Source organism: Sebastes fasciatus, chromosome 2 (genome assembly GCF_043250625.1).
Source record: "Sebastes fasciatus isolate fSebFas1 chromosome 2, fSebFas1.pri, whole genome shotgun sequence".
Classification (NCBI taxonomy): Eukaryota; Metazoa; Chordata; class Actinopteri; order Perciformes; family Sebastidae; genus Sebastes; species Sebastes fasciatus.
In genome coordinates, this window is record NC_133796.1 from 15,517,503 (window position 1) to 15,636,009 (window position 118,507).

At 40.4% G+C, this 118,507-nt stretch overlaps 4 protein-coding genes and 1 long non-coding RNA gene across 8 annotated transcripts; 4 read left to right on the plus strand and 1 right to left on the minus strand.

Moving 5' to 3' along the window:
- The first annotated feature begins 1,504 nt into the window (after positions 1–1,504).
- arpp19a (cAMP-regulated phosphoprotein 19a) lies at positions 1,505–6,989 on the plus strand. Its single transcript, XM_074610880.1, has 3 exons — positions 1,505–1,687; positions 3,868–3,990; positions 5,413–6,989. The coding sequence occupies exons 1-3, from the start codon at positions 1,628–1,630 to the stop codon at positions 5,581–5,583; spliced, it is 354 nt and encodes a 117-aa protein (XP_074466981.1). The 5' UTR covers positions 1,505–1,627; the 3' UTR covers positions 5,584–6,989.
- A 2,400-nt stretch (positions 6,990–9,389) lies between these two features.
- On the plus strand, positions 9,390–79,966 carry myo5aa (myosin VAa). Of its 3 annotated transcripts, XM_074610910.1 has the most exons (42): positions 9,390–9,641; positions 30,393–30,503; positions 33,710–33,881; positions 35,878–36,022; positions 37,586–37,742; positions 40,661–40,804; positions 44,525–44,606; positions 46,375–46,482; positions 46,739–46,845; positions 48,223–48,488; positions 48,665–48,746; positions 48,878–49,018; positions 50,926–51,051; positions 52,400–52,483; positions 56,973–57,131; positions 57,989–58,086; positions 58,278–58,364; positions 59,042–59,150; positions 59,331–59,542; positions 59,755–59,911; positions 60,239–60,478; positions 60,569–60,817; positions 62,728–62,821; positions 62,946–63,091; positions 63,356–63,469; positions 63,619–63,753; positions 64,200–64,256; positions 64,443–64,670; positions 68,332–68,432; positions 68,604–68,660; positions 70,555–70,635; positions 72,952–73,150; positions 74,797–74,862; positions 75,298–75,391; positions 75,502–75,651; positions 76,911–77,065; positions 77,374–77,463; positions 78,378–78,528; positions 78,650–78,932; positions 79,054–79,228; positions 79,378–79,458; positions 79,670–79,966. In XM_074610910.1, exons 1-42 carry the CDS (start codon positions 9,537–9,539, stop codon positions 79,820–79,822), a joined length of 5,751 nt encoding a protein of 1,916 aa, XP_074467011.1. In that variant the 5' UTR covers positions 9,390–9,536; the 3' UTR covers positions 79,823–79,966. The 3 variants fall into 3 exon arrangements, with proteins under 3 accessions (XP_074467011.1, XP_074466992.1, XP_074467003.1); XM_074610891.1 differs by lacking the exons at positions 68,604–68,660; positions 70,555–70,635; XM_074610902.1 differs by lacking the exons at positions 68,604–68,660; positions 70,555–70,635; positions 74,797–74,862.
- A 4,536-nt stretch (positions 79,967–84,502) lies between these two features.
- gnb5b (guanine nucleotide binding protein (G protein), beta 5b) lies at positions 84,503–101,263 on the plus strand. The gene is made up of 13 exons (XM_074611221.1): positions 84,503–84,766; positions 85,403–85,553; positions 87,959–88,070; positions 89,813–89,949; positions 90,120–90,161; positions 91,840–91,916; positions 92,497–92,629; positions 97,715–97,858; positions 98,016–98,107; positions 98,763–98,811; positions 99,623–99,719; positions 100,000–100,166; positions 100,671–101,263. The coding sequence occupies exons 2-13, from the start codon at positions 85,428–85,430 to the stop codon at positions 100,680–100,682; spliced, it is 1,188 nt and encodes a 395-aa protein (XP_074467322.1). The 5' UTR covers positions 84,503–84,766; positions 85,403–85,427; the 3' UTR covers positions 100,683–101,263.
- On the minus strand, positions 87,018–105,313 carry LOC141753025 (uncharacterized). The gene is made up of 5 exons (XR_012590375.1): positions 104,746–105,313; positions 103,132–103,192; positions 97,723–97,835; positions 89,808–89,968; positions 87,018–88,000 (listed from the first exon to the last, which is right to left on the minus strand). It is a non-coding gene; the product is annotated as an uncharacterized LOC141753025 (long non-coding RNA).
- bcl2l10 (BCL2 like 10) lies at positions 104,532–109,702 on the plus strand. 2 transcript variants are annotated; one of them, XM_074611303.1, is made up of 3 exons: positions 104,532–104,641; positions 106,798–107,256; positions 108,761–109,702. In XM_074611303.1, exons 2-3 carry the CDS (start codon positions 106,801–106,803, stop codon positions 108,881–108,883), a joined length of 579 nt encoding a protein of 192 aa, XP_074467404.1. In that variant the 5' UTR covers positions 104,532–104,641; positions 106,798–106,800; the 3' UTR covers positions 108,884–109,702. The 2 variants fall into 2 exon arrangements, with proteins under 2 accessions (XP_074467404.1, XP_074467411.1); XM_074611310.1 differs by lacking the exon at positions 104,532–104,641 and adding an exon at positions 105,779–105,904.
- Positions 109,703–118,507: the final 8,805 nt, after the last annotated feature.

Sequence of the window (118,507 nt, forward strand, 5' to 3'; positions counted from 1 at the left end):
GTCTCTTTTTAGTGAGCCAGATCATTTGACTCAGCTCATCAAGAAGAGCCGGCTCTCTCGGCCCCGAAACGGCTCTTCGTTTTACCACTTCTGCCTTTTATAATTCAGCAAAAATTTAGCGCTGTTTTGACCTATGATTGTGCATATATATCACTTAAACTATTAAATTTAATTATACGAAACCTTATAATTTCCAGAATACTGCTTCGTTTCCAACTGTCAGTCATCTTGTCTGCTATTCGCGCACCGCACTCCTGGTGGGCATGTCACTAGACACAAGGCTGTCCCCACCTGATTGGACGAACGCTTTCCATCCGTGGGCTACTGCTCCCAGCTTTCAAACTGGAACCAGTATGGAGGCTCGTTTGGAAACTTTCTTCTCTTATTTCACGAAAATAGTTCACCAAAATGTGTTTCTGAAAACATTTAAGGCGAGAAATAAGCCACGCAGTTTGCTAAATCTGTCTTTATTTTGGATCGATAACGTTTATTTTAAAAGATTTCTCAGGAGTTTCGAGAGGCGGCGAGTCGCGTCGGACGCCCCGTAATTTGCATAAAGTAGACTAGCCCTCAACTTTACGCAAATGAGGAGCGGGCGTCGTGACGGTCCGTTTCTCGAATCGCGACGCCACGCTACCAGAATGCATTGCGCGGCTGCTTACATAGACAATGAATGGGGAGCGTGGAAAGCACGGAGCCTGTGGACGCGTACCATTAAAGGGACTGTTTGTAACTTTTTAAGCGTATAAATGCACCGGGACGGGACACATGCGCGCTCGCATATGTGAGAGCCTCTCCTCCACTGCCTGCCTGCCTGCCTTCACTCAGACAGCGCGCGTTCTCGCTGTCTCGCTCCACCTCTAGACGTGAACACGCGCTCACTACACACTGCAGAAGAGTTAGTTTAGCTCTGAGAATATCTACTGAATGGACGTTTGTGCAGAAATAAATGCAGCTCCTCCAGACTAACAGAGGTTTTCCGTGTCTTATGAAGTGACGGGGCTCCGCAGCGAGAAACGTTATCAGTGGCAACCGGTCGGAGACGGTAACGTTTCTCTTCCTGCTCAGGCCCGGCACCGACCCGCTTCTCCTGCTCAGCCTCCGGTGTCTCCCTCTTCGGAGGGAGACACCGGAGGCTGAGCAGGAAAAGCCAGCATTGATTCATGGAGAGACCTTTGTCTGGTCAGCTAACATTACTGCCAAACAGGTGAAATATAGAAGGATATTGTGGTTTTAGCTGACGTGTGTCGCCTCACTGTTTTGAGCGATGCTCGTTCATTAGAGCGAGCACAAGCGCGAGCCTGACGCTGACTTTCGTTGACTTAACGGCCACAGGTGTCGCTGTTAACATGCATTTCTGAATCTTACAAACAGTCCCTTTAAAGGAAGAAAGAAAAAAAAAGAAGAAAAACACGGCTCTCGGACGGGAGCCGGCTCTTATCGTTCACTTAAAAGAGCCGGCTCTTTGAACCGGGTCGTTCGCGACCAACACATCAGTAACTCGTATGGGTCCGTAGAGTCAGAGCAGAGAGAGCAGAGAGAGCAGGGTTATAGAGCAGGTTAGAGGGGATCTGTGGGTTCAACTAGTGAGCAATCTCTCAATCTCTGAGATCACCACAACACAGACATGTCGGGGGATAACGAGGAAACACAGACTGCGGAGGAGACACCAGTAGACGACAACAAGGTAACTATGGTGACTGTGTTAGCAGCTTTAGCAGTAGCTGTTAGCTTTGTTAGCTGTAGCTAACGGTTTATAGCTTACCGTTAACTTCTATTCGTCTTATTGTTGACATATTAAGCTGCTAAGCCCTTATGTCATGTGTCAAACTATCATAACGACATCACGTTACCGTTTCTGTCGCTAACAGCGGATGAATGTTTCGGATGGTTGGATGTCAGAGCTAGCTTAATGCTAACTCGCCAAGCTAACTGTCATGACATTCACACACACTGTAAGACAGTTATCTCTCCGCTGCTAATGTGAGTTAGCTCTCTGGCTCCAAGCCTAGTTACAGTCACGTTACAGTCACGTTATATCTTCTATAACACTTTAGAAAGTGGATCACCTCTCTAGGGAGGACGGTCTGCAGGACAGATAATAATGCACACAGTGCACTTCAGACTAAGCTACTGGAGTTACCCTGCACTATACTCATTATTAACAGTCTCTTCTGCACTATACTCATTATTAACAGTCTCTTCTGCACTATACTCATTATTAACAGTCTCTTCTGCACTATATTCACTTTTTAATAGTCCTGTATCACAGCTGTTATTCTGCACTATATTCAGTTTTAACAGTTTTCTTCATCTCCTTGTATTTTTATATCTGGTATATTGTTTTGTACATTGCACTACTAACTTTTTTACTGCCTTTATACTAACATGTTTTGCACTATGGAACTGTGATGCTGGAAACTTGAATTTCCCTCGGGATCAATAAAGTTACTATCTATCTATCTATCTATCTATCTATCTATCTATCTATAACATTCAACACCAACACATCTGGAGATACCTGGTTTTCACTGGATAGGAAGTAACTAGTAACTAAAGCTGTCAGATAAATGTAGTGGAGTAAAAAGTACTTTAATTACCTCTGAGATGCAGTGGAGTAGAAGTATAAAGTAGATTAAAATGGAAATACTCAAGTAAAGTACCTGGAATTTGTAGCTAGATTCAAACACAGACTATAGATTACATTAAGATCTGTGTCGAAAAACCCACAAAAACAATTACAAAGACAGCCTTCTATCACCTGAAGAATATAGCAAGAATTAGAGGACTGATGTCTCAGCAGGATTTTGAAAAACTAGTCCATGCATTTATCTTCAGCCGACTTGACCACTGTAACAGCGTCTTTACTGGTCTTACTAAAAATTGGATCAGACAGCTGCAGCTGATTCAGAACGTTGCAGCTAGAGTCCTCGCTAAGACCAAGAAAGTGGATCATATCAGTCCAGTTCTGAGGTCTCTACACTGGCTCCCTGTCTCTCTCAGAGAATTGATTTCAAAATACTCCTGCTGGTTTAAAATACTGCTGCTGGTTCACAAAGCACTAAATGGTTTAGGGCCAAAATAAATTTCTGATCTTCTGCTATGTTATGAACCATCCAGACCTCTCAGGTCATCTGGATCAGGTCTGCTTAGTGTCCCAAGAGACAGAACTAAACATGCAGAAGCAGCATTCAGTTTTTATGCACCAAATATTTGGAACATTGGAATATTTGGGTAATTTGGCAGTAATTCCAAAGAAATGTCAAATGGGTAACTTGCTAATTATCACCTAATTACCATGAAACTTGCGGACCTGTAAAATGAAGTGTTACCAAATATAGTCATGCATTAAGGTTACATGATATATTCCATAATTCTACCGTCTGGTACCACTGACTCAGTGTTTACAATTTTAAAGCTTTCTACTTATATTTCAGAAGTGGCAGACAAAAAAAACAAGTGGCTGGTAGAAATGTTTAGTGACCTGCCACAGTGGCAGGTGAGGAAAAAGGTTAATTTCTGACCCTACTTGCCAGTATTTCCTTTTATCTTGTTTATTTGGTAGGCTAACATTAGGTGAATATTTAACTGCTTCTGTGCTTCTCGTAACCGGCTTTGTTAGAAATAGGCAGTTAACCATAGGTCTTATCCAGAAATGTTTTAGTAAACGTTTGTATACGTTAGTAGTCAAAAGGTCTAACATGGAGCCAGATTATCTCTATATCGCAATGCCATCAGCTGACAAATATTTCAGTTGGAGCCTGGAGGCACCTGCTGATTGTATAATCTCTTGTTGTGCTTGCTGTGGGTTTTTTAGCAACACGTTCCCCCATTATTTCGATGCCTAATGCTTCTGCTTGTTTTCAGGATGTTCAGGACAAGGTGATCAGTCCTGAGAAGTCAGAGGAGGCTAAACTGAAGTCCAGATACCCAAATCTAGCAAATAAACCCGGGGGCTCTGACCTGCTTCGCAAACGCCTCCAGAAGGGGGTGAGTTATCTCTTTGTGTTTGTCTGCTAAACATTCAGAGTTCCCTCAGGTACAGTCTCTAAAACCCACTGCTATTTTTTGTTAGTAATGTTGCACTTACACTCAGTCAGTTGCCAGTTTAAATGGTACCTAAACTAATGCTGTTCGACAAATTAATATTAACTCAAGGTTCACTTGCTGGAGTTTTCCACAGTATATTAATTACATCAATGAGAACAATCACAATTTTGAAAATACCCTTCAGTGTAACACAATACAAAATAAAAAACACCACAAACTGCAGTCTCCACAATGACTATAAAGTTGAATCAACACCTCTTAACAGCTTCAACAAAGCCTGAACATTATAACTTTCATGAAGGTAGGATTTATTGCAGGGATGTTTACCTAGACTGTGTTAGTTTCTGCTAGCTATGCGACTCATATAGATTGGTGTATAATAACACTGTCTCCATATATTTTACCATGAGTTATTACACAGCTTTGTTGAATACTTGATTCTGATTGGTCAATCACTGCGTTCTACGGTCTGTTATTTCTTTATAGCAGACCGTTGCTATGTATAACAGACCGTTGCTATTGACGCAGTTCTGATGTCGGACTCTGGCGGACCATTTTTGTATCAAATTATTGATTTCTTAAATAAGTAGCCGTGTAATAAGCGGGATAATGTACAGCTAGCGGGTCATTTTTGTGAAATAAATCCCGTCGCAACGCCCTGTCAGGGTTTCTTTCAAAACAATGACCGGCTTGCTGTACATTATCCCTTACATATAATATTGTGATTCTGGTTGATGATGGTTGGTAATACATGGACATTAGTGCACCATCGTGACAAACGACAATTCATTTTTCTCAAGTAATAATACCAGCAAACATACTGGGAGAATTGTCGATACTGCTTTTGATTTCGATGGTCAAAATCGTGACACCCCTATTTCCTTCCTTGTAAAACATTTGCAAAGTGTTCTTATCCATGTTTACTGACTAGCAGTCTTCTTCTTCACTATCTTTGTTGGCGCATTTCTACATTTGTTGGTGAGTTACCTCCACCAACCGTTAATCAGCAGAATAAGAACAAATGAGAAAATGATGCATCCCGTCTCCAACATGCTTATGCGTGTGCGTGTACGATACAGACAAAACGAGGACCCACTCATAATAACGCTGTTCCATAGCGCTACTAGTGGTCAAAAACTCCACAGGGTACCCTTAAAAAAGATCACAATTCGTGGCATTTGCTCTCTTTACCATCTACTTAAAATAAGCGAGTAAGTCTTTAAACACGGAGTTAAGATAAGTACTTTTATTATTCTATCAAAATCAGCAAACCTGTATATGTTGCATACTGATACAATGCAATGTAACAGTTCATTCTTCATAGATCACACTTTAAAATTTGAATCTTATGTCTCTCCACAGCAAAAGTACTTTGACTCTGGCGACTACAACATGGCTAAAGCCAAGATAAAGAACAAGCAGTTGCCGACAGCTGCGCCAGAGAAGACCGAGATCACAGGGGACCACATCCCCACCCCCCAGGACCTGCCCCAGAGGAAACCTTCCCTGGTGGCCAGTAAACTGGCAGGCTGATGCACACACAGCCTCGACAGCCCCTGCAGTAACCTCCCAGCCCTAACCTTCTCCGCTCAAGTCTCAGAGCTGTAACATTACCTCCCCCACCCCTCACAGTATCTCTCCCCTTCCTCTGCCTTCTCCCCACCCAACAGGAACCCACACCTAGCACCCGGAGAACTGGCTAGTCGATACCTTCAAATCCTGTTTATTTCTGTTTCCACCCCATCTGGCCCTGCCTCTACTGCCTCCTATCCTTGTTGTTTTTCCCTCGGTACTTTTTATTTTCTCTTTACATTAATGTAAGATACACTGAATGACGGGAAGTCCAAGTGTGAGTGTGATGAGCGGGTTATAACGCCTCAGAATGACTGATACCACGGTGTTTACTGACTGAATCTGAGTCTTGTATGGTTAGAGGGCTTTAGTGTGAATATCAGGATCACTTAGCTTGGAAGTGTGTGTGTGTATATACATATAAATATATTTCCTTTTGTGTGGCACAGGGGCAGATGTCAGCCTTTTAGAAACATTTTACATCAGATTTGTATCATTCACTGTATGTCCTTATTCTAAATCATGCTGTCAATATGCTTTCGATTTACTGAATATAGTAATCCAGAGCAGAGGCCAAGCTCAGTTTTGTTAACACTTTTGATTGTGAATCATGGGAGGAAGCTGTACTAAACAGTGAAGGCCAGAGTGTGGTATGGAACTGCATGTGTGACGCAGGGCTCCCAAAGGCAAACCTCACTGAGCTTTATTTTAATTCATCAAGGTGCGCTGAACACAGACATTTACACAGGAAGCTCAGGTGCGGCGTATCAGCACTGGGTGGCATGTAGATAATGCATTCAAGACAACTTTGAGGAGTGAAAGAGGAGGAGATGTTGCTTCAGTTTGAACTGCTATGTTATTGAAAGTTTGCACTGTATTAGTGGTGTGCCATCCATCTCAGTCAGATGATGACAGTCTTCTCCTTAGGTCAATATTCCTGGCTACAAGTTGTCATGAATGGAACATCACCATGCTAGAAGACGAGGTACAGGAGTACATGGGACCTAAAAGCTAAATTTCTGTCAGTAGGGATCAGTCTTTGTGTCCTGTATGCTGTGTGAGTAGACTCAATTTCAAATCAAACATGTACTGGGAGCAGCTCTTGGCAATGGGAACAAATGATGTCATGAATTGTGTTCAGACTTGAGAAAAACCCTTCTATACTCATAAGTTGAAGTAGTTTTTATCTTAAAAATGTCCCTGGCCCTGTACAGTGCTTTTCCAGGGTCTTTATTGACTGGATGAAGTTTACCTGTGACGCAGTAAATCGAAGCTAGCACAACATCCGTCTGAGCTGTGCATGTATATCGCTGCCCTGCTGTCACTTTGTGCCATTTTGTTTTGTAAATAAAATAGTTTTGCACAAATGTTTAATTGCCGTGTGTGTTATGTGGACTTTTTGATGTTTGGGACGTATTTTATGTTTAAGGTGTAGCGCTGCAATGATTAATTGATTATTTATCAACTATTAGATTAATTGCAATTATTTTGATAATTGATTAATCGGTTTGAGTCATTTTTTATGAAAATAAAAAGTAAAAATTCTGATTCCAACTTCTTAAATGTGATTATCAACACTGATCAACATATTTCACCATTTTCTGACATTTTATAGACCAAACAACTAATCGATTAATCAAGCAAATAATCAACAGATTAATCGACAATGAAAATAATTGTAATTGTTGTAGCCCTATTAAGGTGCTCTCAATTATTTAATCAATGCACACATTTGGCCACAAAACAGTTTTATCATATTAATGTCCAAAATTTACTTTGATGAAGAAAACTGTGCCTGTTTGTCTTCATCTTTGTCTTTTTTTCTCATGTTTTGAAAACTGGCTTTAGGACAAACTTTCCCTTACAGTTTGTCAGACTTTCATTTTTTGTTTCATTATGTGGTAAATTAGGCAGTTTTGTGGCCATCAGTAATATAGATGTCAACAAAAGGGGGCACAAAAATCATCTGAACTCCAGTCAGAGGCAATCCAGCACCACAGTCAATGACACAAGACTAAAGGAGTTTAAACTTTAGGTTTTATATTTTCCCTTTATAACTAAACCCCAATAGTTGCACCAACAAAATAAAATGTCGGAAATTACTGTTGAATCTCTTTTGATAATAATTGATTATAATTTGATCATAAGCATCCTTTTACAAGCACATTGTTGTTGCATTATACTGCAAGGTGTTCCTGCATTTTACCCATTCAGTTGTTACCTTGCCACAAGAAATAACATTTTGGTGATTCATGGACTGATTATTGCTTCTTTTTTAGTTATTTATTTATTATTGCAAAAACTTTGCTGAATTAAAGGGAATGCTTTTTTCTATATTCTTATTTTTTGGTTTAATGTTTCTTTCTCTTCTAACAGAATGTATCAGTGACACATCATACATATATAATACATTAAGTACATCAATTCCTTATATACTGATATCCCAGCATGTACATATATTAATGAATGAATGATTTATTATTATTATTATTATTATTATTATGTCCCTAGAATAAATAGAAATTGATTGATAAAGATGATTCTGGGGGTCCACAGCTGAGGGCCCTCACAAATTACAGTTCGATCATTTTATTTATTTACGAGAGGGTGGAGTTTGTAGTCATGAAAGACAGCCAGATAAAACACAGTATATTTACAATTAAATAATTCGATTCATATTGAAGCCATGTTGCTAAAGTAAAATGAAATGTATTTATTTTTTTGTTTTTTTAGGAACTACGCTGTTTGGCGTAAGAATAAAAGAACTCGTGTTTTTTGTTGGTGTATTTTCAACTCGTGACCATCGGAGGGAGCAGTATGTTCCTGAATTTTACCCATTCAGTTGTTACATGCCACAAGAAATAACACTTTTTTTGTGAGTCATGCATTGATTATTGCTTTCCTTTTTTTGCTTAAAGTTTTTCAAATTACAAATATAATAAATTAAGTACACTTAATTTAAGTAAATTCCTTATATACTGATATCCCAGCATGTGCAAATATTGTACATACATGTAAAATAAAATGGAAAAAACATAAAAATAGGGATAGTTTATATATTATATTATATTATCATTCTATGATATGTTTATTGTCAATACTGTATATACTGCTCCTATTTTTATACTTCCTTCTATTTAAATGGTTCATATTTTGTTTCACTTTGTTTAGCTCTTTTTTTACTGTGTTAGCTGATGCATCTTGTATTTTGCACTATCCCCTTTGCTGCTGTACACTGCAAATTCCCCCACTGTGGGACTAATAAAGGAATATCTTATCTTATTTTACCTTATCTTATCTTATATGAGTTATTAGAGGAGAAGTGAGAAAGGGGTAGGGAAATATAAGGTTTACTTCTACCTACTCCTTTTCGGACACTATTACTCTTGTTTTGTTTGTTATTATTTTGTATTTGTTTTTATTTATTTTTATGTTCGAAATAAAGTCATTCATTCATTATTATTATTATTATTATTATTATTATTATTATTATTATTATTAAAACTGAAATATTGCCCCTAGAATAAATATAAATTGATTAGTAAAGATGATTCTGGGAGCCCTTAAAAAAAATAAAAAATGAATATTTTTTTTTCAGGAACTACATTGTTTGGCGTAAGAACAAAAATAAACCATTAATGTTTTTTGTTGGTGTATTTTCACCTGTTGACCACCTGGAGGCGCAGTGCTCCACGCGGCAGCAGCAGCAGCAGCACTACTGTTTGGCTGAATCATTTCATCCATTGTACCCAGAATGCAAAGTGAGCTACAGAAACCTCAGCAGCCTCAATGCTCCTCCAGGTTATCATGGCGATAAGAGACACATCTTACCCTTGAGTTGAGCTCCTCTCTGCAGCAACAACAAAAGGATTTCCTCCTCCTCCTCCTCCGCTACTTGAGACACAAACACAACGATGAGTCTTCATGCTGCCGGAGGTTTAGCCCAGACTGGAGAGAAAGGGCATAGCGTGAGAGAGGACAGAGACACCGCCATGGCAGCGTCGGAGCTGTATACAAAGGTAAAAACAAGTGCATTTATATATGTATATATAGTTGCATGAGAGCATGTCTGCTGAACAGGATGTTTTAAACCACAGAGAGAACATGCTGCTCTGACAGCACCTTTTAAATATAACATTAGCTAGATATTAGTCAGTGAAATGGGTGCAGCTGACAAAAAAAGACAGATGCAGTCGTCCTTTTTCATGCATCCTGCAAAATCAGCTTTATTAATGTATGTTTTAGTGTCATTTATCACCTAAACTATATATTTACCCTCCTCCTCCTGGGGCCTTTATATATATTGTACATCATCCCCCCACTGGAGGCTATATGGGATGATGCAAAGGCGGTGCCAGCCATGATGGAGGCAGATCTGGTGTTTTTTTTATTGTTTTTCAACCATAATATTTACTAGTTCAACCCTGTGCATTCACATTTGTGTTAGCTGTTTTATTATTATTATGTCTCAGGTTTATTATGACCCAGTTCTCATGATGGTGTGAGCTGAGTCCTTGCAGGTTTGGGTACCACTAAAGATGCTGCGATGACCGCCGCATCCGGACAGTGTAGCATCCTTTAGCATCCCCGGATGTTGAGACTAGTAGAGGCCCTGAAAGCCTCACTATATACAGCCCCAGGATGCTCACTGGAGAGAATATGACACTACTGCTGCTGCTGGAGGAGGACTCACAAGGTCATAAGTGCTGCTGCTGTATTTTCTGTGATTGGAAAACCAGCACAATAAAGTGTGTGTGTGTGTGTGTGTGTGTGTGTGTGTGTGTGTGTGTGTGTGTGTGTGTGTGTGTGTGTGTGTATGTGAGGGAGAAGGAGATGAGTCACCCATCCCCCCCCCCACTATAACAGCTGGTGTGTTCAGCTTGAATAATAAGAATAAGAAGATGAAGGTGGTGGTGAGGAGGAAACGTGACAGTGTTTTGTGATGACGATTGTTGTTGAAATTCTTTTTTACATCTGTACTAAACAGCAGCACTGCAGTGTATTTGTAATTTGCACCGCTCTACTTTCATGCTGATGGAAGTGTTTTCCCGCCTCTGTTGTCTTAAGTGCATATTAGAGGAGCTTATAGACAAAGTGGACGGAGTCTTTGGACCAGATGACAGCGATTTGAACTCTTGTGTCAGCAAATGATCTCCCTGCTGTTGGCTCCTTGGGGTGCTGTTCTGTGGCTGATACTGACCTCTGATCATTAAGGAGAGATGCAAACAAAAAGGCATCTTGTTTCATTTAGTGCTGAAACTGTTCGATTAATCTATTAATTGATTGACATAAAATTGACCGTCATTTTTCAAAGCAAAGCAATACTTCACTGGTTCCAGTCGGCTCCAGCTTCTTAAATGTGAATATTTGCTGATTTTCTTAATCATCTTAATTAGTAAATTCAGTATTTTTCAGTTTTGGACTGTTGGCTTTTTTTTTTTTTAAAACAATATTTTCTGACATGTTATAGACCGAACTATTAAAGCAGCGGTAGGCCAGATTGGAGCAAATATGATTTAAAAAAAAGTTATTTTTATAAAACGGTCACTATATCCTGACAGTAGTGCATGAGACAAAATGATGTGTCTCTGTGTCCTCCAGTGTCCTCCGGTGCTCCTGATGAAATCTGTAAGATTTCACAGACCAGAGGAAAACAACCATCAGAGCCGAGCTGGAACCTTGTAGTGTACTGTTTAGCTGTAAAATGAGAAAGTTTGTGACCCGGCAGCCACGTTGAGATCAGTTGAAGAAATACCAAGCATCGCCCACCAGCCAGAGCACAGCCAATAGGAACGCTCTCTCTCTCTGAAATGACCTGTGATTGGCCAAAGTCTCCCGTCAGGGGCTAGATTGTTTAAAGCCTAAAATCAGAGCCCATAAGGAGGTGCAGAAGTCTCTCTGAACACGTGAATTACAATATGCTGAAAGGTTATTATGGAATTTTTTGCCCAATGATGCCAAAAACGTTGCCTACTGCAGGTTTAAGTCAACGACAGTCAGCGTCCTGTTGCTCGTGCTATGTAGATGAGCATCGGTCAAAAACAGTGAGGCGACACACACGAGACTGAACGTGACTGACAGCTAAAACCACAATATCACTATATATTTCACATGCTTGGCAGTATTGTTAGCTTACCTGTCCAATAGGAATTTTGCCAGCTCGGGGTCCGCTTTTGCTTCTGTGGAGTTTGTGTTGGAGTCTGAGTTGTGGTGAGGGCTGGTTGTTTGTTGCCGCAGGGGACTCCATTTCTAACCAAACGTTAGCTATGGTTGCATACTGTTAGCCCTGTGGCAGAGCTGAAGAGAGGAAAGGCACTCGTGAGCGTAAATGACGTCATATCCGTTGGATTTTCATGGAAAAAACGGCCCGCAACCTTCACATTAAAAGCAGACCTCAGGCTGACAGAGGAAACCCAGAAAGTTGCGGAAGGTCTAATTTTTTAGGTTAGGGTACAACCTGTTCACGCATAGGTCAAATAAGTTTGTTTATATGTTTGTAGCTGGGTGCTAGCAGGTTGGTTGTGCTTTTTGTCTATATTAAATGTCCTAGTCACACGTCATTCAGTGTCCTTCAAAATGCCTTTCAATTTTCAGGATATCCTCCCAGCAAACAAGTTAGATTTTTGCTACAGAAAATGTGTCTTTCTAATGGTCATGGTGGCTTTAAATGAATGAAAACCACATAAAACATGCTGGTCTTACATGCAGTATGATGTCTGCATTATAAATTCAAAACATTTAAGGGTTGCTGCCTACTTTGTGCTTTCACTCTCATGTGTTGGGTTTGGCCAAATAGCACCTAGGTGAGAAATTACAACCAGTCATCAATGAAATGCAAGTAGATTTTGGCAATTAGTTTCCTCTGCCAGCAGGATTTGCCGTTATTCCATAATAATCTGGTTGGGTGTTAAATGGTTTTAATTGTAAAGGAATAGGGTCAAATTTGGATGTACGTGTCCGTGTGGCTGAGAAACACAAAGTTAGTTTCTGCCTTGAATGGTCCCGTGTGTTTCAGAAGTCAGAACCCTCTCTGTGATTTACTTTTCCAACACATGGGTGGGAAACACTCTGCCCTTTGTGCGTATGAGTCAGCCTTATAGAAGCTTATTGAGCGGGTCTGAGCTGCTTGGTTAACATACACAAACACACACACACACACACACACACACACACACACACAAATACACAAATACACAGATAGCATCAGATTCTGCTCCAATCTATGTTTGGCTCCCATCTGACCTGACCGCCAGTATAAACAGAGGTGAGTCAGAGGTGAGGGCAGATTTTGTAGGTTGGAGGAGAAGGACGAAGCTACAGTTGTAATCATCAATCGCCAATAAAAAAAATCTGCATTTTTTTAATTAGATTTATTCAGTCTGTTCCATCAGCAACAAATCAGGATCAAATAATGAATGTGAATGAAACAGTGCTGTGTAAAAAGCAGAGATGGAAGAGAAGGAGGATATTGTCATGGAAATGAAAGTGAGGCAGTGCTCCATTAGATGACTCACAGATGGAAAGGCTATTCAATGCACAGCCCATGGTTTCAAAAATACATACTGCATTAGAAGGAGTGTTTGCTGTACCCCGACAAATGCGTATACTTTATTTTTAGAATTACTAGACTCAGCTTGACTCTAAATTGCCCGTAGGTGTGAACGTGAGCCTGAATGGTTGTCTGTCTCTATGTGTCAGCCCTGTGATAGTCTGGCGACCTGTCCAATGTTAGCTGGGATTGGCTCCCACAAGAGCTGCAGTTTTGGAGATGCTCTGACCCAGTCGTCTAGCCATCACAATTTGTCCCTTGTCAAAGTCGCTCACATCCTCACGCTTGCCCATTTTTTCTGCTTCCAACACAAAGTTCAAAATGTTCACTTGCTGCCTAATATATCCCATCCACTGCCAGGTGCGATTGTAACAAGATAATCAATGTTATTCACTTCACCTCAGGGGTCTTAATGTTATGGCTGATCGGTACGTATATTTATATGAGTCTCATAGTGTGCTTCAGGGATGACGTATTTTTGTAGGCCAACCAGGAAGTTAGCATCGCCTTGGTTCCCTCGACAAAAAGCCAATGGGATTGTTCCATTGGGTTTTAGATTATTGCAGAAAATAAACTCTGTGGCAAACACACGTTTATGATACTTGCATGTTTTGTTCAGCAAGATAATCTTCATAATTGAATACCACTTTTATGATTTTTCAAGTGTAAATGCAATCACCAGAAGTAAAAAGCTAAACATTGGTCTATAAATGAACTAAACAACGGTCGCATAAACACGAGTATACACTACGAGGCTGTAAAGCCGGACGCCTTTTTTAAGATACGTAAGGGCTTCAAAATTCATGAGTGGGACATTTACTAACATATTTTATATCGGAGAACAAAATTTTAAAATCTCTTAAGCTTGTGTTAACCACAGACCTTGTTTCAAGCATCTAACCAAAAACTCATTCAAAAAACCCTTGACTTCCAGAAGAGGGAACCGGAAGTGCTAAAATGCTAACTCAGGACAAGAAGAGGTAGTCTACTTACTGTATTGAGCACTGAGGCATTTGGATCTGCCAGAAAAATCAGTTTTATTACTCTACTGCTACTTGAGGAGACAATGGAGAGAGGAGGGGTGGGAATTATAGGTTAAGTACATTACTATAATCATTCTGTATTACAATACAGACACTTTTAAATGATGTGATTATATTGCAAAAGACTTACCTTCATTACATTAAGATCGTTGGGTTAACAGATCAGGAAAACAATACAATATACAGTTTTTCATAAAGCAGGAATCATTCATACACTGTATGTACTGTATAGTCATTGCACTGTGTGGTGCTTTCAGGTTCACATCACTCTACAGACCTCTGTGATGAAACAGTATGTGACAAACTGCATAGTTAATCTTTGCCTCTTCAATTCACGTACACACACACATGCTACTGGTACACATGTGCCATTATTCATTTGTCAAACTGGCAAAAGGCTAAACTGCCAGTAAGCTGTTCCACACTTGAAATGCTGGCAGCAAAGGAAAGATAGACCTCTGCTGCCTCCGAATCACAAGAAAGTGCATCACATTGTTGGTCCTCTAGTCACACTGCCTGGATCCTAACCTAAAAGAGCTGCATGTGGTACAGTGATGGGAGACTTCAGGATAAATCCATAGACTGTATAAAATATGGACGTAGTCTCCGTGACGTCACCCATAGGTTTCTGAAGAGCCATTGTGAAGCTCAAAGCCGTCGCCATCTTGGCAGTGACGACACAGCCTACCTCAGGCTAATCCAAACATGGTCAAAGAGGTGGCTCAATGGTGGAGCTGAGGTGGTCCGGGTGACGCAGCAGAGCAGACAGCTAGCAGCTAGCTGTGGTTTCTGTGGTTGAAACTTTGCATCATGTTGCACATATGGGCCACACCGTACTCAATGATTTGAGGGAGTGAGTGTTGTCATGAGCAGCTGATGGAGAGGAAAGCACCTGCTGTTACATCACTTATTAGGGTGTTTCTAAAAGCACAGCATGCTTGATTGTTTGAGCCCATAGAGAGCAGGGCAACAGTGGTTTTCTGTGCTTTAGTGTAAATTTATATCCCTATCCCTAATGTTTGATTGCAGCATGGCTCCATGTCATGTCAGTTGATTGGTCGGTCTTTCCACCACTTTAGTCCAGACCAGACCTGGGCATTAAATGGCCCGCGGGCCGGAACCGGCCCTCGTGATGATTCTGCGTGGCCCGGGATAGTCTCGGACAAACCACACAATTTTACTTCCGAAGCTAAAAAAAAACAGTAAAGAAAATAGCTTTTATTTTGAAATGCTCTTGTATCGTGAGTGTGCTTCTTCCTGTCACACTTGACATTGATGTAAATTGACGTGAGTGATGTTTGAAGTAGCGTCACCTGCTGAGGCGGCACGTCTATAATAAGTCATGGACTGCTAAGTATTTCTTTCACGGAGGTTGGCGGTAAAGCTGTGTGCGTAGTTTGCAACAAACATGTTGCTGTATTCAAAGACTAGGATTTGTTTGGCCCCCGGCAACAATCAGGGTTTCTCATGTGGCCCCCCCAAGAAATAGAATTGCCCAGCCCTGGTCCAGACTGAAATATCTCAACAACTATTGGATGGTTTGCCATGAAACTGGGTACAGATATCCATGATGACCAGAGGATGAATCCTACTTTTGTGTTTTATTAACCTTTCTTCTAGCGCCACCATGCAGTTCACATTTGTGGTTTTCAACCTTTGGATGGAGTGCCATGAAATGTGGTACAGCCATTCATATTTCTCTCACGATGACAAATGCCTTACATTTGTTTGATATCTGTATACATTTCATATTATAGCATAGTAGTTATAAATATGTCATGGAAGAGGTCAGTTACACTTTTATGTGCCATATCTTGCCTGAACTGCATCAGGTGGCGAAATTTTACATGATCTAATGTGGTTTATTTTTCTCTCCCCGGCTCTATTTGAGAGCATGTGCATTAGATTACTGAGATAACCTGGTTAAAGTAATTGCGCTAGTCATGTTGTATATGCTCTGGCATGTAGTCGGCGCGGTGCTGTCCAACACAGACAAACACACCAAGGGCAGATTCACAGAGGAGAGCTGCATGTTTATCACTAAAATAGTGATTCTGACTGTTCAGTGTGACGGTGCGGCAATTAGTTCTTTTAATGATTTGGGGAACAAACCTTTAGCAGCTTATTTCAACATCAATTTCAGACTGGTATCGTAAAATAAATTAAATGCGTTATTGTTAGACAACACATATAGGTTTAGTAACTACAATTTGGATTAATGTTGTTTAATTGAATTAATTGTGCTTCACCTCCTATAAACTAAGAGGATATTTTCAATCCAGCGTATAGGAACAAGACTCAGACAGTTGTTGTTTGGAGCCATGTTTGTGGTAAAGTCCTGTTTACTCACTGAGAGTTTTGTCTGCCTCCCAACTCGTGATCGAGAAAGGAAACCAGGATGTTCGACAGACATCAGGGATAACCAATCATTTGTCACAATTGCAAGGGACTACGGTGAACGTTGCTTGTGTCTGCAGACACACTGGGAAGGTTTCATCCACCAGTGAGCTCTGGAGCTCAGTGCTCGATCAGCTAGCGTCTGGTCTTGTGGTATGAACGGCTGGAGGCATCCAGAAAACCAGCAGACTCGCAGCATGAGCTAGAGACTTGATAAATAGACAAGATGAACCGGGAGTTGGAGTATATGTTTGTAGAAGTAAGTTCATGCTTCTTTTTAAGCTTTCAATTTTCATCCCATCTCTCCATTCATTGAGTAAGTAGATGTATCTTGTGAAATTGTTTAAGAAGATTGACTTGGAATCGAATGAAACTATGGGATCTGTTGAAGGAGAACCTACTTTGTCTTTTTGGCTTTTAGGTCCTTTGATAAGTGATATCTGATATCTGTAAGTTCTGGTCTTGAATTTGGTATATTTGGCCTCTTTAATGTGCAACATGGAGCCCCGGTCCTGACACACCCTTCTTCTGTAGAAAAAAAGTTACCAGCAGGGCGGTAATAAGTCATAATAGAGAAGCAACAAATCTGATTTTAGCCTGAGCTGTGTTTTGGTATCTGAATAGCAGTAAAATCTTTGTTTCCTATCAAAAACACTGGATGTAGTTTGTCCCAGATTTTGTAAATTCATGGCTGCATATCTTGGTTTACAGCGCAGGACACAACTCAGTTGACTAGATGGGGAAGCAATATGTTCTCCTATTGTATGATAATTGAGCAGCATGTTAGTGTCCTATTATAGCCTTATAAATCATTTTCCCACAGGTTACCTGTTTGCTCTAGCATGTTGTAGTATGTTGTACGTAGCAGCAAGGGGAGGGCATTTGTAGAGAACCGAGAAAAACGTCTCTCTGAAGAGCTGGTTACCTTAGCATGGCTTATTCTTCATTTTAATGTTTGCATATCTTTTCCGAATTCCCTTCGCAAAGTCCCGCCCCTCGAACGCAGACTGGCCAATCATAGCGTAGCATCGGCCAGCCTCGACCAAGGTACGACAACTATCATCTCTGCTCCATGGTTAAACGTTGTGTAATAGCGATACTCTTTAACCGGAGAGGTTAGAAGGAGATATCCGTTTCTGAAACGTTACGTTTCTTACGTAAAAACCTGTGAAGCTGACATAAGCAGAGTGCGTTAGCACATCATTAACTAGCGTTAGCACCAAGCTACTGAAGGTCTACTGAATGTACACATGCTGCTTTTACTTTTTAATTTCTGTAACGATGAATAAAGACCTACCCGGCTTTACTGGAACAGTGTTGTTCCTAATTTTCATTGTCTTCTGTCTTTTACACCGTGATCTGTAGGCTTTAGCTTCTATCTTTATCTTTGTAATCTGTTTTTGCTGTATGACATCCTGGATATATCCTCAAACTCAAATTGTAGACTCTTCTGCCTGCTTCACTCTGAAATCGTTTTTTCTTTTTTTCCAAAAAATAGATAAGATTTATGCAGGGAGTGTATTTAATGACAGTGTGGGCACTCTGGTAACTCTGACGGCTTGATGGAGTAGCAGCGGGGGGCGGGGCTTAGTGAACGGCCAATCGATTGACTATTCAGGCCCGTTATCTGGTATAAACATAAGACAAAAGTGCAGCTGTGTGCTGATTCTCCTACCCTGACATAACGTAGAGAAGTGAACTACTCTACTCCAGGAGACAGCTCTGACTAAACTAATGAGATTAGAGGCTGAGCATCGTCACAGCTTCTTAGTAAGCGACCCTGATCTTTGGCAATCTCTGGACATTGGCACGCTAGTTGATCCTAGAAAGGGAAAGCCATCGGGTGTAGAGAAACTAGCATAGTTTGTTTCCAACCAAACTCTCCAGCAGCACTGAGGTCTCTGTATCTTTACTTCATGCTGCGTCTGCCCAGCTGAGCAGCAAAACAGCAGATCCTCACATGAGTGGCATCATGTGACGAGGCCTCTGCAGCAGTCTGGGATTCCATTGACGGCTTTACTGAGAATATGTGAGCAAAACACCCCTTTCACATACCACTGCAGCTGTCTAGGAAACAGTCTCTGCCAGACCGTGTTGTAAAAGGTTTTCAGGTTTATTAATTTATTTCCACTTGATTCACTCTTATGATTATGTGTCCTTCACTTAATTCCTCTCAGTCTTCTATAAAGTTAAAAGAGTTATTTCACTAAGACCAGTTCACAACAGAGCAGAGGAGTGTCATTTTATTTGAGGAAAAGCTATGTGGATGATAGGGCTGGGACGATACGCCTATCTCCCGATTTGATACTGACACGATACTTGGGTTCCGATTCGATATGTATTGCGATTCTACAAGTATTGTGATTCGATATTACGATTTATTGCAATTTTTGCTAACTTTTTTAACACTAGACCATGGGAAAAAGTTGAATCATACACTTCTAGGGACTTTTACTTTGGAAAATATCTAAATTGACAGTAAGAATGTTTGATATTCAGCATGTATGTAGTCAGAGATGTCCTGAAGTCAAATATATCAGTCATTGTCAGGCATTATTTATTAAAAAACATTCCAGCATCCCAACAAATTAAAGAATAAAGACATTTCCCTCACAAATTAGTGGTATTTTCTTTTTAATTTATAAGGGACATGTAATGCTTTATACTTCTGGTGAATATAATCCAATCAATTTTATTTGCATATATGTATTTAGTATATACAGTTCCCTTTGTTAACACCTTATTTTGAAAACCGAACGTAGTCACGTGTGTATACTTCCGCCAACTTCGCCAAGTCCGTCGCTGGCTCTCCCATCAGCTCCGTTCTCTTTATAGCCGGCTCTAACGGGGCCGTTTGAATGCATTTAACATAAATGTCAGTATATGGGTGCTCTACAGTTGTAGCATCGACTGATTTGACCACGGAGATGCGAGTGGCGGCTGGCTAGACCGCACGGTACCACAATACAATAACATTTCCTGTCCATGACAGAGTTAGCATGCAGCTTTAGCCGTGATGTCTAGATCTGCTTTTCCTGGCAATGTGTGAAAAGTGTTTTCATACTCTACTGTATCTGTAGTGTTTACCACTTTGGATTTAAAATGTGATGGTGTTCAGGTCGTATCCACGTGGACCCCTCCACCGTTTTCTGCTCTGTCGTATCTGCTGGTTTCTGCTCGCTACGGCCGGCCATCACGTTACTCAGACAACAACAATAAAAGCGGTAACTTCCTTCTACCTCCGCATAGACTCAAAGGAAGCAAATATATCGTCTGATAGGTGTTCATTTATGGGGCTGGCAGTGTGAGTGTGAGCAGGAGAAAGCCGTCGGAGGGTTCAGAGGAGTCAACGCAGGCCAGGGTGACTCCAATCCCAGAGTGAGAGCTCAGAGCTCAGTATTAGCAAGGTGAAGTTCCTCTAATCTGCTGTTGACTTTGTGCAGATTTGTGAACACTTGTCATGGATGCCCCGCCCGCCCGCCCCTTGGTTACAGCCCTACACCACCAACACACACACTTGCACATATACTGTATACACACACTCTCCCAATGCCCCGATCTCTGCGACCTCCAGACCTCAGTCTTCCTCTGGCAGTGGTGTTGCAGCAGAATCAAGAGTAAAGGGGGGTGAAATGAATAAGACTTTCACAGCATCTGCAGAAATTTGCTATTTTAAACATTGAAAACAGCCTTTCTGGTCACCTTTCTTCATAATAAGAGATTACAATGTTGTGGCACACAGTTTTGGATGGAATGGGTTTAATCTCGTGTCTTTATTAATGTGAACACATCCCATAATTATGTTTCTATCGGTGGCTCAGGACAAGAATTAAGACAAGTAGAAGCTTTTGTCATCGTGTTAGCGGTACAGTGGCAACCTGTAGCCATATGTGAATGTAATGAAATCTCGGTGTAGTTGACTGAAATAAGATTAGCGTTGTTAATGTTGAATTAGCCTAATCAGGTCCTGATCCTTTGTCTCAGTTAAACCAGGATTAGCATCAGCCCAGCTTTGTACCTTAAAGAGCAGCCTTTTCCCTGCTGTGAACTGACCTTCTGGCAGCCACAGCGAGGGAAAGTGTAGAAGTTAATCATTTGAAATAAAAGAAATTGTTTCATTGAATACTTGATGTGTCAGAAAACACAGTACGTAGAACACTGGTGTTGCTAGATCAGTAGATCAGCACCAGTGTGATCCATCGGATGCATGTGTTTCTCATTTTTTTTTTACACTTAGATTTTTTTAGATCTTTTTTTAATGTCAAAACATAAGTACAGAACAGCAACAACGGGGGGTCTTTACTGCACTTTGCATATGATTTCCCATGATTGTCAAAGCAGACAGTAAAAGGAAGGTATATTACATTTATAGCAGCGAGTATGAGCGGGGCAAAAACGCAATTCCAACAAATATATTATCCATTTTGTCCATCTTGCAATGCATAAATCATCTCTTAATCTTAGGAATGTATTTCCGTCTCATGAATCTCTTTAATGATTTCAAGCCATGTAATCTACTGTAGGTGGATCGGCCCGGGTTATCTGCCATTTCCTGTTATTCCTTCTGGCATATGATGCATGTTTATTGTATTGAATTAGTGAATAGTACACCAGCTGTCTGTGGGAATCCCCTATGTCTTGAATACTACACTGATATCTGATAGCATTGTTGTAATTTGAGTGGTATCAAGTATTTGTTCTATTACTCTGCTTTTTGACAGAGAATATTATACCATCGTATCACTGTTTCACACTAAATTTGAGCTCTTACAAAAGACTTATCAAGTTGCATCATGGGAAATGTCGGATCCAGTGTTTTTGGAGCTTGACCCATATTAAGGTTTATCGATTTATCGCACGATATATGGAGATGACCTCGATCATTTCCGCTGACCTCGATATTGCCTATTATGTTTACATGCATGTTTGTTTACATGTTGTTTACATTAAAACAATGTCACCAACATTTTAGTCAACATGATGCCAGAATAAACAGCAGGGTTACCATTATAAGACTTGGGCATTGTGCAGACATTGCTCATTTTTGTTAATAGAGCCCGAGAGTCCATTTTATTTATTGTTTTGGATATGTGGTTTTATTTTATTAGTTTTATTTATTTTGAATATGTTTTTTGATTCCAATTCCACTGTCTGAATCTTGTATAAATAAGCTCTACAAAATGGCAACGAGGTGCAGCGTTTTGTTTTTTTTCGTTGCGTCTGGCTGCTATGATACTGAATATCTGCAGAATGTAAAAATGTGTATTCTTTTAACCTCCACTGTTGCTGTTCAGCACTTGTAGCCTACATGTAGGATGTGTCTTTATCTTATTTGACCCCGGCTGGGTAAAGAGTGACAGTGATGAGCACAGCGTTTTATCCACTCTCTGCAACCAGAAAACAACACCAAGCACAGCGCAGAATAGACGCTGAGCGCCTCGCCACGCTGCTGCCGTTTGTAGCATAGTGTAAATACGAGGTGCTCCTACTGCAAAGAATTAAAAAAAAAAAAAAAAAACGGGAACATAGCGGTTGTGGCAGTTAGTTGCCATCCCCTGCGGTTGGCTTATCAATAGCATTGTATTGCGGTTATTGGAACAGCCCTAATTATATTATTATATAAGTGGCATAAAAAGTGGTTTTTAAAATGACAATAATGTTGTTTATCCCAATTATTTCTGAGACGATATATCGTCCAACAAATTTATTTATCATGACATGCCTAGTCAGGATATCTCTGCCACTGATGCTTACATTTTGACAATTTATTTTTTCTTTAATCTGTCTCTTGTGAATCCCTCAACCATAGAAGTCTTTCATTCAGCGTAACAACCAAATCAGACGTCACTTGTCTGGATCTTCACTGCCTTTTCCTGGAGTTAAAAAAAAAGCAATTAAACGTATGCTCGGGGCGGGATCACACTGAATACATTGAATTATCACCATTCATTTCAAATGAGAGCATCTGCTACTGATTGGATGCAGATGGCAGAACAAGGTGCTGCATTGTTTGTATGCATCTTCTCCATATTGTAATTCTGATCTGTTGAACATAGCACAACTGTTTTTCTACTTTTTTTCAGTTTTATCATTATCTTTCTCCATCTCTGAACCCTTCTAGTGCAACACAAGTTCATCACATATAGAGAGCATGTGACCCTCACACCCGTTGCCCTGAGCTAAAGGAAACAGGAAATTACAGATTTACAAAAAGCAATTTAGCAGCTCGAGTTCATAGACAGTGTGTGTACACTGTACACTCATGCATGCGGCATATGTTGGGCGAGCTCAATGCAGAGGCACTTTAGTCATGTGATTTCTGACATCACAGATGCTCTGACGTCTTTGATCCTTTTTCGTCACCCTCTCTCCTCTCCGCCTGCCGCCCATAACTCACCAGCCCGACCATCATCCATCCCTCTGCGAGGCAGACGGAGATGCTGCTCTCTGACTCATCACATTTTTCTCTCCAGCTTTCAGACGCTCCTCTCTTCCAGCTTGTGTTTCATTGTGTTGCATTATGTCCTTGAAACAAATATCTGTCTGTGTGTGTGTGTGTGGTTGAGTGGTTGAGTCTCATCCTTCATCTCTCCTCTGTTTTCTAAACCCAGGAGACATTGTTGGTCTATAAATATGATTCATAGCCTCTGCAGCTGTATTATATTGCCTGTCTGTCTGTCTTTTTGTCCCATCCACAAGATTGTGTCTGTGTTTTGGTCCAAGAGGAAGAGAAAGAAAATAAATGTGCAGACTGGCAACGTTAACTAATTCAGGATAATCGTGTTTGACACCTACTGACGTGTGAAACAGGCGTGTGCGGTTGATTATGAGGATCAGGAAGTGTGCTCAGCAGCGCAGTGATGTCTCTGTGAGGTGTGATGCTGCTCAAAACTCGCTGTTGCTATTTTTAGCCTCTGTCCCCCTCCTCCTCTCCTCCCTCTCTCTCTCTCTATATCTCTCTATGTCTGTCTTCCTCTCTCTTGCCGTTGCTAGGAGGCTGGCAGCTGGGACGGTCTCCTGTGGGGACCAAAAAGGTGAAACCACTAACGAAATGGTGGAATGGGAGGAGTGATAGAGAGAGGCAGGCATAGAGGTTATGTCTGTATGTCCTATAATTGTAAATTTAAGACAGTTTTATCCACTTTGTTTCCACTTTAACCCTCTGAGACCCACATTTTTTGTCTTTTTTAGGGGGGAACAGGGAGTCTTTAGGGGAGATAGCAGGTCAGCAGTAGGGTTAGGGTTAGGATTGATATCATTTGTTACACAGATTTGGTGCTAAATTTAACAATTTTTTACCACTCTTAAATTGATAAAAAATCCCTCCAAAATACCACATTAAAACACCAAGACCTTGAGGAACACCATAGAAAAAGCCATGCTGTGATTTAGTATCAAAAACCTTTGACATTTGGAGATTTCTGCAAGAATTGCATTTTTTGACGATTGAATGGTGAGCACTTCTGTGCTGGAAACTGCTCAGAAACCCCCTTATTGTCAGTCTACCTAGGAAAAGCCATCCATCCTCTGAATGCTCTAGGTCTCTAGTTTGTGGCTGTAAAGTTTCATGAGGCTGTGATTATCCTAGAGGTCACCAAAGGTCATTTTCTCGCTATATGAAATGGCTACTATGAGGACTAACTCATTGGATCCAGTCTCAGCTTTGCAGTGAAACCCAATTTATGTAATTCCAAGACTGTTTAGGGACCCCAGTATGCAGAAATATTCATCACACATCACATCATTTTAGTGTCGGCGAAAATAACACATTTATACTGCATGCAAGCAACTGCATGGTTTTTGCCCAAAACTGCATGTGATTATCATTATCATATTAAGTGGGCATGTCTGTAAAGGGGAGACTCGTGGTACATATAGAACCCATCATTCACATATCTTGAGGTCAGAGGTCAAGGGACCCTTTTGAAAATGGCCATGCCAGTTTTTCCTTGCCAAAATGACGCCCTACTCTGGAGCGTTATTTGGCCTCCTTCCCGACAAGCTATATTATATTATCAAGCTGACATGACTGGTACCAATGGATTCCTTAGGTATTGTAGTTTCATATGCTATCTGGATCTTCACTCTAGCTCTAAAACTGAACTTCCCACAGCCTCCGAAAGACAGTGACGTCGGTCGGGAACGCGGGTCTCAGAGGGTTAAGTAGCTTTAAGGTGCATTTTCCTAAAGTTTAGTTTCATATCTTTAGAAACTTTGGGAACCCCACTACCATTTGAAATAACAATCTGCTGGTCTGAACAATGTTTGGCTGCACAGCAGAGTTGTTTGTAGTGACTAAACAATCTGTAGCCTGGAGGTGGTTTGAACAGCCACAAAAAAATAAAATGAAAACCAAGAGCAACAAAATGTCTTTCCTGAACAGTATCAAAATGTGCAATTTGTTAATTTTCTTTCATTCTTTGTTTCAAGAAAACAAAGACGTGCATTGGGAAATATTTTGTTGAACACGTGACCATAATTGTCTCCTTTTTATAGATGTATATGACAGCAGCTGTCAGTTTCGGCAGGCAGATGTAGACCTAGAAGGTATATAAATAAACTATTCAGTGTTTATGAGACAGTCGGCATTACTGCACAGGTTGTTTATTGGCAAATGAAACTGCTTATTACAGAAATTGTCTTGAATTTAAATGTTGATTGATTCAGTCGTTGTCATTTAATCCATCGTAAGTGTGAAAAGAAGACGTCTCTAACTAGGAGGGATATTTCACCTCATGGGTATGTTAGTTGTGAGTGTTTGTGTCAAACAGAGGTGAGGTTGTGACGCGTGGTTTGGTCTTGCTGGTTGTTAGTCTTCCCTTTTTAGCTGCTGTTTGATTCAGCAGACACACACATATAGACATACTCTGTATCTCTGTCTGTCTCACTTTATATTTTTCTTTTCTTTCTTTGGCTGTGCACATACAGCTCACAAGCAACACAGTTCTCTCTTATCTCTCTGAAAACTGATAGATAAATAAGCCGGTACCGTCCGATTTATCAGCTGGTATTAGTTTATCGTAGATATATTCATATCACTAATGTGCCAGCTGATAATTAACAAGAAATTGGAGTACAGAAAGGCCAAAGGAATGTTAAAAGGTGATTTAGAAACAGTGTCACCATTAGTGTGTCACTCCGCGCCGGCCGTCCATCTCATTCTTGTGAAGGTGATATCTCTTTAAATTTGGCACAAACGTCCACCTGGACTCACGGATAAACTGATTAAAAAGGTCAGTGTGACCTCACAAAACGTGTTTTTGGCCATAACTCAAGAATTCATATGCTAATTATGACAATTCCACAGAAATGTCTAATAGGATAAAATGATGTAGAGATGACATTTTGGGCAGACATGGATGTAAACTGCAACTTGATGGGTTGACGGAGGCATGCAACCGTGAGGCGGTAGTTTAAATGTAGAATGTCTGATTTATCCACACACCATCAGCATTACAACACACACACACACACACACACACACCTCTTGCAGCCATATTGCCACTTCCCCACTTTAAATGGTCGCATGTTGTTTATCATTCACTTATTCCCCGTGAAGTTCCCTATAACTTCATTTATTTTTCAGTTTTCAGATTTTGGTTGGGTTGTTTTTTAGTAACTTTGACCTCCGGCTTGCATTGATTCTTTTGTAACTGTCATTCAAAGGCAAACCTAAACCACACGGCACCCTATCTGCTGTAACCACACTGATCTGTAATCCACAGTCTGATCTTCCTGCAGCGGTGGAGAGGGAAAAGGATTAGAGAAAGGGGGAAAACAAATTGTGACAACCTTGTGAGCTTGGTGGTAGTGGTGGAAAAACACGACTCAGGGCACTTTCACAAGTCATAGTCCCTTTGGGTAGTCCGTTTTCTATTTAGTCTGGTTCGGTTTCACATTGCACAAATTAAAGCGGACCAAAGGAAGGGCGTGTACGAAGGAGCAAATTTATCTTTTTCGTCTCGAGAGCTGCCACCTCCATGCAGGGAATCACAGAGTTTGATATATTGCTGTCTAAGTGTTTTCGCTTTGACTCGGCACTGATCTACTGTGCGCACAAATCCCTTCTCCTCCAGTTTATCTCAAACTACTTTATAAACGTCACTATCATTGTGGACTTCATTTAACATATTCTGTATGTTCTCGAGAAGATACCCTGGGTATGTTGAACTCAGTGGGTCAGTCCTCTCCCACTCATGTTTACCTGTCGTTTACCTGTGTCCATCTCAACAAGCGCCGGCACAGCCTGCTTTTTTGTTCATTTGGTTGTTTTGGTCCGCACCAGAGTACGATTACTGTGTTCACAACCGCCCAAACAAACCACACCAGAGGTTGGGCCGCACCAGAGTTTGATTAAAAGGGACTAAATGTTGCCTTGTGAAAGCGCCCTAAATACTTATTTTCATTAAACTCCTTCGTTCTTGGAGAGGCTGTAGCTGCCATCTCACCACACCACTCTTCTTAATATGAAGAGACAGACGGAGGGAGAGAGGAAGGGCGAGGGTTTGTGTGACCATGATGTCATGATTCAGATGATCGGTAGTGAAACAGCAGTCTGAATAACCACGTTCTCTCCGTCATGCTTTCTACAATAAGGTCTTTCTCTTTGAAACTGCCGTCAGCAGTTCATGCAACGAAGCCTAAAGAAGGCCATGAAATCGATGTTGGACTTCCAGTAAGAGTCACCCAAAATCAAAAGTGTTATTCAGATACTCCTGTATTAATAGTTCACTGTGTGTGTGTGTGTTCATAATTCACTAGTATTTGAAATAAATGAGTCTCAGCAAAGTGAAAATCCTCCTTCATGTTGAGATTATAACACTTAAAGGTTTTAAAGGTGTCTAAATCCCGCAGTGATAAGTGGATAGTCTTTCTACTCCGTCCTGACTAATGCTTTAACTAAGACAAAACCATTAGGAGTATATTTAATCTTCTCTCATTTTGTTTTTCATTTATTTATTTACATTTTCACTCTTAAATCATGGATTCATTTACATGTGGTGACGGATCGTGCACAAAACTAACCTCATAAATGTCAGGTTAAGTGTATAAAGCGTTCGCTACTGGAATACAAACCCCACCAGAATCTGTTATGTTGAACCTCTTAACTTAATTTCCTATCATCTTTCTCCCTTATGTAATATCAGATTTACTGTAAGAATAACAACCTCTGTGCTGTTTGACCACTGACGTATGACTTCACTCCAGCAGCCTGCACACACACACACACATTCATGCACATGCAGGCCTCATCTGTCTGGGATTTTAAGGTCACAGTGTGGTTCTCTTAATTCTCCAATCAATGCACAGTCATCCAGCAAACTCCTACACCATTAAGTAAGGGTTGTGCGCGTGCATGTGTGTGTGTATGCGTGAACTTTTGTGAACTGGATTCCTCAGCCATGTGACTGCCAGTGTTCATCACTGTTTTTCCACATGTCTGTGATCAGCTGATTGCCCCCAGTGACAAGTCTGTAAGTCTGAAATGGTTTTATAGTGAACTGTGCTCTGTGTGTGTGTGTGTGAATTTTTAATTACAGTATGACCACACAATAGTCCACAACTGCATTCCTCAGTGGTTATCCACCTCCATTTGTTCAACAGTCTGTTCCCACAACTTTACTGACCATTACGACCTATGAGCTCATGACTGTGAAAACATAGAGATCTGTGTTTTCTCTGAGGTCACACTGTTTTACGATTAGTAGAAAGGAAGTAGAAGTAAACTCTCCTGTCAGCCCTCTTTTAAAAAGGGTTTTAGTTGAACTAACTGAGGTGGTCCTAACTTGTCAGTATCAATAGTATCTCCAAATAATAATAATAGTATTCTTGGCTGTAGTCAAGACCAACTTAATCGATTAAAGCTGAACTAGGCGAGATTGGAGCAAATATGATTAAAAAAAGTTATTTTTATAAAACGGTCGCTATATCATGACAGTAGCACATGCCTCTGTGTCCTTTGGTGTCCTCCGGTGTCCTCCAGTGCTCCCAACGGCATCTGCAAGATTTCACATACTGGAGTAAAACAAGCAGTAAGAGCTGATCTGAGGTCCGCTGTTGAATCAATATTCTGTTACTGTAATGCCTATTTCTCGCCTCAAATGTTTTCAGAATCATCTTGTAGAGCACGGTTTAGCTGTAAAATTAGAAAGTTTGTGACGCCGCAGCCATTGTGAAATCTGATGAAGGAACGCCAAGTTCCGATCACATGACCGGAGCACAGCCAATAGGAACGCTCTCTCAATGAAATGAGCTGTGATTGGTCAAAGTCTCCCGTCACGTGCTAGATTTTTTAAAGCCTGAAAACAGAGCCATGAGGAGGTGCAGAAGTCTAGTTATCTCTCAGAGCACTTGAATTACAATATGCTTAAAGGTTATTATGGGATTTTTGCTTAATGATGCCAAAAAATATACTGCCTACTGCCACTTTAAGTCAAATCCAAGACCAGGTCCAGTCGAGCCAGAGTCAAGACCAAGTCCCGAGCAAATTGTGCCCTGTTCAAGACCATAATAGCCAATAGTGTCTTTCCAATGCTAATATAGTGATTAAGGAGTTAGGATGGGCAGAAATAATTTATATAAACAATATTGATCTATTTTCTAACATCAAACTAATCAATGCATAGAGTTCAGGTTTGAGGACCATTACAGTCTAATATAAGATTCATTAATAAACCTTGAATATGATCCGATATTTGCTACTGATGTTTCCACCACGGGACCACCCCCAACATGTCCACAAGCAGGGACATTTTCATTTTCATTAAATAGTCATTTTCTATTTAATTATTGAGATTATTCTTTATGTAAATAGCATGGAGGTTGGTGTGCACCAGCACCTCCTACAACAAGCCAACAACCATCAATTGATAAAGTTTGAACTCTTAAAACTACAGTGTTTTCCCATTTCTTCCTGGGATAAAGGCTATATGTGTAGTACACAAGTAGGATATTTGTGGTGGGAAAGACGATTGTTTTTTTATCTATTTATTATCATATGCATTAGTCTATTATTCCTTGTGATGCAGACTATATTACGTACAACAACAGTGAGGAGAGAGAGAGAGTGGATAAATGTGTAGACAAAAGCTTTCTTTGATCATGAATGTTAGTGTTCAATTCTCAGGTTTTTCAGTGAAGTAACTCCACTGCAGACTGAAGTCTCTACTAACAGTGACAAACAGAGGCTGACTCATACATCAACGGGTCCAGTGTGGGTTGAATGAGCATCAGCAGGTCCGTGTTATATACAGTACGTCTGGTGTATGAAACGTCTGTATCGTCACTGCGCTGCATTTTTATAATATATGATAATCTGGTCACATCTCTCATCTAGGCTCCGTCTCACTCCCTCTTCCTCTCCTTGCACACGTCACACTCATTGAACTACTACTTTTTCTTTTTTGCCGGGGGCGGCCCAAATTGCGTTTGGGGATATTTTTAGCAGCGGCACTAATCATTTAGCAGCGGCGCTGCGCTGCTGTTGAATGCATACAGGGGAAACACTTTGTCGGTAGAGTCAGGCAACTTTCTGTACAACTGATCCCAAATCAGCAGCCGGGAGCAACTTGACCAGTTCTCAATAGCCGAAAAAATGTCAAATAAGTTAAAAAATGTGTTGGTTTCGAAAGATATGATAACGCTTTCATATCATACTGCACCAAAACTTAAAGAAGACATCAAAGTCTTCAGTCTGCAACCCTGGCTCTTGGCCTAATTTGTATTCGTCAAATGCTATGACACGTCTTTATCTAACTTTTCTTTCTTCCCCTGTCTCCCAGTGTGCCCGGGTGTGGATCCCCGATGCAGAGGAGGTGTGGAAGTCTGCTGAGCTGACCAAGGACTACAAAAATGGCGACGTCTCCCTGCAGCTCACGTTGGAGGATGGAGCGGTGAGGATGAATGGAGGGGTAGCGTGGGGAGGAATCAGTCTCTCCCTCTTCACGTTTTTTCTCCTCTCAGCTCTTTTTGTTGCATCCTCTCTGTCTCTCTCTCTCTGTCTCTCTCTCTTCCTCACAGACACTTCAAAGTGCTCGGTCTCATTAGTGGTTATTGGTTTTAGCATTAGCAATTTCCACAAATGAGACCTGCTTGCAAATGATGCTCCAAGGAGCATTTTAAATGTATAGCAGTACATTTAATAATACAAACAGCTTCCAGCACACTCCTGTTAATGAAAGCCCGTTACTGGCAAGACCATTTGCCATATTGCTCTTTATGATTTAATCATATAATCATATATATATATATATATATATATAGATGATAGCACCATCAACTTGGTTACTGTATGTTTCTGGTGCAGACTGTTTAATGTCTCCACAGCTTGTCAAACATTTTTCAGTGACACTGGGTGGAACGTTAGGACATGAGCCAAAGAAAAAGTGACAGATTTCTGGTGCCAATCCAGGCCAAATGGAGATCAGGGAATTTAAAGTAGTCAAGGATATTTGTGTAGCTTAATATCACATAACATTTCTCAGTAGGCCCACAGCAGCAACAGTTTAAAAACATAGCTGAAGCTAAGTGCAAAAAATAATGTCTTTGAAGGCATTCACGTTTTACTGCCACCATTTGCTGCTGATCCATGTGCAGATTAAACTTCTAAATAATTTAAATTAATAAAATAACAGCGTCTAAAAAACGCATGGAAAACGCCAGACATGCCGCTTACATCCTTTTATCCAAGGTGCTTCGGAGGTTGTGCTACTGTCGCGTTACGATGAAGTTGCGGTAATTTAGCGGTAAAAGCCTCACTGACTAAACTAAACAAAGTCAAAACAAAGATAAATTCATTTCAAGCACCGTAAAATCCCTCACAGTAGCTTTACTGCTCATTTTCTCTGTGTCAATTTGGCTGACCTTTCAACTGGATGTTGTGACGTCCTCAGATGGAAAGGGTAAAAAGCTAGTAAAATAGTCTGTGGTACAGAAAGCTCTGTAGCTCTGCACTAAAATGATTAACTTCTCCTCCATATATTTACCGTAGACTGATATTTGCGGAAGAAAGAAGAGATATCTGCCAGCAGTGATTGATTGTTCCTCGTTACATGACATGCGATGCGTTTTGCTGCGTTCCAAACTGTTTTTATCTTGGTGTGCAGCCATTGCGCCCTGAAAAAATAGGCGCTCGAGAACGCTTGCGCGCCGTAGCAGCTTACCTCTCACGTTCGAGCGTGCCTTCTGCACTTCTACATTGACAACAATGGATTTGAGGGTGCAATAAACGCTCTCTCTGAGTGCTCTCTGTGTTTAGGTAGATAGCTGCTGTTGAAGATGATGAAAATAACACTCTCAACGAGTCAAGCAATCTGATTATCTAATTCATTCCTGATGTTGTTGGCTAAAAGACTTCCTGTTACAGAATCAACCATACTTATAAAACAAGAATCGGAAAAGAAAGAGATCCATTTAATATGGATATATAAAGATGTAAAATGGTTCCACGCAGAAAGAGGGGGAACCAAACTGAAAACAAGATTAATACAATACAGCTTTGGACGACCGGCGGTTTTGCTCCAGAGCTGTGCCAAATCAGTAGACGGTCTCATGACATTTTTGAGAACATGTGCATGAAATACTGTATGAATACTGTTAGTGGGAGTGGACATAGACCTGTGTTTGTCTTTTTTAGGGGGGTACAGGGGGTCTTTAGGGAGAGATAGCAGGTCAACAGTCACATAGAAGTGGTGTACATCATCTGAAAGTTGGGAACCTGAAGATTAATTTGAGATGCAGCTCAGCACCGTGTGTCAAGTTGTTCTAGTCATAAATCAGAAATAAAAAATAACTAATTAAAATAAATGTTGAAAGTGTATAAGGGGTATCATAAGGAACATTATGATCAAAGTATATGATGACCTTTCCCATGCTCAATTATGTCTCAATGTTTGGGTTGATATCATTAGTTACACAGATTTGGTGCTAAATTTAACAATTTTTTACCATTCGAGAATGAATAAAAATGATCAATAATCCCTCCAAAATACCACATTAAGACACCAAAACCTTGAGGAACACCATAGCAAAAGCCATGCTGTGATTTAGTATCAAAAACTGTTGACATTTGGAGATTTCTGCAAGAATTGCATTTTTTGGTGATTGGATGGCGAGCGCTTCTGTTCTGGAAACTGCTCAGAAACCCCCTTATTGTTAATCTAGCAAAGAAAGCCATCCATCCTCTGGATGCTCTAGGTCTTTAGTTTGTGGTTGTAAAAGTTCATGAGGCTGTGATTATCCTAGAGGTCACCACAGGTCATTTTATACAGTGAGGTTAAATTTAAAAAAATGGTCTCACTACAATGAAATGGCTACTACGGGGACTAACATCATCACACATGAATACAGTTGGGCTCGTTGGATCCACAAGAGTCTCAGCTTTAAAGTGATACCCAATTTATGCAATTCAAGACTGTTTATGGACCCCAGTATGCAGAGATATTCAAATACATTATTTTAGAATAGAACAATTTATAGTGCATGTAAAAATGTAATTAATTGCTTACATTTATTCACCATGCTGGTAATTTTAGTATTTAATCTTTTCATTAACTGTCATTCAGCGTTTGGATAATATCTCTCTACCCTTTTGTCTTTCTGCCACTTTCCCATCTTCTTAAGAAACTCTTAAGCATTTTAAAACTCCAAACAGTTTTTCACCTTAGGGGCTCTCTTAAGGGCTGAGATTTTCTGTGAATAACTTTTATCTTTACCAGGATCTAGTCTTAACTGTAAGGGGATAATTCGTAGAAAACGTCATAATTCTTTTCTTAGAATTTGGTCACAAAGATCAACTCTTTGTACTAGGAAGCTTTATGAATACGGCCCCTGGACACCTCAAACACGTTTTAATCTCAGCCCTTGGACTGAAGTTTTTACATTTTGAAATATGATCTGTGGAAAACGCGAGTAGGATGAGGATGGATAAGGGTATTTTCTTAATATATACAATGAATAATAGCATCTTAACATAGGTCACAGTCAGATTTGCACTGATCCACCATCTTTTGTTTTAAATGTATGAATTCCCAGTGTTGTACTGGGCTTTGTTCGACACGGCACTCTGTTATAACTGTCCTGTTTTGCTGGTCGTCTTCAGAACATTGAGCATAAACTGGACCCCAAGACAAAGAACCTGCCTTACCTGCGAAACCCCGACATCCTGGTGGGCGAGAATGACCTCACAGCACTCAGCTACCTCCACGAGCCGGCCGTGCTGCACAACCTTAAGGTCCGCTTCATCGACTCAAAGCTCATCTACACTTACTGCGGTAGGTGAATCAATTCATGCTTTCAAACATTGAAGGAATGGTAATGTAAAGAAAAACAAATAGTGATGTAGCACTGAGTCAAGAGCTGACCATGTGGTGTACATGTCTGCTACAACTGTGTGATCAAACAACATGAAAACATTTTACAATCAATCTGTAGAATTAAAATGTTCCACTACAGTAAACAGATGAGATTGTCATTGATTTCCATTGTGTTTATAGCTCAGTCACTGAAAACAATAGAAACCCCATTCATCTTTTTGCACTTATTATGGCATGCTAATCAACTGAATCATGTTTCTAAGAAGACGCTTTTACAGTTTATAGGTTTAGCACTGCCTTGATGTCTGTGACCTTCAAATAACCTCTATTGTATTGATATATAAATATATTTATTACACAGCGTTGTTAAATACTCAATTCTGATTGGTCAATCACGGCGTTCTACGGTCTGTCCTCTGGAGGACCGTTTTTGTGTCAAATTATTGATTTCTTAAGTAAGTAGCCATGTAATAAGCGGGATAATGTACAGCTAGGGGGTCATTGTTGTGAAAGAAACCCCTTCAGGGCTATGTGTCAGGGGGCAACATCACCCTGTCGGGTTTCTTTCACAACAATGATCGACTCGCTGTACATTATCCCTTACACATTCTTGAAACACTCAAATCACCACTTGCGCTATATTTACCGCCGCAAAGGCCGAAGGCCTCGGGAGGAGGTTATGTTTTCATCGGCGTTGGTTTGTTTGTTGGTCTGTGAACAGGATTACTCCAAAAGTTCGCGATGGATTTGAATGAAATTTTTTGGAGGGGTTGAGTGCAGCACAATGAACAATCCATTTGATTTTGATGGCGAACCAGATCATGATCCGGATTCATCCGCCGATACGTTACACGGAAACACACCGTGTAAATAATAAGCCGACCACCTTACGGTACCGCCAGCTGTGAGCTGTGATCTGTTTTTAAAGTCACGCACCTTTGCGGAGGTTTGCGCTCTCCTAGTGCCATTGTAGTTTAAAGATTTGTTTTTGCTACTAATATATAATTAGGAAAATGTAACACATTGGGCTTCATGCAGCAACATCCTCTTAAATGTCTCTTATATTTTCTCTTAATTTTCTGTTAAGAGAAAAAAAATAAGAGAAGTCCAGATGCACCGAACAGTCTTAACCACCCAAATCTGCTCTTACCCAGATGTGCTGAATCACGAATCTCATTTGATCATAAGTTAAAGACTTGTGGCCGATTGTTTATTATTATCAATGGTAACACATAACAGATAACACTATATAAGGGCATGTGTTGTGCTGTGTGCAAATAACCAGGCACGTGCCCAAGAAATAGAAAGATAGATTGATTGATTTTATTGATCCCAAATTGGTAAATTCAAGGACCGTAGTAGTGAAATTGAGGTACTGTTAAATAAACTTAAACCAATCAAACATACGATTTTCCAGAGCGTGAGTACTGGTGTTACTAGTTTTTATAGTCAATAGACCACGAGTATTTCTTTATCCCACAAATTTGATAATCCAATCATTATAATTACTCTAAAACATATAATAATCTAAATTAGATTTAATGATATTCATGCCTTATTTTAGCTTCTCTAAATTTAAAACTTATGTTTCCTTGCGTTGGACAAACACTCTGTGGACTGTGAAAACAAGATGTTTTTTTCTTATCTTAAGAGTGCTCTCGACCAGCTGTAAAAGTTCTCTTACCTAAGAGAAGAGCAAAAATCAAAAACAAACATTAGTGAATACCAGAGATCAATGGGTACTAACAAAATAAGAACAAATCCTGGATTTGAACAAAAATAAGAGAAAATATCGCTTCCAGAACGGTGTGGGCTTCAACACCTTCAATTTGAATCATAAACAATATACAGTATGTACTGTTTGGAAAGACGCCTCTCAATGTGTCACCTGTTTACTGCGGTCCAGTTCAGCTGCAGGTGAGCTCACACTTCTCCTCTGTGTTCTGTGTCGTAGGAATCGTTCTGGTGGCCATCAACCCGTATGAGTCGCTGCCAATCTACGGGTCAGACATCATCAATGCCTACAGCGGTCAGAACATGGGAGACATGGACCCGCATATCTTCGCTGTGGCAGAGGAGGCTTACAAACAGATGGCCAGGTTTGTGTGTGTGTTACCTGAGTAGTCTCCGTGTTGCTCGGCCCTCCCTCTCTCTTCTGGGTTTGTAGGTCAAAGCTGAGCCTGAAATAGGCTCATGGTGGTCTCACAGTCTCTCTCTCGCTCTCTCTCTCTCTTCCTTGCCCTTTTAATATTGCTTTTCTCTGCAGGAGCCAACCTGGAGACCTCCCTCTGGGAGTTTATGTCATCAACACACTAACATTCACATGTATACTAACAGCACCAAGTTTAATCAGTACTCAGAGCTCCCTCCCTCCTTCCTTCACTAATGCAGGGCAGTTTTAGATGAGGATGACAGTAGTCAGCACTAGCCCTCTCAGTGTGTCCAGCATTACGTAGCACAGTTGGCATACAGTTGTGCTACTCCACGTGTGAGGACCTTACATGCAGTGTAGGGCTGCACAATTAATTATAATCCTAGTCTTAAGTGTTAGTGACCTGTCGAATCTCAGTGGGCAGATTGTTCCAAATCTGGGGTCTTTAACTGCAAAGGTGCCGTCACCTTTTGTTACCAGCTGAAACCTGGGAACACCCAGCAGAGCCCCATCCACCGATCTAAGGAGACGCACAGGCACATAACGAGTCAGTAAATCAATGATATGTTTTAGACCGAGGACGTTCAGTGCTTTTAAAGTTATCCGTAACATTTTACAATCTGTATGAAATCCACCAGTGTGAATGGCCTAGCACAGGGGGTAATAATGAAGCTCATATTTTTTACATTATAAAACTAAATATTTGAAAATAAGACACAAAGTATGCAATTAAAAGACTCCCACTGGCTGCAACTGGTTCCAACCAGTGGGAGTCAGGGCATGGCATTCGGTCTGGTAAACACTTGGCTCAAGTGAAACACTAGTTAAGTTTATTTGTATAGCCCAGTTTGACATACAGTGTCTCAATAGGCTTCACATGCTCACAACAGTATGCCAAGGTCTCTAGAAAGACGAGGAAACCTTCCCAAAAACTGTAAGATATAACACCAAAAAAATGAAAGAAGGCCCGAGAGAGGCAATTCAAGCAAAAATCGTAGCCAGAGGTGGAAAAATGCCAAATGCAAAAGAGAAAAGGATCAGAACAGACCAGCCTACCTACCTGCAGCTGGGAGTTTATTTCAAAGAAAGGCGGCTCAGTAGGATGAGGCAGGGCCTCAGGATTTTAGCTCCATTCTTTCTAGAATGAGAAGGTCAGCCTGCTGAGATATTAAAGCATGAACAGGAAAACAGGGGATTAATAATAAGGTGTGTTAACACCTGCTCCGGCTGCAGGCACTGAACATGTTTGTTGTTGATAGAATCTGACACTTTCTATCTGCCAGAGTCCTAACTCTGGCACACTCTAATTATTAAACTTCCAAGCATCAGTTCACATCACAGTTATCATCACACTTAACCTTTAGCTCTGTTTTCAACACCCTGATGCCAGTCGGAGCCAATACTTCGCTTCTCCTGACTGGCGCCTATTTTCCACTGGGCCTCAAGACTAACACGTGATATATACAGTTACAGTTTTTCCTTATATTTATGTTTTTGTTCAATCCGTCAGGGACGAGAGGAACCAGTCGATCATTGTGAGCGGGGAGTCCGGGGCAGGAAAGACAGTATCAGCCAAATACGCCATGAGATACTTCGCCACGGTCAGCGGCACCACCAGCGAGGCCAACGTGGAGCAGAAAGTCTTGGCTTCCAACCCCATCATGGAGGTGAGGACGGGAGGCTGTCTGTTGACAAACACCTTAAAGTTGTATCTTAAAAGAGAAGCTATTTCCTCCTGACACTCAAAGAAACTCAGAACGTTTATTAAAATAGAAAATAATGAACATATTTTAAACCTTTTGTGAGCTAAAATAACTCAGAATCACCATCTAGATTTATTCATAGGTTTTTCTACTCATTGAAATCACTTGATGCAACCTGTGTACTTTAAATTACAGGTCAAAACACTTGAAATGAAATGTGTTGTGGGTGTGGAGGACTGGTAAAAGCTCCTTTCTGTAGCTGTGAATTTGTCTTCAAAGTGAAAGTCTTGCGTCATTTTTCCTGGCAGTTTGCGTGTTTATAGACGCTCGTTTCCTCGGCCCAATTACTCAACAGTTCATCACAAGCTCAGTTCATTAATGGATGATAAGGGCTGAATGTCCTTCTCCTCTCATCTTATCTCCACTGGCATTTACTTACTCCCTTCCCTTCAGTTTCTCCACTAAACTCTGTGTCTCTCTCTGGCCTCGAGCTGCTCTCCGCTGCGATACAGCAGGTCTTATTCTTAACTGTGTGTGTGTTTTGTAATTCTTCCTGTAGAGTCATGAGGACAGGAGGGGTCGGAGAGCTCCCCTGTGCCCATATGCCACCCTCCCCCCTCCTCCCCTCCTCACCTTCTCCCCTCCTCTCCTCCTCCCCTCCTCCCGTCCTCTACCTCCTGACATCCCCCACCCTCTCCGTCCTTTCCAACCGCTCCGCTAACATCACTCTCTCGTCCTCCCAACCTCCACTTTCACCTCCAGCCAATCAGAGACAAGCTGACAGAATGAATAGAAAGCTTTCTCTCGTCGCAGTGATGTCACTTTAGCCTCTGAGCCTGGATGCAGACTAGATGGTTGCATCAGCCTTTTCGATATTACAAAACCTGTGTGTGTGTGCGTGAGAGAGGGAGAGTGTTTGTGTGTGGTGTTTATGTGTGTTTGGCTGATGCAGGCAGAGACTGAAATACCTGCTGAAAGACTCCTTGTCTGCAGTGAAAGACTGTGTGTTCGGCCTTAACTCAGCAAGAACCCTCTGCTCACACACACGACTTAACTCGGCTCAAGCCGGCCGGTTGTATAGCTGGGATGTGTGTGTTTGTATGTAGCCCCACCCGTCTACCCACAATTCCTAGTAGGGTCATTGATCAATCCTGCTTATTGGACTAAGGCTGCTGACTTCAGTAGATTTATTTTCAGATGTGTAGTAGCTCAGCAGGAAATGCCCGTCAACATATCCACCTCTTGTCTGTAGAAGGACAGAAGTTCATTAAACTACTGATTTTTTTTTAATGTCTGGACTAACCACAAATAATCTTAATCTTATTTCAGGTTGTAAACTACAGTTTGAGTCTCTGGCGTACTAGTTTTAGGATCTGGGGCTAGGATCAGAGCTCCTAACTTATACTCAAAATTGCTAGCAAGGAGTCCTAGCTTAGGAGTGATTTAGGAAGCTTCTCCGAGCAGGAAGGGACAGAAATGTTTACCTTAGTGAGGAGGCGTGGTTGACCCCCTTTGCTATTATGATGCATTCTTTTAAAAAGGTGTGATTGGTTGATGTACTCTGATGCAAACTGTGCTCTTAGTGATAATGGGCATAGATTGAACAGTGAAATCAATAGGCCTAATAATAATAATAATAACAATAATAATAAACAGTGCTTCACAGACATATAAAGTTACAAATTAGAAAGTTCAATGCAGCAAAGAAATAGAAACAGAGATAAAAGACGATGAATAAAAATCTTAAGAATAAATCAATGAATAAAAGCATAAAACAAAAAGAGAAACTCTAATTAAACGCTGTTTTATAGAAAATAGTTTTTAAACAAGGACACTAATAGAAATGTGTGCATAGAATTGAGTCTATTAAGACATGGTGTGATTATGAATACTATTTTATGTAATGAGTATCTCAGTTGAATATGTCATAATTTAAAAGTATCCTACAAAATGTTTTTAAAAACACAGACCTACTTGTGCAGTAGCCTATTCACGTGCTGATATTTGTTATATTAATTTACCTGTGTTTATTTACCATGCTGCTAATTTTTAGTACTTAATCTATTTGATATTAACGGAGAAAATTGCTCAGCTTTCATCAGTTTCTGTGATTGCTGGCCAGTCTATATAAGTAGCGGCGCTGGTTGGTATGTAAATCTATACACCAGCCAACAGTGTTGCATTTTTCCAGTTGCCAAATATCCTAGTGTTGTGATCACTTTCATTTAAAGCGTTATTGCGTTGGTCGGGAGATGTTGGCGCATCTGTAATGAGATCGACCACAAACGTGATCCCTGCATGATCTAATCTGTAGCGTTTCATTAACTCACTGTCATTCAGCGTTTGGAGAATATTTCTCCTATCTCTTTGTCTTTCTGCCAGTTTCTCATCTGCTTAAGAAACACTTAAACCTCTTAAAGGTCCTCATCCCTACTCCTAACAGTTTTTCCCCTTAGGGCTAAGATGATCTGTGAACTTTTATCTTTATGAGGATCTAGTCTTAACTGTAAAAGGAAATGCTTAGAAAACGCCATAATTCTAAGAAATTTCTTAGTATTTCATCACTATGAGCAACTCTTTGTACTAGGAAGCGTTATGAATACGGCCCCTGGTGTAAAGTACTTTTGAGAGTCAGGCTAGCTGTTTCCTCCTGTTTCCAGTCTTTGTGCTAAGGAGTCCTCCCGTCTTTATACTAATAACCACAGTAAAAGTTGCCTTTCACTCTGCTGTTGTGGTATCCTGGGACACTTGGAACTACTGTTTGTGCAGCCAAATAGCGTTTAAATAAAAATGTATGAACTGCTGCACCATCTGCTCTATCTAAGTTTAAACACCATCACCATAATATGTTATATCTGTTTTTGCATTTTGTTTTTCTTCAGGCCATTGGAAATGCAAAGACCACCCGAAATGACAACAGCAGTCGCTTTGGGAAATACATCGAGATCGGCTTCGACACCCGCTACCGTATCATCGGCGCCAACATGAGAACATACCTGCTGGAGAAATCACGAGTGGTGTTTCAGGTGAGCGCACAAACGCACACTCAAGTTTGCATGAACGCACACACGAGGTGCTTTGTTTATACTTGCGTGGATGTTTAATTGACTTTACAGTCTATTACCCCCCTGCCTCAGCCATCACAGATCCAGGCACTAAGTTAACCTTTGTACACTTCTACATTAGCTTTTAGATCACGCAGTAACCACTTTGGAGTCCGTCTTTTCAAATACACATTCTAAAATCACGGTGGCATCGTTGTGTCCTTCAGTCATCTTAACTGGGTTCCTGAAAGCTGAAGAGTCCTCGAGGATGTTCCTGTTCATGAATACATTCAGTTCTTTAGCACTTATTTTACACTCTGGCGTCTTGCAGGGTTACAGGCAAAAGAGAATTTCCTGAAGTATCATGTGTGATTTGTTATAATCTGCTTTAGCTTGTTTCCTTGACATTGGAGGTGTTGCTTTTGCTAAATGATTCCTCAAAGCCTGTCAGCGGTAATGTATTTACACCATTTACTACAGCCATAATATAACACATTCAGAGGTTTGTTGGCTGGCATCAAAATTATTGTATCGTCGCCAAAATCTGTGAGTTATAGCTTACTGCCTAGTTTAAACCATTACTGTGAAAAGCCCATCTGGAATCTCATTTATCTGTAAACAGATGACAGCTTTCAAACATTACAATAAAACTACCTTTAAATTATTTTAAAATTACATTTCTATTATGGTGTTATGTGTGTGTTCGGCACTCACCCCTTAAACTGAAACGTCACATTAAAAACGCAGACTGTCTCCCAAATTTGTAATCGTAAATAACACAACCCACGTACCTAAACACACAGCTACAAGCACACTGGGACCGTGACTCAGTAGTTAATTGGCTTCCAGTGGCTCACACATGACTCTGGTGTTGCTGCACACGCCATACGCACACATGCATGCACGCACAGACAGCAGATAGTATGCCTCGGGTCATATGGTGAAGTATCTAATTCTATTGGCTGGTCAACAAGCAGGCGACATGTGGAGAAAGACACTTGCGTAACCCCTGTTCTCTGAATAGTATGAGTGAGATGTCTCACTATGGGATAGTTCTCCTGAGTGTCTCACCACCCAGCTAACATGTCACCAGTTGTAGGGTGCACACAGTGGCCTAGTAGTTTAGACAGATACCATATAAATGCAGCATCCCCGGTTTGAGTCCAGCCAAGGACCTTTTTGTTGCATGTCATACCCCCGCTCTTCCCCCTGCTTTCCTTGTCTCTGACTCTACTATCACTTTCAAATAAAGGCAAAAATTACAAAAATAATATTTAAAAAAATTGGACGTTTGACCTCTCATTCAAAAGGCATCAGTTCTGACTGACTGTTAGGGAGTCCCAGGTTTTAAATGGATAGTTTAGGTGTTTTGAAGTGGGGTTGTATGAGGTAGTTATCCATAGTCAGTGTATTACCTACAGTAGATGATGGATGACGTGCACCCAGTTTGGAGAAACAGACAGGAGTTACCGTTCAGATCCAAAGTGATGTACTGCTGTGGACGGGGGCGGCAGCAAAACGGATTTTAGCCACTTAAAAGAAAGGCTCACCAAAAAAAATCATGATCAGTGTAAGTGTACGCTATATTTAGAATGTTTTTGCTGGTTTACCTTGCGGTGAGAGAGCTATACAGTCTATGTTTCCCATGGGGAACTGAAACCATTATCTGTGCTCTCGCCAAAGCAACCAAGACTCCCTCGGAAAAAGCTTCAGTTCTCTGTCGTAAAGGGCTCTCTGACAGCACAGTAAAGCGGTGAAAATATTCTAAATATAGCGCACACTTAAACTGATATTGATTTGTTTTAGGTGAGCCTTTCTTTTAGGTGGATAAAAATACATTTTGCTGCTGGTCCCGTCCACAGCACTGTATTGTTTTTCTCCGGTGTCTGTACTCCTGTCTGTTTCTCCAAGCTGGGGGTTGTGTCGACCGTCATCTACTGTAGGTAATACACTGACTATGGATAAGTATCTCATACAACCCCACTTCAAAACACCTGAACTATCCCTTTAAACCTCTCTGTGAACAACCATACAGACCCTTATTTTACCTTCAATCCAACAATAATGCTAACCCTGGTCAGAACTTTTAAAATGTCCTCAGTTTTCAATATTTAAGGTGCTTGAAGTCCTCACAAGTATGAAGACGTGCAGTCAACCAGACACACACACACACACACACACAATCAGTCTGTTCATCAGTAGCACTCAAACAACATTAACTGTCAGTCTGGCCCTGGTGTCCTTTAGAGCAGAAGAAGTATGCGGCAATAACTTCCTTCTCCACAAAGACAAGTAGCAGGAAACAAAGTAAACAATACATCTGTCACACCGGGTTACACCACGGCACTCCTTCCCCCTTTTTCTCCCCCTCTTTCTCTCTGGTGTCAAAGACTTTCTTACCCAAGTAATGATTTCATTTGTGTCCTTTTCTTGTCTAAATCCTTCTTTAGATATAGTTTTCTTTCTTTTTTTTTCATGATCTTATAACTTTATATGTTGTGGTTTGTGTTCAAGTTCTATCTAGATAAAGTTTACTTGCTTTTTCTCTTATAACTTTATTGTATATTCAGAGGGTGTGTTTGCTCACTGGTGGAGCCAGTAGGGCAGTGTCTAGATAAAGACACATATTTTAACTCTGCACACACATTTATACACACACACACACACACACACACACAAACACACACACGCTCTCTGTCTTAGACAGCAGCACTGTTGAGGAATGAGGATGTTGTCGGAAATACGTGAACACTTTCCTCCTCACATTTCTCACAAGACTGGCTCCAGTACCACCCATTTATAGGTGTGTGTGTTTGAGGGTAGTAGCACCAATGTAGGACACAGGTAACAGATTGTTTCCAGCTTTCTGACGTCCTTTTAACATTTGAGTAATTCATTTTCGCTAGAAGTCAATCGTTAGGCGTGTTATATATGCCCGTTTACTGTATCAGGTATAACCTCATCATAGGTATGAAAATTAGGGCTGCAAATTACAATTATTTTCATTGTCAATTATTCTGTTGATTATTTTCTTGATTAATCGATTAGTTGTTTGGTCTATAAAATGACAGAAAATGGTGAAAAATGGCGATCAGTGTTTCCCAAAGCCCAAGATGATGTCCTCAAATGTCTTGTTTTGTCCACAACTCAAAGATATTCAGTTTACTGCCATAGAGGAGAAAAGAAACCAGAAAATATTCACATTTAAGAAACTGGAATCAGAGAATTTTGTCCTCTTTTTCCTTAAAAAATTACTAAAACTGATTAATCAATTATCAAAATAGTTGGCGATTAATTTAATAGTTGACAACTAATCGATTAATCGTTGCAGCTTTAATGGAAATGCGTGCACAGATGGGCCACATCTTGTGTTTGATTTCCTGTATGTCTGGGAAAAAAATGTGAGTGTAGAAAATAACCGTATAATATTCTCATCCGACTCCATAATATCTCTTGATATGCCCTTGAGCAAGGCACTAAATCACCAGCTGCTCCAGAGCAGATGTTAAACTGTCAAACTGTATACTTGTAAAGAAGCACATATGACTAAACAAGACACACGTGATTTTTCCTGCATGAATGAATGTAGGTCGAATGTGTAGATGAATACCATTCATGTGATGTATTTGAATAAACTGAGCGTGCTATATGTGCACATGCAGCATTTACCCCACATCATATGATCTTCATGCTTTCTTCCAGGCGGACGAGGAGAGGAATTATCATATCTTCTATCAGCTCTGTGCATCGTCACATCTGCCTGAGTTCAAGAATCTGAGGCTGAGTAAGTGTCATACATGTGTGCATATATCCACAACTACACAGAGCTGCACAACTGACAGTTGATCTAAACTCTACATTCACGTCATAAGCAATTACAGAAACAGTAGCCTGAAGTCGGAAGGAACAACAACATTTTCCATGTTTTTCAGAGAGGCAAAATGGGCTGCAGCACCCAGACACAAACTAGCCGTGTTTCCATTCACATATTTGTATGCACATTTTGAAGTATCGCGTTTTGGAAAGCTGTATGGCAATGTCAACATTTTATAAAACTTCCTCATTTGCAAAAAAAAAAGAAAAGGTTTTTACACTTTCTTGATGTGTTTTTTGCTCTTCGCCAGAAAAAGAGTTGTAAATGCTGAATAAATTCTGATGTAGCAAACATTTAAATCACATTTAACCCACATGACTGATCAGCTGTTTCCGCTGTCGGCATCTTCTCCGATATTCTCATAATGTGTGAATGCTCGTCTTCGTCTCCAGAACAACATGAAACATGGCCAATACTAGCTGACATGAAGGAACAATTAAAACTTGCCCAATTGAAACTAATTCCCGAAGACCTCTCTCCATTTTTCTCTTGTACGTTTGGTGATGCTAGATGTACAAGCTGACTCGTTTTGTTTCGTGTTCCCGACCTCTTCTTCTTCTACTCGGATTACAGCCATGCGTAGCTTATAGCGGCAACTTCTGACGAAACTGAGCTGTAGCCGAGTCTATTCGCTCCAAACCAGTTGATTGAAACGCTCATAATTTGCATTTCTTTTTTTTTGTGACATTTGAAAAGTTTGCTTTAAATTTGCTAGACAATTGAATGGAAACACGGTTAGTTATTGTCCGAGCTACAGAGGAGCACTCGGCTAATACACTAGTGACAGCAATTCAGAATCAGCAATGAATACAGAGTGACTGATTGTAAGAGCGTTGTGTTTAGCTGCAGTGGCTCTCCTCCCTCCACATCTCTGAAAACAATCTTCATAAACCACAGTGAGGTGTCAGATTTTATATCAGTTTAGACGTGTCCGACACATTGACTCTGTGGTTGAACAGGCTCTCATACAGAGCGCTCCCACTGTGGACCTGCACCTGCTCATCCTAGTCATGCGACACACACACACACACACACACACACACACACACACACACACACACACACACACACACACACACACACACACACACACACACACACACACTGCTGGCACTGTCACTTACAGCCACTCAGTTGGCATTCACTCTCTCTCTCTCTCTCTCACACACACACACACACACACACACACACACACACACAGCTGCTGTCTTTTCCTCTCCTGCTGACTTCCTGGCTCAGTAAATGGGGTGGTTGTCACAGTCGTGTCAGTGCCTCTCGTTGCCAGGGAAACAGGCCATGCCTTAATTCAGTGTAAAGCGTGCATAAAGAAACTGCTTGTGGGAAAGTTGAGCTAACATCATTCTTACACAGAAGTGCTCTTGATTTCACTTTTTTTTCTTCTAAGAACCCAGAATCATCTGCAAAATCGTGATATGTGGTGCACTGATGTCACAATGTATGATTTTAACAGACCGCTCCTTCTAGCTAATCAGAAACAAAAAGTTTCCTTAAATCAATGTCCCATTTCTTAACTCAGTTATATGTTAATTTCCAATGCAGCTCAGCTTGATAAAGGAGGATGCTGTGATAGCACAGTTGTAACCCAAGTTGCACAAGGTAAAACTGCACACACTGCATGTTTTCTTAATTTATTCACCCGCTCTGTTCCTCCACTCAGGCAGTGCAAACGACTTCTTGTACACCAGGCAGGGCCGCAGCCCCGTTATCGACGGCGTGGACGACACCAAGGAGCTGTCCACCACTCGCAATGCCTTCACATTGCTCGGTAACATGCACACCCTCAACATATACAGATTAATACACATTCAAATGTGCCTGAACTCACATGACTGCTTGATATACCCGGTTAACTGGATGTGATTAGAAGAAACACTTTGTAGGTATATTTTTCCAGCTTTTTGAGTGTGGGGATAGTTTTTTAACAAAGGTTAAGGATGGGATGGTATAGCAGGGGTTAAAATTTGGGTCAAAACTCACTAGTGTGTGTGTGTGTGTGTGTGTGTGTGTGTTTTCCCCTGCAGGTGTTAATGAGTCCTATCAGATGGGATTGTTCCAGGTTTTGGCTGCTATTCTTCATCTGGGAAACGTGGAGATAAAGGACAGAGACTCAGACAGCAGCGTCATTCCTGTGAGGATGATATTTATACTGCAGTTCTGATTGTCAGTGAGACAAGTTGGAACAGATTGCATGATATTTACAACTTTATATGTGTCGTTATTCGGGCTGTCCTCGACCGAAAAATTCTTACACGACTAATACTCATACGATTTTGTTGACTATCGAGAGATCTGTAAAACTGAGTTTCTACACAAAGAATCACACAAAAGCACCACTTTAAATCTTGTGTTTACCAGAGATGTGCTCATAAGTTTCTTAAAAATTAGTTGTTCAGAATGAAAAAAAAGCATAAAAAATTACTAATTGATGAAAGAAATCTTAGTCGACAAAGATCAAAACGACCGATTAACTAATCAACTAAAAGGGGGCGGCCCTAATAGTTATGTGATGGCGTGTATTAGACAGAAATCTATGAAGAAATATTATGTTGGGCTAGTTAGAGCAGAGGAATAAGTCAGTGCTGCTGATTTGCACAACTTTTACTTCTAAGTTTACTTATACAGTAGTACTGGTTTCCAACCTGGGGGTCCCCAATCCCCCATTAGGGGTCGCCAAAGTTTTATGTGGGGTCGCGAGGGCTTCTTGATTTTAATGTGTAAGACAACTTTTTAAGAATATGTAGTTGGCCTATATCTCAACATTTCATTCATTTCTGTGAAGAAAACAAAATGAAATCGTCATTTTTAAAGTTTGGATTATTATTTGAAATATATAAACAAATCTCACAGGATAAGGACACGTTGAAGATCTGAACACAAGTTATATTCACAGAGCCTTCCCTCTCTAGTAAACAACCTCGTACTGCATTAGAAAAGTACGCAGTTAAAACAACCAAAGAGCTAATGGCACAATGGCCAAACACTGCCTTTGTCAAAAAAGAAGCTTATTAAGTATGAATGATTGATAAAAAAAAAAAAAAATTGTATTAAAAGTCCGTAAAAATAACAGAAAAACTCATCTCTGATGCAATATTCACAGGAAATAATCTGCTCAAAATTCATCCAAATCGCTCGTTTTACACAAACTTCCTGCAGTTATTGTGTCACTATTTGGGTTAATTGTACAGTTTATCAGTTGTTCAGTGCTGTTATTGTTATGCATTGAATATAATATGAAATATCCATACAATATGTCACTTAGTCAGGGGGCGTCAGTTTACTCAATGATAGAAAAGGGGTCCCTTAAGGAAAAAGGTTGGGAACCACTAATTTATAGCATCAACCTCGATCTTGTGAGGGAGAGACGGTGTCACTGGGTTGCTGTATCCAAAAATATTATAATGCAAGAATTTAAACAACGTTTTATGAAAGAGTCCAAAAGAGGGAATCCAACTTTTCTTAGCCGACATCTCCTGGTAATAGTTATAATCTCCTCTTTTCCCTTTAGCCCAACAATCGCCACCTGACAGCGTTCTGCGAGCTGGTAGGCGTGACCTACCAGGACATGTCTCAGTGGCTGTGCCACAGGAAGCTGAAGACGGCCACAGAGACGTACATCAAGACCATCCCCCGCCTGCAGGCCACCAACGCCCGTGACGCGCTGTCCAAACACATTTACGCCAAGCTCTTCAACTGGATCGTTGAGCACGTTAACAAAGCCCTTATCACCAATTTCAAACAGCACTCCTTCATCGGAGTCCTCGACATCTACGGGTACGTCCGTGCATTCGCCCGCCTGTGTAGCTAATCTGAGGTTTTAAATGTCAATGTTTAAATGCCACTCATTTGTTAATAGACTTCACAGTGTACAACCACAGTAGTGAAGTAAATTGCACTGGCTTTTCCCAGCAATGTACCAGCAGCATGACTCGTCTGTTCTTCCTCTCAAGGTTTGAGACGTTTGAGATCAACAGCTTTGAGCAGTTCTGTATCAACTACGCTAATGAGAAACTCCAGCAACAGTTCAACATGGTGAGCAGCATACGTCTTTCCTATTGGTTTGCACATTATATTAACAGATGTGATTATTATTTTTATTTTTTATTGTTTGATGCAAGTATAGAGCTTAATCCCCACATGTGTGTGTGTGTTTGTGTGTGCAGCATGTGTTCAAGCTGGAGCAGGAGGAGTACATGAGGGAGCAGATCCCCTGGACTCTGATCGACTTCTACGACAATCAGCCCTGCATCAACCTCATAGAAGCCAAGATGGGCGTCCTGGACCTGTTGGACGAGGAGTGCAAGGTACTTTTTTATCTAGTCCACTTAATAATGTTTCAAAAAAATGATATTTAATTTCGTTTTCTGGTAAGTCACTATTATTTAAAGACACTTAACATGCAGAGAGAATTGTTATCTCAGGAACATCTGGAGGGAATTTCTTCAAATATGGCACAAACGTCCACTTAGACTCAAGGATGTACTGATTACATTTAGAGGTCACTGTGACCTCACAAAACACGTTTTTGGCCATAACTCAAGAATTCACATGCTAATTATGACAATTTTACACAAATGTCTAACAGGATAAAATGATGAAGTGATGACATTTTGAACAGATATGGATGTAAACTGCAACTTGACTGGTTAGTGGAGGCATGCAACCGCAAGGCGGTAATTTAGTGTTAGTTTGATGCAGCTTACCGTTTATACTGATCTTTTTAAAAGCTTTGTTTGACAAAGATAAAAAAAAAAAATACTCTGATCATAAATCTTCTAATCTTTAATCTATCTTTCAGAAGAATATACAATTACATAAGAAGACCTGATGACTTATGAATACTGTTGGTGGAATAAAAACGTTCTCATAAATGTAAACAAGTAAAGTGAGTCCATGCTGCATGTTGAGCAGAGGCTCGTTGTGTGGGTTGTGGTTGAACCGCTCAGTGAAAATCATCCACCCGTTCACACCCACGTGCTGCTTTACATTTTTTGACAGTCGATCCGTCGGCGCCTCCCACCACGCACTAGACCCGAGTCTCCCAACACCTACACTTACAGTTCACATCACCTGCAGGAACTCTGAAACACATGAAACACTGACCACATACTAGCGTACACAATGAAAGTGAATGGGAGACGAAGCTTTTTTTCAGTTCAATTCACAGTTGGATTGTTTTTATTTTGTTGTAGCAACTCATAGTAATGTTGGGCTGAGCTTTGGTCGAACGTATCGAATATCTGAGTTAATATTCAGGTTGCAGCCTTTGTAGAGTAAAGGCAGTGCTCATATCTGCACCATCGACACACTTTCACAGCTCAGCCAGTCCACTAACAATGCTGACTAATCTCTCCACTGCAAGGTCATTTTACAAGCTGTTGACATTTGAGGTGGTCCACATTGCTAACATAATTGCAGGGTGACGCAAACACAAAATGGACATTTGGTTTGACTTCTTGGCAAAGAAATATTCAGAAAAGATGTTGTCCTCATGCACTGTGTAATCAGGAAAGAAAGACACACTTGTAAGATGAAATCCAATAACTCTGTAATACCTTAAATTACTTGAAATGTTCAGTTCTTTGTCTCTCAGTGTATTTATAAGCAGGTGGTTACATACATGTTTTCTTACTGATAGTTTCCACTGTGTCTTCTTAGTTTAGTTTATTTGCACAATTATTTGGAACAGTAATTTCAGTGCAGGAGAGGAAGGAAGCCTGGGAAGCTTATTCAGAGTCCTCCCCTATTTAAACAAATAAAAAATGACGTTATTACTCCTCAAAAGCGAAACAAAACAATAAACGAAGAAACAAAGAACACATAACACAAAAAATATCTATACACACAAAAGTCACAAGCAAACGAAAGAGAAAGAAAAGAAAGAAGAGAGGGAAAAAAAAACAACAACCTAGAGTAAGTCGATATGTACAACCAACAGAAGCATCATGCCATTAGGTTCAAGATGAAATGAGAGAAGCTGGCAAGGAAGATGATAATTTCAGCGGCATATTCAGTGAATTCCATAAATGTGGACCTCTAAATTTGCCTCGTTCGATATGAATAAATGTCTGAAGATAAAATAAAGAAACTATGAAATGTAACTGGGAGATCTTTCCTGCGGTTCATATATTTAAACATAAACAAGCATGTTTGAAAAACATTCACCTTATCTATAGACAGAAATTAATATTTTCTCCCCTTTCTATACCAGATGCCGAAAGGTTCGGATGATTCGTGGGCTCAGAAGCTCTACAACACCCACCTAAAGACCTGCTCCCTCTTCGAGAAGCCACGCATGTCCAACCGCGCTTTCATCATTCAACATTTTGCTGACAAGGTGGGCTTGACTGACGTGTTTGTTTCACGCTTCATTGCTTCGCACAGTGTTTGTCGAAGTATGAGAGTAGTTCAATTCATTATTTTGGAGGTTTGTCATTCAGATTTTGTTCCTTATTTAGCTGGAAAAGTAATGACACGGCAGGCACCTTTTTAACTCCACAGATAACACTTTTAGGGACAGATTGGCTGCAGTGGCTGCTGCAGTGCTGGAGCTATTTTTAGGATGGAAGGAAGGAGAGAGGACGGAGAACTTTTTTTATTGTTAGTGTTTTCACACAAAAAGCAGTTCTGCAATGAAGTGTTTAGAGTGTGTGTGTTTGACTAGTGTAATCCACTTTAGCGTAATAGGTTTCATATCCTGTAATGAGGTGCAGGATGACGCAGTGTTATTTTTAACATCTGTTTTTAGATCCTCACTATAAGGTTACAGATAAATGGTGTCGAGGACTGACGCATGCTTTCCCATGAGCTCCCCTGAAATTAAAACTGGATCCTAGTTGAAGATATTTCTGACCAAACATTTACAAAGATTAATGTTGATATATTTAAAGACTCCTTGCATCAGGAGTTACTATGAAGGCTTTACTGTTTGCCCTGGCTGTCACTGGCTACCTCAATTTGACGTAAAACCAAGATATAGAAACATTTACCTTATAAATGTACCCTAAACATTAGGACAATGTGAATACACATTTCTTTGAGTCAGATTATCTGCAGTCTCGGAACCCATCAGCTATCGATCTGACGACAGATAATCCTCTGGGGGCAAGAGGCTATATTTCTGGGGTTGCGGTGTAGCCAGCGGATATCCGGGCCAAGACTTCCTTTACCGGTCGCTGCTTATTGTTTACAGTCTGATTAGCAACTTGAGATGCGAGACTGGGAGTTGGAGTTGAGAGATGACATCTGAGACCGGATTGTTTCACAAGTAGCCAGTTTACAAGCTAATTTTAAACCAATAAAAAGCTAAATCATCATCAGACGATAGACGGTGGGTTCCCAGATTGCAGATTTCGGCCAATGCGTTACCTGCATTCGAACCAAACCCTGCTCGAACCTGATTGGTCAATACTACTCGGACTACAAACGGAAACCAGAACGCTTCTGAAGCCAAAATCCTGTCCCGTTGCCGACAGATTCTACATGTGAATGCAGAATCTGTTTATAAAGATTAGATTGTCAACCCCTGCAGCATTTTGTTTTGTTTGTAGATCATGAATACAAAACTACAAGGGAGAGTAGATGAACTGTAATTTTTTAATCAGAAATAAAAAGCACCTAGATAAATTCCACTGAAACGTCCTCACAGGTATTGTAACACAAACCGCTCTGTTGTTGTCGAGCAGGTGGAATACCAGTGTGACGGTTTCCTGGAGAAGAACAAGGACACGGTGAATGAAGAGCAGATCAACGTGCTGAAGGCCAGCAAGGTGAGAAGCACAGACAGACATGATTCATGCACCGTTTGAACACATCGATGTACAACTCAAAACACTACGAACAGAAGCGTCTGCTGAGATCAAAGCCGAGAAGCCTGCAGCTCAATGAGAGCTGGTTCACCTGCTCTGTCTGTGTGTGAAACATAGACTATTGTTTACTGACCAGAAGTCCCACCTGAAAGCTCAGGAAGCAGCGCCCTCCTCTGGCCATGTGGAGGTAGTGTTGGCGCCAGAAGAGATGACAAATGCTCAATGCAGGATGTTTATGGTCAGAGGGGTTTAGGTTTTATTTACACATAACAGACAAAGCTGAATACACACACACACACACACACACACACACACACACACACACACACACACATTCATTGGCTAAACATAACCAGCAGAGGATAAATATGATTGTGGTTCATAATTATTATAATATTCATATATTATTATTACCGCTACATATTTGACTTTCCAGCTTGTCCAAATATATTTAATGACTTACAGAAAAGCATGACTAAGCCTAAATAAATGCCGTGTCATGTGATAACGTTAGTAATACTCTACACAGATATCTGATTTTGCAAATGAACACATCCACACATCATTATGATAAACAACCTTTTACAGCATTCAAATGTTCTAGTTTTGTCCCAACTAAGAGTCGTCACAACTATCTCGTGATTCAGATTTTCAATTAAATTCTTTAAAGGTTGATTTCACAGTTTTTCAAATGATCGTTATCTAATTTGGGAAGAAAATGATGCTGAACTGGAAAACCACACACATACGCACGTTCATTTAAGCCTAACTTAGCCAGATCACGCCCCAATTAACATCACATGTGTGTGTGTGCATCTGTGTGCGTTCTGTTTTCTTGTAATCTTGGTTCAGGATCCGTGTCTAAAACCCAGTTGGGTCAAAAGGGGCCTAAGCCTTTTAAATCCTCACTGCTGTTTAGCTTGCACACACACAACCTATGATGTAGTGTGTTTGTCCAAAATGCTCCAAAGTGACCATCGACTGTTCTCTTATAGACTTCAACAAGAGCAGAACGGGGTAAGGGTTGAGATACTGTCTGCTCTAACCTCTAACACAATCACTTAACACACACACACACACACACACGAACATACTCATGGACGTATAGTCTGAATGTTGCCGTGGAAATCGGTGAGATTTAAACAATTAGGATTAAATGGTAATGAGCTCTTAATAAGATTTAGGCTAATTAACTTTCGTTTTACTTCCCTGCCCAGCTTATCCCGTCATTCTGTGTGTGTGTGTTTGTGTTTGTGTTTGTGTGTGTGTGTGTGTGTGTGTGCGTGTGCGTGTGCGTGTGTGTGTGTGTGTGTGTGTGTGTGAGAGAGTGTGTGCACACGTGTTTTCCAGCTAGCTGATACCATGAGGAGGAGCACATCTGTAAAATGTCACTTAAACTGGAAGAAAACTTGAAAGCATTTTTTTTTTTTTTTTCTACAAGCTGTCTAATTTATTCATCTGGTACTCGACCTTCAAACACAAGACCTTGTCTTTAAATCCTCCCTCGACGATCAGAGAATGACTGAAAAATTATTTTGTAAACATTTAGCAGCTAACTGCTTTCATTGCATCACCATGTAACACATTAACATGAAAAATACAACATGAGAAGGTAGGAAATCCTCCCTATGAGGCACATGGAGGCAGTTCTGTTTTCTGTGATTGTGGTTTAGATGAACAGAGAGAGGCCTTGAGGTGATGCGTCCCCGACACACTGCGTACCATCTCAGTGAATGGACTGCAGGCCAGGATGGAGATGATGTACTTTTCTAAAGCTTCTGCTGTTGATTCAACAGTTAAAGGAAAACTCTGGTTTATTACAGTTTGGGTCCTATTTTCGTAGTCTTTGCCATCATTTCTTTCAGTAATGATAAAATTACACCAACGTAATTGCTGAGATGTGGGAACAGGACGACATCGCTACAACAAACTGGGGCGAGAAACGTACAGTCAGACGATCATACAGGTTGGAAACAAGCCAACGGTTTAGACAAATTATCTAAAGCACTTCAATTATCTAAACCCAACGTGAGCACGCCTGCAAATGTTGCTAAAGATCCTTCATTGTACAGTAAACATTCTGTTAGCACAACAAGGTTATAATAGTTTTGAATTTTGAATTAGTTTTTGTTTTATTTTAGTGTTGACTAAAGATTTAGTTTTTATATATTTAGTTTTGTTTGTTTTTGTTAGGGCCAGGTATAATGTCTCAGAAGTATGTAACTATATATACATACAAAATACATAGATGGAGAACTGTATAGAAATAGTATTAATGTTTAATCTTCGTGCTGCACAGCGTCGTCTCCTGGAAGGTCAAGTCTGTTCAATTTCTGTGGTTCAACGCTACGAGAGTTGGCAGAAATTCATGCCGTCTCCTTTTTTGGTAGTGATATATTATAACTAAAAAAAAACTAAAACTGAAATGAATTTATTTATTTTTATTAGCTTTTACCCAGACAATATAGTTTCAGTTTAGTTTTTCTTAAATGATTTAGTTTTTACTTAGTTTCAGTTTACCAACGATATTTTTCTCGGCTTATTTTCGTTTTAGTTTCAGTATTAGTTTACTATAATAAACCTGGTTCCACAACTACAGGAAAGTACAGTGAGTCAGAGATGAACCAGGAAGTCTGTCTGAAAATATGAATATCCACATTTTACCTTTCGCCTTCATTTACTCTCCCAAATAAGTTTGGCTAATTTGTTTAAAACCTGCGATCGTCTCACCACTCATACTTGTGTCTTGCCACAGTGGATTTATTTTTAGCAGTGTCACTCAAATCCAAGATCTTAGAAATTGTCCAAAAACTATGAAAAGAAGAACCCAGGTTGTATAAAACAGGAACTTTTTCCTTTCAAGTGAATGCAGTTAAAGACTCCAGCGTGGCTCCACAGTACCTGCATTGCTCCAAACTGCATTAAGGCCTGCGAGACACATAGGAGTCTCGCATTCATGCCGACGTCTGCTTGCAAGTCTAATCAATAAGGTGCATTTGAGAAATGCCTGATGCAGATATTTCCCATGATGCATTGCAATCCAGGAATGTGATCAACATTAGAACAGATCGAATTCCACCGTGTGGCCGTCCTCCAACCACAGACATGCTTTATACTTCATGCCGGCTTGGAGCTCAGTGGAAATCATCATCCCATCATGTTGCTTCCATCCATTTCAGCCTCATCATTAGTCTGCCTGGTTTCATCTACGTTTCCGTTTGAATCATACATGTTGTGTTATAGTTTGTGATGTGGGGGTAACAATGATTTTGAACTTGAGCTGTGTGTTTCCTTTCCTTTTAAAGTCATTGTTGTTTCTTTTGTCACTGTGTCTCCATATGTTGTCCATGTATGTTTGGTTCTGTCCTCATCATGACAACCCTTCCCCGCCAGCAGAAGGTAAACAGAGGCGTTCATACAACGCTGGTCCGCCTGTAGCTCTTCCTCTTTTATCTTTCCTCCTTCCCTATCTCTCTCTTTGAGTTACTATCACTTTAACGGCACTGAGGAGATTGAAGTTGTGTGTGTTTGTTTGCTGCATGGGGAGCACTAAAGGCACTCTGGGAGGAGGAAAGGGGATTGGACATAAAAACAAGGGACAAAGGAAGGAGGATATTTTTATGTTTTCAGAGTGATGCTGAGAGCGAGCAGCACGTAAAGCCTTTTGTGGCCGTGGCTGTCCAGATTATCCCGCTTCATATCGCTGGCGAGAGAAGCAGCATGGCAACGCTCTTAGCACAGCAGGAAGAGCTGAAGCTGCACATAACACAGCCTCCTCCTCATATAACCTCAGTGTTATATGGAACATGACTGATGTGTGTGTGTGTGTGTCATACATGATACTATTTATGTCATAACGCCATGGCAAGATGATGCCATGCAGTCATATATGGTCACTGCATCATATACGACAAAACATAACCTTTTCATTATTTTTATTGGCTTTTTAAAAACATTGTAACAACGCTCTGACTGTGATTGAGTTTAACAAACGCTAATCAACAAATCAAGCGACATCTACTCACTCATCTGCTCAAACTATCCAGCAGATTTTCAGCTGTTTGTGTGTGAAAATGAATTAAATCTCATGTCAAACCATCCCTACACTTGATTACTAGACTAGATTATTCTCAGAATTTAAAATGAAGTCAACAGCATCATGGTTTTTCAACACTCAAGTCAAATTATGAAGGCTTGCTATTATGCTTTGTAAAGCTGTGTGCAATAGGTAAGAGAAATCCATATGCATGCCATGTGCTATAAGAAGAGACTGACAGTCATAGCTCATAAATAAAATGCACTGTAGTTGCACTGAAGCTTAATTTAACAGTACATCCAGAGCAAAATGTCTTGTGGTTAACTTATTTTTCAGTAAATCAATATTGCCTGCGGTGTTTAATGTTTGCATCAGCTGTTCTGTTTGTGACTGTAAGTGGGCTGCTGTTCCCAGTTTCACCTGCTGGTGGAGCTGTTCCAGGACGAGGGGAAAGCCACCAGCCCCACTGGTCAGGTCGCTGGCAGCGGAGGCCGGACCCGCCTCAGCATCAAACCTGCTGCGAAGGGCCGAGACAAGAGCAGCAAGGAGCACAAGAAGACTGTCGGCTGCCAGGTTGGTATCTCTTTCCACTGTATTTGTTTCGTGGACTGATTGCACATAGTGACATCAGATCCAGTGCATTATGGTAGATATCAGATCACATTGAAAATATACTGCGTGTCCTGTTTACCAACATGCCTTTTTGTCCTAATTCATTGTTTTTATCACTGTCACTTGTGAATTGCAGCTACATAATAATATAATTACATACATTTATACATCATATAATTAGGAAAGATTGACAACTTAAAGGTTTACTATGTAGGGTTGTTAGTTACTGTTTGGAAACACACAGGATTCAAAGTTTGCCACTCCTCCCCGGCTCAACGAGCCAGAGAGAGTTCAACGATGGTCGAGCGAGCAAGTGAATGAAGAGAGGGAGCGGCGTTAGTGAGAATAAAAGTAGTGAATCCGAGAAATAAAACATTATATTCTGATTGTTTTTAAAAGGGAAATGAAATGTTCCACCAAGTTAATCTGGTTTACTAAAGGGGCTTCCACTCTAATGAACAATTATATAACAAACATGACAGCATTTAAGGTGCCGCATTGTCAGATTTTGAATGAATGCAGCCAAAGGGCAAGCTTCATCCTGTCCTCTCTGCTGGGTGTGTGTGTCTCGGTAAAACTGACACACCAATAGCAGCCACTCTGCACACAGCAGAGGAGAGAGACGAAGAGCAGAGGAAACACTGAAGCAAATAAAAACACACAGCGACGTAACAACCCGTCGGTTGTCAAAAAACGCAGCTTTGTATCATAGACGCTAAAGGATGCCTCGGTATCAGACGCCGAGGGGCGTGATAGCGCATTTGACGACCTGGGAATGAGAATGGGCTCATAATGATGATGATGGTCCTCTGTTGTAGTTTCGTAACTCGCTGCACATGCTGATGGAAACTTTGAACGCAACCACTCCGCACTATGTCCGCTGCATCAAACCCAACGACTTCAAGATGGCCTTCACGTGAGTCTTCCTCTTCTCTGTTTGTGAAGAACTATTAGGCATGTTTTCAAGTTAATTCTTGTTCTGGGACAGTATTATATGATTGTTTTTATTCTTTTTTTCTGTGCTCCAGAGGTATTCTCTAGGCCACCGTCTTAGCGCAGGTGTAATTCATGGTAGCCGTAATGACTGAGGTTATTTGTTGTTGGCAGGTTTGATCCTAAACGTGCGGTGCAGCAGCTCAGAGCCTGCGGTGTTCTGGAAACCATCCGCATCTCTGCTGCAGGTTTCCCATCCAGGTACTGATGCATGCCAGCAACACTGTTTCCCAGAGACTCTCTTGTGTTTGATGTGTGTTGTGTCCTTAAAGAATTTTTTTTAAGTATCTGTATAGAAGGCAAATGCATATTGACCCTGCAATTAAGAGTCTGCTGTTCATACATTATGTCTGAATACATCCTTACATCAGTGCAGCCAGCGAGCTCGGTGCAGGATTGATTTGGTCGGTGTCTTTTTTATCTATCATCACTCAATTTGCTCAAGTGATTAGATTTCTCCCTTTAGAAGAGACTGTTATGTCTGGCCTCCTGCACTGGATTTTAGTCTGGCTTTACTTACTGGTCTTCTTAATGCATTTTAGATAGATATCAATGCTGAAATCTAAAACTTAAAAAAAAAAAAAATGCACTTTCGCAGGAGAAGTATACGACATTGTTCCCACAAGAAATTGTGAAATATCATATAATGAAAGGAAAAGAAAATATTTTACAACTTGACACCACAAACATTGCATTGCATTATGTTGCAGTGAGTGTTTTTCCTTACAGAAAGCAAAATGGTAAAGCAAATGTGGTCCCTTCTTTGCAAATTTACTTTGGTAAAAAATGAACTCGATCGAACAAACGGTAAAAAAAAATCAAATGCTTAGGTCATGGCTGTCTTCTAAACTGATCTGATATGTGTGTGTGTGTCTCAGATGGACGTACCAGGAGTTCTTCAGCCGTTACAGAGTGCTGATGAAGCAGAAGGACGTGTTACAAGATAAGAAGCAGACCTGCAGAATTGTTCTGGAGCGACTGGTGCAGGTCAGACTATCTGAGGGATCTTTTGTTAAAAAGGAAAAATGAGAGTTATAGTATGACTTCCATTGCCTACTATGGCATATACATCTTGACTGGATTTCTGTTTAGTTTTGCATTTATCCGTCCCTTTTGGTCCATCTAATCACCATCTTAATCCTGATCTCTGCTCCGGTCTTCCTTCAGGACCCGGATAAATACCAGTTTGGTAAGACCAAGATCTTCTTCAGGGCCGGCCAGGTCGCCTACCTGGAGAAGCTGAGGGCGGAGAAGTTGCGTGCCGCCTGCATTCGCATCCAGAAAACCATCCGCTGCTGGCTGGCGCGCAAGAAGTATTTGCGCAAGCGCAGCGCTGCCATCACCATCCAGAGGTTCACCAGAGGATACCAGGCTCGCTGGTGAGTCCCTTCAGCCATTAAAACAGAACAATCACATGCAAAGACATTTGACTCCTCTTGACCGATTGTTTTATAAGAGGATGCTGGGTCAAACAATTTATTTTGAGTATTATTATTGCAGTTAAATAAGTCAAAGGCTGAAATACCTAAGGTCTAAAGTTAAAAGTTTGAATACGTGTTAGTTGAGACGTGTTTATCTCCGGTCTCCTCAGCCTGGCCAAGTTCATGCGTCGCACCCAGGCGGCTACAAAAATCCAGAAATACCAGAGGATGGTCGTGGAGAGGAAACGCTACAGGCAGAAGCAGGCTGCCGCTCTGGTCATGCAGACGATCCTCAGAGCTTACATGGCCCGGCAGAAGTACCAGGCGGTAAGACACACATCACAAAATGCTGCAAAATATATTCATATTCTATTCTATTATTAAGTCCTGAGATCTAGCCTTCTTTCAAGAAGAAATCAATAAAACATGTCTGATACCTGTGGTTCAGTTATTGCCCTATTCTGTCTTACTGACTCACTTCTACAAAGAAACCTGTAACAGGAGAAACACAGCTAATACAAGTGGGAATATTACAGAAAGGAATATTTAGCTTCTAGTAAAATCTGAAAATATTTGACTGTGCGTAATAGATCCACATGTGCTCTTATGTTTCTCTCTCTGCTTCTCCTTCACTGTTTCTGTGTCTGTCTGTAGTTACTGCGGGAGGTCAAGATGGTGATCATTCAGAAGCGCGTCCGTGGCTGGTTGGCTCGGTGCTGGTACAAGCGCTGCCTCGAATCCATCGTCTACCTGCAGTGCTGCATGCGCAGGATGAAGGCCAGACGCGAATTGAAGAAGCTAAAGGTCGAGGCTCGCTCAGTGGAGCACTTCAAGAAACTCAACAAAGGCATGGAGAACAAGATCATGCAGCTGCAGAGGAAAATCGACGAGCAGGTGCGATTTTTTGTTTTTGTGTCCTCATGTATTTATTCATTTTTGTCATTTGGGTATTTGACCTCCCTGTTTTATGATCTGTCCCTCCAGAACAAGGAACACAAGTTGACAAGCGAGAAGCTAGTCGGTCTGGAGACTACCTACACGACGGAGAGCGAGAAGATGCGTGGCGAGCTGGGCCGGCTGCGAGGGGTTGAAGAGGACGCCAAGAACAAAGGCAACCAGGTGACCTCGCTGCTGGAGGAGCTGGAGAAGCTGAGGAAGGAGCTGAGCTCCACACAGAAGGAGAAGAAGACCATCGAAGACTGGGCGAAAACCTACAGGGACGAAATGGAGAAAGTAAGACGGGATCCACATCCATATCTGTCCATTTACCTGTAGTTGTCCTGACCCTCCACCTCCCTGTGCACAGTGTGTGTATACAGTAGTGTTACATGTCTGCTGTAATACAGTAGATGTGTTTCGCTCTCCTTCCCTCTTCTTGGTTGTAGTTCGGAGACATTTCCTTAGATGTTACATATTTGAACCTTTTTAGTGAATATTTTGGAGGTTTTAAATTTCAAGGAAAATTCCCTTTTTGGTCTTCTCTCCTCCTCTTAGTTTCCCACTTTTAGTGAGACTGTCGCTGTCAGAAGTCCTATTATTAGTTTAAAACTAAGTTCAATAGAATTAGAACAATCTCCCATAGTTTCCTGGATATATACAACGATCAGCCATAACATTATGACCACCTGCCTAATATTGAGTAGGTGCCCCTTTTGCCGCCTGACCCATCGAGGCATGGACTCCACTAGATCTCTGAAGGTCTGCTGTGGTATCTGGCACCAAGCCGTCAGTAGCAGATCCTGTACGTCCTGTAAGTTGTGAGGTGGGGCCTCCATGGATCGGACTTGTTTGTCCAGCACATCCCACAGATGCTCGATTGGATTGAGATCTGGAGAATGTGGAGGCCAAGTCAATTACTTGAACTCGTTGCCATCGTCATGATGTAAAAGAAAACGTGATTCATCAGACCAGGCCATCTTCTTTCCATTGCTCCGTGGTCCAGTTCTGATGCTCACGTGCCCATTGTAGGCGCTTTTGGCGGCAGACACGGGTCAGCACGGGCACCCTGACCGGTCTGCGGCTACGCAGCCCCATAAGCAACAAACTGCGATGCACTGTGTGTTCTGAAACCTTTCTATCGGAACCCGCATTAACTTTTTCAGCAATTTGAGCTCCAGTAGCTCTTCTATTGGATCGGACAACACGGGCCAGCCTTTGCTCCCCACGTGCATCAATGTGCCTCGGGTCTGACCCTGGCGCTGGTTCACCGGTTTTCCTTCCTTGGACCACTTTTGGTAGATCCTGACCACTGCAGACCGGGAACAAGAGCTGCAGTTTTGGAGATGCTCTGATCCAGTCATCTAGCCATCACAATTTGGCCCTCGTCAAAGTCGCTCACATCCTTATGCTGTCCCATTTTTTTTCTGCTTCCAACACATCAACTTCAAGGACAAAATGTTCACTTGCTTTCTAATATATCCAACCCACTGCCAGGTGCCATTGTAACGAGATAGTCAATGTTATTCACTTCACCTGTCAGTGGTCATAGTGTTATGGCTGATCAGTGTACTGTGTATATATACAGTATATCATAAAATAATTTTTTTTGCATAAATATGCATATTGGCAACAGAGGAAAACTGTTTCCCCCCAATTTAGGAGCAAGAGCGAACCAGGGGGAAAAGGGCACATGATGGGCTCAAAGGGCAATGTTGCCCTGGGGCAGGTGAGCACAGGAGATAGAGTAGTATGCTAGTGAGGTAGCCACTGAACTGTGTGTGTGTGTACAGTGTGTGTGAACTATGCTATGTTCACACTACAAGCGACCACAGCAACAAAACAACCAGCGTGGCCAGCTACATTGTCGTTCAATAGCACTGGAAACTGACACTTCATCGCGTCATTGGAGAGCTGAAAAAAGTTGAGACCAGCTCAACTTTATTTATTTGTAGTGCATCACGCCCGTCACGCAGCGACAAGTGTCGGGCGTTGGATTGTAGCTTCATGTCATCGGCTTCCATTGAAAATGACTTGTAGAACGTTGCGGTGTCGCTCGTAGTGTGAACACAGCTTTAGATGACAGATGTGCAAAATAAATGGATCAGTCACATTTAGTTCTGTAGCATGGACTACAGTCACCTTGCTTTACACGACATGTGATTTAAAGGTAATTTATTAATATGTGTGTTTCTGTGTGTGTGTAGATGGTCTCGGAGCTGAAGGAGCAGAACGGCTCACTGAAGAAAGACAAGGACGACTTGAACAGGTCGATTCAGGAACAGAGTCAGCAGATGACAGGTGTGAAATCATCACCACATAAATCATCCATCTAGTCATGCAGAAACATGTGATTGTCTCCCAAACCAAACAGCATGTTTTTGTTTTTAAAAAACTGCTTCTTCTTTATGTTTTGTCCCGTCAGAGAAAATGGCCCGTGCGATAGTGGAGGAGACTCAGCAGCTGGAGACGGATCTGAACGAGGAGCGATCTCGCTACCAGAATCTGCTGACAGAACACCTTCGCCTCGAGGAGAAATACGACGACTTGAAGGAGGAGGTGGTTTCCTCGGTGAGGAACATGTACACACACACCCAGTCAATCACTTATAAGAGATTTAACTCATTTATGAACATAATTAGACATAATATTAGTGTTTCTCAAAATGTATTTGATCCATTATTTAATATTTCTCAACATTAGATTTGTTTTACAACAACAGCAGAAAGCAAATGGTTAATAATATTCAACACTCACAGTCTGAAGGCGAGGCAGGGAGAACTTGAGTCTCGTTTTTCTTAAATGAAAAGGCTTATTTTTCTCTCTCATCTGTAGAACGTCCACAAGCATGGCCACAGGAGAACAGATTCCACCCACAGCAGCAACGAATCAGAGTACACCTACAACTCCGAGTATGCCGAAACGGAAGAAGGTTCCCGTGCCTCCGAAGTAAGAACGTTTGCATTAAGTTCGGTCACATTGAATAAGAAGATCCAGAGACATGGTTTCTACTGTTAGTTGCTGACGTTAAAGTGGCCTTTCATTTAAATACTTTTCGTGTGGCGTGTGCTCGGTCCTAACATTTCTTTGTCGTGCAGGACGTGACACGAGGAATAGACACCTCGCTGACTCTCAAGCTGCAGAAACGTCTCACAGAACTCGAGCAAGAGAAGCAGTCGCTGCGCAACGAACTGGAAAACAAAGAGGACCAGTTCCAGCGGGCTAGAGCCAGGGTACTGACGCCCACACTGGGCTCTGAAATATATCACTGTATTAACAAGTTATATAAGCCTCATTCTAGTGTGTTAACCCATGGTAAATGGCATTGTAACCATACAGTAATACTTATATGGTACCTAATGAAAAGCTTTCTTTATACCATAATATACATACGAAGCATGTACCAACCTAGTATCAGTACAAATATTATTACAAATACAAATTCGTTGTTTTTTTTTTACACTTTTCATGTCTCTTTTGATATAATATGAGGTTTTTCATCATTATGTACATCATTTAAGTGCTTCATTAGTTAATACATAGGTTATTACACAGGAAAAAGAGATTAAATAATCACCTTTTTCTTATCAGGCCCTGTTCTCATTCGGCCCTGTGTCAAGACAGACTTTGTCACTGTCCCAAACTCCTCTTCATCACCACGTTTTGCTTCTTGTTTCAGGACGACGTAGAGTTTAAAAAGGCTCGCGGTGCAGAGCTGGAGTACGAGTCCCTGAAGGTAAGCTGTCAGGAGAGCAAAGTAGAAATAAAACACTAGCACATGTTTTCTCACACTGACTTGATCCAAAGTCAGACAACTTCGTTTATTACAGTAATTCCTGTCACAGCTTCAGAAAGCTTCATCTGCCACTTGTTATTATAACTCTGACCCCCCCCTCCGACACTGAATCTTTTCACTTCTCAGCGTCAGGAGCTGGAGTCGGAGAACAAGAAACTGAAACATGACCTGGTGGAGATTAGACAAAGCCTGCTGGGTAAAGCAGGTACAGGCGCCGGGGCCCCGGGCTCGCCAGCTTACAAGGTGGTGTTGGAGCAGCTCAACGCCTCCTGCGAGGAGCTGGAGGTCCGTAAGGAGGAGGTGCTGATCCTGCGCTCCCAGCTGGTCAGCCAGAAGGAAGCCATGCACCACAAGGTAGAGGAACATTTTATACTGTCTCTGTTTACTCAGTGTTCAAAGAGGGAAAGTGCATCCATCACCACTGCAACACCATCACACTGGAACATTTAGGCTCTGTGGTCACATGGTGCTGTTGTTCTTTCACAAAATGGAGCTAGATTTAGGTGGACGCTGCCCTGCTTGCTTGCATCCACCTTCTCACATTTACGTGTTATGTTTTCACCCACGTCTGCTTCTCTGTGTGTCTATTTGTTAACACAATATCCCCCCAAAAAAAGACAAAGGGATCAGGTCAAATCTCTCATGGCCTAAGATCACTTTTTTTATGCCAGTGATCCTAATCTCAGGTTTTCACCATTATTTGTTTTTAATATTTTATAAATAACTACTATGCTGTGTCATGTACTCAAGAAAAAGTCTGAAATCTGAGAATTCCTTTTTTTTAGTTGTTTAAACCGTATTAAAAATCTGTTACATTTGTATCTTGGGGCGTTTTCACAAGCCAAAATTTAGCCTGTTTTAAACTAACTCTCACTAAGTTCGTTTGGGCAGTTGTGAACTCAGTAATTGTACTCCGGTGCGGACCAAAACAACTGGTCTGAGAGGTGGTCTCGGATCGCTTCCAAGCAAACCAAAATGCAGGCTGCCTGCGCGGGCATTTGTTGAGATGGACACAAGTAAACGACAGGTTAACATGAGTGGGAGAGGATGGACAGCTTGACATCTGGGCCGAAGAGAACATACAGAATATGTTAAATAAAGTACACAAAAATAGTGACATTTATAAAGTCATTGGAGATAAACTGGATGAGAAGGGATTCATGCGAACAGGAGATCAGTGCCGACTCAAAGTGAAAAAAACTTGGACAGCAATATATCGAAGTCTGCAATTCCCTACATAGAAGTGGCAGCTTTCAAGATGAAAAAGATAAATTCCCTCCTTTGTACACGCCCCTCAGCCAATACATGTTTTTATTTGATCCACTTTGATTTTTGCACTTTGAAACCGAACCAGACTAAATAGAAAACAAACCAAAAACATCAATTTCACTCTGATTCGTACCAGTCAAACGGACTATGGCTTGTAAAAGCGCCCTTAATGACAAAACATGACTTGAACATAACTTGATTGACATTTTGAACTCTAGTTAGTTGTTGATTTTAGGGTCAGATCACATTATTGTTCACACTGTATGTTGCTATTTTGTTCACTGCACCGTCTGTGTGTCTAACTCTCCTGTCTCCACCTTCTCTCCACCATCCATGCTTTTCCCACAGGATGAGAAGGTACAGTTAAAAAACTGCGTCATGCATGAGTGTTTCACACTTTTTTTCACGGTGTGTCTTTGCATGTGATGCCTCCTTGTGTAAGAAATCTGATCCAAAGCAATCACTTTTATGTGATCTTTTATGTCATCACATTGATAGTAAGCAGCGAGACCACTCTGTGTTCTGCAGCTCTTATCTCCACTGCTAGGAACATTATTTAAAATATACCCTTAGATACTTAAAACCGCTATATTATGGTGGTTTCTCAATGGTGGAGGTTTCTTATTTTTTAATTAGCAGCTGCTCAAATATAGCTTGTAGTGGGTTCCAGCGCAATTAGAGAGTTACATAGAGAGTTTAGTGAAAGAAAAGGTTTCATAACATCAACTATAAACTTCAATACCTAAACATTAAAGTAAAAGGTTTTACTTTAACTTACTCTTCTCCGTTTGCCACCACCGATATTCATTTATCCACCACCACATGCCGAATGAAACAAGTTTCCTCCTGCTCTCTGGGATTCACAAACTCAATTTGAAGTAAAGAGAGCAGGTTGAGGGAAAGTGGTTGCAACAAAGACTCCCAGAACGCTTTGAACATTAAATTAATGATATATACTGTAACGGCGTGAGAGCATCCAAGGGTGGAATTTCCCTAGAAAGTACGACAACAACTTGCGCTGGAACCACAACAAGGGACCAAATTATGCTCAAACATGGAACCCTAAATTATAAAGCACTTAATCACAGCTATGGTATAAAATCACAGAAGAAACACAAGATCAGTATTCTTACTGTAAGAGGCTTTACACACACACACACTCTGTCCTCTCCAGGCTGGAATCTGATTATCTCATCTGTCTCGTCCTTTGTCTGTCTGGGGGAATGCATTTATGGACTGTTTGTTTCACTAAAAGTCATTGAGAGTTCTCCTCAGTGGCTGTTTTACAGCAGTCATTTTGCATTTTGTCCATTACCGTCTGTAATGCAGTCACAAGCCAAGGATGAATGTTACCACAAACTGAAAACCCTCTGCACGTTGAATTTGAATTTGCAGCCTGTAGATTTCTGAAATGGCTTAAAGTGTTCTTCAGATACAATTGACTGCACTCAGTTTCATAAATGCACATTCAGAACACAACATTTTTATTCAGAACACAATATTCAAGTTAATTTGAATATCTGATTAATGGTGCAGCTCATAAGCACCGCTTGAATATGTAGTGACGCAGACAAGGGGGCTTACGTCACAGTGCTGGGCAGTGGTGACTGGTGTCTGCACTTAATAAACGATAGGGGTGGGAATCACCAGAGGCCCGACGATACAATATTATCACAATACTTAATTCACGATATGATCTTATTGCAATTTTAAACATTTTGCGGTATGAGTATTGCGATAAGAGATATTGCGGTTTATTACCTTCTTTCAACGTCAAATGATGCAGTTTGTCAACATGTGTTTTATCTAATAAGATACAGTTTTCACTCTGTTCATCTCAGAGTTTTCATTCACATACTGTATCTTGGGGTCAGAGGTCAAGGGACCCCTTTGAAAATGGCCATGCCACTTTTGCCTCACCAAAATTTAGCGTAAAATTGGAGTGTTATTTATTGTTCTCCCCAACAAGCTAACATGACACGGTTGATACCTTTCAATTCCTATTTTTTTTTCTAGTTTCATATGTTACTAGTTCATTCTAGCTTTACGACTGAGCCCGCTACAACCTCTGAAAGACAGAATAGCGGACAGTTGTTATTGGTTTATATAATCAAAGATTGATATTTGACATTCGTGTATCGATACAACATTGTCACGCAAAATATTGTGATACTATGCTGTATTGATTTTTTCCCCCTACCCCTATATTTATGTCGCTGTTGACTCACTAAAGAAAATAAACTGTTGCTTTATACTGCAGCAACACAAATGTTCTAGTTACCAGTGTGACTCTTTCGTGCTAAGAAATGTCACATGAACCCTGCTCATACATTCTGATCGCAAGTGACCTTAAAGCCCTGTTACTTATCAGCTGATGCTCAGCAACTCTTGGTCTCTTGAAAGCTAGTAAAAAAAAAATGCCACCGCTGTGAAATGGCATTCCCTGAAGATAAGACCGCGTCACTTGATGGCTTGTCACTGTTTCAGCTCGAGGCTCCAACTGGCGGATGATTGTCAGAGTGAAAGGACAGTCGTAGCCAGCAGCTGTAGTGATGCTGGCAGGGAGTCAACAACACACATGCTGACTGCCCTCAGCAGTGTGAACTTACAGTCATGACTCGTCTTCATTCATTCATACACCTAAAACTGTATGAAACTGGTGCATGATGCAGCTTTGCAAGCAGTTGTAGCAGCCAGGTCACGCTTTCTTATTTATTCCTCTCTTTTCCTGTTTACCTCTTTCCAGGAGACCATGACCGAGCCTTCTGTCTATGTCGAGGATGTGTCCAAACTGAAGGACGCTGGTGAACTCAAGCAAGCTTACGTAGGCCTCAAAGACACCAACAGGTACTTTGTTACAGCCAGTTTGCCTCCCAATCTCCAGGTCTTCACAATCATCTGTGTTGAATTCACCCGACCCCGTCATCTATCTTACCGAGCTCTCGCTCCATTATTAATATTACCGTGATTCATGTGTAAAGAAATGTGTGTTTGTGAACGCTGCCCTGTCTTGTGCAGATCTCCTAGGTTCATGCGTAAGCCGTTGGAAGTCAGTGATCTCCTGAGTAGGCTGAGGTAACCGATGAGACGTGGCCTATGCATCATGGAGCATAGCATGCATGGCCACGCTGGCGCAAAACCGGGTTGAACTTGACATTACTGAAGCTGAAACTCTACGTCGTAGTGCTGATAAAAGCTTGGGTAGCTTTGCGTGGCGTTTTCTGCCCTAACAGCATGTGGAATAATGTAGCAGCTCTAGCTACAGTTTAGGTCTTAGTTATGCTCTAACAGACTGTGTTTTTATGGGTATTTGAATCCAAGGAATGTGTGTTTGGCTTTGGAGTCAAGTTTTAGGATTCCTAGGTCTGCATGGGAGTTTTCTAGTTCAGCATGAACAAGAGCAGAGTCTCTGTTTTCACTAAAAAAAACAAAGATACAAGGATGTTTTCAGTGACTTCAACACCTCCGGTCTGTTTTTGGAGATGCTGCAGAACCCCACATTTACAGTGCAGTGTTTACAAAATGTGCGGCATGAAAGCATGGAAATGTCTGAGCTAAAAAGGTATCTATGTAATCTTCAGCTGTAGTTTAACCTTCTAATAACACAGATTTACAACCCGACTTCCTCACACACTGACTGTTCAGCAGGGATGCCTTCGATCCTGTTGTAGGAGGCCTCCTTTATCAGCTTTATGGAATGAGTTTGGCATAAATCCTGCATGAAAGCCCACTTGTTTTCTTTGTTTGTTGAAGCAGAGATGCACAGCACACTTTTGAAGGGTTGAATGTTGATACACAGATCATTTTTGGCAAGTACCCATCACAGTTTTTGTTTTTTGTTTTTTGTTTTTTCAGCTCATTGGTCTCAAAATCCTGCACACAGGCATTACCGTGATGTTAAAGTGAATACATATTTGATATTGTACACATAGTAGGGAGTTAATCACAGATTTATTCTCTGTTTCTAAGCAAATTTATTTTCACAAAATACTTAAAGGTACTATATGTAACTTTCAGAAAATCCTTGTCATTGATGAGACTGGTGGCTATTAAGTGAACTGCATCCTCCTGGGCATCAGCCAAAACAGCGACGTGACATCACATTACAACCATATATCATAGAATACCGTTAATATCTGTAATGTCCAATCTCCATGATACTAACGAGCTTGCCATTTGCAAATTACTTCACATATTTCAGCTAGCATTATGAAGCAAAACCTTTCCTGAGTCCTTTACATAGAAATCAGTTGACAGTTGGGGAAGGTCTCAGTTTTTAAGTTGCATTACAATCTGTTCACACATTGGCAATACAAATTGTTACATATAGTACCTTTAAAGTAAGAGTGTTGAGGGAAACGCTTCACATTGTTACTCATTAGAGTTGCCCAAAAAGCTGTACTGTGCATCGTTGCCTTTATCCTCCGCCTATATGTTTCTCCCATGTTGCTCCCTTTGTTGCTTGTGACCTTCTTTGTTCACACACTGACATAAGTGGAGAATATTTAAGACACAGCAGGCTACACTTAGACAACAGCGGACTCGCCACTGATGCAATAGGCAGTGCAATGAAAAATAGAAGCCTAATCAAAAGGTATCAGAATCATTTGAAAGTAATACAAATTACAGATAGATTTATATCACAGTCCGAATCCTTATGGCAACTGAAAGTTTGCACTTTTAGTGAGAAGTTGCACGGCTAAACCAAATAAATTAAGAGCCACCAAAAGGTAGATAGATTCAGGTTTTTCCTCCACAATCACATTCAATGCACCCCAAACTCCAGATAATACAGCTTTAAATTGGACAGTGTTTTTTACATGCACACATGCAGACACCTCAGATAAAGAGAAGAAGGCATATTATAGTTGTCTTTGCACACACTCCTCTCCCCCGACCCAACCATCCCGCATTTTTTCTTTTTGTTGTTGTGTTTGTTCATGTTCCTTTTGTGTTGTGTGTCGGTCAGATCTGCTGCTCCAGACTTCCATAAGCTGAATGAGGACGGAGAGCTGTGGCTGGTTAATCAGGGCTTAAAGGAAACCATCAGGTGTAACTGTGTTTTTAACACAAGTGTCATTTTTGAGCATGATACGTTTGCCTTTTTCACAGGAAAGGATATGTGCTGCTGTTTTTATTCATTCACCTCTTTTGTCTCTCTCGTTTTATCAACTTCTCAGAATTTTCTCTCACATCTATCTTTCGATTTATTTTGTCCAGTTGGTCAGTTTTAGACTGCTTGTGATTGGGTCGTTGTGACTTAGGAGTCCTCTCTAGATTAATATGAACTTTTTTACAGATTTAGGAGCTGGTTTCAGAGCCAAATTCTAAAACCCAAAACATTTTAAAACTAGAATTGCACTCGGAAAGCGCAGACCTCCGCCAACGCGTGAGCTGGCGGTTACGTGATGTGGTCGGCTTATTATTAACACGGTGTGTTTCCGTGTAACGTCTCGGTGGATGTCTCTCTCTCATTCAGCAGCCTTATGTCTGTATAACGTTACACTACGTTGTCTCTCATCCCGTCAGCTACAGCTTTTTTCTTTCTCGCCGCGGACGTACCACACAGTACCTTTCAGGGGTGTGTGCTTTTATATGAAAATGTCCCACAGATGTTGCATGATGTATAGAAGTAATTTATACAAGGCTTTGGTGTAACTTTCCCATTTAATTTATAACAAAGTGCAGCAGATGTGTCTTCATCAAGCCACTAACTTTGTTTTACCACCCCGATTCGACTGTTATCAGGCCATTAAATAGGCGTTATCACTTGCTAACAGCACCATAGATGTGGGTCATTAGGGGCCTACTACACATACTACGTTGTAAAAGTGAAAGCGAAACTTAAAAGCAACACGTTCTAACATGTAAAACTAAATGAACCATCACGTTTTGAACACAAACAAAAAGGCTTTTTTAGGCAACAAAACTACAACTTCTTTAGGTTTTGGGGGAAAACATTGTGTTTTGACTTAAAATAACTACGTTTGGAAAGTGAAACTTTCGCAACACAAAGACAACTAGAGGTTGTTGGTATCACACAGGATGCAAACCCCGGTTTCATGGGTGAAAGCCCTGTGTTTTGTGTCCCATCCATCGCCCCTGATCTCCTCCCCATATGGAGTTTCACAATGTCTACAGCGCTGACTTCTGCTGCTGTCATCATTACTACGGTCGCTAGAGGTCACTGTCATGTTGTTTTATACCTTATTTCGCTGATGTACCATGTGAATAGGGGCGGCTGGAGCTCAGTGGGTGGAGTGGTCGTCCTTTAACCGCAAGGTTGGTGGTTAGATCTCTGGCCAAGTTGCTCCTTAGAATAGGGTAAATGCAGAAGTCATATTTCATGTATGTACCTGTATGTATGTATGTATGTATGTATGTATGTATGTATGTATGTATGTATGTACATGACAAATATAATACATTTTAAGTTGAATAGATGATAAAACCTAATATTGGGTTTAGCAGGCCCCTATTGCCTCACATCTATGGTGCTTATACTGTAGTGACCGATAACGCCTATTTAATGGCCTGACAACAGTCTAATCTGCTGGTTTTACTCGCTTATGACAGCCTGTTAAATGTTACAGCTTCTTTAACATATTCACTTTAGTATTGACTGCAGAGCCCGCTTCAAATAGTGTTTGCCTTGTATTTATGCTTTTAGGCTGATATATTCCACTTCTGATGCTGATGGTACAGATTTGTGTTTCATCACTAAAACATTACTTACTTAGTTATGGGCAAGTAGCTTAAACACAGTGAGTCTTGTTCCTGATATTTAAAACAAACCCTAAGAATTGTTCACACACCTTATTTGACTTCGATCTGATCACTCAAGACCTTCAGTGTTTCCTTGACAGAGAAGAACCTGAAATTCATCCTACCTCCCTCTGAAGCCAGAAACTGAACCTCTATCAGCTCTACCTGCTCCGTTGCTGAGCCCGACCTCTGACCTCTGACCACAGAGTTGGTTCGGTTTAACCTTTCAAGACAGTGAAGCTTAATGAGTCGGCAGAATTAACAAACGTGCTGAGAGAGGCTGGGCTCTGGGCTGCTGGTAGCGTCTGCTCAGCATGCTGCAGTCCTACGTCACCACACTGTGGTGGAACCTCATTGTTTTTTGGTCTTTCACTCACACTATAATGCTGATTTCTTTTCCTCTCCTTCTCCCATTTTTGCCCTTTCTCTTGTTATTCCCCATTCTTTCTTCTATCTCACTCCATCTCCCCTCACTTCCTCTCACCTGCCACATACCTCTTCCTTTTCCCTCACCCTTTCATCTCCTATCTACCCCGTTTCATCTCCTACACCTGCTCCCTTCTTCTTTCCCCTCTGGTCTCACCTCCCCCCCACCTCGCAGGTTACTGGAGCACCAGCTGCAGACTCAGCGGAGAGGTTACGATAGCGAGGTGGAGTCGTTGCGCGGCGAGCTGCAGAATGTCAAGGAGGAGAACAACCGTCAGCAGCAGCTCTTGGCCCAAAACCTCCAGCTGCCTCCAGAGGCCCGAATCGAAGCCAGTCTGCAACACGAGATCACCCGGCTCACCAACGAGAACCTGGTACAGTGCAAAACACACACACACACACACACACACACACACACACACAGATGCATACAGGCTAAGCAAGAGTAGTAACTTCCACCTCAGTTTATGTGAAGAGCACATCGCAAAAGAGTCTCAGCACACTTAAAAACAGCAAGACCTCACATGTATAAATACACACATACATACAGAATCCCATACATACAGGTGAAAATGTTAATATAGGGAATATACGTTGTATAAATATGTTCATGTAGCCAGTGAAACTAGGAGTGACCATATGTTAGGAAGCCTGACCAAAGTGGCTTAGAAGGCGTAGGAGGCAGACTCGGGAAAACGTACTCAGTGCATAAAGGCAGGAGTTGGTTGGGTGCCTCCTCCTGACGTCTGTGGAGCACATGGTGGGTGTGGTGAGTAGGAGAGAAAGAAAAATGATTGACTTATAAATGCGGAACTACGTCAATAAACAATAACTAAACTTAGCAATGCTGGTCCATGTTTTAAGGTGTATATGAACTGTAACCAAACACAATCAAACCCGGGATACAATGTGTCTGCAAGTTACAGATGATGGATTTATGGCTAAATAAAGACTAAACAAGCATGGTTAAATTAGTATGAAGTGTTGCAATATTGAAAACGGGGACAAATGGTGCGTTCTCACTCACTTTGTCACACCATAACATAGGGAAAACAGATTTGAAAGCATTTTTTTTTTTTAATTTGTTCTCCAACTAAACATGACTTTTATATTCAAATAGCCAAATAAAGGTTTTTAATATCTAATAATATTGACATTTCCAAGATACAATTTACATGCTCCCTATAATAGATCCATCTGATATAGCAAACAATGAAAACCAATTTAAAACATTACATGTGATTTGCTTTAAAATAAACATTTGAGCCTTGTCCTTGCGCACTGCAAAGCGTGTGGTAACACACGGCTAACAAAGTGTCAGGAATGGCAACATGAAATGCTTTTTTTGTTTTGTTTAGTCACTACTATCAGATAGATGTTTTTGTTGTTGGTTATGGCTCATTTAAAGGAGTAGTTCCACATTTTGGGAAATACACTTATTCGCTTTCTGGTGGAGAGCTAAATGAGAGATTGATACCATGATGGTTGCCCCCTCTTAGTCGATTAGTCGACTGATCGGTCATTTTGGTCGTAGTCGACTAAGACTTCTTAAGTCAATTAGTCTTTTTTTCCTGCCTTTTTCATACTGAATGACTTACAGTACTTCCAAGAAACTTGCTGAGCACATCCCTGGTAAACACCAGATTTAAAGTGGTGCTTTTTGTGTGATTCCTTGTAGTCGAGTTTTAGTCGACTAACAATTATTTGGTCGAGGACAGCCCTAGATACTACAAAACACAAACAAACCCGGGATACAATGTGTCTGTAAGTTACCAATGATGGATTTATGGCCAAATAAAGACTAGACATGCATGGTTAACTTAGTATGAAATGTTGAAAATGGGGACAAATGATGTTTTCTCATCCACTTTGTCACACAGATATATAAGATTTTCTCCATTTTACTTAAACACATTAACGAAGTGTGGATTATCTCACTGAAGCTGAGTTGGTGGTTCCGTTCCCACAAAAACTTAAAGTGTCACACACACTCATTCGTGTGGATGGTGTCACCTGACAGGAACTCCTGGCTGAAGACCCCACAGCGTCCCAAGAGGCTCGAGTCATCATTTTACGACGGATGGTTGTATGTAGAGTGTGTGTGTGTGTGTGCGCATCAATGTGTGTTTGCATGTGTTCAAACTAACTGAAGTTGTGTGTTTTGAATGAAACGGCGCTGAGTGTCGCTCTAACTCTCCACAGCGGCGTCCTCTAACCCACAGCGGAAGCAGCTCTGCACCTTTTTCTTGTTTCTAACAGCCAGCGAGTCCTGTAACTTCTCTTCCTCTGAAAAAAACAATCAGCACAGCAGCTCTCATGTTGATTTAAAATCCCTCCACCCCTGCTCTTTGTTTGTTTGTTGCAAGACTTTAGTCAACGCAAAGCCAACTGATTTACAAAAGTGCTTCTTTTTACCCCTGGAGGGCGACAGTGTGAAGCAGTCTGAGGCTTGCCATTTGTCCTCACTATTCTCTCTCTTTTTATCTCTCTCTCCATCACTCTGACCCTCGACCTGTTGCAGGATCTAATGGAGCAGCTGGAGAAGCAGGACCGAACCATCCGCAAGCTCAAGAAGCAGCTGAAGGTTTACTCCAAGAGGATCGGAGAGATGGGGGGTACGGAGAGAAATCACCACTCAGCAAAGGCTTGAGAGTCTGTACATATATGTGATTGAGTGCTACTGGACAGGACATTGCCTGACTGTCATGTCTTGTGTGTCTCCCAGCGGGTCAAACCGAGGTACAGACGTCTCCGGGACAGATGGTGGATGAGCCGATTCACCCCGTCAACATTCCCCGCAGGGAGAAAGATTTCCAAGGGATGCTGGAGTACAAGAAGGAGGATGAGCTCAAGCTGGTCAAGAATCTCATCCTTGGTAAGAACTAGTTATGAAGAGCAAGAAACAACAGGTGGAAAATTAGATAAAAGTAATCATTAAAAATCTATAAACTTTAAATAGGTTATTTAAGGATCTTTTGGGGTTCTTCTGTGGTTGCAGTTTGACAAACCACTTGGAACTGTTCTACTTTTTAAGATAACCTTATAATGCCTCAATCCCATTTCTCAATAAAAATAAAAAAATCGTTTTAAAAATGCATCATAAGGCAGGCAGTGCTAAAAATTAAGGCTTCATTCACAATTTGTATAGTCTGAAATAGGGCTGTCATGATATCAGAATTTCACTACACGATTATCGTGACCACAAGAATTCACGATAGCGATATTGTCGTTATTATCTATTAGAAAATTTGAAAAAAAATAATAATAATGCTTTTAGTCAAATTAATCTTTAATCTTATCTTTCTTCTTAAACCACATTAAACATTATTGTGCGTTTTGTCTCGTTTTTTAGCAAATGGATTGCACTCAAAATACAAGTGTAGGGAGCTGGAGAGAGAGTCTGTAACCATATCTGTCAGTAGTATATAAACTAGGGCTTTCAATCGATTAAAATATTTAACCACAATTAATCCAAAATGAAATGTATATATTATTATTGCAAATCAGTTAACAACACAAAACAATGACAAATATTGTCCATAAACCCTCACAGGTACTGCATTTAGCATAAAAAATATGCTCAAATCATAACATGGCAAACTCAACAGCTGTCAGTGTGTCAGTGTGCTGACTTGACTATGACTTGTTCAAAACTGCATGTGATTATCATAAAGTGGGCATGTCTGTAAAGGGGAGGCTCGTGGGTACCCATTGTCATTCACATGTCTTGAGGTCAGAGGTCAGTTTGGAGCGTTATTTAACCTTCTTCCCAACAAGCTGGTATGACATGGTACCAATGGTTTCCTTAGGTTTTCTAGTTTCATATGATACCAGTATCTTAACTCTAGCTTTAAGGCTGAGCCCGCTACAACCTAAAAATCGCAAGTTGCGTTAATGCGTTAAAGAAATAAGTGGCGTTAAAACAAATTTCCGTTAAATATAATATAATATATTATTATAATATCTGTATTATTGACATGATATCAATATTTCATTTTTAAATATCAGGGTTATCGTCAAGACCGGTATATCGCGACACAGCTACTCTGAAATCTACAAACCATCTTTTGAAACTTTCCTTCTAATGTTTTCCTCAGTCCATCACTGAACTCGTTCCTCCTCTTGTCTCTCCAGAGCTGAAGCCTCGTGGTGTAGCCGTGAATCTGATCCCAGGTCTGCCAGCCTACATCCTGTTCATGTGTCTGAGACATGCGGACTACGTCAACGATGACCAGAAGGTCCGCACCCTGCTCACCTCAACCATCAACAGTATTAAGAAGATCCTAAAGGTATGTATACTGTATCTGTGTGTGGCTGTGGTGCTCATATAAAGTGCAAGGTGATTGATGATGTGAAAATCCTATAAAGGAAGGATGGTAAGAGTTTGGGGCGACCTGTACAGCGTTTAGTAGTTTAGTAGCATTAGTCCTCAGTAAGTGTTTGAGGTGCAGAGTAATTTGGCTCAACTTACCCTTTAAATGCTGCTTTTCAGTAATTCGCGAGATGTTTGATTTGGAAAGGGTCTGATAGAGTTACAGTATGACTATTACCAGCTGCAGGTTTACTGACTCCTATGTGATCTTCCTCTTCTTGTCAGAAACGAGGAGACGACTTTGAGACGGTCTCCTTCTGGTTGGCTAACACCTGCCGCTTCTTACACTGTCTGAAACAATACAGCGGAGACGAGGTGAGACTGACACAACGCACACAAACATAGAAATGGACTCGCTCAAATATGTACACATTAAAAAAATTTAATTACCTGGAGATTGATTTATATATTGGAAAAAATAATTCACCATTCTTTTGATTGCTTATGGTGTTACTAGTGATAGAAAGTAGAAAAGCTGACATTCGTATAAAATGTCATATATTGTAATGGAATGGTGTTTGAAGCAGCCTTGTCTCCTTAAAATTGTGTTCCTATACAACTAAACTGCATTCTCAATTATGTTTGAAAGGAAACATATTTTGCCGCGGATTAACGTTTGTCTTTGATGTATCAGTCCGCGGAAGGCCGCAGCATGTGAGCCGGTGACATAGTATATATATCGAGCAACCATTAATGAAAGTTACGTGGAAGAATAACGTTATTAAAAGTTATATGGTATAATAAAGAGTATAACGAGCGAGAAAGTCCACTACGGGTGGGTTCGACTGGTGGTGGACGGGTCCAACAAACATCGGACTTTCCCCCAGGAGACTGCTGTCCATGTCCCGTGGGAAATGTAGTAATTTTAAGCCAAACCATGATGGTTTTTTTTACTAAACCTACCCCAGTAGTTTTGTTGCCTAAACCTAACTAGGTAGTGTTATTGCGTTTTTTGTTTTGTTTTGTTTACCACGTGTTTAAAACTACGACCGTAATCCGGTAGAAAATAATAATAATAAAAAAAAATTCCCTCTAAATGTAATTGAAACTGCTGTCTAGTTGTATGGGAACGTCATTTTGTAGGAGACGGGGTTAGTTTAAAGAGAGTTGTTGGGGATAAAGAAAGACAAAATATTTCCTATCCTTCTCACACGCACAAATTCTTCAGATTTTTTTATTTATTTATTTTTTTTTTTAACCCTATATCTGCCTGTGTCCGTGTGTCTCAGGCCTTCATGAAGCACAACACACAGAGGCAGAAAGAACACTGTCTGGCCAACTTCGACCTGGCAGAGTACAGACAGGTGATCAGTGACCTGGCCATCCAGATCTACCAGCAGCTGATCAAATGCATGGAGAACTTCCTCCAGCCCATGATAGGTGTGTGCATGTACATGTGTGTCTGTAGCTAATGATACTGTAGTATTGGATGGGAGTTGCACATGATACAAGTACTTACAAACTGTGTGTGTGTGTGTGTGTGTGTGTGTTTTCCCTGCAGTCTCTGGCATGCTGGAACACGAGACCATCCAGGGCGTGTCGGGCGTGAAGCCCACGGGTCTCCGGAAGCGGACATCTAGTATCGCTGAAGAGGGCACCTACACCCTGGACTCCATTCTGCGGCAGCTCAGCGCCTTCCACTCCACCATGTGCCAGCACGGCACCGACCCCGAGCTCATCAAGCAGGTGGTGAAGCAGCAGTTTTACATCATCGGAGCCGTCACCCTCAACAACCTGCTGCTACGCAAGGACATGTGCTCCTGGAGCAAAGGCATGCAGATCAGGTAGGAGATGTGGCTGCTCAGAGGAGAGCTCCAGAGTGTGGCTGGTTTGCTTCACGTATTTTTACCGCATGTTTTGTTTTTTGTTGTTGTGACCACTTAACGTATGATGTGATGTGTGCAGGTACAATGTGAGCCAGCTGGAGGAGTGGCTCAGAGACAAAGGTCTGATGGTATGCGGAGCCAAGGAGACTCTGGAGCCTCTGATCCAGGCCGCTCAGCTGCTGCAGGTGAAGAAGAAGACTGATGAGGATGCCGAGGCCATCTGCTCCATGTGCCTGGCCCTCACCACCGCTCAGGTAAACTGTCCTGTCTTTTATTACACCACATTCAAAGACACCAGACCAGCTTTTTAAATCATTTGTTCTCAACCCTCAGCCTGTCTAAAAGCTAACAGCCACTACAGGTAAAATGTGTTCATAACCTCTCTGTGTTATGTCTCTTTCAGATCGTGAAGGTCCTGAACCTCTACACTCCCGTCAACGAGTTTGAGGAAAGAGTATCAGTCTCATTCATAAGAACCATACAGGTGATTTACTCCCGATGTATCAATACAACACTGTTTTCTGGACATACTGTACTGTTTCATGTAGCTACAGTATAAACATTAAGGAAATTAATGGAAAATGAAACTGAAATTTTTTTTAGGTATTTCTCTTTTTTCCAAAATTGACTCTTTTTTTTATTTGACTGCATATTAATTATTTCCATCTCATTTGCTCTCTTCTTTTTCCATTCAGACTCGCTTGCGAGACCGTTGTGAGAGTCCCCAGTTGCTGATGGACACGAAGATGATTTACCCGGTCACTTTCCCGTTCAGCCCTTCCTCCCTCGCCCTGGAAACCATCCAGATCCCCGGCTCGCTCAACCTGGCGTTCCTCACCCGCGTCTAAACCGAGGCCCAACGGGACCGTGGCCATTTTGATGTAGTGACCACAGTTGGAATTGCAAGTCACGTGACACTCACTTGCCCCAAAAATACTTTCTACTATACAATCACCACGAGAGAAATGAAACAAAAAAAAATTCTGCACGTCAAATTAGGATTTGCATTAAAACAATTTGAACAATTATGTCCAAAAAATGAACTGAAGAGTCTCAAAGAGCTTCTAATTCAAAACATGTTTTCCAGTTCTCATGAGATGAACCTGGACATTGACGTGCATAAAATGAAAAACACACAAACCCCACCACATGCTGAACTTTCAACATGCATCTGTACAATACTTACATCCTCTGAACACACACATGCACGCCTACACTCACGTGCACCTTCTCTCTTACAAAAACGCACGGATACACACGACACCCACGGTCGCTGCCGCTGGTTTAAATCTGGCTGTAAACCGCCATCGTCCATCCACTGCTTGTAAAAACGCCGGCCTCTTAGAGAAGCCACAGGACCAGATCAATGCCTCCGGTACTCGATCTCCATCGACACCTGGGTCTGTCTTAGTGGTCTTGACCCTGGTTACCCCGGCTCCCTCCTCTGTGTTTCAACTAGCTGTTAAGATAGATCTTCTTGTCATCGTCTCGTTCTCCCTGGAGAGAATGTACGTACCGATACACTGGAGCGGGCCCAAAACGAGGTGTCAAGACCTCACAAAGAGGAATGAGTTGTAGTCTAGCTTGGTATGTTGGGTCTCTATTTAATAGGCGAAGTGAATTTCTGAGTCCCGGGATGAAGCCAGCTGAGTGACGCTGCGCTTAAGTTAGCCGTCTCCACCCCATGTTGAGGTAACCTGGACCAGGCTTCATTCTGTATGTTGTCCTTTTACTCTCTGAACACAGTCAAGCCAAGACAGAACGCATCGTCTGTATTATATTATTTATACATATATAAATATGAATAATATATATCATGTATTTTATTTATTGCATTTACCTCCGTCCCCATCCTCCCCTTTTTTAGATTAGAAGCTTTCTCTTTGCAGAAAACATGTCCGATGTATGAAGGCTGGGACCATCATTTCCCAAGATAAACCCGCTTTGTAAGGATAGTTTTAGCATAGGTCCATTGTACGTTATGTCAATATCAGGTAAATTATGTAGTATATAGTGAAAGGAGTGCCGGCACAGATGATTATTTGTTGGGTCACGTCTTAACTTCGAGATGTTGCTTTATCATGTTTATCCTGCATTTCTGGCAGATGAAGTGTAGCACGGGTTTTAACTTGAGGAGAGATTTAGAAGGTACGAGGTTTAAGCTCTAACGAGGGGGTTTAACCTGCTGCAATCTATACTGTTTACAGCCGTGACCAGAGCTGAGCGTCACAGGAAACACTGGCACAAAGATATTTAATCACCCACACAACATTACACTCTGCTTACTTGCTGTAGAGTTGTCTGTCCTCACTTCTCTACTTGTCTTCTCTGGTCACAGCTCTAGTCAGAGCTTTGAAACTGTTTTACTGTTATCAATGTGGAACTATTTATTTCAGTATTTTTTGTCATTTTCTTAAGTATCAAAGTTATGGATATCGTGTCACCGGGCAGAATGGACAGAAGAGGTTTCTCTGAAGTTGGTTTTGGAGTCTCAGATCTGTCCAGCTTTACCAGTTTTGCTTTATTGCCACACTAACACTAACTGCAGCTTTCGAGGGCGACTCCTCTCCTCTCCTCTCCTCTCCTCTCCTCTCCTCTCCTCTCCTCTCCTCTCCTCTCCTCTCCTCTCCTCTCCTCTCCTCTCCTACATATCCATCCTATGCCTTCCTGTTTAATGGCCAAGACAGCACAACATGGGCCTTTATTACCAAAAACAACAGAATATGTGGAACTGTTTGCGCTTTTTCCACATCCCAATTGCATGGCAGGGTTAAGTTTAGGGTTACTGACATAGAAAGATATTCCTGTCTTTTTCTGTTTGGTGCTCCGATTGTTTTGGTTCAGATATCCAGATATATTTGGTACTTGCTTTCAAAAGGCTGAGGGGTGATATTGCACCACACCCATTACTACAGGCCGTGCCGTACAGCATGCACTGCTGCTGCTGCTGCCCTCGTCTAACCTGCATGGGCTACTTGGCTTTACCAGCATTACCGGAATTGAACCCGCATGCTGTTGATCTTTTTGTCATTGTTTGTACAGAGGAACCTCGGTGCAGATGAAAGTCGTCGGATGAGTGTCAGGGAATATGCCCATGTCGTTACAAAAAGTCCTTTGTCTGCATTCACATGGTCCTCGCTGCCTCGTGTTTAGCACTTTTTTGCCCGTTTACTTCCTGTTGTGCCATTAGTATTAACAGTCAACCAAATTTGCCTCTTGCCCTCATGTGAACCTTATTTTTGCCCGATGACCTTACCCTTTCACAAAGACATTTCACTTTGATAGAATATTTTCCTTTTTCTTAAGGTGCTTACACAGATAGGAGATTGTGAATTGTCAAAAAAACTTTTGTTTCGTCTAAAACCAACTAACCAAGGCCGAGAGCCGAGGAAATATCAGTGAAGATACAGTACATGCTGAGAAATGAAAATATTTTACCAAGGTAAAGGTATCTCATTAAATGCCATATCAATTACAGACAAATTGTAAGTGGAGTAAAGAGAAGCTAGTATGTGAAGTTTTGTGTTGCACTTGTATTTGAGAATAATTTGATATCCATATGTTCTCATTGGGACCACATGTTTTCAATCTGCCTTTTGTTATATATGGTTTGGATTAATAGGTAGTTTAAAGTATGGTTTGTGTAAAGAGTACATATCTGTGGCGAAGAAGACTGAAGGTGACTGAAGGAGTTAATTAACCATATGAATGTTTCAAATTGTTAATGAAGTGTATCATGATTTTAGCTGCACATTGTTGGACAAAAGCCTTATCTGAATTATGCGCTACCTGAATGACTTAAACACATGATCAACGTTGTGGCATTGTTTTGTTCTGTCAGTGCAGTTTTTTTTCCTCCACTGTAAAATGAATATAAATTGTTCAATGTGATCATTTTTATTTTGATAAGGTGTCCCACAGTTGGTGTCACAGATGGGTTGCACTGTTTAGTCATCAGTCCAAATGCACTTTTTAGACATTGCTGAGGAAATCTGATAAATGATAGATGGATACTTTTTTCTTTTTGACTCCCACCACCTCTCTACTGAACTGCGGCCCATTAAGCTTCCTCTACCACATTCCCCGCGTGAGTGAGTGGGCGCTTCACTTTCCTAATCAGTGATTTTTCTTTCCGTTTTATTAAAATTATTAATTAATGCAAGCTGCAGGTAAGAAGACACACACGCTTGTGAATTTCGTGGATGCAGCACCAGCCCTCTCACGCTTGGTCAGACTATCTTTGTGGACTGATGTATTGAGAGTGCAGAGCGGGAAGGCTGGCCTAGTTTCAGAGGAGAAAAAAAACAAACACACGTTCATTCATATTGTTGAGCAGAGCTGCGGCGTCTTGTTCCCCCTGGGCTTCTCTTGGGCTCTCAAAACAGGAGAAAGTGTCATTCCTTCACTCTGCGTTTTTACATTAAGGGGAGAGTTGGTTGTACGATACGACGTAGACATTATAAATGACCATTGTTCTGATCAGCACTAGCGTTGATTGTGCCATTTTAAAACTTGTTAAAAACAGAACATAATATCATCACCCCCCAGCTGTTGTGGTACTGGTGTGAACATGCTGAAGCCAGTACCAGATGTTTCCTCTCTGACCCATGTGTACATTTGACAAACTGGACTGTTTGTAGTTTCTGGTAGCTGTGCTTAGTGAATGTGTTCACCGTTAAGAAACTAAGAAACTTGGAATAAATTGTCAAATCTGTAAAAGTAAAATAAAAAGAATTCAGCACTGTTGGGTTGTCTCTGGGAAATTATTTCCGTCTTAAAATGTGATTGTTTTATTCATGTAAAAAAAGGCTATGCATTAAAGGTGTTATTGATAACATTCAGCCACTAGATGTCACGTTCTCCCTCCACCGTTCCATTGCATTTACTTCACAACAAGTCGTTGCCAGACACTTACCATCAATCTCTGCTATTTATTCATCTTTTCCACACTAACTGACGACCCAGAGATGCCATGTGATACCAACGTTGTTTTACTATTGGCTCACAAGCCTCGTTAGAAGTGGGAATCAAACGGTGGACATCTTCCAGAGAGATAAACAAAACATTCATTTTGGACCCGCCAACATTTTTTTTTATTAATTCACAATCATAATGTTTTTCAAAAAAAAAACATACTTTTATTTGGCACCTTTCTAAAAGCTCTGTGGATGTATTATTTAAAAATATATATATATATTCATCTAAATAAAAATGTTATCAATAATACCTTTAAATAAATTGAATCTGCAGTATTGGAGAAGCTGCATGTTGATTTTTCCCTTCAAATTGTGTAATTTCTTCTCTTTCAGTGACCGCACAAGACCTGAAGACTGCAGGTAATCAGAGCTATATGTAATAGATTACATTCGATGGGATTACACAAATCTGATTAAACATTGTTCACAAAAAGGTTAAAAAAAGATGTCATGGTTGTTTCATATCACGGATAAAATGGCACCTTTTAAATCAGATTTCACAAAGTAATGTTGTGTTTTAGTTTATATCACAACAAGGAGGCGATGTAATGTGATGTTGCATCATGCAGTTTAAGGGCTTTTTAAATATTAAATCTATAATGTGCTCTGGATTAGGCTGTAAATGTAACTTTTCCAGGCCTTGCCGGTATAATGCTGCAGGAACGTATATGGAGCAGAGAGGAGTCACAGCTTAAACTCTTCGCTAAGAAGATTACTGTTCCCTCACTGACAATCCTCTTCACTGGAAAAACTCAACTTACTTCTCCAGAGACAAATACCTGCTGTACAGAGCGGGAGAAAACATCTTCTTGTGAGGTAAGATTTTATCATTGACATGGCTGCTATTTGTGGAAATAATAATGTTTGTGTGTTTACCTGTTGGTTCAGTGTTATGAATTTGTTGTGCAGTAGAGAGTGTAGAGTTTATAACTTGTGATACCGGCCTGGATGGAGTTTGACAGTGCTAAATCTTTACAGTCTCTGCTAAGGTGTTACAAAATGTAATATAACAAAGTGAAGGAAACAACACCTCAGTATGTTATGAAGTTATTGTGTTTTACAAGATGTTATCGAAAAAAAAAATCACAATTCGAAGACAAGTAACTGCTTCAAATTACGGCACAGTGCATATGTACACTAGTGATGAAATGAAGATTTATGATTTTAAAAAGATCATATTCAATGGTAGTTTGGTTTGTACTGTGTTATACTGTGTGCAGTTCCCAGAATAGCTGTGCTACACTCCTTTCCTCTGCAGCTCAGAGACGGATCAGGCTGGAGTAGATTACCAACTACTTATCTACTAACACACACACACACACACATGCAGGCCAAGTGGTCACAACACGGTACAGAAATCAAAAGAGCCTCAATAAACAAAACATGTCCAACAGCCTGTATTCCAGCTGATTGAATGAACCTTTGTGTGTTTGTGTCTGTGTTTCCCCACAGGGCGTGTTGGTGATCATCTGCAGCCATGTGTGACCAGACGTTCGTGGCGGCCACTTTTGGCCCCTGCGACAGTTGTTCGAAAGCCAGTCCTCTTATGAACATCTACATTAAGAGCGAGGCCATCAACTACTGCTCCTTCTGTGTGGAACTGGTATGTTTTTTCCTCTGTTTCTCATCACTAAACAGCATGCCACATTGCTTTCATTGGGAACTGTGGCAATGTTTGCAGTTTCTGAAAATTATGCTCGTACATTTAAATTGAGTGGATGTAGTGTAGATCTAATAAGAGAGACTGAATCCCTACAAACTCATTAAGGTCGGCGAACTGTTTCAACCCTGTTGCCCTGAAGTTACAGGCGTCTCCGACTCTTACGTTTATCTATGAACATATTTGATGATAACAGCAATCTGTGAGGCAGCTGCCAAGCTTCTACATATGAAGGGTATCTTTAGTTTGAGGAGGATCACACTAACACTTTGTGCAACATCTGTTTAACCGAGGACACACCACTCAGCAGCACCTTTTGACATGCAACTGTACTAATGTAGCTTAAACACACACACACACACTCACACACACACACACAGGAAGTCATGAGGACCCTGAAGAGAGAGATGCATGCCACTGAACCCCCTCCTCTTTGTCAACAGCTCACTGGACACACCAGTAACTATCCTAAAAGAATTTGATTGGAGGGTTTAAGTGTGTCTAAGTAAAACTCTTTTTGCAAGAAAGGTATAATAGAAGTGAAGTGAAGTAGTAATAATTGTGATTAAAACAACACAGAAAACTATTTTATAGTGTGTCCTCTGTCAAATGCCTTTTAAATTTAATTTAATTAATGATCCCTTGGGCAAAATCAGCTTTAAATATGCTTTATGCAAACACTGGTTGATGCTGTAGTGTACTGAGCTAACATTTAATCTCATTAATGTCTTGTCTTTAATGTTTTACTCGATATTAAGGTGCCTATCACAAAGCTGTAAGCTGTAAAAATGAAAACAGTATAAGTACTACATTTAAATAAATGCAGCAGTGGGCTCTATCAGCTGCAGCAGAACTTAGCAGCAGTAGGTAGAAATGGAGCAAATATGATTAAAAAAAAAGTTATTTTTATAAAACTATATAATATATATATACACTATATCCTGGCAGTAGTGCATGAGACAGGCAATCTGGAAAAAAATCATGTGCCTCTGTGTCCTCCGGTGCTCCTAATGGCATCTGCAAGATTTCACAGACCGGAGGAAAACAACCAATCAGAGCCGAGCTGGAACCTTGCCGTCTCTGAGCAGCTGTCAATCACTTGTGAACTCTGATCAAACGGTCAAACTAGGCAGCGCTGATCAAATATGAATCAATATTCTGTTACTGTAATGCCTATTTCTCCCATAAAATGTTTTCAGGAACATCTTCTAGTGTACTGTTTAGCTGTAAAATGAGAAAGTTTGTTACCTGGAAACCATGGATGTATTAAAAGAACTGGATACAGCGTTGGAGGCGGGTCCCCGGTCATTCCTATGAGAGTTGCTTATTGGCGCATGAAGCCTAAATGGCTCGACTTCTGTCTGGAAAAGTACCCGTATCTTGGCGGATCTTGGGCAACTGGTCACATGACTCAGTCACAGGGTCCCAACGTCACGCCGTCGTCACGGCTTGCGCTCCAGCCTCGGTCTGGGTCTCACTCACATGAACGGAGGAAGGGAAATAACTCTGGAAGCAGCTATTAGTGCATTTTACAGCTTTAAACTTTAAACAAACTTAATCTTTTAAAATAAGGGCTATTAGAGTGTTCGTACTGGGAAGTCGATTCATCTAAAAAAAAAATATCCGCTGAGTTACAGACGTCTCTTTCCCAATGTAAGTCTATGGGAAAAAATACTTTTGGGCCCAACGGCATCACGGGACTGACACGGAGGCTGCAGTACCGCCATTTGGCCACTACGAAAGTCCCGATCGTTGACCTGCACACTCCCTAGGGGCTTAGATGAGACCAGTTGAGAAAATACCAAGCACCGCCCACCAGCTGGAGCACAGCCAATAGGAACGCTCTCTCTCTCTGAAATGACCTGTGATTGGCCGAAATCTGTCACTGGCTAGATTATCGAAAGCCTGAAAACAGAGCCATGAGGAGGTGCAGAAGTCTAGTTTTCTCTCAGAACACTTGAATTACAATATGCTGAAAGGTTATTATGGCATTTTTGCCCAATGATGCCAAAAATATTCTGCCTACTTAAGCTTTAAATTGTGGTCCTAGTATTAGAGGTTACTCAAGGTTTTTTTGTTTTTTTTAATATGAACTCTCCTACACTAATTGAACTATGTGAATATATACTGTAGGACTAGCAGTGTGTAAATGTCTGTGGTGCCTGTTTAAATGTGGAGGATGGAGTAGGGGGGCGGGGGGATGACACACTGAAGCAGAGCACGAGATGTGAGTGTGACGCGCGCGGCGCAGCATCACTGTCGCGCTCGTCCTCCTCTCACATCATTTCTCCCCTCGTTTCTCTCCTTCTCTGAGTGTGTTGTTGTTGTTGTTGTTTTCCTTTCTAAAGATGGCTTGTCAGGCGCTCACAGCAGGGGAATCCGTGGCGAGCCTGAAGAGAGAGAGCGACAATCTGAAGAAGAAGCTGGAAGAGGAGAGAGGGAAGCTCAACGACATAGAGTGTAAGTGACAACTAAACAACTAAAGTTAACATGTTCTGTGTGTGTTTATTGAAGATGATGAGATTGTGCATAACATCTTCTGTGAGTCCCACTGCCTCCAGTCTGTGGTGGCATGTATAACCAGCTCAGTAGGCTACATTTATAAACTGTAGTCTGAAACGCTCCGTTTTAGCTTATTTTGATGGAATTGCAACAGAATAGCGTTGCTAGGCAACAGCTTGGGTCCATGTGTACTTCCTGTCAGCTGATGACATCACATACACTGCAACCAGGAATAAACTGGGACACATTTAGAATGTTTACGTTTAAAATGATGTCAAGGGTCTAAATATTGTATATTTGTGACGTCACAAATGGGCAGAAATCCTGACAGCTTGTTTCAAATGCAGAGTTTCTGAATACGGGCTGTTTATATTTCCCTGTGGATTGAGTGTTTTGATACTTTCACAGTATTTATATAGGACTTAAGCCTGCTTTATAATAAAAAAACATGAAAATCTCACTTTTTTATAATATGGGACCTTTAAAATCAGCTCCAACTTGACTAGCTAGAAATGAAATGCTGATTACACTCTATGTTTAAGCATCTCTAATAATGATATATAATTATATAATGATATAGCACAAACAGGCATCGTTCTGCTGCATTTGAAGTACTTTTACTATTGATACTTTGGTGCAATTTGCAGATAATATTTCTGTACTTTTACTTATAAGTAAGATTTTGAATGAGGCACTTTTACTTGTAACGGAGTATTTTTACATTTAGGTATTTCTACTTTTACTTAAACCTGCACTAGGCAGAATATTTTTGGCATCATTTGGCAAAAGTTCCATAATAACCTTTCAGCATATTGTAATTCAAGTGTTCTGAGAGAAACTAGACTTCTGCACCTCCTCATGGCTCTGTTTTCAGGCTTTAGAAAATCTAGCCCGTGACGGGAGACTTTGGCCAATCACAGGTCATTTCAGAGAGAGAGCGTTCCTATTGGCTGTTCATTCAATGGCGGCAGCGGTCAATCACTAGCAAACTCCAATCAAATGGTCAAACTAGGCAGCGCTGATCAAATATGAATCAATATTCTGTTACTGTAATGCCTATTTCTCGCTTCAAATGTTTTCAAAAACATCTTGTAGTGTACTGTTTAGCTGTAAAATGAGAAATGATCAACGCTGCCTAGTTTTCGGAGCTTGCGAGTGATTGACAGCTGCTCAGAGACGGCAGGCTCTGCTCTGATTGGTTGTTTTCCTTCGGTCTGTGAAATATTGTAGATGCCATTAGGAGCGCCGGAGGACACAAAGGCACATGATTTTTTTCCGATTAGCTGTCTCATGCACTACTGTCAGGATATAGTGACGGTTTTATAAAAAAAATACTTTTTTTTAATCATATTTGCTCCATTTCTACGCACTACAGCTTTAAGTAAGATTTTGAATGAAGCACTTTTTACATTGACGTATTTCTACTTTTACTTAAGTAAAGGATCTGAGTAGTTCTTCCACCACTACCGACAATCAAAATTTCTCAAAAACCTTACAAAACTAACTGAGTTTTATGTATGTGTGTGTGTGTGTGTGTGTGTGTGTGTGTGTGTGTGTGTGTGTGTGTGTGTGTGTGTGTGTGTGTGTGTGTGTGTGTGTGTGTGTGTGTGTGTGTGTGTGTGTGTGTGTGTGTGTGTGTGTGTGTGTGTGTGTGTGTGTGTGTGTGTGTGTGTGTGTGCGTGTGTTTGTTGGTACCTCAGTGAACCAGGTGGCTGAGAAGATTGAGGTGTTGGGTGCTCTCTCCATAAAGACCAGACGTGTGCTGAAGGGTCATAGCAACAAAGTGCTGTGTATGGACTGGTGCAAAGACAAACGTCGTCTAGTCAGCTCTTCACAGGTAGGCCTATACTGTACACCTGCATGTAACATGGACAAATACAAATGTATATAAGGAGAAATATAGTGTGGTACTGTCTAATATGGTACAATGTTACACATTTTATGCTGTGTAACCCTTTATTATATGGGCTGTATTTTTGTAATGCAGATTTTTCTTTTCTTATCTAGGATGGCAAAGTGATTGTCTGGGATGCATTCACTCTTAATAAGGTGAGTAGACGTCTGTGTGGTGCTTTTGTGCATATGTAAGAGATTGTGTTAATTCATTTGAATAATAATTAGGGGCTGAATATAAACAGCTTTAGATTGTTTTGAAGGACAAAAGGAACACATTTTTGGACATGAATTAAGGGCTCAAATGTACAGAAAATTAAAGTTCAGATTTTTGATATTCCTATGTGGGTTTTACTTTTATGACAGGAGCCAAATTGAGGAGAAATTTGAGGATGTGCTGTAAATTTGTATTTAAAAGTTTTAATTATAACCTCAATACTCAGAAACACACAAACATATTGAATGATTTCAAGATACTATTACCATCCTTTGATAATGGTTTACCTTCATGTCTAAGGAAATAATTTCTCCACCAGTTTAATACGTCAAAAGGTTCTAAATACTACAATACCCATGAGACTTAGCAAACATGGAGAAGAGTTCAGAGTTGGTAATTGTTCTATAGTCCAACAATAAAGTACATCAACAGGTCCTACAACCTAACCCTTTACACCTTGCACTAAAATGCGTTTTGGTCGATCGGATTGCAATCGGATAGTGCTTAACCACATGAAAGTAAAGGTGTAAATGCACCCGAAATGCCTTGAGGAAGGATTGTGATCAGATCAGCCGGACCACCTCCGGAGGTGATCAGGGACGCATCGTGACCACATTCAACACAAGTGTAAATGCAATTGCGTTTTCAATCCACATACAACAAGTATATGATAGGAGAGAAAGGATGTGACGTCCAGTTGTTTGAGCTGGACAGAGCGATCAGATCTCCATCAGATCATATATATTATTACAAGGCTGTGTTGAATATTCAATTCTGATTGGTCAGTCACGGCGTTCTGCGGTCTGTAATTTCTTTATAACACTGTTGCTATGTATAACAGACCGTTGCTATGGGCGCAGCTCTGATCTCGGACTCTGTGGCCGACCGTTTTTGTGTCAAAATATTGATTTCTTAAGTAAGTAGCCGTGTAATAAGCGGGATAATGTACAACTAGCCGGTCATTGCTGTGAAAGAATCCCCTTCAGGGCGATGAGAGACTAGCATCGCCCAGTCGGGGATTCTTTCACAACAATGACCGGCTCGCTGTAAATGTTATCAGGTTAAATCATATCTAGATACAATCACAGTCACACAAAACTGTCTGTGGAAAAAAAATGAATGGGACTTTAACTTTCATGAGCTTGGTTGACCAATTGAACCTACTTCTCTAGTTTTCCCCTTTGAATGCAGGTGCTCATGTTCTCTTCACCATAAGTGCTAGTGTTGAGTGGGTGGGATGGGGGTTGTCATCCTCTGCTGCCATACTCCTCTGAGACACATGGAAATATGCGTTTAAAGATTATCTATCCATCTGTCCCTTGTGATGACTGTGTGTGCCTGAGTGCACTTAAATGGCAGCCAGGATTCAGCCTCGTCTGACCATCATGTCACTTGATGGAGCAGAAATAACCGCTCTGAACATAATCCCTATTAATACTGGTTTACTGCAGCTGTCTGTGCATGTGTGGCTGTCTGTGTGTATGTGTAAGAGAATAGCTGTTTTCTACTAATTAAAGAGAATGTGTCTTCTTAACCAGTAATGAATTACCACAAACACCCTATTCATGTTTTTTCTCCCTTTTGCATGCATGTGTGTGTGTTTTCTGTGTGTGTTAGGAACATGGGGTAACCCTGCCGTGTACATGGGTTATGGCGTGTGCTTATGCCCCCTCAGGTTGTGCTGTGGCATGTGGGTAAGTAAAGAGAATTTCTCTTTTTATTGCTTAGATTTAATAAACCGCTACCCTTTCCAATAATCAAAAAAATCCACTACAAAACCGTTAAGTGAAATCATATATTTGGAATTGTTTTAATACAAAGTTATTACTGTTATGAAAGAGAAATATGTTCTAGAGATATGATCTTATTGTGTTAAAGTGTAACTTTGCAAAAACGTCAATAATTCAACTGACCCTGATTGCTCATTTTTAAGAACGTCACACTCATGTAGTTATATTTAAAAAGAAATACTGTATAATAGATCCTCATTTTGTGTACAATGGCTACTTCAATTGTGTATGTTTGGTGACTGCTACTGCTATTGCTCAGTGGCACTAAATTAGGTCCTACTGGGAATATGATTTATTCAATATACTGAATCTTACACATAATGGAAGAAATGTTAATTCACTACACTCAGTCATCATTTCTCTGTCAGCCTGGATCAATAACGCTATATCCATACCCTAAACCCTGAGTAATAATTGTCTACTATTTCATCTTAAACGAAGTGACCCATCATTTAACCTTTTGTGTTTCTATCTCCTTCAAAAGCGGATTGGATAACAAGTGCTCAGTGTTCCCGCTGTCACTGGACAAAAACGAGAACTTGGCTGCAAAGAAGAAGTCTGTTGCCATGCACACCAACTATGTATCAGGATGCACCTTCACCAGCTCTGACATGCAGGTGAGCACCAGTTCAATACCTTGTGAGAAACTGGAAATAAGAGCGTTTTATAGATGAAACTTTCAGAATACATTCTGAAATGATGCACATTTTTTTTTTTTTTTTTGTGGATAAAAGAGTTAACATTGACTTGAATCTGAGAGTTATGGTAGGATCTGAACCTGAAGGGTTTGGTGGTGTTTGGTGGAGCTTGGAGAGGACTTGGTCCAGCTAGGGGTCTGCCATGAGGTGAAGACTACTGTTCACGGTGTTGCAATTTTAAATTAATGCTTGCCATAGCTGGTCTATCTTGTCAATATCCTGTGAATATATGGAGTATATCTACTCTTTACATTTGCCACATTTTGCCCCGACATGCTCTTTTCGCAATTTACAATCTCTACAATTAACAGACTTCAGCTGTTAAACCACCAACATCATGTTAAAGCTAATAGAACCTCACAACGGGACGTTAACATTAACTAGCAAGAGACAAGCACCAGTATTGTGGTAGGAAGAGCTCGTCCGGGATTTTAACCCGAGATGATGGCAAATATATATTATTATTGCTATAGATTTTATACATTTATTCCAAATACTGTATTCTAGGAATGTTATTTTGTTGCATCATTATTATTTTTTTTGCACTGATGTATTATAGTCTATGTCAAGTCAATTTTATTTGAATAACCCAAAATCACAAATCACAAATTTGCCTCAGGGGGCTTTGTCTAATGTAGGTTTTATGAGTCAGCCATTAACTAGTCTTTTGACTGTTCCTTTCTTCTCCCCAACAAGACAGGGGGAACGTAGGGGACAGACTCAAAAGGAGAACATGAAGGAAATGGTCTGCGATATTGGGCTTTAATAATGTACACATCTGGCTCTCAGCAAGGCAAAGGAGCACAATGACAGAGGACAGGGAGATGGATGGCGGGGCTTAGGAGGGGGGACAGAAAAGAGACTGGGGAGGGTGATGGCCCTCTATCCTCGGTGTATTAATAGACACGGAGGGGTCTTTATATAGGGAAGAGACCGTTATCTAGGAAAGAGAGGAGCACACCGACCTGAGGGCAGAACATTTAACACATATACACGCACATGCATGTGTTCTCCCTGACTTTCTCTCTCACGCTGCTTCTCACACACAAAGACACACGCATGCACATGAGTACTCTGTAACGCTCACAGCCTTTATATTATACTATTAAAATAGGCCATGGCCGTGGACTACATTGAGGGCTCAGAAAGTGTGTTCACTATACACTTTTTTTTTTGAAAGGCTGGTTCCATGTTTTCAAGCAGCTTTAGAATCTTCTAACAGGAGAGTTAGATAGATAGATAGATACTTTATTGATCCTGAAGGAAATGTAGGCATCTAGTAGCTTAAACAACACATCCAACACCAATACACCTTAAAAAGAGATGAAATCGAATACTGTTTGTGTTATTGTATCTGTGTGTGTGTGTGTGTGTGTGTCTGTCCAACTGAGAATAACATTTAAGTAGTGCACTGGCTTTCAGCTGGTGAGTTTTGATATATAAGATCTGCTGTTGCAGTTGAGTGAGTGAGGCTTTCTCATTAGAGACATTTACATGTGGGATTACTGGGTAATTTAATGAGCCCCTTGCAAGTATTTCATATATGGTAACATGCAGGTGGTGGTAAGCAAAATCAGACTGATGCAAAGGCTCTCTGTTTGATCAGTGAAGTTCCCATCTGTGTATGTGTGTGTCAGTAATTGTGGCTTACTGATAATTGCATTCATGTTGACACTGGAGCTACATCTCAGTGCAGGCAGGATGCGGTATGTTTTTGTGCCTGAGGTCATCCAGCAGGAGCTCTCTAATCCACCAGCCAGCAGGGATCTCTGATGTCTGCATGTGTCTCTAAGTGCCCATAATCTGTTTTCATCAGAGGAATCGCTGACATTTTGGTATTTTGTGTGCTTGTTTGTTTGTGGATACATGATGCGTAGTGAGAGTGAGGAAGTAGTGAAAGCGGATGTTGATGACGCTGTTCTGTTTCTTTTAAGCCACCAGTGAGGTCAAAATGATCAAATGTCCGGCACTAGACTTTTCCCCTGGAAATATTATTCCATCAAGTCAAAAATTTCTGATTTATTTTTGGCTCTTTCAATTCTCAGTTTAAAGTGTTAAAATTGAGAAAGGAAAGCAAAGTCATTAGCCAAAGTCATATATAAAGTAGAAAACGAATAACCAACATTTAATATGCATTGTGTAGGTGTTTGCAACAAAATAAATGCTATTACTTCTCAAGAGTGATAAAAGTCATAGAATAGTATGTTGAAAGAGTAATATATGTCATGAAAAAAAGTCATAGTATAGCATGTCGACAACGCTCATGAAATAAAATCACAGTATAGTATGTCGAAAAATTTCACCAAAAACAAGTTCATTGTATAGTATGTTGAAAGGTTTCACGAAACAAAGTCACAGAATAGTATGTCGAAAAATTTGATGATAAAACGTCACAGTATAGTATGTCGACAAAGTTCATGAAATATAGTCATAGTGTAGCATGTAGAAAGATTTCATGAAAAAAAAAATCATAGTATGGCATTTCGAAAAATTTCACCAAAAACAGTCATAGTATAGTATGTTGAAAATCATCATGAAATATAGTCATAGTATGTCGAAAAATGTAATGAAAAAGTCATAGTTGAAAATTTAATTGAAAAAAAGTCATAGTATGTCGAAAGATTTCACCAAAAAAAGTTCATAGCATAATATGATGTAAAAAAGTCATAGTATAACACAGGGGCCTCCAACCTTTTTTCCTCTGAGAGCTACTTTGACAAAATGAAAGAGGCAGAGGACTACTCATATTTTATATTATTAGTAACATTTATTCACATTGCTCAGCTACACCCAAACCAGCCGAATAAGCTTCTATTGTGTGAACATTTTGTATCAAAACATTTTAAATCCAGCAGCAAGTACATGTTTTTTTCTGTATGCATTTCTTTACATTTTCAATGTGTCAGGCTCACACTATTAAATTCACATCAGATTAATGTCATAGAAAACTAAACAATGTTGTTACTCAGTGGCGACCGGCCAATAGAGGGCCACGGGGCCTGGCCCCACCCACCTTGAGCCACCAAAAAAAAAAAAAAAATTATAAAATTATTAATTATAAAAATTCTAAAAATTGTCAATATGTGTGTTTTTGACCTATGGAATATACACGTAATATTTGTAAAATAGGATAACTGCGCCAAATATCTGCTTTCCTCCTTGAACTCTCTGCTAGTGCACCTCTCAGCTGCTCTGCTGCACGTGCACTTTCTGGGGCCAAATGGATTTGGCCCAGGGAAGGCGGGTCTAATAAGCAGTACAGCCAATCACTGATTAAAGATATATGATTCTAAGCATGAATGACATACAATTCATCCAATCAGCGCCGTAAAAAAGACTTCCGGGAGGGCCAAACTGATTTGGCCCATGGTGTGCGCGCGCACGTTCACGTGTGTCTCTCTCTGTTCTCGTCAGGGCTCATGTCAGTTCTCGCGTGATCTTGTCTTCTCGTCTCTCGCTTCTCTCCACTTCTCTTCTCTCACAGCCCATTTCCTTTATAAATGATCTGTCCTATGTTATATTAACATACTGAATTGTATGAATAAGATGTCCTTATGTCAGTGTTGGAATAAATGATAAAAATGTAACTGCAAAGTAGTAATGCGTTTTTGATACCTTTTTTTGCATTGAATCGTACTAGGATGTTTGTTGAAATTGATTGGCCCTACCCAAAAAAAAATCCACCAGCCGCCACTGTTGTTACTTATTTACTTGTCTTTATTTTCTGACTGTCCACATATCACTGTATCACATCACTTCCCTTCACATTCACTTCATCATCTCTTTTTTTGACATGCCAAATTATGACTTGTGAAATAGCTCAGGGTACTAGATATCTGGTTGGAATACTGGAGGTTGTGGGTTCAATCCATATTTGACACAGTGAATTTTGAGGGCTAACTTCAAATGAAGAAGTGAAATACAAACAGAAACATTATGTCAGTCTATCTGTTCAGATAGCTCAGTGTGGTAGATAGCTGGTTGGAATACTGGAGGCTGGGGTTTGATCCTTATGTGACACAGTCTGTTTTCAAGTCGAACTTCTAATGACGAAGTCAAATATACCAAGAGAACAGTCATAAGTGCGTGTGGCTTGGTTGCTAAGTTCCCAGTTCTGGCTGCAGCCTAGCAGGGTTCGATCCCCATCCTCACATCGATGTCCAGTGCCTGACAGTGGAGTGAGATGGGTGTCTCCTCCCAGGGTTTACCAGAGATACAACTGGGGGGGTTATGGAATAGAAAACCAGAAATTTTACTTTACTTTACTTTATTGTGGTAGAGGGTTAAGGGCTCTCCAAACTTTAGAAAAGGGATGGTTTTCTTCCTGGGGTGGTGATTGTTTCCGCAATTGCCTTGAGCATCTGGTCGTGGCGCCAGCAGGCCAAGGCTTTAGTGCTGCTGACCAGATGTAGGAGATGTGATGAAGGGATCCTCTACCAGCACACAGAGGTGAATATATTAAAAAAAAAAAAAAAAGGTTAGGGTATATACAGTACGACCAGTATTATATTATAATATATTATAGGGTTATATATTATATAGGGTTAGGGTTATATATTTTACAGGTTAGGGTTAGGCTAATATATTATATAGGGTTAGGGTTATATATACAATTTCTCTGTAATTATTTAAATACACATTTCTTTCTATGACCACCAGCAGTCCTATATTAAACCCAATTCAGCCTAGTTTCACCCTTCAGCCCATACATCTTGGAGTTTCCAACAGAATACAGAAATTACCCATCTTCACCCAACAAAGTACCTCTGTGACGTCACTTCCTCCTGTCCTTCTGACAGTGTATGTTTCGCTGCCAGTGTTTGCTCAGTTTTTACTCCACACTTCCCTAAGTAAGTCATCCTACGGTGCTTTCAAAGAGAGAACAAATTCTCCACAATGAGATAAAGTTGTCTTACCCTTGCTCCAAAATACTTTGGAATAAAGTAAGCTTCATGTTTTCATATTGTGTGTGGGTGTTTTTGTGCATGTGTATGTGTCCGTTAGATCCTGACCTCCAGCGGTGATGGCACATGTGCCTTGTGGGATGTGGAGAGCGGGCAGCTGCTTCAGAGTTTCCATGGTCACACAGCTGATGTCTTGTCCCTGGACCTCGCCCCATCTGAAACTGGAAACACTTTTGTCTCTGGGGTGAGAGAGACAGATAGTGTGTGTTTATGATTCATGACAAAACCCTATAATTGATGGTCCTCTTTGGATTCAGCCTTATTTATGAAACTGACATTTTGAAGAAACTGTATTTTTACAGAACAGCAACAATATTTTATTTCTGTGTGTGTGTTATCAGGGCTGTGATAAGAAGGCCAACGTGTGGGACATGCGCTCTGGACAGAACGTTCAGTCTTTTGAGAGCCACGAGTCCGACATCAACTGTGTAAAGTGAGTACAGCTCTTTGATAAAAAATAAAACAAAAGTATCACAGTGTCTTTCTTATTAAGTAAGTTTGAGATGAGATAGATATGACATAAAACTGTTGTCACACTTCTGCTACTACTATTACAAATAGAGACCTAGATGATATAATTCCACCCTAGATGATCAAAATCCAGAATGAACTAAGGCATTTTACCTACATGTGTGTGTCTGCACACATGCTCAATGTCATAGAAGACATCTGATGCACTCTGCTACCCTTTAATTCTTTGTCTTTAATGAATGAGAGACTGTAGTGCCCTTATCGTAAATCATATTTTCAATTTGGTAAAACTTTGAAACCCCTTAGGTTGAATACTCAGCTAAAAGTATAAAATAACTTTCAAATCTAGCTTTCCAGTTGTCTAGGTTTGTGGAAAAATATTTTTATTGAGACCAACTATTGAGTTATTTTAGCCAAATGTACCAAAACACGGAACATAAATCAGCATCAGCCACGTTATTCGTTTTTGTTTTACATTGAGGAGACCGAGATCAAGTTTCAGCCCTGTGATGCAGTTCAAGCAGCAGAATTACTCACTTACTTAAAATGATTAATCAGGTTTCTTTCATATAGTAAACTTGCTGGTGCAGCACTAACCCTCGGTCATGTGTGTACAGGTACTACCCCAGTGGAGATGCATTTGCTTCTGCTTCAGACGATTCCACAGTGAGTCACGTCGTATGACCCTGCTTATCAGTTTGTTGTGGTGTGTCTGCTGGTCGTGTCAATATGTCTCCTGTGCAAGATTGTTTAAATTGACGTCCTCAGTGCATGTTTAGAAAGGCAATTGATTTATTGGACTCACTCTGAATCGCTTTCTTGTCGTAATTTGATGACGGGGTGAACTCCGTGATCTCAGTGTCACATTGTGGTACTTGTAGGCTACCTCTAACAGAATAACACATCAACAGAAACAAGTACATACAAATATCAGAGATGTGTGCTGACAAGCTTATTACTAATCCTGACCCTGTTGCTATGATAGACTGTAATAGAGTGGTGCAGGAATGAGTCCTAAAACACAGAAATTTGTAATTTTAGCACTTCCGGTTCCCTCGTCTGGAAGTCAATGGGTGTTTAGTTAGATGCCTGAAATAAGGTCTGTGGTTAACACAAGCTTAAGAGATTTTAACATTTTGTTCTATGACATAAAATATGTCAGTAAATATCACATGAATCTCATGAATTTTGAAGCCTTTATGTGGCTTAATTAAAGGCGGTTCATAAAAATTGTGTTCATTTGTGGAGATTATCTTGCTGAACAAAACTCTGTTTGTCACAGATCTTATTTTCTGCAATAATCCAAAATCCAATGGAAAAATCCCATTGGCTTTTTGTCATGGGAACCTGAGTGATGCTAACTTCCTGGCTGGCCTACAAAAATACGTCATCAAGTACACGAAAACTACTGTTGTCAAATGACCATTGTGTGTCCTGTCTGTATCTGTGTTGTTTCATGTTTATTGTTGTCCCTCAGTGCCGATTCTATGATCTGCGAGCTGACCGTGAGGTAGCCGTCTACCAGAAGGACAGCATCATATTTGGTGCTTCCACTGTGGACTTCTCTCTGAGTGGTAAGGAGTTTGTAAAGCAACCAGGTAGATAAGAATCAACCATTGATAGTGTATTGAATAATATGCATTACTCATCAGCATCGAAAGGGAGAGTTAACAGTTCGCCAAAGTAATGCTGTATTTAATATGAATAAAGCTATTTTTAATTATTCCGGGAAAAATGTGTTCTCTATTTCATGATTTCAACTAATCCTTTGTCGGTCTCTACTTCCCTTTCTTCCAAATTCCCCACTTCCTCTTTCGTGTACTTTCTCTCCCTCTCGTTTCCTGACGCCCCCAGGTCGCCTGCTTTTCGCTGGGTATAATGACTACACCATCAATGCGTGGGACGTTTTGAAGGGAACTCGTGTCTCTGTCCTGTTTGGCCATGAGAACCGCGTCAGCAGAGTCAGAGTGTCACCTGATGGCACAGCGCTCTGCTCGGCCTCCTGGGACAACACCTTACGGGTGAGCAGGAGTTTCCCTTCTCTTCGCTGTTTTTTTGTTTTTCACATTATTTTGTCACGCATGGAATCACATCACAATATCTGTGTTTAATAAATGAATTTGGAGAATAACGTTGAGCTTTTTAATAATATTAACATCTGAATTGTGATGTTTTTTGTTAGGATTAGGATTATAACTAATCAGGCCAGTCCAGTATACGTGCTTGGATCATAGAATAGAAAATAGTTTATCATCTGATTTTCGCGTACAAAAGCAGACATTTGCCTTTGGTTGGACTATCATATTCATCTGATAATTGTTAATAAGTTAGGTTGGGCTACTTACCTGTGACTGAGTCTAAAAGATTTGAGAGTCAAGTGTCTGGTTACAAAAAACGTGGCCAACCATGTCCTAATTTTAACAATTTGAATACATTTATTTATTTGCTTTTTTAAAACAAAAAGGGTGTTAAGGTTGGTGGGCTGGTAACTACTGTTATGTTTAACCATGACTTCTCTCATGCAGATTTGGTCCTAGAGCTGATATCACAGTTGTGATCCAGTGACGACAGCACCAGCATTATGTGACTGCCAAGACTGCAAGTCCCTGTCTGAAACCAACACTACTGTGTGTACATACAAAACTTCAGTGTGACAAACACACGGAAGCAAAACAAAATAAATAAAAAATCCCTTCTGAATGAGAATATATCATTGAGTCATAACTGTAGGGTGTGTATTCATTGAAGCGACAGTTTCGATTCGTAATCTTTGTTATTGTTAGCTTGATGACTGTTTGTATAATTATGTAAGTGATAATGCTAATGCAGTGGGAAATAACTGAGTGTAAAGAGCCACATGTGTCTGTTCTGCCATGTAGACCTACAGATATATCTAGTAAATTATGTACATCGGTTCACTGTTACCTGTCCTGTGAGAAATATACTGTAGGTGTACACACTGTAATTGCTGTTACAGCGGCACTCTGCCATAGATATAGTCATGATTATCCAAAGGAAGATAACTTTAATGTAGCACAGATTTTTCTTATTTTAATACACATAAACCTCAACAGCTTAGATTCATTTCTTGTGAGAAAAATAAAGCAGATTTTAAGTATTTTTTGTTGCTTTGTTTTCTCTTCTGCCTTCTGATAACCTCTCTGGAAGCCTGGTATGCAGGTGGAGCCAGAACAGATAAAGGTGAACCGACATGTCTCTGCATAAGCAAAACACAAATAGATGTTTGGTATATCCACTGATTGTAACTGATTGTGCCACACAGGCTGCAGTCTGTGTGTGGCACCGAGGTTGACCTAGATTCAATCCCAATAGCTGACATTTGCATTTCTTCTATTCTGAGCATCGGAGAAATGTAAATGTAGAGAGGCCTGATGATTCAGTCAATGTGGTCTTATGACTGACTTTCACAGACCATTCTGTGTGTGTGTGTGTGTGTGTGTTTGGAAGATACTATTCTTAGTAAGATATCCCAAGAAAAAATGTCATCCTGATTTTTCAACAACAAAAAGACAACTAAATGGGCTCAAGGGGAAATGTAGAGTACTGATTAACACTTATTTGGTTACACTGTCTGCCACCAGGGGGCATCGCACTGCATCACAATAGTAACCGCAATGTCTGGCTGTCCTTCCTATGAAAAGTCCTGTGGTGCTTTTGTTTTGTTTTTCGAAGAAATCCCTTGCATAATTTAAGAATACATATCCTTGGAGAAGAGCACATCTCTATCGAGTGCTAAAGATTAGAAAAATCAATTTAAATTGTCACCTGTGGACAGTGTTTGGTAGAAATTCTCAAACCTTGAAGGATCATTTGGCATGTTTTATACTATTTACTGCATATATGTTATATCACAGCTAACAATTTTGCAATCCATGCTGGTGTTTTTTTACATATTTGGATTTGTTTTTTTCTACCATTTCAGTCATGCAATGGTTTCCATTCATCTCTGTATGATACTCTCATAACTAACTTCAGTTATGTCATCTATCACAGTGAACATCCACCCGATTCGACTGTTATCAGGCCATTAAATAGGCGTTATCAGTTGTATAAGCACCATAGATGTGAGTCATTACGCCTACTATGCCTACTATGTTGTAAAAGTGAAAGTGAAATTTAAAAGCAACACGTTCTAACACGTAAAACTGAATGAAACGTCACGTTTTGAACGCATACAAAAAGGCGTCTTCAGGTTTAGGCAAAAAAACTACAACTTCTTTAGGTTTAGGCAAAAAACTACAACTTTAGGTTTAGATAAAAAACAACTTTAGGTTCAGGCAAAAAAAAAAGGTTTTGGCAACAAAACTACAACTTCTTTAGGTTTAGGCAAAATAAAACAGTTAAGTCTAGGGGGAAAAAATCGTGTTTTGGGCTAAATAACTACGGACACAAAGACAACTACGCAATGTCATAATTACTACGGTCGCTGTCGTGTTCTTTTATACCTTCTTTTGGTGATCTACCATGTGAATAGAGGGTAAAACCTACTAATGGGTGTAGTAGGCCCCTATTGACCCACATCTATGGTGCTTATAGCTACTGATGACGCCTATTTAATAGCCTGACAACAGTCTAATCGGCTAGAACATCAAGTCCGCATGTACTTTTATGTATAACTTTTATTATTTAAAATAAAATACAATGTTGGTAGGCTTACAATTACCTCAATATAAAACTCAATTTTTCCAGCACTTGATGTAATTTTGTTCTCCTAAGTGGGAGAATATACGGTATGTCTCTCTGTGTTTTCATGACTGTTTGTACAAGTGTGTGTCCTCAAAGCATTATTGATCATATGGTCTCTCCATCTTACACGTCTTCATACGGTCAAAGATCAGCCGTCCTTATCTACATCATCACTTTACGTATCACACAACAATCCCCTGAGTGTTGGGAATATACATGAACTGTTTTTATATCATTACTAAACTGTGGTGAAAGGCACCAAAAACAAAACTGTCCTACCAATAACTGCACAGGAGGTTGAGTCTCTTCTACAAGAACTGCAGCATCCTCGTTACTTTCACTGTGAAAAAAGAAGAAAAACATATCGGTGTGAGTCTGAGCTCCCTGGAAACCCTGAATTCTCGGTTTCAGATGATCAAATTTGTTTCCCCATGCTATCTGGGGGGATTTGTAGGTTTTTTTGTCATCTTGCTTTATCTATTTATTGTTTTATATTAAAACTCCAGCCTCAATTAAAGTTTCTCTGGAATTCAACGAGGGAAACAACCAGAGGGAAACACTAAGGTAGAGAGGAGAGGTTGGTGAAGACGGGAAGAGAAAAGGGACTGATGGCTGTGAGGACTGAGGAGTTTTACCCTGCACAGGAATAGGAAGTACCCAAGAATATCACCAGAAACCAAATTAAGGTACCAAACTACCTGAACCATCTGCATTGACTGGCATTAATTTGATTACAAACTCTCTGCATATTTCACTTCCTCATACTGATCACTGAACCGATGTCTGTGTGTGTAGTTTACAAGCTCTGATGTCACACACTGAAAGCGAGAGGACTGTTGGTAATGAATGAAACTTAAAATCACGAGTCTGCTCTCAGAAGCAGTCAACTGAGACCTATATTTAGCTTAGATGGTTAAATGATGATGACATATGAATTTACATAAATGTGTTGTATGGGAGAGCTTTTCATTAAGTTTTTGCTGTAATGAAAGTCAACCAATATCTCTGTTTTACATCATCTCAGGCTGGGATTGTGTCTCTCCACTTTGTGTTACAAAATCATATTTCTATTAAGAAATCAGCCAATGTTACACTTCAAAAACTGCATGATGTGGTTATAGTATTTTTTCAGGGATAATGATAAAGGTTGCTTCATCTCTAGCTCACAATACTTGTGAATCCTACCCCGAGTAAGGCTGCGACTAACGATTATTTCCATCATTGTTTAATTTGCTGATTATTTTCAGGAGAAATCAATTACTTGGGCTATAAAATGGCATAAATTGAAAAGTGACAAATTGCTCCAAAATACTAATACTCAATTTACTTTAATTAAAGGCAAATAGTCACCTTTGAGGGGCTGGAAGTGGTGTTTATTGTAGCCTATAGTTGTTGTTTGATTTATTTTGTACTTTGTACTTATCTATCTATCTATCTATTTATATTAGACTTTTATTAACAGCTGAATGCATTTAAATTTCACATAGTGTGGCAAGACAATTCATTCATCTTCAATAAACCTATTTATTGCTGTTGTTTCCTACATGATATTTACCTGGTACTGATAATTATAACGAGTTGTGCTTTCCATCACAGTTAAGACGGGACTTTTGCGGGGTTTTTTTGCGGGGGGCATCTAGGTTATATATACATATAGAAACCCAGAGGAGGAGTCAGGTAGTAAATGTGCAGCGCAGCAGCAGCAGCCGCCAGTTGAAGGGAAGCTGAGTAGTGAGGTTCTCCTTCCGCTGTCACTACGTGCACAGAGCAGTCTGATATCGCTGGGAGGGTAAGCAGCCTTTTATTGTCTCTTTTACATACGGAATATATATTTATATGTGTCCCTTTTTGTTAATGTGACTATTACCAACCCAGAAGTGTTAGTATACTTACATAAAACGTCTCTGATGTGTAGTAGTGGAGCTGTGCTCATCGCTGCCTCTGTGTCTGTGGATGATGTGGTCCTTTGTGTCCTCCATTGCTCTGGTGACGGTTAGATCAACGGTTGATCAACGGTTAGTCAGTTAGCTTTAGCGGAGAGGAGGAGAAGCAGCCGTTGGTGAACCGTTGATCAACCGTTAATCAACGGTTAGTTATTTAGCGTTAGCGGAGGAGGAGAGGAAGTACTGGTTGATTAACGGTTGATCAGCGGTTAGTTACCGTTAGCGGAGAGGAGGAGGAGAAGCAGCCGTTGCTAGTTCACCAGTTAGCGTTAAACCCCCTTAATAAACATTATAACTTTCACATTACAGTGTTTTTTACAGCAGATTTATAAACTATTAAGTTAACGTAGTGTTAGCTGTATTAAGCCTCCAGCATCATCACGGCTCGTTAAACCAAGAAGAGCTAACGTCCGTTCAGCTAGCGTTGCTGTTAGCCAGCTGCCTAGTCAACCGTCAACGGTTAGCTAACTAGCATAGCAGCTAACTAGCATAGCAGCTAACCAGCATAGCAGCTAATTTTGACATTTGGCTTAAATTATATAGCGTGAAACTGGTTCATAATAATCACCAATACATTACAAAACAAAACCTAGAGTGGTTAGTGGTAATATATAAGAATAACGTTACTAGGTTAATTTCCGGGGAAGCTAATGCTAACTATGTAGCATCATCCCGGCTCGCGTTAACCAAGAAGAGCTAACAAGCGGTGACCGTTAAGCTAGCTGCCTGGCCAACCGTCAACACTTGACGGTTGGCCAGGTAGCATAGCAACTAATTTTGACAGTTGGCTGGAATTATACAGCGTGAAACTGATTCATAACAATCACCAATACATCACAAAACAATACATTACAAAACAATACAAAACAATACATTACAAAACAATACAAAACAATACATTACAAAACAATACATTACAAAACAATACATTACAAAACAAAACAATACAAAACCTAGAGTGGTCAGTGGTAATATATAAGAATAACGTTACTAGGTAATTGTAGCAGGCATTAGCTGATGAGTGACGTCGTTAATTGCTGATTGGAAGAAACGTTAACAGCTTAATTGGTCTAAAGCTGCAACAGTTGATTAATTGATTAGTCGATCATGTGAGTTAAACAGAAAACACCTCTACTAGTCAACTAATAATTTACGTCGTTTTTCAAGTAAAAAAAAAAAAATGCAAAACCAATGGCAACTTTTCTGTGTTTAAACAAATTAAGTTGAGTGAGGTTTGAAGGCTAGGCAGCTTTATTTGTAGAGCACATTTCAGCAACAGGGTAATTCAAAGTGCTTTACATAAACATTCAAGAACATTAAGACAAAGTGCAAAAGAACATTAAGACATAATTAAAACAGTTATTAAAACATTAAATGTAAGAAAATGAACTGTTGGTTTGACAAAGCAAGAGATATGAAGATGGGCTTTAAAATCATGAGCATTTCCACACACTGGATCAATTCAATTTTATGTTTATATACATTATATACTAGCATTTTAATTCCTGTGCAAGTTTTGTGCAATTTGTTGCTGCATTAAATTTTGTTGTTGAAAAGTTTACATTTTAATTCCTGTTAATTTTGAAGATTTTTTTACCAAGTTGCTGGTGTACGATTTATTGTTTTAATAATAAATAGTTCAGTAAATATATGTATAGTATATCTATGTATTTATGTTAGGAAAGCAATGTTAAGCCTGATGTTGCCTTACACATGAAGAATGATCCCAGTCACTTCCACACAGTGAGGCATACAGCTTATTAATTAGACACTAGTAACAGATCGGTGATCGGTACTCGGTAGCCCAGGTATCGGTATCGGGACTGAAAAAGTCGGATCGGTGAATCTCTAGTAATGGTTAGTTGCAGCTGTGATCTCATGTCACACCAACAAACCATATTTGTCTTCCTTCACAGCACTATAATGATTTGATTCTCACATGTCAGCAGGCTCCTTTTAGTTTATTCAATTAACTGAAATGTCTTCTTTTTTTTTCTGATAGAAAATGTCGTGCGGGCTGTGGAAAGAGACCCTGGCTCTGGCAGAGGACTACCTGTCCCTGTGCTGCACAAGCCCACGGCCAGCCCCTCCACCTCCCAGCGAGTCAGCCGCTGCCTTGAGGCGCCTGGCCCAGGACATGGAGACGCAGCACCAGGCTCGCTTCCACTCCCTCGCTCAGACCTTCCTGAAGCAGTGCGGGCCGGACCCCTGCTCCAGCCTCAGGAAGGTGATGGAGGAGATGGTGGGAGACGGACACTTGAACTGGGGGAGGGTTGTTTCCATTTTCATCTTTACCGGGGTGCTGGCCAGACAGCTGCTGGAGCAGAAGGGCATGAAGCTGGGGCTGGACCCTGGGCAGGAACTGGGACAGGAGCCCGGATACTGCAGGGGACTGGCGGAGACCATAGCTGATTACCTGGGAGAGGAGAAGAAAGACTGGCTGCTGGAGAATGACGGATGGGTAGGTTATAACATGTCTGCTTCTAAACTGATTGTCCCTCACAGGCGATACTGCAGAGCTGAGTCAACACAAACGTTGTAGATAAGAGTTGATTGTATCACGGGTGGTAAGCCAGTTTAAAACGGAACTTTAAAAAAAATCCCAGCGAGACTTAAAAGTGAAAGTGATGTTTCTAGACATTAGGTGTTGGAAACCACCTAGTCTGATAGTATCATGTTTGCTTCCTGCTCGGGGTTATATTCAGATTTATGTGTAAACGTGGCTTCAAAAAATGGCCAGGGCTTAGTTTAGACACAGCCTTTTCTTCTTCACCGTTTGCCGATGAGACCGGCGCTCAGGCGTCTCATGTGGCTGCTGCGATTATGTGAATTGTAGAGTAGCAATAGGCCAGATTGTGAGGAATGTAGTCTACAACAAGACAACCCTCAGCGGTGTACATTCAGGACAATGATCAAACAGGTTATCAGAGTGTTTTGTAATGGTTAAACAAAAGTTGTGTTGTCAGGAAGTACTGGACTCTATACTTGTTTAGCCTCTAGAAGATCATTTTAAACCTGCTTGATGTGGCTTATTTAACTGGAAAAAAAACTTAAAAGGGATAGTTATGATGGACTCTGGGTAGACTAAGGTCACAGAAGCCTCACCAAACCGAACACGACGACAGTTGAATGTCTGCTTTTGTGAATGGGCTCGCCCTGGCCCCCTCCCAAACACCCACGTAAACACACACACACACACACACACACACACACACACTCTTACCCCTCCTTTCTTCAGCTGGCAGCTGGTTTCAACAGACACGTAACCAGCTCAGCCAGATGGACTTTGTAGTAACAGTCAAAGCTTCTGTGTGTTGAACTTGGCATTGGCCATATTGAAAGTTGGCGTGTGTGACTTGAAAAACAAGCAGCTGCAAAGCACCTGGATCTGAGAGCAGGTGCACTCTCTGGTTGAATGTGTGGCTTCAGTCTGAAAACATGATGGAGACATACACAGATGGTGGAGGGACTGAACAGCATTTAACTTAACTTAACCTAGTTTTTATTGTTTTACTAATGGAGAAGAATAATTAGTTCATAATTAATATTATTAAATTGAACTTCTTGTATAAACTGCTAGAAAAGAACGGGCACATTTTTCTATTTAACTTCGGGGTGACACTTTGACATTTATTTTTCTTACTTTAAAGAGCTGCCGTGCCGTCAGGATATTTGAAAAGTTGCCGATATCAGCAGCACCGTCTGAGTGCAAATATTTGTCTGTGTTTGTGGAGAAACACGGGGCTGTCAGTGACTGTGACATATTTTCCAAAACATATTGTATAATTGCCACCAGCCGCCAGCTAAGTCACCATTAGCGGGAAGGCACTTTGGCAGCTAATACTTTCTCTTGTTTTGTAAAAACCTACAATATATGCAGAAAAACTGAAAGTAGCAAATAAATATTCTGCCTTGCTAGTAAAGGAAAAGTTTCTAACCATTTCTTGTTTTTCTTTCTTTCTCAGGAGGGGCTCTGTAAGTTCTCCCGCAGTGCCAGAGAGGTGAATCAGGACTCGTCCATGAAGACAGCGCTGTTCGCTGCTGCTGGCGTGGGCCTCGCTGGACTCACCTTCCTCCTGGTGCGCTAGCTAGCCCTCCACATCCCTAACACATCCCTCATCCATGTTCTCATTTCATTTGGCACAATTAAGTAGACATTTGAATTTCTAACATCAATGCTGCAAAACCAGGCGTAATCTGTAGTGAATTCAGGGCTGTAATCTCAACTGAATGTTTGCGCGCGCACAAATACTGACATTTTGTCACTTGCTCCTTAAGATTGTAAAAATGATCTCAATGCCTTCAGAAATTTTGGAGTTAAGTGACACCAGCTTGCATATCTTAGACAGTTTAATTACTAAAGCACAGGTTTCTGCACAGAATCATCTTGCTCTCGAAAGTTTTGTATTTTCAAGTGTGCAGCTAAAAGACTTCATTTCAATTTCCCCCACAGCTTTTGATTTTGTCAGCTGCCTTTTTATTCATGTGTTTACCTGAGTTGTGTATGTGGTATAGAGCCATTCTAGTGTACAATGTATAAATTAATATATTATATTTATATGAAAAACTGTAAGCAGTGGCCCTTTTTTCTAACTGATCCACAGCTAATTCAGTTGTTTCATTGTTTTTCAAGTCTGTCCTGCATTTAATATGAAATGTCTGATTTACATTGAGCTGAATTAGAGCGCTCATGAAAACACAACGGTGCTATGATATGTTGTGAAATGTTTCTCATATCAATCTAACAAACCAGGGACCAATTTGTCTTCAAACATATTGCTAGTAGAACAAATCGTTGCTATGGCATTTCCCCCTCCACAAATCTCTTATTTACATTATATTTTTACATTGTTTTGGTCTATTTATTTGTCACTGTTTTTTATAATAAAATAAAAACAATTACGGAGTTTGTGATTCTTGTGATTGAGTGCAGTGTGAACGAGCATGGTGATGTCACCTTTTACAGCTTTGTTTTCCCCTAAATGTCTTTGCAGCAGGTCAGGAGTGTGTAGGAAAATATGAATAGTAAAGGATCCGCCTTCCTTTCATATGCAGACATATTGTCATAAATAAGAGATGTTCTGCTGTCTGCCGCTGTGCTCCTCTGACCATCGATGTGCTCCTCTGACCATCACAATGCTCCAGTTACACAACGGGCCACATGCACAAAACATCCTAACGCAAAAATTAGCTCCTAACTATCTGAGTTAGGAGAAACTCAAAATAAAGAATAAAGGGTGTGCAAGTGCTAACGTTTTGAATTATTTTGATAAATAAGCTGTGCTGGGAACTCATATTTTTTTGTAATGCACATTTATTCAAATACTGCATTTAAATACAACATTGAAGTAATTATACTGCATTAGATGGCCATTATATGTACCTTATAATTCTACTTACAGTAGCTGCAAAATATTGCAGTTTCAACCCCACCACATTTATTTCACCGCTACTTTGAAGATCATGATTATTCATACAAAATATACAATGCACTGTTATAGATTTTACTTTTCAAAAGTTTAGTAATAATATTAGTTTTACTTTTGACAAGCTACAATGTCAAAGTGCTGCTTGCACAGTAATGCATCAGTAATAGTAAAACAATAGAATCATCTGAAAGGGGCCGTTTTGACACCCAATGTACTTTGATATTTTAAAGTACAAGGCTTATTTCATCACTGTTGCACAGCCAAATCATGTTTTGAGTACATAAGATAACCTCCAAACAACAGTTGGCTACATCTAAAACTGGCTTGTGCAAGAATCAAACAGCTTTAACTCATCCCCTAAATGTAGAGAACATTAAAACAGCACAAAGTATGAAGTTTACTGTAAATATCAATAAACAAAAGGATCATACAAAACATGTCCTTGCTGTGGCTTTGGTAACATACCAGGAAAGTAATGTGTTAGGATATCTTTTAGGATACAGTTGAGTATATAGTAGCATTGAGAGTCAACATAATATTTTAGTACTGAATCAGAAAGTAATAGCTATTATTATAATAGCTACTAACAATAATGAGATAGTTAAAGTTGCATCTTATAGACTAGACTTATAGAAAATGACTGGAAGCTTTGTATCCCAGTGTTTAACAAACTTTAAAAAACAAAGAAAAAAACAGATAAGATATGTTTATACAGAAGAGATTAAGTCACAAACGTGTCACTACAAATGAGGCCTGTGTGTGTGCGTGCGCTATGATACTGCAATGAGGTCATTGTTCCTGCATCTCTCTGACTTCTCTAACACAGACAAAGAGTCCATGTGTTGGTCTTTTCATTCAGTTGGAGCACTGAAACTAATCATTTTCCACAGTATATATACACACACACACACACGTCTCCATTACAGTCACAACACATAGTGTCGTTCACGTTGTTTGTGAAAACGGGAACCACAGCAGCTTCTGATGTGGGGACCTGTGTTTCCTGTTGATAGTGAAAGTCTAACAGTGTGTCACAAACAGCAGACAAATCTCTTTGTTATTATCGGGTTATTTTATGGATTATATGGTGCAGAGATTACACGAACAGCAGTCCTCTGGAATTGATTTAAAACTTAATCTAGAGGGTTTAAAGAGCCAAAGTTTAGAGCCACAGTATATATGTGCTTTTCATTGTTTCATTCCATAAGCTGATTGATATGTTTACTGTCGACAAATCCCATGAAAAGACCAACAGGTTCTGTCTGTGTATCCAAAGCCTGATATAGTGTTTTTCTCTGAGCCATCCTCTATTATCATGCACATGGACACTGTAGTTTATTTTGAGTCAATGTCATATTCCCGGTTCTGCTGCCACAAATACTCACTACAGCACCAACTCTGAGGCTGAAAATAGTTTCCAACAAAAACCCCATTTGTTCCTGTCTGAGTAGCGTTTGCTAAAAACTACAGTGCCCAGCTGTTTTAGGAAATTGGTTAGGTTTTAAAAAAAGAAAGAAGAAGAAGAAGAAGAAAGAAACTATATACCCGTGACCTGTTTTTAAAGATGTCTGTTTTCAGTGGGAACCATAAGCTTGGGGCTACAGACAGGCTGGGGGATGACCAACGAGGAGTAATGAGCAACACGTTAAACTCGGTGACCTCGGAGGCTGACCAACACAACAACAACACACATTACAGCTCAATGTTCTCACACAGGACAGTGGAGGTGTGATAAAAGGTTGCCCGGTTGTCATCATCACTGAAAAAAAAAATAAATTAAATATTCTGATAATCAAGTCTCCACAGACGATAGGTAACTAAGTACATGTATTCAATTACTATAATAAAGTACATTTTGAAAATACATTTTATATTACAAATAGGGCTGTCAATCGATTCAAATATTTAATCGCGATTAATCGCATGATTGTCCACGATTAATCGCAAATTAATCACACATTTTTTTGTTCTGCTTTTGTGAATGGGCTCGCCCTGGCCCCTCCCAACGTAAACACACACACACACACTCACTCTTACCCCTCCTTGAATCTGTTCAAAATGTAACTTAAAGGGAGATTTGTCAAGTGTTTAATACTCTTATCAACATGGGGGTGGGAAAATATGCTTGCTTTATGCAAAAGTATGTATACATTTTTTATTGGAAATCAGTTAACACAAAATAATGACGAATATTGTCCAGAAACCCTCACAGGTACTGCATTTAGCATAAAAAATATGCTCAAATCATAACATGGCAAACTGAAGCCCAACAGGCAACAACAGCTGTCAGTGTGTCAGTGTACTGACTTGACTATGACTTGCCCCAAACTGCATGTGATTATCATAAAGTGGGCATGTCTGTAAAGGGGAGCCTCGTGGGTACCCATAGAACCCATTTTCATTCACATATCATGAGGTCAGAGGTCAAGGGATCCCTTTTAAAAATGACCGTGACAGTTTTTCAAAGCCAAAATTTAGCACAAGTTTGGAGCGTTATTTAGCCTCCTTCTCAACAAGCTTGTATGACGTAGTGGTACCGATGGATTCTTTCAGTTTTCTAGTTTCATATGATGCTTGTATCTTCCAGCTTTAAAACAGAGCCCGCTACAACCTCTGAAAGATCGATTGTGTTAATGCATTAAAGAAATTAGTGGCGTTAAAACGAATTTGCGTGAATGCGTTATCGATTTGACAGCCCTAATTACTACATTTCAGAGGCAAGTATTATAATTTTTACTCCATTTCTTTTAAAGTTACTAGTTACTTTACAGATTCAAATTTAAAAACCTATAATGAGAATATAAAATATTAATTAATAACACCCTGAAGAAGGCTGTTTGTGCCGCTATGCGTGGGTTGTTACCCAATCTGAACATGTACCAGCATTGTTTTTAGCATTTCATCATGCGCTTGGTGGATCTTGTTGGGTCTCTAAACTATGGTGTACGGTCTAGGACCTGCTCTATATATAAAGCGTCTCGAGATAACTTCTGTTGTGATTTGACGCTATATAAAAATAAATTGAATTGAATTGAATTTGAATAAAGGCTTTTTATTTTTTTGCCAGAACAGTGCCTTGAACTCCCCCTTTTTTTAACCTTTGTGTACCCCACCAAAGAGCACCTTCATCACACTGATTTGAACTTCCGAGCACTCTGGACTTTTTCCCTTTCTATAAAATATGAATAGTTTTTAATTACATTAACCTAACTGACATTACTGTATAGGAAATGGTTAAAACGTGAAGCTACGCATGTAATTCCATCCCATAGTGATTTCTCTGATACGATTAGATGTAATCTGGTAGAAACAGAGAGACAGTTCAGGAAGTCTGGCTGATCTCTGTTGAGGTGGACGATCGTATCAGTCGGTCCGACACACAGACTAGAACAACTCTGATAAATAAGCAGTGTGAAAATCAGCATTGTTTTTTCATTGATATTTTATTGCATTTCAGGAAAATGTGTTTGAATTCATTACAAATTAGATAAAGACAGTGTAAATTATTTTAAAAAGTTCAAATATATATTCCAAGTCCAATTAAATATGTAACATCTGTCATTGATTTAATGTTTATCTTAGCTGCTAAAATGCTAGAATAGAACAGAGATGGCAGTACTTAGCTTTTTATTAAAAAACACCATCCAGGTGATATAGTCCATGTATATATTTAGTAGCAGTGATAAAATAGATAATTAGAAAAGAATGAGTCTGTGTTCATGAAGAGTACAAGCCCATAAATACAGGCATTTTTAGTTAAAAAAGGTGGTCACCCATTCAGCGAATGCACGCCTTAATGCTGGTGTAAGGTGCTGTGGAAATATCCAACAATGAAAGGTTCAATATTTTTTACCAAATCAGAGAGGAAATAAGCGGCACATATGTCTGACCACCGCAAAAATTAAAAAAAGAATATTTTGACATTCTTGGAAATCATTCACTTTCTTGCGGAGAGTTAGATGAGAAGATCGATACCACTCTCACAACTGTATGGCAAATATATGGTTAAAACCAGCGGCTGGTTAGCTTAGCTTAGCACAAAGACTGGAAACAGGGGGAAACAGCTAGCCTAGCTCTGTTCAACGGTAACAAAACCCGCCTACTAGAACCTCTAAAGCTCACTTATTACACAGCTTTGTTGAATACTCGATTCTGATTGGTCAGAACAGACCGTTGTTATGGCCGCAGTTCTGATTTCTTCAGTAAGTAGCCGTGTAATAAGCGGGATAATGTACAGATAGCGGGTCATTGTTGTGAAAGAAACCCCTTAAGGGCGATGACAGACCCTCTCGCTTTGCGTCAGGGTGCGGCATCGCCATGTCGGGGTTTCTTTCACAACAATGACCCGCTAGCTGCACATTATCCCGCTTATTAACATGTTACTGTATATCTTGTTTGTTTGATCCATACAAAAACCAGAAGTGCAAAAACGATAATTCGCCATTTTAAAGGGGGGGTGATGTGCTGGACTATTTCTTGGCCTGGACCAGTACACTCCAGGAAGTTGCTGGTCCAAGCCGAGAAAGAGTCCAGCACATAACCCCCCCATCAAACGGCAAATTGTCGTTTTTTCACTCTGATTTTTGTATGGATTAAACAAACCAGATACAACGTGTTAATAAGTGAGCTTTAGAGGTGCTGGTAGGCAGATTGTGTTGACGGGAGGCTAGCTGTTTAACCCGGTTTCCAGCCTTTCTGCTAAGCTCAGCTGACCGGCTGCTGGCAGAGTCATATCAATCTTCTCATTTAGCCAACTCTTGGTACGAAAGCGAATTTCCAAAAACGTCAAAACTATTCCTTTAAATTTGTGCCCAATCATGTCACAGATCTGAAACCTTTGGCGTTATCTAAACAGAGAAAAGCTTAATATGAAAACATATGTTGTTTGATTGAATTATATTGTTTAAATTTTCCATTCCTGAGTAAATGCAGCTGTAGAGACGTTATATTTATGAGTAAATGCCAGACGGACATGATGAGAGCAGTTCCTCAGGCTCCAGAGTCAGGTGAAAAGCTTCTAGACTTGCATCGTGTACACACCGCATGATTTTTAGCGTGTACATTCATAAAATAGAAGTGCAGATCAGTGCCTGGCTCCTCAGAGTTGCTCTCATCATCTTCTGTATTCACAGTGAAGATGTATGGTCTGATCTTCTTCTCATGGCTGACGGTGTTTTGATTTTGGTCCACAATTAAATTTTTTTAAATTGTTTTAATGTCATATTTTAATGTTCGAGTTCACTTTTGTATTCTGATAAGCAGCTGTGAGAGAATGTAGTCTGACCCATAAAAACCAAACCATTGTTCTTGCAGTGTGAATACAGCTGTTAACCTCCATCTTCCAATGTTAAGAGCTCATTGAAGTTTTCATCCATGTTACTTCAGCTTTGCCTTCACCTTCTTTACTATTTCCTCCACCTGGTCACATGAAACACAAAACATTTTTAAAGTTTTTTTCATCTGTTGGCTTATTTTTAGTCATGCTATAGCAGTGTAGCTCTGTCAGTCAATGTCTGTCAGTCCACCTTTGGTCCAAACAGAAATATCTTAATAAGTGATGGATGAATTTACATGAAATTTGCTACACACATTCATGTTCCCCTCAGGATGAATTGTAATCACTTTGGTGATCCTCTGACTTCTCATTTAGCGCCATTATCAGGTAAACATTTTTATGGTTTTATCTGCATATGGTTTTACTGCATCTTAAACATTTGTGATGCTATCGTGGTGACAAAATCTGTCCACAGACAAATAAACACCTGGCAAAGTACTCAAAACTACCTCTGTGGTAGTTCCTGACACACTACGTGTGTCCAGGTCCACATTTTGCCATGATGACACACAGACTCACAAGGTGAAAACAATACCAGCATCGCTGTCACGGCTGGTAATTAGGTAAGTCAGGTTTCTCTAAAGTAGGCTATGTGGGTGTGGAGGCCAAACCACAAAAGCCTACAACGCACTGCTGTGAAGAACGCAGTCGGGTGTAACATGACTCATGGAAAGTATTGGCTGACTGCTTTACATTTTTGTACCAAAAGAGTTTTCTAGATGTAAAAAAATATATTGTTACTTGAGAAATGTTATTAAAACACTAACCCAAAGTTATGTTCTGAACAGGTAATTATTACTTATGGAAAATGTTGTTGAAGAGCACCAAAATATAAAACCGGCAGTCTAAAAGTGTGTTTTCATAAGAAAATTACAAGCAGTCCCTTCTGATTAAGTTCAAGTTATTTTTCTATGTCATACTATAAACAAGAAGTCACTTATTAAAAATAGTAGATATCTATCTCAATAACACACTTACGTCAGTAGATTTAGGAAACCCTCGACCGCCAAGCTTGGAGTAGATGGGTTTACCATCCACTGTCACCTCATAGCTGCCTGTGGGGATGAAAAATGAGACGCAAAAATTTAAATGTATCTATGTCATTTCATTATATTGTAGTTCATTATTTACACATATTATCTGCATGTGCACTACAGCCAGTAGTAAAACAGGTTTATCTGAGAGAGACTGGGCACAGTATGTCACTGCACTGCTTAAAGTTAGAAGACTATAAATCCTGTCACCACAATGAAACCTGAAAAATTTAATATTTTAATACGGATTTTGACACATAAACATTCAAAAATATTTTTGACATTTTTGACTTTGGAAAAGCCAACACTAGGATCAGCAGTGATTCATGGAGAGACCTTCGTCTGGTCAGCTAACATTACTACCAAGCAGGTGAAATTGTTGAGCGATGCTCGTTCATGTCTATGTAGAGCGAGCACAAGCGCGAGCCCGACGCTGACTTTCGTTGATTTAACGGCATTTCTGAAAGTTACAAATAGTCCCTTTAATGTTAAAGGTATAAATTTCTTATTAATGAAACAATCCTGCTAGTTATAAATCAGGATATGTTTATGATATGTTTGTTCATCAAAAAAAGTGTGTAACTATACTCTATATTGTTATTTGCCTATTCTTTTATGAGTATGATATCTGCATTTTCTTTTTTTTGGTTTGATTAGGACACATCCTGGGGATTTCGGAGTGGTACTGGGTGTGGATTAATGTATTGGCTTCATATCGGAATATATTCCAAAAATCGGAAATGCAAAAAAAATGTCCCACATTAGGCTCATTCACCCTAACAAGAAATAGCCTGACTTAACTATGGACTATTTCCTATGACCTCCTACATACATGTTTTGATCGGAGCTGTACCAGTGTTTTTTTTAATTTTTTTAAATTCTTCTTCTTATTGTATTTGTGAAAATAAGAAAACCCAATAAACATATTATAAAAAACAAAAAAGAACAAGTGAAACAAGGTTGGAATTTTTTTCCCACTGTCTTTAAAAACTAAGTAGGCTAACCCGTGGTTTGGTATGAGTAGGCTACTTTATTTTTCTCATTCCTATTATTTGATCTTCTTTTCGTGGCAGAATTGGGCCTCCATACATACAGACCGTTTAAATGGAGAAAAAGAAAAAGCAGCTTACCATCTCTCCCTTCGCGTGTCACCACCTCCACGCCAGGGATCGCCTTGAGTGCGTCAGCTAAAGTCTTGACAGCAGACCCGTAGCCTCATCCTGAGCCACTGGAACACCAAACAACACAAAGGAACGCACATTAGTAGAATAAACCATATTATTGGCACATAAAAACTCTCATATCCATGATGGATTTACGCACAGCGGAAGCTGAGTTCAATGCAGAGAAAAGTAGGCTATTTTTGCATTCAGACAACATGATTTATATCTATTTAAGTCTACCCAGATGTATTTCTACTTATTCCTATCGTTAGTTAACTGGAAAACTAAAGCTGTAGGCTATAAGTGCGCATATGAAGCCTATTGCGCACACTGTTACGCCCTAATTTGAAATGCAAAATGAATCTACCACCAAACTTTAATGCGTTTATTGCAATCCGTCCTAACTATTAACATTTATCAGCACAATATAAAAGTTATAAACTTACCTATATTCAATGTCGACAGTGATTTTACCCATGGTTGTTGGGTTGGTTTGTTAAGCCTCAAGCCTGTAGTTGATGCAGAGATGTGAACTTGCAGTCCGAAGATGAGCTGAATAAAATGCAGAGTCACGATTGTTGGACTATTATAAAGTAAACCACACCCAATGGGAGGGTAAACCTTCATGCACCTGGCTGCCAGGATTGTCTAGTATAATTAAAGTCACAGTACATTATGTACTAATACTCATGTGCCAACTTTTAAAAGAGTTACTGGTCGCTTTAATCATTCCTCTTGTCCATGCCTCATT

Coding starts and splice junctions, on each gene's coding strand:
- myo5aa (XM_074610910.1), top strand. CDS start 9,537: ATGAGTCTTCATGCTGCCGGAGGTTTAGCCCAGACTGGAGAGAAAGGG. Junction 59,151..59,330: donor TTCTGGAGCGACTGGTGCAG/GTCAGACTATCT, acceptor GTCTTCCTTCAG/GACCCGGATAAATACCAGTT. Junction 73,151..74,796: donor GGCTCACCAACGAGAACCTG/GTACAGTGCAAA, acceptor GTCACCTGACAG/GAACTCCTGGCTGAAGACCC.
- bcl2l10 (XM_074611303.1), top strand. CDS start 106,801: ATGTCGTGCGGGCTGTGGAAAGAGACCCTGGCTCTGGCAGAGGACTAC. Junction 107,257..108,760: donor TGCTGGAGAATGACGGATGG/GTAGGTTATAAC, acceptor TTTCTTTCTCAG/GAGGGGCTCTGTAAGTTCTC.
- gnb5b (XM_074611221.1), top strand. CDS start 85,428: ATGTGTGACCAGACGTTCGTGGCGGCCACTTTTGGCCCCTGCGACAGT. Junction 85,554..87,958: donor GCTCCTTCTGTGTGGAACTG/GTATGTTTTTTC, acceptor TCCTTTCTAAAG/ATGGCTTGTCAGGCGCTCAC. Junction 98,108..98,762: donor TCCGACATCAACTGTGTAAA/GTGAGTACAGCT, acceptor ATGTGTGTACAG/GTACTACCCCAGTGGAGATG.
- arpp19a (XM_074610880.1), top strand. CDS start 1,628: ATGTCGGGGGATAACGAGGAAACACAGACTGCGGAGGAGACACCAGTA. Junction 1,688..3,867: donor CACCAGTAGACGACAACAAG/GTAACTATGGTG, acceptor GCTTGTTTTCAG/GATGTTCAGGACAAGGTGAT. Junction 3,991..5,412: donor GCAAACGCCTCCAGAAGGGG/GTGAGTTATCTC, acceptor GTCTCTCCACAG/CAAAAGTACTTTGACTCTGG.